This window comes from Mobula birostris, chromosome 2, assembly GCF_030028105.1.
Source record: "Mobula birostris isolate sMobBir1 chromosome 2, sMobBir1.hap1, whole genome shotgun sequence".
NCBI lineage: Eukaryota > Metazoa > Chordata > Chondrichthyes > Myliobatiformes > Myliobatidae > Mobula > Mobula birostris.
In genome coordinates this window covers 187,292,959-187,437,137 of record NC_092371.1, presented here as the reverse complement: position 1 = coordinate 187,437,137, position 144,179 = coordinate 187,292,959, and the positions used below count along the sequence as shown (strand labels likewise).

Below are 144,179 nucleotides of genomic sequence, written 5' to 3'. Positions count from 1 at the left end.
GGCTTCCATTCACAGAGGCAATCTCTGGCTTCTCCTGCTAAGTTAATGCTGAATCCAATTTACTACTTCATCCTGACTGAGCCTTCTGAAACAACTGAACCTTCCTGATTGGTCTTGTGGGACTTTGTCAAAGGCTTTGCTAAAGTCCATGTACTGCCTTTCCTTCATAAATTGTCCTGGTAACCTTCTCAAAATATTAGTTAGAAATGATCTACCACACACAAAGCCTTGTTGGCTATCCCTAGTCAGACCCTGCCTATCCAAATAACTATATTACACACCCAAAATGCTGGCAGACCTCAGCAGGTCAGACAGTATATATGGAAAAGAGAAAGCAGTTGATGTTTCAGCCCAAAAAGACGACTGTTTACTCTTCCATAGATGCTGCCTGACCTGCTGAGTTCCTCCAGCACTTTGTGTGCGTTGCTTTGGATTTCCAGCATCTGCAGATTTTTTCATGTTTGTAAATACCTATTTATCCTATCCCTTAGAATACCTTCCAATAATTTACTCACTACTAATATCAGGCTCACCAACCAATAATTTCCTGGTTTATTGTTAGAACTTTTCCTGAACTACAGAAAAATAGTAGCTATTCTTCAGCGCTCCAGCACCTCTTCTAATATTTGTATATCTGTTCACTTGTAATGTTACTGTGGCATTGTAATTTCCTTTGGGATCAATAAAGTACCTATCTATCCATCTAACTACCTCACCCATGGTTAAGGATGTTTTAAATATCTGTACTAGCATCTCACCGTGTCTGAGTGGACACCTTGTCAGTGCCTTGAGACTTATCCACCATAATTTGTCTCAAGATAGCAGGCATCTCCTCTTCTGTAATCTGGATACATTCCATGACCTTATTACTGTTTTGCTTCAGTCCCTTAGACTCTGTGTCAATCTCCTGAGTAAACACAGATTCAAGAATCTATTTAAGATATCCCCCAATTCTTTTGGCTCCATGCATGGATGATTACACTGATCTACAAGTTAACCTACCTTGTCCCTTATTATCATTTTGCTCTTAATATATCTGTAAAAGCTCTTGATATTCTCCTTCACCTTGTCAGCTAGATAAACCTCATGCCTTCTTTTAAATTTACTCTTAAATTTTGTCTGACATTTTTTGTACTCCACAGGTGCCTCATTTGTTCCTTGCTGCCCATACCTGCCATGATCCTAACCAAGGCCTCAATATCTCTCAAAAACCAACGTTCCCTAAACCTGTTTGCCTTTCCTTTTATTCTAACAGGAACATACAAACTTTGTATTCCTTTGCCAGAAAACAACCTGTCCCAATCCAGACCTGACAGATTTTTTCTGATGCCATCAAAATTGGCCCTCCTCCAATTTAGAGTCTCAACTCAAGGATCAGATCTATTCTTCTGCATAATTACCTTGAAAATTAATAGAATTATGATCACTAGATCCAAAGTGTTTCCCTACACACATTTTTGTCTCCCGCCCTGTCTTATTCCCTAATAGGAGATCCATCCAGTATTGTGCTCTTTCTAGTTGGGACCACTATATACTGATTAACAAAACCTGCCTGAACACATTTGATGAACTCTATCTCAACAAGTCCATTTACAGTATGGGAATCCCAATCAATATGTGGCAAGTTAAAATTAACCACTATCACAACCTTATTTTTATTGCAACAATCTGTGATCTTGCTACAAATGTTTTCCTCTAAATTCCACTGAATATTGGAAAATCTATAATATAATCAAATTAATGTGGTCATCCCTTTATTCCTCATTTCCACTCATATAGTTTCAGTGGACAAGTCCTCCAACCTTACCTGTCTAAGCACTGTTATGACATTTACCCTGACAAGTAATTAACCCTGGAACACTGACTGCTAATCTTGGTCTTGCTACAAAAAAGACTCACTAAGTGGCTACATTATCATAATTCCATGTGCTGGTCCGTGCTCTAAGCTCATCTGAGATCAAAACCCTGAGGGCCATATCTTTTGGCTTAGCACCTAAATCCTTGCACACACGTAGCAGGACTTCATTACCATCCTGCCTACATCACTGGTACCGACATGGACCATGATCTCTAGCTGTCCCTTTTAGAACTCTATGGAGTTGATCTGAAATAACCTTGGCCCTGGCACATGGATACAACATACCATCTGCTATGATGCTGACTGACGGTTGCTGATGCTGGAGAAATAGCAATGGGGTACAAAGAAATAGCAGATGAACTTAATAGGTATTTAGTGTCAGCCTTCACAGTGGAAGACTCTAGCAGTATGCCAGAAATTCAAGAGTATCGGGGGTAGAATAGAGTGTAGTTGTTGTTACTAAGGAGAATGTTCAAAGTTCAAAATTCAAAGTAAATTTATTATCAAAATACATGTATGCCACCATATACAACTCTGAGATTCATTCTCTTGCAAGCATGCTCAATTAATCCAATAACCTTAATGGAATCAATGAAAGCCTGCACCAGCAGGCAGCCACCAGTGTGCAAAAGACAACAAATTGTGCAAATACAAAAAGGAAAAAAAATTAAATAAGCAATAAATATCAAGAATATGAAATTAAGAGTCCTTGAAAGTGAGTCCTAAGGTTATAGTAATAGTTCAGTGATCAGTGAAGTGAAGTTGGGTGAAGTTTCCCCTTTGTTTCAAGAGCCTGATGGCTGAGGGGTGATAACTGTTCCTGAAACTGGAGGTGTGAATAATGAGGCTCCTGTACCTTCTTCCTGATGGCAGCAGCGAGAAGAGAGCATGTCCTGTGTGGTGGAGGTCCCTAATGAGAGATGCTGCTTTCCTGTGAAAGTGTTTCATGTAGATGTGCTCAATGGTGGGCAGGACTTTATCCATGAAGGACTGGGCCGAATCCATTTTTTTTTTGCAGGATTTTCCGTTCAAGGACACTGGTGTTTCTATACCAGGCTGAGATGCAACCAATTAATATACTGTCCTCCACACATCTATAAAATGGTGCTTGGGACGTTGAGAGGTCTGGAGATATATAAGTCCCCTGGAACAAATGGACTACACCCTGGAGTTCTGAAATAGATCGCTGAAGAGATTGTAGAGGCATTAGTAATGATCTATCAAGACTCTAGATTCTGGAATGTTTCCGGAGGACTGCAAAGTTTTAAATGCCACTCTACTCTTTAAGAAGGGAGAGAGGCTTTATAGGCTAATTAGCCTGACTTCAGTAGTTGGGAAAATGTTGGAGTCCATTCTTAAGGATGAGGTTTCAGGGAACTTGGAGGTGCATGATAAAGTAGGTGAAAGTCAGCATGGAACCCTGAGGGGAAATTTTGCCTGACAAATCTGTTGGAATTCCTTGAGGAATGACATACAGGATAGAAAATGAAGAGTCAGTGGATGTTGTTTACTTGAATTTTCAGAAGGCCTTTGACAAGGTGTAATAAGACTGCTCAACAAGAGTATTAAAGGAAGGATACTAGCATGAATAGAAGATTGGCTGATTGGAAGGAGGCAAAGAGAATAAAGGGGCCCTATTCTGGCTGGCTGCGGGTGACAAGTGGTGTTCTGCAGGGGTTGATATTGGGACTGCTTCCTTTCACGCTATATGTCAACGATTTGGATGACGGAATTGATGGCTTTGTGGCCAGATTTGTAGATGATAGGTGGAGGAGCAGATAGTGTTAAGGAAGCAGAGATTCTGTAGAAGGTCTTGGACAGATTGGGAGAATCGGCAAACAAGTGGCAGATGGAATACAGAGTAGTGAAGTGTATGGTCATGCACTTTGGTAGAAGGAATACAGGTGCAGAGGTGGAGTTACGAAGACTTAATGGCGATTCCTTCGAGTTCATCTGCGAAAACAGCTTAATTTCTGTTTTTGATGTCTCTCTTTTTCCTTTTCAGGGTAAATGGGATTATGTTGAAAACCCTGACCTGGAGTTACACTCAGACTCTGGGTCTTGGCTGCTCCCAGGGGCTCACAACCGGCCACTTTCTGAAATCCTGAGGACATGGCCTAGAAGACGAGCATGCCTTCGGAGTTCTGAGGCTTTGCATCTCTGTTGACGAACCAACTCTGTGCCAGTGTTGCAGACTAAAGCATCAAAGGAGGAAAATGGAACATCGGGAGCTGTCGCAGTCTCTGTACTTGAAAAAGTGAACTCTCTCGCTTTCGCTCTCGATGGTGCCAGTACTTTGTTGCCAATTCCTGGGTCGAAAAACTCAGAAAAAAAAGCAGCGCGACTGACTTTTAACACCATAAATCGGCAAGTTGTTTTCTTTTATCTCTCCCCTCTTGCTAAGAAAGGGGACACTCCTTTTTCCTTTTATTAGGGAGACAGCCTGTAGTATGTCAAATTGTCAGGTGAACAATTATTTTTTGTTGTACTGCAGATCAAGGTCTTTTTTGTGGGCTTTGCTATTGCTTGCTTGGTGGCTGGAGGGAGCTGATGCATTTTTTGTGCTGAGGTAAGTGGGGGAGAGGTGGGTCGTTGCTTTGCTGCTGTTTGTGCGCGAGAAGGGGGAGTAAGGAGGCTTCAGGGTTCTAACGTTTTTACTAGCACTCATTATTTGGGGCATTCTTCTGTTTTTGTGGATGTCTGCGAAGAACAAGAAGTTCAGGGTGTATATTGTATACATTTCTCTGATATTAAATGGAAATATTGAACTATTGACTATTTTCTAAAACGGAAGAAAATACAAAAAATCAAAGGTACGAAGGGACTTGGGAGTCCTTATGTAGGATTCATTAAAGGTTAAATTGCAGGTTGAGTTGGTGGTAAGGAAGGCAAATGCAATGTTAGCATTCATTTTGAGAGGACTGACCGCACTTGGAGTATCGTGAGCAGTTTTGGGCCCCTTATTTAAGAAAAGATATGCTGGCATTGAAGAAGGTCCAGAGGAAGTTCACAAGAATGATTCCAATAATGAAAGGGTAAATGTATGAGATGTGTTTGGTGGCTCTGGGCCTGTACTTGTTGGAGTTTAGAAGAATGGGTGGGGGTAATCTCGTTGAAATCTATTGAATATTTAAAGATCTAGACAGAGTGGGTGTGGAGAGGATGTAGTGGTTGAGCCTAGGACCTGATAGCATAACCTCAGAACAGAGGGACTTCCATTTAGAACAGAGATGGGAAGACATTTCTTCAGCCAGAGGGTAGTGAATCTGTGGAATTTGTTGCCATGGATGGCTGTGGAGGCCAAGTCATTGAGCATTTTTAAAGCAGAGGTCGATAGGTTCTTGGTCAGTCAGGGTGTCAAAGGTTATGGGGAGGAGGTAGAGAAAAGGTTATGAGCTTGAGAGGGGTAATAAATTAGCCATCATAGAATGGTGGAGCAGACCCAATGGGCTGAGTGGCCTATTTCTGTTCCTATGTCTTATGGTCTTAACTTATCTGGTCTTATCTCCTCCCTATTCCCTTCTGAGCAACACAGCCAGACTCAGTGCCAGAGACCTGGTCGCTGTGACTGTTCCTGGTCGAGTTTTCCACCAGCAAATTCCAAAGCAGGGAACAGCCACAGGGATAGTTTGCACTCTCTGCCTGTCCCCTTTCCCTTTCCTGACAGTCTCCTAATCGCCTGCCTCCTGCAACATAAGTGTAACTACCTCCCTGCAGCTCTTATCTTTCACCTGCTCCAAATGTTATCCAGCTCCAGCCCCAGGTTCTTAATTATGACTATAAGAAGCTACAGCTGTATGCTCTTCTTGCAGCTGTAGTCAGGGATACTGTATGCCTCTCTGTCTTCCCACATTCTGTAAGAGGAGCACTCAACTGTCCTGACTGTCATACCCACTGCTCTGACTCTGCAATAAGAAAGAAAGGAATCTCACCCTCGTCTCGGCTTCCTTTCATAGAAGTCTCCTGAGCTAAAGCCTCATCTCCCTTCTCTAACTGTGACCCACTCTAACAATGGCCACTCCACTTAAACTTCACTTCTTTATATTGTCCCTCGCCAAGTGCCTAATAATGCAAACAATCTCAACCACCACACAAAGTCCTGACAGGCCCTGCTCACTTTTTAAAACTGGCACTTGAAATCCACAAGAAAACATCTTCAACTGTCTCTGTGATCTCAAAGCACCACAGATTTCAAGTGCAGTCAGTATTATTCAAATTCTGAATGGTACTTATTCTTGTCCAAATATCATTATTCTATCTACAGGTGTAATAATTCCATATCAGAGTCAGATGGTTGTGGTAGGCAGGGGAGTGAATGGCGACAGTTCAAGTTCTCTGTGGTATTGTATTGATAAGAACTCTTCTAATTCCAAATTGTGTTATTCTATTCTAACGTAATTTAACTTCACTTCTAAGGAATTGAGTTGCTAAGTTTTCTCTTGTTGATGGATTATTTCAAATGGAGGCAATATTATATTGGTTTCTGTACTGTTACTCTAGTCCAGGGTGATATTTGATTGGGATTTCAGGTAGGTCAAGGAGTTCTGATTGAAAATCCCAGCTCTCCTAATCACTAGAATTTTAACTCCGTGTCATGTATATCTTAGGTTGATCATTGTTTATATACCACCCTGATGAACAGCTTTGATTTACCAGGTAACAGTGGTGGCGGAGAGGGGTGGGGGGGGGTGGTTGCTAGGAGAAGGTAACAGTTGTGCAGCAGGAACTACAGGAGGCCATAACCCAGGAGCAGATTGACTCCAGACAAGGGCATATTGACACAAGTTTTGTTAGAGTTTATCTGGTGATTGTGCAGAGTAACGTGAGATTGTTGTCTGAGGAAATCAGCAAAAGTGGAGATGAATGCCCCTCATAATTTCATATACTTTTGTCCAGTCTCTCCTCAGTCTCTGATGCTCTGGAGTAGCGGTTCCCACCTGGGTCCATGGACCCATCAGTTAATGGGAAGGGTTCATGGCATAGAAAAGGTTGGGAACCCCTGAACTAGAGAAAACGATACAGGTTTGTCCAATCTCTCACAGCTAAAAAGACGAAAGGTCAACCATTCTGAACAAAAATGTACCCAACAGCCGGTGGCTGGTGGCTAACTGCGATACACAGAAAGTGTACCTTCATTCAGGTGGAATGTGAAGCTAAGCCTGGGCTATCAGGTAGCTACAAAAGATCCCTCAACATCATTTGAAGAAAGGAAGGGGAATTTTGCTATTCTGACCAGTACTTGTTCCTGTGGGAAGTTCACATCCACTGATGCGCTGGGCTGTCCGCACTACTCTCTGCAAAGCCCTACGATTGAGGGAAGAACAGTTCCCATATCAGGCAGTAATACAGTCAGTCAGGATGTTCTCAATTGTGTCCATGTAGAAAGTCCTCAGGAGTTGGGGACTCAAACTTCTTCAACTGTCTGAGGTGAAAGAGGAACTGTTATGCTTTTCTCACCACACAGCCGGTACGTACAGACCAAGTGAGATCCTCGGTGATGTCTATACTGAGGAACTTGAAGCTGTTCACCTTCTCAACCCCAGATCCATTGATGTCAATAGGGGTGAGCCTGTCTCCATTCGTCCTGTAGTCCACAACCAGCTCCTTTGTTTTTGCTACATTGAGGGAGAGGCTATTTTCTTGACACCACTGTGTCAGGGTGGTAACTTCTTCTTTGTAGGCTGCATCATTATTATTTGAGATATGGCCAAACAATATAATATCATCTGAAAATTTAATTAGCAGATTGGTGCTGTGGGTGGCGACACAGACATGGGTATACAGAAAGTAAAGGAGGGGGCTTAGGACACAGCCCTGGGGGGCTCCTGTGTTGAGAGTCAGAGGAGCAGAGGTAAGGGAGCCCACTCTTACCACCTGCCTGTGATCTGACAGGAAGTCCAGGATCCAGCTACACAAGGCAGGGTGAAGGCCGACGTCTCTGAGCTTCTTGTCAAGCCTGGAGGGAATTATGGTGTTGAATGCTGAACTGTAGTCCAAGAACAGCATTCTCACATAAGCATCCCTCCTCTCCAGGTGTGTTAGTACAGTGTGTAGAGCTCTGGCTATTGCATCATCTGTCAATCGATTATGTCAGCAGGCGAATTGTAGGGGATCTAGTGTGGGTGGTAGTATGCTGCAGATGTAGTCCTTGACCAGCCTCTGAAAGCATTTGCTTATTATTAAGGTGAGCACGATAGGACGCCAGTCGTTCAGACATGTTACCTTGGTCTTTTTAGGTAAGGGACAATGGTGGATGTTTTGAAGCAGGAGTGCATTTTATAGTGGGACAGGGAGAGATCAAAAATGTCTGCAAACACAGCAGCCAGTTGTGCCGTGCGCACTCTGAGTACTTGCCCTGGGATGCCGTCCGGTCCCGCAACCTTGAGACTGTCCACCTGTTGGAAACACCTGTGTACCTCAGCCTCAGAGATGACCGAGTGTGGTAAACCATATATATGTTGTAACTGGGTTAACCATCCGGACACGCTCCTCTGCTGACTGCCCCTGTGGCTCCTCCCGCAGTTCCTGTATAAAGGTGTTTTGCCTTGCCCCTCCCCCTCAGTCCGGGGGCAGACACTCACCATGGAGGTCGGATTGTACAGCGAATAAAAGCCTTTCAGTATCTTACCCAAACTCAGTCTTTTGGAGTTATTGAAGGTGCTTCAATTTTATTCGCTGTACATTTGAAAGCATGGAACATGCACTGAGACCCGACAAGTTAGACCTCGATACGCAAACACCTGAAGCTGGAAACGCTTTCGGACTCTGGCTGGCCTGCTTCGAATCGTACCTAGAGGAGATTAAAGTGACCAACCCCGTAGCGAAGCGCAGAGTTCTACTCTCCAGGGTCAGTCCAGGGGTCTAATCACTGATCAGAGACCAGCCGAACTACAATGGCGTGATGAGAGCCCTCAAAGGACAATACCTGTGGCCGATAAACAGCGTCTATGCTCGGCACCGCTTAGTGACACGGCAACAACGCCCCGGGGAATCAAGTGCTGAGTTCGTCCAGGCTCTATGGACACTCGTGCGAGCCTGCAATTGCCAGGAGCTGACGGCAGCGCAGCGTGCAGAACTCCTAGTGAGAGACGCCTTCGTCACGGGGACCAGGTCAGTGTATGTGTGCCAGCGGCTGTTGGAAAAAGCCGATCTTACCTTAAGTTCGGCGATCGAGCTGGCCAACATGCTGGAGGCCACTCTGCATAACTCCGAGGCTGTCCAGGCATGCGATCCCCCGATGGCCTCGTGGGCGCCGCAGACCCCGCAACCCACTAGCGAATCGACCTCGGCTGCGGCCAGTCGCAAGTCCGCAAAGTGCTACTTCTGCGGACTGGAGAAGCACCCCCGGAAACGCTGCCGGGCCCGACAAGCTACCTGCTCCAGCTGCGGAAAGAAGGGCCACTTCGCAAAGGTCTGTAAGTCCAAACCGTGAGTGGGATCGAGCAGCGCTGCATGTGAAACATGGGGGTCGCCATCTTGCCTGCTGCCATCTTCCCTGCACGCCGCCACCACGTGCGAGACATGGGGGCCGCCATCTTCCCTACACGCCACCACCACATGCGAGACATGGGGCAGCCATCTTGGTCAGCACCACCTCCCACCACCTACGACCAACGGGTGCTCACGGGGCACCCCACCAAGCCAGACCAAGACAGCGACTCAACCCTGGCCTCCGTGATCCACGACCAAAGTGCTCCCCACCAGCTTGCAAGGTCAATGATGGACATCCTGGTGGAGGGGCGCAGAACAAGCTGCCTGTTTGACCCGGGCAGCACAGAGAGTTTTATCCACCCGGACACGGTGCAGCATTGTGGACTCATGATACGGCCGGTAAGACAGCGGGTCACCATGGCTTCCGGGTCGCATACAACAGACATCCGGGGGTGGTTGTGTAGTGACACTAGTGGTGTAGGGCACCAAATATCGAGACTTTACGTTACTGGTCTTGCCTCAACTGTGTGCCCCTGTGCTATTGGGGCTCGACTTCCAGAGCGTGACAATGAAGTATGATGGGCCCCTCCCACCAATTACTGTCGTAAATCCTCAGTTTTGTAGAGATACGTCACATACCCCGCTACTGACCACACACACACACACACACACACACACACACACACACACACCACACACACACCGACCCGCGCATCCCACCCAACACCATGCCAACTGCTGCACTACCGATGCTTCTCCACCCTCAGGATCCTGCCCCCACCGCTGTTCACCAACCTGACCCCTGACAACTAAAAGCAGGAGGTACAGCGTGGGGGAAAGAGCTTTCATTAAGTCGGAGGTGCAGCGGCTGCTCAGGGAGGGGGTCACTGAGGCAAGCACAAGTCCTTGGAGGGTGCAGGTGGTCGTTGTTCGGAACGGGGAGAAGAATAGGATGGTTGTGGACTATAGCCAGACCATCAATAGGTTCACACAGCTCGACGCGTACCCTCTACCCCGCATCACGGATATGGTCAATCAGATAGCACAGTACAAGGTGTACTCGACCATAGACTTAAAATCCACGTACCATCAGCTCCCCATCCGCCAGGAGGACCCCCTTACACTGCCTTCGAGGCGGACGGCAGGCTTTATCAATTCCTGCGTGTCCCCTTCAGTGTCACGAATGGTGTATCTGTCTTCCAGAGGGCAATGGAACGGATGGTGGACCAGTGCCAACTGAAGGCCATGTTCCCATATCTGGATAACATCATCATCTGCGGTCACAACTGGCAGGATCACGACAACAACCTCCAAAAATTTCTCCAAGCCACCAAGGCTTTCAATCTCACCTATAACAAGGACAAGTGTGTATTCGGGACCACCCCACTTGCTATCCTTGGGTGTGTCGTGGAGAATGGAGTCATTGGCCCTGACCCCGACTGTATGCGCTCCCTGTTGGAACTCCCTCTTCCCAACACCCTCAGAGCCCTCAAAAGGTGCCTGGGCTTCTTTTCATATTATGCCCAATGGGTATCTAACTACGCAGACAAGGCCCGCCCCCTGGTCAAGTCCACCACGTTCACCCTCTCAGCCGAGGACCGCGCGGCCTTCAGCCGCATAAAAGGGGACATTGCCAAAGCAGCAAGGCATGCGGTGGATGAGGCCATTCCCTTCCAAGTAGAGAGTGACGCCTCCGACTTTGCTACCCTCAACCAGGCAGGAAGACTAGTGGCGTTCTTCTCCCATACCCTTCAAGGCCCTGAAACTCAGCACTCCGCGGTGGAGAAAGAGGCCCAGGCCATAGTAGAAGCTATTAGGCACTGGAGGCACTATCTTGCTGGCAAAAGGTTCACCCTGCTAACTGACCAGTGCTCAGTAGCAGTCATGTTTAATAATCAGCAGCGGAGCAAAATCAAAGATGATAAAATTCTGAGGTGGAGAATCGAACTCTCCACCTACAACTATGACATCATGTACATGCCTGAGAAGCTCAACGAGCCCGCCGATGCCCTATCATGGGGAACATGCGCCAGCGCGCAGATCGACCGGCTATACGCCCTACATGTAGATCTTTGCCACCCGGGAAAGCCCGGAACCTGCCTTACTCCCTTGAGGAGATCAGGACGATGACCAGGGACCGCCAAGTCTGCGCAGAGTGCAAACTGCACTTCTACCGACCTGAAAAGGCACAACTCGTCAAGGCCACCCACTCTTTTGAGCGACTGAGTGTTGACTTTAAGGGCCCCCTTCCCTCCACCGAACGCAATGTGTACTTTCTTAACGTTATTGACGAGTACTCATGGTTCCCCTTTGCCATCCCCTGCCCTGACACCACTACCACTTCATTTATAAATATATAAATGCCCTGCGCAAGCTCTTCACTCTGTTCGGATATCCATGCTATATCCACAGTGAAAGAGGGTCCTCACTTATGAGTGACGAGCTGCGCCAATATCTACTGGCTAGGGGAATTGCAACTAGTAGGACCACGAGCTATAATCCCCGGGGGAATGGACAGGTGGAGGAGGAGAATGGCACGGTGTGGAAAGCCACAATCTTAGCCCTCAGGTCAAAGGGATTGCTGGTTTCCCAATGGCAGGAGGTCCTTCCCGAGGCACTCCACTCCATCCGCTCCCTGTTATGCACAGCCACCAATGCCACCCCTCATGAGCGGCTCTTTTCTTTTCCCAGAAAGTCGACCACTGGGACCACCCTACCATCTTGGCTGACGTCCCCGGGGCCAGTGCTGCTCCGGAAACATGCGAGGAGCAATAAGTACTCCCTGATAGTTGAGAGGGTTCACTTACTTCATGCGAAACCCCAGTATGCCTATGTGGTTTTACCTGATGGGCGGGAGGACACGGTCTCCATTCGCGACCTGGCGCCCGCAGGAGCACTGGACCCCTACCCTGAACACTCCATGGTGACTACTGACCCCATACCCACCAATGTATGTACCCACGAGACAGCGCGCACTCCAAACCCTACACAGACACCACACGACACCCCCATATCAGGCGCAACACACACGCACCAGGGATTAACAACGCCTAACGTGCTAACACCTCAAGTCAGGCCGGAGCCAGCACAACCGCTGTAACCAATGCAACCACCACTGGTGCTACGTAGATCACAGTGACGGACTCGACCGCCTGATAGACCTGACCTGTAAATATACTTGATGTAAGTATTGTCAGCCACTTCACCCCGCGGAACTCTTTTTTTAAAAAAAGGAGGGGTGAATATGGTAAACCATATATATGTTGTAACTGGGTTACCTGTCTGGACACGCCCCTCTGCTGACTGCTCCTGTGGCTCCTCCCACAGAGTCCTGTATAAAGGTGTTTCGCCTTGCCCCTCCCCCTCAGTCCGGGGGCAGGCACTCATGATGGAGGTCGTATTGTACAGCGAGTAAAAGCCTTTAAGTATTTTACTCAACCTCAGTCTTTTGGAGTTCTTGAAGGTGCTTCACCGAGGTTCAGGTCGCATCAGTGGCTCTCCTCGGGGGCTCAGTGGTGGCCATATCAAACCGAGAGTAAAAAAGGCTTAGACAGATTAGGACGTGTATGGTCATGCACTTTGGTAGAAGAAATAAAAGGGTTGTCTATTTTCTTAATAGAGAGAAAATACAAAAAACTGAGGTGCGAAGGGACTTGGGAGCCCTTGTGCTATATTCCCCAAAGGTGACTTTGCAGGTTGAGTCTTTGGTGAGGAAGGCAAGTGCAATGTTAGCATTCATTTCAAGAGGACTAGAATATAAAAGTAATGTTGAGACTTTATAAAGCCTCACTTGGAGCATTTTGAGCAGTTTTGGGCATCTTATCTTAGAAAGGATGTGCTGAAACTGGAGGGAGTTCATAGGAGGTTCACAAAAACGATTCCAGGATTGAAAGGCTTGTCAGATGAAGAGCGTTTGATGGCTCTGGACCTGTTTTTACTAGAATGCAGATGAATGAGGGGGGTGACCTCACTGAAACCTAGGAAAGGCCTTGATACAGTGGATGTGGAGATGATGTCTCCTATGGTGGGAGGGTCTAAGACGAGAGGACACAGCCTCAGAACAGAGAAGCGTCCGTTTAGAACGGAGATGAGGAGGGATTTCTTTAGCCAGAGAGTGGTGAATCTGGGGAATTCTTTGTCACAGGCAGCTGCGGAGGCCAAGTCTTTTTTTATATTTAAGGCAGAGGTTTATAGATTCTTGATTGGTCAAGAATGAAGGGTTACAGGGGTAAGGCAAGAGATTGGGGCTGAGAGGAAAATTCGATTAGTCATGGTGAAATAGAGGACATGATGGGCCAAATGGCCTAATTCTGCTCTTATATCTTGCGGTCATATGGTATTATGGAAGTATCAGAGAAGTTTAAAGTTCTGTTTCATATTGAAACTGAAAGTTACTGTGAAATTACACTGTAGATGTCAGGAGAATATGTGTGAAAGATGTGCAAAATTTTATTCTAAGCACAAAAATTCCTAGCTTGTGACCGTGCTGTTGATTCCAACTCTGTTAACAATTTATCAGATAGGGTTTCTAGAGTCATAGAACACTACAGCACAGAAACAATCCACTCAGCCCACGGAGGCTGTGCCAAACCAGTAACCTGCCTAGTCCATCAACATGCACCCGGACCATAGCCCTCCATACCTCTCCTATTGATGCAGCTATCCAAATTTCTCTTAAATGTTGAAATCGATCAACATCTAGCACTTGTGCTGGCAGCTTGCTCTGTACTCTCACCACCTTCTGAGCGAAGAAGTTCCCTCTCATCTTTCCCTTAAACATTTCACCTTTCACTCTTGACCCACGACCTCTAGTTGTAGTCTCACCCAACCTCAGTGGAAAGAGTCTACTTGCATTTACCCTAACTATCCATTTGGTTTTGGGTGAAGGGGCTAGGGATTTACAAAATTTAAACCACCTCAAGAAGCTGACATTAAAACAAGTTCCATTTCTCTTCCAACACATTCTGTGTCTTGTAACGTAGATAAATTTCCACTGAATTTCCATCAACGTCAAAGCAACTCAAAGCTCAAGCCAGGATCACCCACTTACACCGTGGCCTGACTTACAGTCCATCCCCTGACCAGTGTTACTCTGGATAATGGCAGCAACCTTAATAGCTCTTACAGGACATGCCTGGTAAGTTATTCACAACCAACTGACATTGGACGATCATAAATTGAATATGATTGTATAGGTTAAATCCACACCAAACAAAACGATACGTTATCAAACAAAACTGAGTGCATGCCCTTCGCTGCTGAATTGTGTAAGTGCTGACATGTCTCCATATGACTGATAGCAACTTCAAAATATTGCAAATTTTTGATTGGATGTGGGATATTTGGAGGGTACAGCCCCGGATCTGGGCCGTACCCTCCAAATATCCGGACCTGCCTCTCAGTTTTTTTTTACACTACCTTACTTCCCATTTTTCTATTTTCTATTCATGATTTATAATTTAAATTTTTAATATTTCTATCGATTTATAATCCAGGGAGCGGGAAGCGCAGAATCAAATATCACTGTGATGATTGTACATTTTAGTATCAATTGTTTGGTGACAATAAGGTATAAAAGTATAAAGTATAAGGAGAGTTTTAAATAATGATCTTGGTGTTCAATTCCTCATGGTGTCTAGTTGGAGTATCTATAGTAATTCTCTAACATCCTACTATTGACAGCAGATAAGAAAAATGAATGTTTGCATTTAATTATAATATTTAATTGTTCTGGTTATTCATTGTTTCAATCGTCTGTAACTATTCTTCAATGTAGCTTCTTCAAGAAATTTAAATATTTTAAATTTGGTGTCGGTGGAGCCAGATACAATAGGGACTTTTAAGAGATGTTCAGATAGGCACATGAATGTGATGGAAATGGGAGAATATGAACATAGTGTAGACAGAAGGAATTAGTTTAGTTGGTTCGGCATGACTGTGAGCTGAAAGACCTGTTGCTGTGTTGTACTGTGCTAAGGACCTATTGATCACTCTGAGTGTTTTCACATTTTGATTGTTTTTAATAGTTTTAGAATGCCAAGAGTATGTACTATAGCTGCCGTTTGACACCCGGCTAAATCAAAGTTTTTATTTTACTGATGTTTCATTAGTAGGACTTAAGTAGCAAGTACTGTTCTTTGGTTGTTCCTGATTTAATTATTGTTATTTTTATACACTCAAACAATAAAAGGCTTTCCAGCAACAAGCTTCATGAAGTAAAGACTAATCCTTCAATGCAATGAGCAGCTGATCTTATTGTTTTCAATAAGATAACAATTACATTGCTCATTCACCAGGCCCCAAAGTTCATTGTCATCACTATAGTTTTAGTTTAGTGAAACAATTGAAAAAAAACACAAGAAATTCTATGAATGAAATACCCTGAAATTAATATCTCACTGTTCACAAGGAAATAGAATGCAATATTCCACTCTTGAAGCAAATGATTTTCAGCGTTTAACTTCACAAAGTAACTTGAGGTATGTATATGATTTCATAAGGATCATCAGATCCAAAGGGGGAGAATTTCAAATAAAAACAGGAAGTGTTGGGAATACACAGCAGATCAGGTACCATCTGCAGAGAGAAAAAAAAGGTAATACTTCTGTCTATTACAGTAGTGCAGCTGGAAGAGCTGCTGTCTCCCTGCACCAGAGACTCTGGTTCAATCTCTGTGTTGAGCAATACACACGAAAAGCTGGAGAAACTCAGCTGCACCTATGGAAATGAATCAACAGTCAATGTTGTGGCAGAGCCCCTTCATCAGGAACTACTTCATTTCCATGGATGCTGCTTGACCTGCTGAGTTCCTTCAGCATTTTGTGTGAATTGCTCTGGATTTCAAGCATCTGCAGAATCTCTTGTGTTTATGACTCTCTGTGTTGAGTTTGCATTCCCCCCTCCCCACCCCCGTTGTGGTCCAGTTCCCCTTGCACATGCCAGGGACAGTCGGTCAGTAGGTTAATTGATCTGGTGTGAAGGTGAGTGGTAGAATCAGTGTGGGGATGGGTTTCGGAGGGGCTAGGAAATGTGGGGAAACTTCAAGGAATGAGAATACTGCAGGATTAGTGTGAATGGGTTGTTGATGGTCCACCTGGACTCAGTAGGTGGAAGGGCCTACTTATGTGCTGCATCTATGACTCAATCACGTAAATTTTAACCACGTGCTGATGAATAATATGTTGTCAGTGACTAACTGAACTTTAGTTATTAGTTCCAGCTCAACCATCAATGATTTTTCAGCCTGGAATTACTTACCCCATCTTCTGCTGAATTGAATTGACTTTATTTCTTACATCCTTCACATACATGAGTAAACATCTTTACATTACATCTCCATCTAAATGTGCAATGTACGATCATAATAATTTGTAATAAGTAGAAATAAATAGTCTACGTAATATAGAGTACACTCAAATCAGAATGAGTTCATCAGTCTGAAGGCCTGGTGGAAGAAGCTGTCCCGGAGCCTGTTGGCCCTGACTTTTATGCTGCGGTGTTTCCCAGATGGTAGCAGCTGGAATAGATTGTGGTTGGGGTGAGTCAGGTCCCCCAATGATCCTTCAGGCCCTTTTTTTCACACCTGTCTTTGTAAATGTCCTGAATAGTCATAGTCATAGTCATACTTTATTGATCCCAAGGGAAACTGGTTTTCATTACATTTGCACCATAATAATTAAATAGTAATAAAACCATAAATATTTAAATAGTAATATGTAAATTATGCCAGTAAATTATGAAGTAAATCCAGGACCAGCCTATTGGCTCAGGGTGTCTGACCCTCCAAGGGAGGAGTTGTAAAGTTTGATGGCCACAGGCAGGAATGACTTCATATGACGCTCAGTGTTGCATCTCGGTGGAATGAGTCTCTGGCTGAATGTACTCCTGTGCCCACCCAGTACATTATGTAGTGGATGGGAAACATTGACCAAGATGGCATGCAACTTGGACAGCATCCTCTTTTCAGACACCACCATCAGAGAGTCCAGTTCCATCCCCACAACATCACTGGCCTTACGAATGAGTTTATTGATTATGTTGGTGTCTGCTACCCTCAACCTGCTGCCCCAGCACACAACAGCAAACATGATCGCACTGGCCACCACAGACTCGTAGAACATCCTCAGCATCGTCCAGCAGATGTTAAAGGACCTCAGTCTCCTCAGGAAATAGAGACGGCTCTGATCCTTCTTGTAGACAGCCTCAGTGTTCTTTGACCAGTCCAGTTTATTATCAATTCATATCCCCAGGTATTTGTAATCCTCCACCATGTCCACACTGACCACCTGGATGGAAACAGGGATCACCGGTGCCTTAGCCCTCCTAAGTCTACCACCAGCTCCTTAACCTTTTTCACATTAAGCTGCAGATAATTCTGCTCACACCATGTGACAAAGTTTCCTACCGTAGCCCTGTACTCAGCCTCATCTCTCTTGCTGATGCATCCAACTATGGCAGAGTCATCAGAAAACTTCTGAAGATGACAAGACTCTGTGCAGTAGTTGAAGTCCGAGGTGTAAGTGGTGAAGAGAAAGGGAGACAAGACAGACCCCTGTGGAGCCCCAGTGCTGCTGATCACTCTGTCAGACACACAGTGTTGCAAGCACACGTACTGTGGTCTGCCAGTCAGGTAATCAATAATCCATGACACCAGGAAAGCATCCACCTGCATCGCTCATGGGAATCATGGGAAGTTCACAACTACAGATGGGCTGGGCTGTCCGCACCACTCTCTGCAGAATCCTGCGATTAAGGGAGGTTCAGCTCACATACCAGGCAGTGATGCAGCCAGTCATGATGCTCTCAGTTGTGCCCCTGAAAAAGTTCTCAGGATCTGGGGGCCCATACCAAACTTCTTCAACCCTCTGAGGTGAAAGAGGCGCTGTTGTGCTTTTTCACCACAGAGCCGGTGTGTACAGACCACGTGAGGTCCTCGGTGATGTGGATGCCGAGGAGCTTGAAGCTGTTCACCCTCTCAACCCCAGATCCATTGATGTCAATAGGGGTTAGCACATCTCCACTCCTCCTGTAATCCACAACCAGCTCTTTTGTTTTTGTGACATTGAGGGAGAGGTTGTTTTCTTGACACCACTGTGTCAGAGAGATGACTTCTTCCCTGTAGGCCACCTTGTTATTGTAAACTTCATCAGATGAAGATTCCTTCAACTCTAGTTAGCTTAATCTGAATATTACCAGAATTTTGTGTTTTATTTCAGATTTCTTACACCTGCAGCATTCATTTTCAAGATATTTAAGGTATCAAGGTATTTAAAGATCAGCTACGATCTTATTGAACAACAGAGTTGACATCAAAGGGCCAAATGTATTTTTCTGCTCTTCAGAAAGATATTTAAATAGGAACATACATCCGTCAAACTATTGCACCTTGCACCAAAACTTTGATCCTCCTGTAACGAAAGACAAAACACTAAATCCATGGAGGATGTTTTGGGTCAAGACCCTTCATCTGAAAAGGGTGCCTATAGATAGAGAGTCTTGACTTGAAATATTGACTGTCCATTTCCCTTCATAGATGCTGCCTGTTCTGCTAAGTTCCTCTCCAGTTTTGTATGTTGATCCAGATTCTAGAACCTGCAGTCACTTGTTTATATTTTGATTTGGCTCCAGCTGTTTACCATGGATTCTGCATTTTTAATTCACAATCTGTAGTTATCAATTAAGAAATCAGGAATGTAAAAAAGTGCAAATATCTGTATAGTATTTGCATCTAATGAATAAAGGTTAAAAACAGCAGGTGCATGACCACAAACACATTTTTAAAGTATTTAAAGGTAAAAACACACTGGTCCAAAGTGGGGGCCAGAATCTGATCATCAGCTCCAGTCAGAATTATCAGCGCCGAGCAGATTTACTTTTAATGAGACGAAGACACTAATATTGCCCACTCACTGCCTTCCAGCATTACAAAGTTGAACACCAGAGGTGGCAACGACGAATGGGGAAATTGCTCTAGAACAGATCAATCGACCCGGTCGGCCCCTGGTGCAGCAGTAGGTTACGAGTCCACAGGTACACCCTCCTCCCGCAAACGGCACAGACTGTATTTGCATTTGCTGCAGCTGATGGGGAAGAACGACCCTGTTGCACCGCACTGGTTCCCGGTGTCCCGAAGCCCCGCCCCCGGGAGCCGAGGCTGCTACAAGAAGCGCGCGACGGGGTTGGTCTCGGCCAGAGTTCGGGGTCATGTCGCGGTGCTCAGCTCGGTACTTCTCGGGCTAGCCTGAGGGGTGCGAAAGCGCAACAGCTGATTACCTTCCCCGCTCCACACTATCTCCAAGCGTGTCATGAAGGAAGCAGCGGGAAGACCGGCTTTTCAGTGATGGGTAACGTGCACAGTAACAGGCGCACGGCTGTTGTTGCCAGTCGGGATGTTCAATTCAGTGGGTTTTTTTTTCGAAATGCGTCTTGTCAACATGTCGCATCGCTTGCAAAACAAAAGAAGAATGGGGAACGAACTTGGCCGCTTCTGGATAGGATCAAACAAGTTTTTACCATTATTCACCCTTCTCCCTCCCCTCCCTCCCAGAATTGTTGAGTCATCTTTTCTGAGTAACAGTTTGTTGATGCAGCTGCCTTTAGTCACACTGGAAATTATTTTCGCGCAGATGGTCGACATATAGTGGGGAGATTGTGATGCGATTCTCGGTGTCTCAGAGCGCTTTATGTGAGAATGCGAAAAAAAAAAGCACTTTTGAGGAAGGTTGCCTGCAGCATTCTTCACGGTTCTTTCTGATGCCCGATTGTCTGTGCAGCTGAATGAAGTCAGGACAACAGTGAAAGGCTGGACCAGACTCGCTGACGCCAGCCCAAGAGAGCTCCCACCAGCTCTAGAACTGGCCAAAGATTGCTTTTAGGTCCCTTTTCTTGCCAGCTAATTTTCTTTATTTTTCCTTGTGACCGGAATAACATACAAGGAAAACTTTTGTATGTTTGAAAGACAATTTTAAAAAGATCGCTTTAACTTTTAATGTTAGTTAATTGCAGATAGTTATCTGAAGTTTCAAATCAATTGAAGGAGTCGAAATACTTTATTCGAAAAAAAATGAATATAATTTAACCGATTGAGTTTTTTCTAAATTAATTCGTGGAAAAACAAATCTGAATGCTAGTGCTGAGAACAGCAAAAGCTTTCAGTTCTTAAAGTTTGTTTGGACCGATTATTCTAGTGGCATATTTGTAGTTGTGCAGCTGAAAATCCCTGTGCATTTTGTTTGTGCATTGAGAACTGCCGAGATGACTTGCCTTTAAATTTAACTTTAGAAATGCAAATAGTGCAGGTGTGTGGACCCTAAAGGCCGATCTGTGCCGAAGTGGTGAATTCAATGACAATTTCTCAGCTCGTAATGGGCGGTGAGTAATAGTTTAGCAGTTGCTGTCCTTGTACTCCAATCTGATTGACAGCACCCATTGCCATGGTAGCCGCCTGAGTGGCGCCGCTCTGACTGGCTGGAGGGTCGCTATGAATGGGTGACGTCACAGCTGGCGCCAGCGAGTCGGCGCGGGTTGGAGGGAGCTGCTCACTGCCGCTTGTTCTTGCCAATTAATCAGCTGTCAGCGATCAGTCAGGAGGCGGTGGCGGGGCCAATGGACACAGCTGGGCCAAGAACACAAAAGGACACAATGTAAGAACCGCCTGCGCCAGATGTGGACAAGTCCTTGGGAATTTAGACCTCTTAAGCTTTCTTGCATTCGCATCGCTCTACTACACACAAAAAAATGGTACTGCAGACTATAAGAACACAAAGAAAAATAATCTGTAGCATTGCTTGTTAAATAAAGAATTGAAATGGATCTGACTTCTGTTTTTTTTTCTAAAAATCGCTTTGCGAGTCCTTCAGAATGTGGGAACCAGAATTTTTGTACAACACACACTCCTGTTGCAGGTAAAAGGTAATCGAACCAGTTTTTATAATGGTTATTGGATTGATGCCACGTGAATTGTATCCAAAAAATTAAGATTGCCTTTATGCCTATTACATTAATGTTACTGCATCGAGAGGGAAAATAAATTCTGTTATTTAAAAAGAAATTCAGTGGAAGTTGCAGGTGATAGTTCTATCATATTAAAAAGTGAGAAGGGCCAGTACTTAAAAAAAAAAGCAAATAGTTGTGTAATTATGACAGAACCATAAAAATCTGATTAGTTTATTCCATTACATAAAATAGACTTGCTGTAATACTAACAGTGTAAAATATGATTGTCATGTTAACAGTGATAACACTACTAACCTATTGGAATACAGATAATGCACTTTGATTACTCTTTTTATAAAAAAAATCCATTGTTGTGATGGCAGCTTAAAATGTACAGTGGATTCTGATTAATTGGGACCAGTACCTTTTAGCCCAATTTAGTGGCTGCTCCAATTAGCTGAAGGTTCACTAAAATAGTTAAAAAGGTGTAAGAGATGGGTACAGAATTAGCCCATTCAACCTGCTCCAGCATTCCATCATAGCTGATCACGGATCGCACTCAACCCCATACACCTGCCGCCTTGCCATATCCTTTGATGCCCTGACCGATCAGGAAACTATCAACTTCCACTTTAAATATAGCCACAGACTTGGCCTCTGCTGCAGTCAGTAGCATAGCATTCCACAGGTACACTACTTTCTGACTTTTTTTAAAAAACACTTGCCTCTGTTCTAAAGGGTTGTCCCTCAATTTTGAGGTTGTGCCCTCTAGTTCTGGATGCCTCCACCAGAGAAAAAAATCTCTCCTCATCTACCCTACCGAGTCCCTTCAACATTTGGTAGGTTTCAATGAGATCCCCATGCATTCTTCTAAATATTTTTAAAAAAAGACCAAACTAATTTTAACTGACTAACAAATTATGTATTCAAATGAAATAGAGAACAAATTAGAACATTGATAGTACTGTAAGTCTATCAGTTCCTAATAGTTGTGGATGGAGGAATTCATTCAGTGTACAGTGACATTCTTTTGATTGACTGTAAATGAACAAAATCTGTAGACACTTCATCCAAAGAGTTGGCTACTTCAAAGAGTGTTTTTGATGACTGCATCCTCCAAATCTTTTCATTGTAATATTCAAAATGATTTTCTGTACCTTCAAATCCTTAGTATTCCTAACTTGTTGAAGTAAATGAAATTGTTTCATTTTCACTCCCGGTTGTTATTGGCCTTTCGAAACCAATTCTTGAAACCGCAGTAAGTAAAACAGTTCTGAGTTGTTCTATTCGCCAACTATCAGTGACAAAAAGCACTGCTTTTTAAACACAAACACACACAAGGGACACTATGTTTAAAGGCCACACGATGTGCACGCGAACTATAGCCAGTTACAAAATGTTCAACAACCATCTCCTGCCCCAATTGATGTCCCAAACAAATGAAGGGAATTCCAGCTCTTTTCTCAATATGTTTTTTTTTAAGACTTGGCCTAAATAAGCAGCTGTCCTGATTAACCAATGGCCCAATTAACTGGGATCCATGGTATTGTAGCTCACAGGGTGCTGTATATCTGTATAAAACCAAAAGAACACATTCTTGAAATATTGAAGACAAACTTGACTCAAAAAACTCCCAGGCAGTGTTTACTGCATTTCTTAATTGAAAGGCAATTCCAATAGTAGTTCATCAAAAAAGCAATGTGACATAAACACATCTATGAATTTAATTACTTATGCAGTTTACTGAGGATCCCATAAAATAGTCATTTCACACATTTTGCCTTATAAGCAGTCATTTATGCTACTGAAAGAGGCCATTCATTTAGTTTGCTGTCTTTCAGATCCAGCCCATTTCTCCATGTATTTACTTGTAACCAATTCTCTTTCACAAGCTCACTAATTTCCCCTGATAGGGGCAATTTGCAGTTGTCAATTAATCCACAAATCAGCATGAATTTGAATATGCAGAGGAAAACTGGAGGACCAGGAATGACCCAGATGAACACAGGGAGAATGTGCAGACTCCAGGGGGACAGTACTGGAGCTCAGTCCTGATGATGCGTCTTCAACTTGAATGCTCAATTTCACTTCCAATAATTGTGACTTGTCCTACTGAGTACTACAGCATTTTCTGTTTTTTTTATTTTACAATTGGTCAGGATTAAATCTAGTTCACTATAGCTTTGAGCTATAGCTGATTCAAGACAACAGACGGAAAAGCTCTTGCTTCTGGAGCAGTTCATAAAATCACTTAACAGCAATAAAACAGTGTCAGGTTCATTTGTTTAATGTGATGCAATGTGCACCAATTTAAAGTTCAAATTATAATGTTCAAGGCATCTTAATCTATTGTTAAGTCTGGATGGTGTGAGGTAGGTAGCATTATTTATGATGTATAAAGTCTAGCAGTATTGGCACATCTTTGTATAATCACTAATGGCCTCTTAAGTTAATTGTGTAACCTTTGGAATCAATAACCTGCTTCCTAAAGTCAATTCCATACATCGCTAGCATTTTCAAGGTCAATACTGCAGTTTTAGAGAACACTAAAACAATGCTGCTCAGCATGAACCCTGATTTTTGAATAACCACACACTGGGAAATGGTTCCTTTTCTCTGTGGGGCAGAGCAACTTAAAATTATCTCCATGTTTTCAAACCATGCTTACTTGTTCCATTAACAAATAACACACATGCAGAATATCACTTACAATAAGATATAAACAAATAAAGTGTTTCACAACTTCCTTTTTTATGTGTATGTAAGAAGATAATATTTCTAGAGCAGTGGGCATCATTATATTCGCTGTTTTTGAGCAGTGTGCGAATTACACCATCTCCTGGAAAAGTAGAAATGTTAAATCACTAGCATAAAACTAAAGTGCACAATCCTTAACAATATTTGTAGAGATACAGATGTGTGTGTGTTACCAGACCCAAAAATAAAATCAGAAAATGTTGAAAATACTCAGCAGATCAGGCAGCCGATGTGCAGAGATATACGGAGTAAATATTTCTGATTGATGACCTCCTATCAGTTTTTTTGTCCCTTGTTTAAATTGCATCCTCTTATAACACTCTACAATATTCAGTGTTGCCACAAAGAACATCTGTTATTTTCATCCTTTGATAAATTGCTGACTGTAGAAAAAGCAACTGAGAAACTCATACAATAGCCCTAGAGAAAGCCAGAACATGTAAACATGCTGTATGGAATAATTGTTTATTCTGGATCTTAATGTCAAGCCCACTAGCCTGTTTGCCACTCTTAACCTGACACTTGGTTAAAGATACCTCAAAAATATTTAATGTGAAATGCACATTTCAATAATGCCCATTGCCCATACATTTCAGTGAAAATGGGGAATTTACATTAAATAAATGTTGTCTATTGTTCTGCAGCATTTACAAGTGGAGTTATTGGAGTATGTTTACCCGTACTTCAGAGGAAAAGTAACCCCCCCCCCAACCATCCCACCATCGGTTTTACTTCCATGAACAATTATTGTAAGGCTTGATTAAATGTATAGTAGGCATAGCACACATTAATAATACACCTTCTCAAAATCGGGCTGGAGAACACAATTAATTAATTCTATAAAATAATGATTTTAACACAAGCTTTGAAATGTATGGGAAATTAAATTATTGGATAATCGGTCTCTGTTGTCAGTCTCTTTAAATGTACCCGGTCGGATGAAAAAAAAACCTATCTTTCAGGTTCCTTGTTGCAGTACGAAGTCCGCCTCTGCTGTAATCCAGTTGGCTGAGGGGACAAGAAAGAGGCGGGTAAACCTGGGGAGCCGGGCCAATGGAAGCGCGAACTGAAGTTATTGACATTTCTCATCCAGCCAATGAAACGGACCAGGGAAGGAACACATTAAAGCCCGGAGTTTTGGTATAAATAAGCGAACTAGAAACGGACAGACACAGAAAACAACGGCCGGACACCACTGGTAGTGGAAAGGAGCATCTCTTCCTGCATTATTTGTAGAAAAAAACCTTTCCCTCCAAAAAAAAGGCCCTGGAATTTGAAGGATCCGCGATGAAAGCTGTCAGCCCGATCCGATCGGCCAGGAAACAAAGCAGCGGCGACATTGTGCGGGGCCTGTCAGAGCAGAGCCTTGCTATTTCCAGAAGCAAAACGCCGGTGGAAGAGCCGCTTGGCCTCCTCTACAACATGAACGACTGCTACTCCAAACTGAAAGAGCTCGTCCCCAGCATCCCGCAAAACAAGAAAGTCAGCAAAATGGAAATCCTTCAGCATGTCATCGATTACATTCTGGATCTGCAGATCGCTTTGGACACGCACCCTTCCATCGTTCTCCACCAAAGCCAGAACTCACCCTCCAGAATGCCCCTGTCAACACTCAACACAGACGTTGCCATCCTATCCTTACAGGTATTGTCTTTCATTCTGAATGCATGCTGTTGTTGGGTCAATTGGCATCTATATATTGCGACCAAACTGCATTTAAGTTTTGCAAAAAATAACTCGGTTGGATTAGTTTTAATGTATGTCAGCCCTGTGTTTGAATGTATGAGCATATTTTCACTCTGTTTTAATGGTGGGGCTTCACGTTTTTTTTCTTTTTCACTAGGCATCTGAATTCCCCAAACAGTTGTTGTCGGACGACAGTAAGGCTTTCTGTCGTTGACCAACTGGTAAGTGTAAAAGCCCATTTTATTTCTATGCGCGTATACGATAACAGGGAATTGAATCGCTGTATTTTTATATATAGAGAAAGATACACGTGAGACAAGTCTTAGAAATGAATTAGGCGCTAAGGTGCTTTGCTGACATTTCTGTCGGTAATGCTAAAAGAACAGAGTTAGTAATGTGATTTCCTTTTTTCGCAAATCCATTTAGCAAAAAATTCAAAGTTTTAAAAAAAAATATAAAACATTGAATTATTTTCTACATTGTGTTAGCTAAACTTAGCCTGAAGTTAAGCATAAAGGAATCTCAAAATTTAAAAAAAATGTAGTCGAGCAAACAGCGTAGCCCCGGGTGGATGCACGTGAGTTTGTTTTAAGAGGCGCTTTGTACGGTCCCGGCTTAAGGGCGGCTGGAGTCTTGCAAAATGATGTTTGTGTGACTTCCTCCGTGGCGCCAGTCTGTCCGAAGGCCCAAGCTGTGTGTGTTTTGTTACTAACACGCCCCTCTTTCTATTCAATGTTTTGCAGGTGTTCGCACATCACGAGGCCTGAGCTGAAGCAGCCCCTGGAGCGATCGTTGCCAAGTGGCCCAACAATCATTGACTGAATGACTTTCTAAATGATCCTCCAAACTCCCTTTTCACCCGGTCTGATCGGTTATTTATAAATGGACTGAATGCCCTTTCTTCATTTGGAAGGCTCGCAGTTGTTTTTTCCCTAGTTTCATTATTAATATATCCCAGATGAGGGAAGCACGCACACACACTCTCACACTTACACACAAGGAATATCGTCGATGGATGAAGACTTCATCTTATGATGGTGGAGCGTAGCCAGAAGAGATCTTCTAAGCAACAAGCAGATATTTTTTTGCCAGATTTTATTTTCTGGCAGACTACTGGCGCTGATTTTGTGAGATACACAACCTTGTGAACTCTAATCAAGAGTATCGTGTATAGTAGCAGAGATGTGCATTTCTGCAACGTTGTAATGCTGTACTTAATTATTCTGAAACTTTTTATAAAAGTTAATATTGTAAATCGTACTTTTTATACAAAATAAATCGTTGCTTACTGAATGTGAAATTACTTAATTGCTCATGGAGTGAATGAGAAACGTAACTGGCCTGTTAGAAAACGCTGCCCTGAGTCACTGCCAATGTGTTCACTGTTCTAGAAGCAGGGGAATGTGTACGAGTGGCTGGTCCGAGCCAGTATGCTAACTGTATCGATTATGAAGCGACGACCAATAATTTGCGAGCATCTCTGCTAAGCCTGTTTTGCGTTTAAAATAGTGAAAGGTCAGTGCAGGTGTATCTTAATTGTTGAAGATGATTTTTGTTAGGATGGACAGATGTTTTGGCTATAACAGCAAAATCTATTTTCAAATACCAGAAATTTGCCACTTACTTACCCAACGCCGATCAACTGAAAACTCATAGATTCTAAAAGGTGACTTTTTTTTCCACAAATGGAACCGAGAATGAAGTGGGTTCAAGACGGTTTCAAAATAAAAATATTAAATTACGATTTATCTGTTACAGAAAAAATAACGTTTTTATTAAACTTATTTAAATACTTCGCAACAAATTTAATTGTGTCACAAGTGTTATGCCTCTAATTTCAGTTTGTAAGGACTGCCCTGTACTGAACCCGCTCCCGCTAACTGGAACCGCGCTTCCTATTTCTGAGAACGTCGAGCTGCTGTTCCGTGTCGCGCAATAGTTCACTGGGTTATCCAGTCGCCAGCTTGCTCCTCGGTACTGCAACTCTTACTTTGAAAGGAAGCCGCTTGCGAAATCTCTCACCTGTCTGCAAAGAGACATTAACCTGAGTTAAACAGGTGTGTGGGAGGCGCCAGCGAGTCTCAAGCTGGCGCCCTTCCCTGCCCTTGACAAAGTGCCTCCCACAGACACGCACACCACACAAACACCGCGCATTCCAGAGCAGCATCTCCGGCTCATTGCAATGTACCGACGCAGGCATTGGCAACGGGTCCCAGCGTTCTTACGGCATCATGGCTTGGACTAGGAAAACTCCCGAGTTCGAAACGTAATCCTGCATGGGTTCCGGGAAGTTCCCTGCATATTCCCCGCCACTTCAGTAGACCCGCTTTGGGGATACGTTGCCACGCCGTTAAGTAAGTTTGCGTGTTCGCACACTTCGGTACGACAGCTGATGAGTGTATGCTGGACACGGCAAAGGAACTGAACTGTGGGACACAAGCTTGAGGCCACACGTGGGTTAAACGTGGGTTGTGTTTAATACCGAGCAGCATCGCCTAGCAACATTCGTACGGGCTAATTGGGTACCACCCTCTCTACATATACTTTGTCTTTACACTAATACACCGGGGAGGGGGTTTACTCAAATGCCTTCAATAATATAATACTTCACCACACGAGAAAGGTGGCGAGTTACGCCCGTCTGATTCTACTTATGCCGGGATATGAGCCTCTCGTCTTTGCACAAATAAACTGAGCCTGCACTTGTCATTTATGGCGATGCATTCTCACATTTTTCTCATGCAATAAACTTGGTGCGACCATTTCCCGGGACCCAAAAGGGCAAAGTGACACTGACTCCACAGCTCTCCGCACCCTCCACCACTGCACTGCACCAGGACCCCAGGGAAATCACCCTCGGTGCTGAAATCTACCATCATGACCATATTTCAATAAACTGTCCCCTTCTTTATGAAGCCGGTGTTTATGTTCGGGAAGTACTGACAAGCTCTTAAATGAGTGTACAAGCCCCTTGGGGCTCTGGCCTGCCGGTTAGTGGGAGCGCTGCGCCATCTGTCGGCGTTGGTAGCAAAGGCAACTTCAGAATCATCAGAAACGAGAGAAAATCTGCAGATGCTGGAAATCCAAGCAACACACACAAAATGCTCGAGGAACTCAGCAGGCCAGGCAGCATCTATGGCAAAGAGTATTGCCGACCCCGAAACCTCGACCACTTTTTTCCATAGACACTGCATGGTCTGTTGAGTTCCTCCAGCATTGTGTGTATTGGTTTAGTTATCACCGGCATAAGTCAGGTTTAGGTATCACCGGCAAATATCGTGAAATTTGTTGTCTTTGCTGCAGCAGTACAATGCAATAGAGAAAAAAACTGTGAATTACAGTAAGTATATTTATTAAGTAGTTAAATAAGTAAAGCAAAAATTTAAAATATAGTAGTGTTCATGGGTTTAATGTCCATTCACAAATAAGGTGGCAGAAGGGAAGAAGCTGTCTCTGAATCGTTGAGTGAGTGTCTTCAGGCTCCTGTAACTCCTTCCTGATGGCAGCAATGAGAACAGGGCATGTCCTGGGTGATGGCAGTCCTTCATGATGTATGCTGCCTTGAAGATGTCCTGGATATTATGGAGGTTAGTGGCCGTAATGGAGCCAACTCTGCAGTTTATTTTGATCTCCAGATTGGTGATGCAGCCAGTGAGAATGCTCTCCACAGTACATCTGTAAAAATTAATTTCTTGACAGGACCTTGACAAACACATGACATGGAGTGGATTTTGCAGGCAGGATGACCAGAAGCTCGTTGGAAGACATCTGTTTACCAAAGGGAGGAATTCAGAAAAGAAGTCCCAAAGAGTTGAGTCTGGATGTGAAGGTCATATTGGGTCTTCCACAGCTGGGTTTGGGAGTAAAGCTAGACTCCAATTTGTTTATTATTGTCATATAGACCAGGGTGCAATGGCACTCATTGCCGGCATGAAGCGCACAGAACAGACAGCACTGGGAGCAGAACTTTTGAAAAATCCGTGCAGGGAAATAGAATGTACTGAATGAGATGTGGCAATAGGCACTTGGGAAATTGAGTGATTGAAGGTTGGGAGATTTGTTGGTTTGTTTGCAGTTCAGCTCAGAAAATCATTGACTGGGAGTCAGAAACAACTGAAAATTGTACTTACAAAGCACTTACCTTGATCCCACAAGTCTCTAAAGGAATTTTTAAGTATATCTGAAGTGTAGCCATGGTTGTGTATAGGAGGAGCAGTAGTTGATATCCTTTATGTGAGTGAAAATTAAAAAAAAATCTGCTTCAATCAATGCTAACCTGAGTAAGTTCCCCACTCCTTCAACACAGTGCCATGTGAAAAGAGACAGGGCCTCATCTCATCTCTAACACTCACTCAGTTTTACACAGATCTGGGGTGGGATAAGACTGTTTTTTGACTTAAAGTCTAGTGTGCTTCCAGTTAATAAGAAGAATCAGTTGCCTCCAATAACACTCAAAACCCTGGAATCATCCTTTACCGTCAGACTGATTGTTTGGCAGCACAAGCTGGTTCATAGGACAGAGTGAGGAGATGGAGGGCTGGAACTTGTCAACATACACGTCAGGACTGATTCAGTGACTGTACAGAAAGTTGGTTTTGGCAGAGTCTTTGGATATATTCAAGGCAGAGCAATAATTTTACAATGAGATTTCAAGGTGACTAATGGTAAGTACTTCACTAGAAGAGATTTCACAGAAACATAAAGATGTGTGAGATGTTTGAAGAAGGAAAATAAGTCAAGGAGCGGGGAAGAGTTTGAACTAGATGTTGTATTGGAGACATTTTCCAGCAATTGCAGTTTGGATCAAACACAGAGTGAAAAGTACAGCCTGTCAGGGAAGCTTCACGGGGAAAGAATAATCATAAGCCATAAGCCCTGTCTCTGTCAAAACCAGGATGTCAATTGACTCATTTGCAGGGATGCAAACCAGTTTATGCTTTTTTTTTGGAAATTCCGATAAAATGACTGTGTACATAAGTCCATTTATTTAGGAACGATTTTGAACTGTACAGTGTCATTATGCAGATCGGTACATTTGGTTTTTCCTTGCCAATAGCACAATACATTTTCTTGTAGTTATCACCTTTGTAACATTAAAGCTTGTGATTTGCCACATTTATTTGAATTAGTAGGGCGGTGATGCCCTCTGCTGGCCAAAGGTTGAAAACCAAGCCCATCAGCTTGAAAGCTGTTTTTCACAATTGAGTAACATTTAAATACTCATGTAATGCAGACCCACGTGACTCTTCCGGTTCTTTGACACATCCAGTCAGCTTCGTCCCCTTGTTCTTTCCTCACTGCCCTGATTTTTTTACCAAGTATTTACCCAAACCCCTTTTGAAATTTATTTTATTCAGAGATACAATGAGGCCCTTAAAGCTGTGCCACCTGACATCCCCTGATTTAACACTAACTTATCACGGGATAAATTTACAATACCATGTCTTTGGATTGTGGGAGGAAACTGGAGCATCTGGAGAAACCCATGCATTCGACAGGAGGATGTACAGGTTCCTTACAGAGAACACAGAGATTGAGCTCTGACGACCCAGTGGTAATGGCATCACACTCACCACTACACTATCATGGTAGCCATAGTTACATTTGAATTTCCTTCTACTCCATTTTAGATCATGAACACTAGTGACATCACGCTAACCATTATACTATTGTGGTAGCCAAAGTTACATTTGAATTCACTTCTACTCCATTTTAGACATCAGAGACCATAAAACCGTAAGATGTGAGAGCAGAATTAGGCCTTTCAACCCATTGAGTTTGCTCCACCATTTGATCATGGCTGATTTAGATTAGATTAGATTCAACTTTATCGTCATTGTGCCGAGTACAGGTACAAAGCCAATGAAATGCCGTTAGCATCTGACCACAAATACAAAGAATAGTGTTATTTACAAAATAACTGCGAATAAAAAGTGAGTGCTACAGCACACAAATATAAAAGTACTGAGACAGTACAACATGGGTGCAATACTGCTTAGCACTGTGATGTGAGGTTCAGCAGGGTGACAGCCTCAGGGAAGAAGCTCTTCCTGTGCCTGCTGGTGCGGGAGCGGAGGCTCCTGTAGCACCTACCGGATGGGAGGAGAGTAAAAAGTCCATGGTTAGGGTGAGGTGCATCCTTGATAATGCTTTTCACCCTGCCCAGGCAGCGTTTATGGTAGATGTTCTCAATGGTGGGCAATTGGGTGCCGATAATCCGCTGGGCAGTTTTCACCACACGCTGGAGTGCTTTGTGGTCTGATATGGGACAATTGCCATACCACACTGAGATGCAGTTGGTGAGTATGCTCTCAATGGTACAGCGGTAAAAGTCCATCAGTATCCTGGGACAGAGGTGAGCTTTCTTGATGCCCTGCAGGAAATAAAGGCGCTGTTGCACCTTTTTAATCAGGGTGGAAGAGTTTAGGGACCAGGTGAGATCCTCGGAAATGTGGACACCAAGGAATTTGAAGCTTGATACATGCTCCACTACAGCTCCGTTGATGTAAATGGGGATGTGAGTGTGGCTCCTAGCATGCCTGAAGTCCACAATGATCTCCTTGGTCTTCTGGGTGTTAAGGGCCAGATTGTTGTCGGCACACCACGCGGCCAGGTGCTGGACCTCGTCCCTGTAGGCCATCTCGTCATCCCCTCTGATCAGGCCAACCACCGTGGTGTCGTCTGCGAACTTGATTATGGAGTTAGAACCATGTAGAGGAATGCAGTCATAGGTGAAAAGGGAGTACAGAAGAGGGCTCAGCACACAGCCTTGAGGCACGCCGGTGTTCAGGGTGAGAGTGGAGGAGGAGAGGTTGTCTAACTTAACTGATTGGGGTCTGTTAGTCAGAAAGTCCAAGGTCCAATTGCAGAGGGATGAGCTGATACCAAGCTGGCAAAGTTTGGCGATCAACTTGGAGGGGATCACAGTATTGAATGCCGAACTAAAGTCAATGAACAGCATTCTGATGTAAGAGTTGGGGCTGTCCACGTGGGTCAGGGCAGAGTGAAGTGCCGTGGAGATGGCGTCCTCTGTTGACCCTGTCAACCTCATTCTCTTGCTTTTGCCATGTAACCTTTGGTGCTCTGATTAATCATGAACCTATCAACTTCCTCCTTAAATATACCCAATGACTTGGCCTTCATAGCCACCTGTAGCAATGAGTTCTGCAGATTTACCATCCTCTAGCTAAAGAAATTCCTCCTTATCTCTAAGGGACATGCTCTAAGTCTCAACCCTCTGTTCTTAGATTCTTCCCCTCTTGGAAGTGTCCTCTCCACGTCCACTCTAGCTGGACCTTTCAATATTCAGTAGATTTCAATTAGATCTCACCTCGTCCTTCTAAACTACAGTGAGTACAGGACCAGATCCATCAAATGTTCCTCATATGTCAATCCTTTCATTCCCGGGATCATTGTCATAATCCTGCTCTGACCTTCTACAATGCTTGCATAGTCTTTCTTAGATAAACGGCCCAAAACTGCTCACAATACTCCAAAATGTGGTCTGACCAATGCCTTATAAAGTCTCAGCATTACATCCTTGCTTTCATATTCTAGTACGCTTGAAATGAATACTAACATTCAATTTGCTTCCCTACTGCAGGGAGCGCGAAGCGCAGAATCAAATATCGCTGTGATGATTGTATGCTCTAGTATCAATTGTTTGGTGACAATAAAATATAAAGTATAAAGTACTACCAACTCACCAACTCAACCTGCTGGTTAACCTTTAGGGAATCCTGCACTAGGACTTCCAAGTCCCTTTGCACCTCTGATTTCTGGAACATAGTCCGTGACTTTTGTCTTTCTACCAAGACCATTCACTTCCCAACATTATATTCCATCAGCCCCTTCTTTGCCCATTCTCCTAACCATCAGCTGGAAATGTATCGGAGAAGTTGATGGATACTTGGCAGTAAAATTAACTGAAATTAAACAAAGAAAAGTGGAAAGCGGAAAGGTCTTCTTCCAGACTGCACTCTGTAATTTCTTTGCTTCACTTTACACGGGATTTACACACATCAGTATAGTAATAGTTACACATTTCAACTTGGCCAAGAAAGCTTAATTTTCCATGGCCCTTTCAGACATTGATACCATTCACTGGCTCCACAACTCTCTAGGTTTAACCTCTCTCCAGTCTATTGATGCTAATCATCACGAAGAAAGAATACTGAGGCTGTCTACATAAGGGTCAGAGCCGTCTCTATTTCCTGAGGAGACTGAGGTCCTTTAACATCTGCTGGACGATCCTGAGGATGTTCTACGAGTCTGTGGTGGCCAGTGTGATCATGTTTGCTGTTGTGTGCTGGGGCAGCAGGCTGAGGGTAGCAGACACCAACAGAATCAACAAACTCATTCATAAGGCCAGTGATGTTGTGGGGGTGGAACTGGACTCTCTGACGGTGGTATCTGAAGAGAGGATGCTGTCCAAGTTGCATGCCATCTTGGTCAATGTCTCCCATCCACTACATAATGTACTGGTTGGGCACAGGAGTACATTCAGCCAGAGACTCATTCCACCAAGATGCAACACAGAGCGTCATAGGAAGTCATTCCTGCCTGTGGCCATCAAACTTTACAACTCCTCCCTTGGAGGGTCAGACACCCTGAGCCAATAGGCTGGTCCTGGACTTATTTCCTGGCATAATTTACATATTACTATATAACTATTTATGGTTTTATTACTATTTATTTATTTATGGTGCAACTGTAATGAAAACCAATTTCCCCCCGGGATCAATAAAGTATGACTATGATTGCATTTACAAAACTCCAAATATAGGAACAATCAAATTCGGAGCAGGAGGAGGTCACTTTTCCCTTGAGCGTGGTCCACCATTTAATAAATTCAGAACTGATCTGATTACAACCTCACCATCACACTCCCATCTACACATAGTGATTTTACATGCTTATCAACTACCTGTCTACCTCTGCATTAAATATATTCAGAAAACTCTGCTTCCACCACCTTTGGGGAGTTCCAAAGTTTCACATTCTCCGAGAGAAAAAGAATCACCTCATACCTGCCCCAAATAGACAGCTCCTTTGGCATGAACACTAGTTTTAGATTGCCTCATGAGAGGTAACCTTAACAATAAAAAAAACTAACTCACTTTTGTAAAAAATAACCTTTGTAAATAATAATGTTTAAAAAATAGCTATAATAACCCTGTAATGATGAATGTAAAATAGCCAAAAGCAGAGTGATTTTAATTGGTCAATAACAAGCATTCTGAGTTGTGCTAGTCTTTCTAACCTTTTTGACAATAGTGGTGTAGAGCTGTAGTCTCACAGTACAGAGAGCCATGCTCAACTATGACCTCCAGTGCTGTCAGTGTGGAGCCTGCAAGTTCCTCCTGTGACTACGATCGTTTCCTCCAGCTTCCCTCCACATCCAAAAGACGTGGTTTGGTAGGTTAATTGCCTGTTGTAAATTGCTCCCAGTGTATGGGTGGGTGGGTAGAATCTGGGATGGGGTGGCAATGATGAGGATGTATATAGAATTATAAAGAAGTTAAATTGATAAAGGATGAGTACAAATGGGTGCAGAAACTTTAAGTTCTTATTAATGAAACGCGTTGGATACTATGATACCGCAGAGAGCAACAATTACAATAACACAATTCTAAGTGATGCAGAAAGCACACTACCACACATGAAACAAATATGGAAATATTAAACTCCACCCCTTTAAGCTTGAAAGAAAAGTTACATGACCTGCAATGCACTTTCTATTGGTCTCCTTCAGTTTTTGGTATTTTTCTTTCTTGTTGCCATTTGGTGGGTGGATGATAAGTTACCTTTTATGCGAAGGGACAGTTGGGGATTTGGTGTCTGATATTTGATGTCCTGTTGGTGTTTTTCTGTGTAGGTGAATCTGTTAGTTTATGTATGTGAGAGAGGGGTTTGGGGGTTTGATACTTTCGCTGCTGTTCTTTTTTCGTGATGAGGGGGCTGGGGATTTGATGCTATTGTCGCTTTTCCTTGCGAGGGAGGGGGTGGGGGGGTTTGGGGGTTTACAACTTTTGTTTCTTTTTCTTTTATGTGTCGGGGTGGGGGGAGTGATGGCTTTTCTTTTCAACAACTCCCTGATGGAAATGACAGAGTTTGTCATCGAAGCATTGGATAAAATTGATACCTGTACTCAGCTGGAAACCCAAAAAGAGTTTATTCATATTGGGAAAGTTATAAGCATCAGCATGTGTTTTTGAGCGGAATATCATGGGAATATTACCATCACTTGAAGCCCTTGTCCTTGGTAGTAGAGGTCATGGCTCTGGGAGTTCTTGTCAGTGTAGTCTTGTCCGGTGTAATGTCTTTTCCAGATGGCTCACTCTCCAGCTACTGTGCTCAGATGAGTGAAGGGAATGAATGTTGAGGGTAATTGATGGTTTGCTTTGTCTCAAATGGTGTTGAGCTTCTTGACAATTGTTTCTGCTGCACTCATTTAGGCAAGTGGAAAGTATTCAGTCTTACACCTGTCTTGTGCCTTTAGTTGCCAGGCGACAGTAGCTGAGGAGTTGCTGCAGGATGCGGTCTGTGCCCTGGTCTTTTAGCTGTGGTATTTATGAGGCTTGGAGTCAGAGAATGCTAGGAAAACTCAGCAGGTCGGGGAACATCTGTGGAAAGAGAGTCAGCTGGAGACTGCAGCCAAAAAGTTCTATTCAAAAGGTTCAAAGGAACATCGAAACAAGCCTGATGCATTTTGGAAACAAGTCCTGTGGACTGATGAAGTTAAAATAGAACTTTTTGGCTGCAATGAGCAAAGATATGTTTGGAGAAAAAAGGGTGCAGAATTTCATGAAAAGAACCTCTCTCCAACTGTTAAGCATGGGGGTGGATCGATCATGCTTTGGGCTTGTGTTGCAGCCAGTGGCATGGGGAACATTTACTGGTAGAGGGAAGAATGAATTCAATTGAATACCATCAAATTCTGGAAGTAAACATCACACTGTCTGTAAAAAAGCCAAAAATGACAAGAGGATGGCTTCTACAACAGGATAATGATCCTAAACACACCTCAAAATCCACAATGCACTACCTCAAGAGGCACAAGCTGACGGTTTTGCCATGGCCCTCATAGTCCCCTGACCTAAACATCATCGAGAAACCGTGGATAGACCTCAAAAGAGCAGTGCATGCAAGACGGCCCAAGAATCTCACAGAACTAGAAGCGTTTTGCAAGGAAGAATGGGCAAAAATCCCCCAAACAAGAATTGAAAGACTCTTAGCTGGCTACAAAAAGCATTTATAAGCTGGGATACTTGCCAAAAGGGGTGTTACTAAGTACTGCAATGCAGGGTGCCCAAACTTTTGCTTTGGGCCCTTTTCCTTTTTTGTTATTTTGGAACTGTAAAAGATGGAAATAAAAAAGTTTTCTTGCTTAAAATATTAAAGAAATTTGTCATCTTTAACTTTATGCCTTTTGGAAATCAGTTCATCTTTTACTCGCTTAGCTATTCACAGTAACAGAAATTTTGACGGAGATGCCCAAACTTTTGCATGCTACTGTAGTGGAGAGGTTGTGAAGACTTCAGACAAAGTCAGGAATCAAAAGTTTGAGCATGGTGGGACTAATGTTCTGAGATGCTCAACACAATTTCAACGCAAGAAGTAAGGGCAGATGAGCTCAGGGCATGGATCAACACCAGGAATTATGATATTGTAGCCATTAGTGAGATATGGCTGCAGGAGGAGCAGTTAAATATTCTGGGGTTCTATTGTTTTAGATGCAACAGAGTGGGAGGGATTAAAGGAGGAGGGAAGGTCTATTCCAAGTGTTGCTGCCTACATATACTTTCAAGGTGGAAGGAAAGCCAACATAGATACATGTCTTGCGTTACAAGTCAGTGGTGCCACCGTACAGTCAGGTCAGGGCCGTGCCTTGCTGCTGGTACCACGTAGCCCAGTACTACCTGTCTCGGGCCGAGGTGTCGGCGACTCAATCGGCACACCCCCGGTGCACTTCGGTTAACCAGGGAGGAGGGTGTGTTGGCACCCAGCAGGACTGAAAACGAAACCTGTCAAAGGGCAGATGAACTCTTTGTGAGTCAACGGCCACCTACTGTCTGTGTGAGGAGTGGCGCGCCACACAGTCTTTCGTTTTGCGCCTTGTAAGGCATTATGATGACAGACAACCCAACAAACCCTATACTTCCAGAGCCGGGAGTGCTCAGGAACTCTGCGGAACGCCCAGACCCTGGCCGAGACAGGCAGTATGAAGCTGCAACCTCAAACCCCATGGGGAGGGTTGAGTCCGACAAGGGGGCCGAGCAAACGGCGCCTCTTTTGCGTTGTAAGGTAAAAACAATCATCGCAACTTTCAACGCAAACACCATCCGCCTCTTGCCTCGATGCACAGAGTTGGCATCACAGGCAAGCAGCCACGAGATCTCCATCTTGGGGATGCAAGAACACCGTCATGTACACCCTGACGAAGAGATAAGGTTCACAGAGGTAGAGGGGATGCACCTCATCACCTCGTCCACATGGAGAGAGCCGACGATGATGTCAGCACAAGGTGGAGTAGGGCTGATGTTGAACAGCAAGGCGAAGGAGGCACTGAGGGGCGTAGTCTCAGTCAGTGACAGAATCCCTACTGCGGAATTCGATGGAAACCCGGCGACCTCTGTCATCATCTGTTACTCCCCGCACAACTGGAGGCCTTCTACAGTAAACTTCACAAAGCTGTCACTTCAATACCGGCACATAACTTCCTGGCTGTGCTCGGCGATTTTAATGCCCAGGTTGGACTGGAAGATGTTCCATACTCATACCAAGACTTTACCAACAGAAATAGACAATATCTAGTTGATTTCATCCAGGAACACAGTCTCGTTGCCACCAATACACAATTCAAGAAGTGACCTGGTAAACTGTGGACATATGAAAACATATGAAAACCTCTTCGTTGGTTATGTGGAACAGTCTGTGCTCCAAACCTATTCTGGTACTGCTCCCCAACTTTTCCTTTGGTACATTGACGACTACATTGGTGCTGCTTCCTGCACCCATGCTGAGCTCGTCAATTTCATCGACTTTACTTCTAACTTCCACCCAGCCCTCAAATTCACCGTCTATCTCGGACACTTCTCTCCACTTTCTTGATCTCTCGGTCTCCATCTCCGGAGACAGACTGTCCACTGACATCTTCTACAAGCCCACTGACTCTCATAACTACCTCAACTATACCTCTTCCCACCCCGACACATGCAAAAATGCCATTCCCTATTCCCAGTTCCTCCGTCTCCGCCGCATCTGCTCCGAGGATGAGGTTTTCCGTTCCAGGACATCTCAAATGTCCTTTTTCTTTAAGGATCGTGGTTTCCCTTCTGCTGTCATCAATGATGCCCTCATCCGCATCTCCTCCATTTCCCACACTTCGGCTCTCACCCCATCCTCCCGCCACCACAACAGGGACAGAGTTCCCTTTGCCCTCACCTACCACCCCACCAGCCTCCAGATCCAGCACATTATCCTCCGCAACTTCCGCCACCTTCAACAGGACCCCACCACTAAGCACATCTTTCCCTCTCCACCCCTCTCCGCCTTCCGCAGGGATCGGTCCCTCTGCGACTCCCTGGTCCACATGTCCCTCCCCACGGATCTCCCACCTGGCACTCATCCCTGTAAGCGCAAGTGCTACACCTGTCCCAACACCTCCTCTCTTGCCACCATTCAGGGCCCCAAACAGTACTTCCAACTGAGGCAACACTTCACTTGTGAGTCTGTTGGAGTCATCTATTGCGTCTGGTGCTCCTGGTGCGGCCTCCTCTACATTGGTGAAACCCGACGCAGATTGGGGGACCGCTTCGTCGAGCACCTCCGCTCCGTCCGCCACAACAGACAGGATCTCCCAGTAGCCACCCACTTCAACTCTGCTTCCCACTCCCATTCAGATATGTCCATACATGGCCTCCTCTACTGCCATAATGAGGCTAAACTCAGGTTGGAGGAGCAATACCTCATATACCGTCTGGGTAGTCTCCAGCCCCTTGGTATGAACATAGAATTCTCCAACTTCCGGTAATTCCCTCCTCCTCCCTTCCCTTATCCCTATGTCACTCTGCCCCCTCCCCCAGCTGCCTACCACTTCCCTCTTGGTTCTTTCTCCTTCTACTACCCATTGTGTTTTCCCCTATTCCTTCTTCACCTTTCCTGCCTATCACCTTCCTGCCTCCCTTCCCCCACCCCTTTATCTTTCCCCTTACTGGTTTTTCACCTGGAACTTCCCAGCCTTCTCCTTCCCACCTTCCCCACACCTTCTTTATAGGGCCTCTGCCCCTTCCCCCTACAGTCCTGATGAAGGGTTCCGGCCCGAAACATCGACCGATCTTTTCCACGGATGCTGCCTGTCCTGCTGAGTTCCTCCAGCTTGTTGTGAGTGTTGCTGAAAACAGAGCCTCCATCTACAGGAAACAGCTCGATTACATCCTCGTAAGAACAAAATGGCGTAATTGTGTGATCAACACAGAAGCCTATAGCACCTTCAACTCGGTCAGTTCTGACCACAGAGTAGTGTCAATGCAAGTGAGACTGAGCCTGCGGCAACCCAAAGCCACAGGTCCCAAGGAGAAGATAGACTGGAAGGCATTCTCCTCACAACCTGTTCTTCAAGCCCAGTACACAGTGGAGGTGAGAAATCACTTCGGCCCACTGGAAAGGGGGGAGGAAAAGACTGCCACCGACCACTACCGACTGCTCATAGACGCACACACAGATGCAACAAAGAGTTTGCCGACTGTGAAGTGAATCAAGAAGAGTCGGATCGTGAAACATCTTGACGTTGTCGCAGCAAGAAGTGTGGTCAATGCTTGTCATGCCGGACTTAGAAGGAGTGAAACAGAAGAGCTAAGAGACAAGTTCAAGGCAGCAAAGAAGAATCTCTTTGCCGTCTACAACCAACTGAAGGAAGAGGAACTAGCTGAGAGGATTAGAGAGATAGAATCTGCTAATGAAGACATGCAGCATGGAGAAGCATGGTGCCTAGTCAATGAGATCAGTAGACGGAAGGAGTCCCCATTGGGTTAAATAAGTGGTAAAACAGCAGAGGACTGTGTCCTGACATGGTTTACCCACTTTAAGAACCTGCTGGGAAGTCCTCCAACGGTCACGGAAGAAAAAGAGGACATACCCACGATACTAATGCAAGTCGACATCGATGACGGCCCATTCACCATCGAGGAACCAAAGAAGGCCAAGTATGCACTCAAACAGGGCAGGAGCGCTGGACCAGATGGGATACCACCATATGTCCTGAAGAACTGCGACCCGGATGACATCTTGCTGGACATATGTAATACGGCACTGATGAAAGGCGACAAACCGGAACAGTGGTCATTCTCAAACATTATCCCAGTCCCCAAGTCTGGATCCCTCACAAAGACAGATAACTACCGCGGTATCAGCTTGACCTGCATCTTAGCAAAGCTATATAATCGGATGATCTTGAACAGGATTCGCACCGCCATTGACCCTAAGCTAAGATTCAATCAGAATGGTTTTCGGCAGAAGCACACAACAGTAATGCAAATACTTGCTCTCCGTAGGATCATCGAGAAAGTCAAGAAGAACAACCTACCAGCTGTAGTTGCTTACATCGATTTTCGCAAAGCTTTTGACTCCATTCACTGAGGTAAAATGCTGAAGATCCTGAAAACTTACGGAGTGCCAGACCATCTACTGATAGCAATAGAGTCCAGCTATACCAAAACCATGGCGAAAGTTGTATTACCAGACGGAGAAACAGCAGTGTTCGAGCTCCTAGCTGGTGTGCTGCAAGGAGACACTCTGGCACCCTACATCTTTATAATCGTCCTTGATTATGCTCTGCGTCAAGCTACCAAAGGTCATGACGCTTGGTTTTACCATAAAACCAGGGCGAACCAAAAGGGCCAGACCAGTTACACTCACAGATCTCGATTTTGCAGATGACATAGTCCTGCTCTCTGACCAGACGGAGGAAGCACAGCAGCTACTGACAAAAGTGGAAATTGACTGCAATAAAGTTGGACTTCACCTAAACACTAAAAAGACAGAGTACATGGTGTTTAACTGTGACGAAGGTACTCTCAAGACCGTAAAGAATGATACTATTAAAGTCTTTGACTACAAGTACCTCAGGTCAAGAATGATGAGTTTTGAGAAGGACATAAAGATATGGAAGGCGCTGGCGTGGAGGGCTATGAACGACATGAAGGAAATCTGGAAGTCGAACCTGACCAGATGGCTTAAAAAGAGGATTTTCATAGCAATCACAGAGTCCATTCTGAGTATGGATGCGAGACGTGGACACTCACCGAGATGATGCAAAAGTCTGTAGATGGTTGCTATACGCGAATGCTCCGGATGGCTCTTGACATGAGTTGGCAACAGCACATGATGAACGTTGAGCTCTATGACAACCTACCGATGCTCACCACTAAAATCGAGGCGAGAAGACTGCAACTAGCGGGGCTCTGTCTACGCCACCCCGAGCTACCTGCCAGCCTAGTCATCATATGGGAGCCCAAGCACAGGAGGATGAATCCTGGGCACCCTCCCAAGACTGTGGTCAACACGCTCCTAGAAGACAGCGGCGTGGCTAATGTAGATGAACTGAACACACTGATGAGGGAGAAGGAGAAGTGGAGAGTCTGTCATCGTGCCTAACGCCAGCCCCCTAGGCCTGAGTCGACGTCGTAGTAGTAGTAGTAGTAGTAGTAGGTGCCACCGTACCAGGGCCAGAAGAACTTTTGATCTTTCTTATGTCACCTTAAGTAATCATACATTCTAAGTTTTGCTTAATCTGGACATCTATTTTCTGCTTAAATGCAGAAGAATCTCAGGACACTACTACTTTTCTTCATCTTAGTTATGAATATGTGTTGCATACTAACAGGTCAGGTTGTTGGGTGTGTTCTAAAGAGGGCCTATATACAGTATTCAGAAGGTGGATTGCCAATGCATTTATACACCTCGATCATAGTGAATTTGGTTCCATGTTTTACTTTGATAATGAAGTTAGAACTGTAAAGGGAGCACAGGACTACACTGCCTATAGGAATGATTCTTGCCAATGTAACAGTTTTGAGGGATGGTATTTACAATTGCATAACCCCTCTGCTCTGAAACTGCTTCATGGGAAGAGGGCGAACTACTGAATGTTACTGTAACCATCAAGGGACAGGTCTAGATTTAAGTAACAGTACGAATGCGATTAAGAGTATTTATCGGATTTGTGGCAACCAAGGTCATACTTTACATAAGCAATCAGCAGTTCAAGATTGAAATGGGAAATTTCTTCACATGGAAGTCAAGGATTTTTGAAACTCTTCACCCAAGAGAGTTGAGAAGCAAATAATATGAAATTTAAGCAAGAACATGATTCAGGTAAAATGTCTCATTGAATAGTGCAGCCCATGTGAGTGTCAAATGGCCTACACCTGCTGCTATTTTTAACATTTCTCCTGCTCTTCTCCAATTTCAACATAGCTAATCAAAACAGTTTTATTGCCTTTCCTGATAATGTTCTTCCTAACTGCTTCATATTATCTGCATTAAAAGAGGCAATAAGGAAATATTTTTAATTAGTTTATCAGGAGGTGCTGTTTCAAATTAAAGGGCTGTATTACACATTTCTTTTCACCACTAAATACGTGCTCAGTTTTACAAGTCTGCCTACACAACTTACATCTACGAAGCTAAGGGCATTGACCACAATCCTCACATTTATAAGTGGCCTTATGATAGTCATAAGTACAATAAAATATAAATTTTAGTTCTTGTAAAACACATGTAAGATCACCAGTTTCAGCTGATTCAAGAACAGACTGCATTTACCTTGAGTCTTTGACATAGAACAGGGCATTTTGCAAAGATGTTTCAAACACATAACACTGGAGAAATCAAGGGTGAGAGGACACATGACAGCCCAAAGTCAGAGAAATATTGAGAGTTGTAGGATAGAAGAATGTTTTAGAGAATGGGAGGAGAAAGATGAGGCAATATTTAAGATTAAGAAAGGAAACTGAAAGAAGTTGTGAGAAGTATAAGGTGAAAGGCTCAGCAGTTGGTGGGCTGAAACAAATTTAAGACAATTGGTTTTATCCAAAAACACACACAAAATGCTAGAAGAACTCAACAGGCCAGGCAACATCTATATAGGGAAGTGAGCAGTGGATGTTTCTGTCTGAGACCCTTCATCAGGACTAATAAGCAAATATTCTTAGGAGCTGCTCATAAGTTAAATGGATTTTAAGATTTTACTAATAAATGTTGAAGACCTGGCATTTCCTGAGAAATGAGAAGAATGTGATGATATCTACTTTATCATTAAACTTCATTCCATGCTGTAATGTTCCCTTGAAGAGATAATTCCAATGTAAGGTTATGCTCCTCGAGGGACTAGTAATGACCAGGTTAATTACAAATCATATTTGCAAAGCTTGAGATGATACAGCAGATCTAATTGCTTCAAAAGATGCAGCCAGAAAATGACATAGAAAACTGCATACTATCTAGCTCTCTGTATGATCTGTGCTATGTGTCATCCCATTACTGTTAGCCCCAGTGACTGAATACATTAAAGTTACAAGGCAAAATTCACCAATTTATCAATTTAACATTGGCAGAATCACCAAACCCTAAAACCTATACCTACAAGGACAAGCTCAGTAATATAATGGGGATGTATTTCTTCCAAGTCACAAGTGATGTTAGACATTATTCATATGTCTTTGACTTAGCGATAATGAAGCTCCAAAGTCCTGAAATTCCCCCAAATCCTTAAGTTTTAAGTCAGAAGTCTCAAAAGGAAAAAAGGTTTTTTTTTGTCACAATGCCAAAGACTGTTTCACAGCACTGATTCTTGATAATGATTTACATTTGGAACTCATTTATAAATAATTTTCTGGTGCTTAGTGGTTAAGCATCAACTAAAACTAATCTGTACTCACAGAGAACATATCAAGGTTCAACTTTTAGAGGTCAAATTTCAGAGAATTAGATGGGCTGAAGTTGAATCGAAAATATAAGTGATAACCTACGGTGATGTGCATCAAACTTACCGGCTTAAATACTAAATGGGTTTAGTAAAGCTACTTGTGTTGGCACTTTTCTTGCATGGCTAATATTATAATTTAAAATAGGGATGATGGTTGTGTCTTTGACTTTTGCCTGAAAAACTGATGGATCATTTTGCAGAGCACCTGCACTCTCTCAATGACCATCTTGATCTAACATTTGCAAGTCATTTCCTCACTCTGACATGTCTGTCCTTGGCCTTCTCCATGGCCACATTGAGGCCAAATGCAAACAAGAACAGCATCTCATATTCTTCTTTGGCAGGCTACACCCCAATGGTATGAGCATTCAATTTCCTGTAAACCATTTCCCTTGTGTGCCTTGCATATTTTCCATCCCTCCTCCCTCCCTCATTACCTATATTCGTCACCCATCCCCATCTAGTTCACTCACACATCTCTTTACCTTGGTCTCTTCCCCTTTGGTTTATCTTTTCTCTCCCCTCCCACATTTGGTTCCATCTGCCCATCACCCGTCCTTTATCGGGTTTCACCTCTCTTACCAGTCTGTCTCTATCTACCCCCTTTCCCTCCTTCACATGGTCCACCCATCATTTTCCTTTTCAAATATTTCCACCTATCACTGACCATTCTGTCTCAACACTAACCCTTCCCCCTCTTTCTCCATCTGTTCCTACCCATCATCAGCCAACCTCCGTCTCACCTCTTTATACTGGCTACACTCTCACTCCCAGTGCAGGGTCTCAACTTGCAATGTCGGCACTCTTTGCCTCCACAATGCTAATCAAACTGCTGGGTTACCCTTTGTTCCAGATCCCAGTTCTGCAGTCTCTCATGTTTCCAAGCTGATGGAGTGATTCAGCTTCCTCCCATCACATGCGTCCAACCATCCCAGAAAAGCTGGAGTTCTGCTGAACAGTAAACAATGGCACAAAGCAAGGGCTTTTATACAAATCCCTTTAAGTCATTTCAAAAACTTCCTCCATAGATGAAAAGCTTCAAAAATCTAATTAGCAAACTTCTAGTTGAGCAGAAGCTTTAACTTTATGCCTATTTATTCTCATATTCTGCAAGTTATTTATGGAATACCAAGCAAGGAAATCCCACCTGCCCACCACACCAGTTAGCGGATTCTCTTGGGCAATCTACTATGCATCCTGTAACATGATCATCCTTGACTTCTCTTCTATGGTCATTATTCTGCAACATTATCATGAAGTTAACTTCATGATAATTTGCTTCTGTTTGCTCAGGTTACTCCTAGTAGTATTTCCAAAGCTGAATGGTGCATTTTAAATTTGGGAGTAAGAAAATTCCAATGCTTTAGGACTTGAGACATTAGGTAGTTAAAAAACGTCACTACTTGAGTGTACTCAAGATGCGGATTCTCACACTAAATATAGTAAAACTCTGATTAACTATTATCTTATGGTCTACCATCTCCCTGTGACTCCAATGTTTATTTAAGGTAGTGTTCTACAACAGTGTAACTCCAACGGGATCCCACTATTAAGCACATCTTTCCCTCCCCCCCCCCCACTTTCTGCAGGGATCGCTCCCTAGGCGACTCCCTTGTCCATTCACACCCCCCCATCCCTCCCCACTGATCTCCCTCCTGCACTTATCCTTGCAAGCGGAACAAGTGCTACACATACCCTTACACTTCCTCCCTTACCACCATTCAGGGTCCCAGACAGTCCTTCCAGGTGAGGCAACACTTCACCTGAGAGTCAGCTGGGGTGATATACTGCATCCGGTGCTCCCGATGTGGCCTTCTATATATTGGCAAGACTCAACGCAGACTGGGAGATCGTTTTGCTGAACACCTACACTCTGTCCGCTAGAGAAAGCAGGATCTCCCAGTGGCCACACATTTTAATTCCACATCCTATTCCCATTCTGATATGTCTATCCACGGCCTCCTCTACTGTAAAGATGAAGCCACACTCAGGTTGGAGGAACAACACCTCATATTCCGTCTGGGTAACCTCCAACCTGATGGCATGAACAATGACTTCTCCAACTTCCGCTAATGCCCCACCTCCCCCTCGTACGCCATCTGTTATTTATTTATATACGCACATTCTTTCTCTCTCTCTCCTTTTTCTCCCTGTCCCTCTGACTATACCCCTTGCCCATCCTCTGGGTTCCCCCCCCCACTTTTCCTTCTCCCTGGGCCTCCTGTCCCATGATCCTCTCATATCCCTTTTGCCAATCAACTGTCCAGCTCTTGGCTCCATCCCTCCCCCTCCTGTATTCTCCTATCATTTTGGATCCCCCCCCCCCACTTTCAAATCTCTTACTAGCTCTTCCTTCAGTTAGTCCTGACGAAGGGTCTCGGTCCAAAATGTCGACTGTACCTCTTCCTAGAGATGCTGCCTGGCCTGCTGCGTTCACCAGCAACTTTGATGAGTGTAACTACTGTGATGTTTCTACAAGATGACCTTTGCAGAAATATGTATTTGTCTGTGATATTTATTCCTGCTGCTTGCCTCAAGTGTTAAAACATCGTGTACAAACAGAAACATTTGTTGGCTTTATGTTCTTAATAACATTCAACCACCCCCCCATTGTACAAAGAACGCATGCAAGTTACCAGACTAACAATCTGATAGCCAGATTTCTACCCTAACAATCCAAAAAGTTCAAATCCCACCATGACGGCTGTTGAATATAGACCAGTTTCAGTAATGGCAATTAATAAACTACCACAGATATTGTGAAAGTCCATATTGTTAACTAATGATCTTTAGGGAAGTCTGTCAACTTTACCAGTCTGATTTATAAACTGACTCTAGAGCTGAATCAACTGTTACCTGAACTGGCCGGACAATTGCCTCAGTTGTATTATAGTCAAATGTGTCTCACCAGGGCAATGAAGTATAGTAACAAGAGAGAAGAGGCTGTAGTGTGGAGCACTGTGTGGATTTCTTCTGGGTACTTTGCTTTCTTCCCACATGCAAAGGTGTACAGTTTGCTAGGTTAATTGCTTGCTGTAAATTGCCACTAGGGTGCTGGTGAGTGGCAGAATCAGGGGATGGGAGGTGTATGTTAATGAGGATAAGAGAATAAAACCAAAATAGTGTAAATTGGTGGTTGATAGTCACTACCGGTTCTCTATGTTGATCTGTCTATCACTCACTCTGTTGACAGGTGTCAGAATGTATTGGTAAATTCATAGTTCATTTATTGGACAGCCAAAATAAACTAGACAAAATATTACCACCACAACTGTTTATTTCAACATGTACACAAAAGACAAACACTTTTATAAGATCACACAATAGCAATTCAATAGGGAACTTTGACACTAAACCATTAAATATTAATATTACCATCTTTATTGAAAATACAAAAGCCTCCACTGTCAAAAGACACAAACCAGATACTGCTCAACGGTGACATACGCACATCTAAAATCAAGAGGATTCATACAAGCAACACAAGCACAAGTTACAGCAGTAAATTTCCACTTATATTTGAAGAATACACATGGCAATAAATACTGATCGCATTGTACACTTTGAAATGACATTGAGACATACCAGCTTTACATTCACAAGAATAGTTTAACTCTGAATCACAACAATATTTATACACACACAAAACAATAAACAGTATTATTCAATATATTACCACTACACATAATACTTCCTTGTTAGAATTAATCTAGTACTTGAATTGAGGTATGCTCTAAAACAAACTAAGAAAAGTGCATTATGAAAAATAAAAGCCAAACATGGAATACTTGACAATGCAACAAATGATTTCCATTTATAGAACTTGGGGTTTTGACAGATCACCGTTTCTTTTACAGGATGCTCTCCCGTTCTTCTCCGTAGGAATCACTGGGACCAACTACATGTAGCTCAGTTGAGGTGCTACTCTTTGTGTGCTTAATAAAATTTGAAGGAACTTTGGAAGCAAGGCACCGCTTCATACCTAGCCCTCGCAGGTTGTCATTCTTGAATGAAGCTGAATACATATCATTCTGGACTGGTGCTTTATTCATTGCAGAGCCTGGTGTAGGATGGACAACTTGAGATGCATTTTTTCCCAAGTGCTCAGGGTCACTGGCTGTTTCCAAATATTCTTTTGTCTCATTTTCATCTGCATTCTGCAACCTAGAAGCATTACTGTTGTTATTCAGGGTCTCTGTGCTTGCTGTTCTGTTCAGGTTGGTTACATTATATGCTTTGTGAGATACAGGCCAGTTTTCCTCGGGACTGCTGGCTAACAGACTGCATTCAGAGGTTGAACCACTGGGGCTTTTCTTATCCTCAGAACAGATAGACATACGAGCAACACTTGGATCTTGTAGGCCACTTAGACTGTTTGGAATACCTCGCTTATCTTTGGATGGATCATCCTCCAATTCAATCAAATTTGTTTTCTCCAACTGGCTGTCTTCTGTTTCATCATGGAGTGAGTGGTTTGGTGAACTCTCACTGGATCTAACCCCAGAGTCTGATGAATCCTTTTTGTCAAGCATAGCATCAGACAGATATTCCTTTGACTTGATCAGGGATTTAATAGCAGCATTTGCATGATCAGTAGAATTAGTTTGTTTTTCATTCTTCACCTTTGTTGTTCCATCTTTAAGAAGCGGCGTGTAATCTGCTTCTTGGCCTGATTCACCCTCTTCACTGGGTAGTTTCCGATACTGCAAGCCCTTAATTGTTAAATTGGTTCCTTGGAAGATCATCACTTTGTCTGAAGATTCCTTTCTAGACAGCAGCTTAGCTGTTGAGGCATCTGGCCTTTCATCTTCTTCAGTAATGGGATCCAACAGAGATGGATCAGCTGTAGAAACAGTGGAAGACGGATAATCACAATGATCACCTGTAGAAGACTTACCTGCACGTAAAACTGTTTCTCTTTTTCCTGTAAAGGATTTTTTGTCATTGTTTTCTTTCTGTTCACCATCTTGTTCTGAACTAGACTGAAAGGTTGTTATGCTTTGCCCCATAAAAAACTGACCAGCACTATGCGAAGTAGAGAGATGAGATTCTTCAGTAATGGCAGCTGTGGAGCAGGATGGACCATCTAGCTGTGCCATCTGTGCAATATATTCTTTGTAGGCATCTCTGTACTCAGCCTGCTGCTTATCTGTGAGCCTGGAGAGGCCATTAGATTCCAGAGAGTTGATACTTGAAACACTTGGCGTCCTTTGAGGCTGTAGTTAGGAGAAAAAGACTCATTATCAATATTTGTTTATATATATAGTAATAATCATATCAATTTAAAATACATTTTTAACTTTTAATCATATACAGTGAATTCCCATTAATTGGGCCATCAGTTAATCAGGGCAGCTGCTTATTTAGGGAAACTCTTAAAGAACATAATTGAGAACATAGCCAGAATCAGTTTGCTTCTTTGGGACACTCTGCCCCTTAATCGGAGCAGGAGATTGTTGTTGAACAGTTTATATCTAGAGTCAGACGCGTATACTTGCGTGTCCATTATAGATAGATAGATAGATATACTTTATTGATCCCCAGGCATTAGACACTACACTATACTTAAGAGCTTTTAAATAGTTTCAACTGCATGATATTAAAAATCAATGATTTTGTCACCAATAGCTGACGAGAAATAAACAGCAAAATAATTTGGAACCGTTTTGCTCACTGCAGTTTCAAGAAGTCAGGCTTAGAGATGCCAGAAACGGCCAGAGTGAAAATGAAACAATTGTACTACTTCAACAAACTGGGAACCACAAAGAATTAAATTACAATGAAAAAGAAGATTTGGAGGATGCCATTGTGAAAGTATTGTATGAAGGCAGTCCATTATCTACACTATGTGTCCGCGCTGATTTTGTTTGTTTACAGTCAATCAAAAGAACACGTACACTGGATGAATTTCTCTGCCAATAACTATTAGGAACTAACACACAGCTTTATAACACTATAGCAGTATTGATAGTATTCCAATTTGTTCTGTATTTCATCTAAGTACATAATTTCTTACTCAGTTAAAATTAGTTCGTCTTTTTTTTAAAAATATACCTTTTTAACTATTTCCATGAATCTTCAGCTAATTGGGGCAAATGCTTAACTGGGCCAAAATTGGTCCTGAAGTGTCCCAACTAACCTGAATTCACTGTACCAGAAAATGATAAGTAGAAATTTATCCTGTCAACTGCAAACAGATAATTTCAGATGCAGAGAACACCACACAAAATGCAACTAAAGTGTGCATTTAGAGGCATCCATAGTTGACTTTTTAATGTGTGCATTCACCCCAGTTCCAATTCCCTGCACTATTACTGTATGTTTAAAATCCCTTAATGTTTAGGAATATATTCATCATTACTACGAGTTTTCCCAACAATTTGCCCTCCACAATTTTCTTGGGTTGAGAATTCTGAATATTTACTATTTTTTGAGTGAAGAAACTACTCCTCATCTCAGACCTGAATAGCTTATCTTCTAATTTAAGACAGTAATACTCATTTCCAGACATAAGAAAGTGAGGTTTATCCAACGTGTTGCGCTCCTGAACAGCCTACCAATTTCTACTCAGCTATAAACAATCTCCTTCAATCAGGAATTAGACCCAACAATTGTAGGTTTGTCTCATACACATATCTCACAGTTTGTGCATGTCTGCATTCAGCCATGAGAGTCTGGACAGTTGGCAACTAGGCATGGGGCTTCAAAGTTCCTTAGTTGTTAGGGATGCTTCAGGAAGCTCGGCTACCAGAGAATAGAGTGTTTTGGGTCAGCAAGATAGGTCTCCACATTCAAAGCCAGCAAGTAAGGGAATGTGGTGACCACTAAATGCAGCTGTAGTCTGCAGACCCACAGCTTCAACACCTGGCCCATTATTTATTTGCTATCCAAATTTCCACCCAATTAGCATAATAGCATTAAGCTACTCCTTTCAATGTAGCTTCTTTCAAACTTTACAGAAATAAACATCTTAAAATGGGCATTTATCACCATGCTTAACTATTAAAACATATTACAGAATGTAGAGTACGGTATGTTTTTGTATTAGGGTAAATAAAGTTCACTTGCTTGCTTGTTTATATTTGTGTTCCAGCTTTTAGAAAGATCTGTACCTGGACACTCAAATCTATTCACTCCTCCCAGGTTTTGCCAAGGAGGAAACAGTTTGAGTGATCTTATTAAACCAATGTAAGTTCCATCAGACTTCGATACATAAAACTCCACCCACTATAGTTTTGTTTTGCAACTTAGTTTGTGTCTTCGGTGTATATCCAAGTATGCATGGCTCGATGCCAGTAATGGATTGTGAAGAGGATGTAGAGAGGCTTCAGGAGGATATGGATAGGATCAGTGAATGGGAAAGGGTATAATGTGGAAAATATGAGGTCATGTACTTTGGTAGAAAATAGAAGGCAGAGTACTTCTGAAATAACAAGAGATTGAACACTGTTGACATTAAGAGTGACAAGGGTCCTAGTATGTGAATCACTGCAAAGTGAGAAGGAGGTGCAGCATACAATTGGAAGAGAAGCTATATGTAGGCATCAATTGCAAACTTAATTTCGGTGAAAGCACAGTTGGTATTTTGTCTATTGTTTCTGTACCCAAGGAAGGACATGTTTGTGATAAGGGAGTGCCACAAGGGTTCGTCAGATTAATTTTTGGAATGGAATGATTGCCTTATGAAAATGCATAAAGCAGACTGGCCCTGTACTCTCTTGAATTCACAAGAATGAGAGGTTCAGGCAAAAGGGACTGATTATAGTTAATTATTTGGTCAAAAGACAAACAACCAACTATAACTTAACTAATAGTGGTCAGAGAATTATACAGCACGGAATCAGACCTTGCAACCCAACTGGTCCACACCGACTAAGCTGCCCATATAAGCGAGTCCGATTTGCCAGTCTTAAGCCCATAACCTTCCAAACCTTTATAATCCATGTACCTGTCCAAATGTCTTTTTTGTTCCTCTGGCAACTTCTATTCTCCAAGGAATAAAGTCCTAGCCTCCCCTTTAACTCTGCACAGTAAAGATTTACGACAATGTTGCCAGGAAATAAGAACATGACTCTTTACAATTTAACATCTTTCGTATAGCAGAGTGACCAGAACTGAACATACTATTCCAAGTGCAGCCTCACCAGTCTCCTGTACAAAGATACTATGACCTCCCAACTTTCATACACAAGGCTCAGATTTTGAAAGCCAGTATGCTAAAAGCCTTCTTCACCATCCTGTCTACCTGCAACCCCACGTTCAGTGAAACCATGTACTCCAAGGTGCCTGCTCTACAACATTCCCCAAGGCCCTGCCATTTACTGTGAAAGTTCTAACCAGATTTCACTTTCCAAAATGCAGCACCACACACTTGTCCAAATTAAACGTTATTCGCCATTCCTTGGCCCACTTACTCAGCCAATTATGATCTCCCAATGGCCTTAAAATCAGTTTCATTGTCCACTATACCACTTATTTTAGTGTGCCTTGTACATTCTTATCCAAATTGTTGATGTAGATGAAAAACAATGGGCCCAGCACTGAACTCTGAGGCACACCACTAGTCACTGGCTTCCAGTCTGAGAAACAACCTGTCACCGTCACCTTTTGCTCTATACAAACAAGCTATTTGTGTATTCAATTAGTCTATTAGCCAGCTTTCCCTGGATTCTATGTGAACTAACCTTCCAAACAGCCTAACACATGGAACTTTATCAAAGACCTTACTGAAGTCCATATAAACTGTCAACAGCCCTGCCTGCAGTTTTTTTTAAATATGTGACCAGAAAATCAATCATATTTGTAAGACACGATCTTCCATGAACAAAGACATGCTTACTACCCCAATAAACTAGTTTTTCCAGGTGTACATATATCTTATCCCTCTACTTACCACAGATGTTAGACCTACTGGCATCTAGTTCCCCGGTTTTTCTTTGCCACCATTCTCAAATAAAGGCACAATATTTGCTCTCGCCCATGGCTAATTTGCTCTTGCCCACATATTTGTGATGTAGGCATAAAGCGCCAAGTAGCCTTGGCCTGCTTCCATTCTTACTTCCTATCAGAAAAGGAGAGTTCAGGGACAGTTGATCTGTTACTAACCTGCCAACCAGAATTGGAGTGTCTTACTGGTTCCTCAATATCAACAGCTCTCAATTCCTCAAAGCTGAAACTTAAGCTGAAGGTTTCCTGTGGGGAATGGCCAGGAACTTCAGTGTTTCCTGCAAAATCATTGTTGGTTGCATGAAGATTGGAGCGATCAGGTTGCGCTGGAGCATTTTCACCAGCAGCTCTCATTTCCTCCTGAAGTACCTGTGTATCCAAATGTCGCATCTCAAACACCTTGGAAAAGATTAAACAAATGGAGGCCAATTAATTATTTATTTACTGGAATACAATATATTCTATTACTGGGCCTCAGTACCTCCTTGTGCAACTGAAACCATGATTTCCAGTCAGTTCAGATTGGCAACATCTCCTCCACAATCACCAACAGCACACGTGTACCACGTGTGTATACTTAGGTTGTATACTTAGCCCGCTTTTCTACTTACTTTATACTTAGGACTATGAGGCCAATTACAGTTCCAATGCCATATTTAAGTTTGATGACACCAGTTGTTGACTGAATCAAAAGGTGGTGAGAGGGAGATTGAAAATATGGCTGAATGTTGCCACAACATCTTACTCAACATCAGCAACACGAAAGAGCTGATTTTTTGACTACAGGAGGAGGAAACTAAAGGTCCATGAGTGAGTCAGGGCATCAGAGGTGGAGAAACTCAGTAACTTTAAACTCCTCAACATTATCATTTCAGACGATCTGTCCTGGGTCCAGCACGCAAGTGCCATTACAAAGAAGGCATGACAGTGCTCTACGTTCTTAGAAGCTTATGAAGATTGAGCATATCAGCTAAAGCTCTGACAAACTTTGAAAAGCCTACAAAAGGTAGTGGGTACAGCCCAGTCCATCACGGGTTAAGCCCTCCTCACCTTTGAGCACATCTATAAAGGAGTGCTGCCACAAGCATGAAGGAGCTCCACCATCTAGGCCGTGCTCTCTTCTCGCTGCTGTGATCAGGGAGGTGGTACTGGAGCCTTAGGGCCCAGGTTCAGCAAGAGGTATTACCTCTCAACCATCAGGCTCCTGAATCAGAGCGGATATCTTCACTCAACCCAGCACTGAACTCATTTCACAACCGATGGACTCACTTTCAAGGACTATACAACTCACTTTCAATATTTATTATTATTGTTTTTCTTTATTTGCACACTTTGTTGTCTTTTGCATATTGGTTGTTTGTCTCTGTCGCTGTTTGTGTGCTGTTTTTCCATTGACTCAATATTGTTTTCTTAGTACTTACTGTGAATATCCACAAGAAAATGAATCTCAGGGCAGCATATGGTGACATACACAGTACCTATATACATGTACTTCGATAATAAATTTATTTTTACTTTTCACTTTATATTCTATCTCAGTTTACGAAAGCAAGTATCAGTGTGCTTTCTTGACCATCTTATCTATGTGTGCTGCTGCCTTCAAGCTCTCTCTGTTCTCAGTAAGTTTTAAGATTCATTGTGTATATCCTAACCTTATAGGTCCTTGCAATGTACAACACTTTTATATCTTTTTAGGATTAAATCCCATTGAGAAAAGATTACCCTCTTCACCATCAACACCACTTGAGCAATACTTCAAAATCAGTTGATACCAGATGTGAACACAATTTTTTAAAAACACACTCAACAGAAGGCCAGTGCAGTGCTGTGAATTTATAGAGCACTTTTAAATGTTAAGTCATCCTAGGCAATTCACAGTAATGTCAAAAAAAAATTGCTATCACATTACTTAGGAGATAATACTACAGAACGTGGACAAATACAAGGATTTTCAGGTGAAAAGTAAATGGAGAGAGAGAGAGCGAGAGCGAGAGATATTGATTGATTAAGTGACAGCATTTCAGAGCTCTGGCCTTTCACAGTTGAAGCCCCTGCTGCCAATAGTGGTATAATTAAAATTGGAGACTAGCAAAAGTCCAGAACTGCAGGAATGCTGCATCTTAGAAAGTTACAGGAATCAATATAGAGGTGATAACCGAAAATAAGAGCTGTAAGATAGTGGCTTTGCTGATAGTGCGATAGATTAGCATGCACAAAATGCCAGAGGAACCCTGCAGGTTAAGCAGCATCTGACCTGATGTGCTGAGTTCCTCTAGCATTTTGTGTGTGTTACTCTGGGTTTCCAACATCTGCAGAATCTATTGTGTATCTGATAGATTAATACAAGTGAGGAAATGAGCAACAGAGCTCTGATTGACTGAAACCTAGATAGGGTGAAATGAGGGAGAATTGATTAGGAATTAAGAACAGGCTTTTTCCATTATCAAGCTTTTAAACCTATTAAATCAAATGAAAACTTTCTATGTGAGATTTCAAAGTAATGGTGTAAGGAGTTTTGAAGAGTTGACATCATTGGATTAAAGTTATCATACCATATTTCTAAAAAGCTGCCAATCACCAAAATTCATGCTTAATTCTTTCTTCAATTCATCCAGATTGCACTGAACTAATACTCTTCCATTAATGTTTGCCTGAACAAAGAAAGAACAATGGAATTAAAAATAAGGTTTACATCAGCAAAAACTGATTTTTCATTTAAAATGAGTCATGGACAATGTGCCCTTGCAAAAAAGTAAATGTTATACATTGGATCAACTGACCAGACTATGAGAGCATCAAAATATAGAAATATCGTTTGGGATAGGTCCTGTCTTTTGTACTCTTCTATCCTGAGATTACATGGCTGACTGATGAGCCTCGCATTCAAAATGTGCAGGTTAAGCAGCACAATAATATTTCCACACCCCCATCCTTCTGCATAACTTATAAAATGATTCTACACAATTGCAAATATAAAATGATTAAAAGGACGTAAACGCAACTTTAATTAATTAATAATTTTAACTAATTCTCATGGCACAATTCACAATAAAACAGACAATTTTATGTTGATATACCATCAAATATATGCAAAGTATTGATAGAAGAATATACCATTAGAGAACAGAATATTAAGTAAAAGATTACATTAGATCTTAAGTTGTGAGGAGATTTCTAGAAAGGAATGCATTAGTTCAAGCATTCAGCATTCTAGCACTATTAAAATGCTAAATATGTAAAATAAGCAGTATTAAAAAGCACTCACAAAATGAAATCAAGCACAAAATATTATTTCGGTCACTAGCTGAAAAGTTTTCTGCTTTCTTATATGAAACAAAGATCAAGTTACTTTTGTTAGCATTCTTCATTTGAATCTATGGAAAATCTTTAGAGTTCTTTAGATCTGAAAGACCTATACCTTACCAGGTCTCTAACTTTTCAATGAAATCAGTTAAGCAATGAATGATGAGTGTCATGGAAAAATCCAAATGCTCATACAAGTGAATGCAATACTGTGAGAAAGTTTGTATAATAGACTCCTCAATTACAAGCACAAATACCACTAAATGGGACAATCTGCAATGAGGTTTAAACACTTATCTCTGATAAAGACATGAGAAGGAGACTCGGCCCTATGAGAAGCTGAAGCTAACTTCAAGGTAATTGAACATTATACAATTCCTACCTTTTTGATAGTGCAAATGTACTGAAGGAGCATGGCTTGGTCAATTCCTTCCAGTTGTCGAAGTTTTTCACAAATAGCATCCACATTCATTGAACTGAGTGGAGCGGTAGAACAAGCTGCTACAATAGAATTTGCCACCTATTAGACAAGAAAACATCAAAATGTGCAATTTAATTATATAGCAATTTTAAACAATCTCTTCTTACCTGAAAAAAATACAGCATTGCTTTAGTCATCAACTGTGCATTTCCAGGTTGAAGTTTCAAGTTTCCCCCCAATGCTAAGTACAGATTTGCATACGGGAGGAAATGAAAACCAAATCAGGAGGCGAGTCCTTAGAATGGCTCAGATAGTGAAACATGTTTAAAGGGTGAACTCTGTAAACTGTCAAATTTCTAAACAGCTCAATAAGTATGTATAATGAAAAGAATTTTAATCACTTGAAATTTCTTAACGAAAAGGTTTTAGAAACCTTTAGATAAGAATACGCATTTCACCTAAAATTATAATGAATAAAATGCATTAAAACAACATAGTTTTCATTAGATCAAATTAATGCGTGAATGCCTGAAGGACAATAAATTAAGTGTATTAAAATAGGTGTTTTACCACTACTCTCTAATCCTCTAATTGGTACTAAAAATCCATCAGCAGAGCACACTGAAAATTTCCTTTCGAACACTTCTAGTGTTCTTTCAGTTTTAACAGTGCTGAGAAAGCTCTCATCACCAAGTAGTTAACATCAGCAAACTGTTCATATTTTAGATTTGCAAGGAACAAAATTAGTCAGGTATTGAGAAAGTTTGTACTGTTACTCTTTTGTGAAATATACAGAGAATTATAATGTCCTCAGTATTTTTAATGTTATACTTCATTTTCTGATTTCTAACATCTGTGATATTTTGCTTTTGGATTAATGTCCAAATTATCTCAGATTCTCAAAGCTGGCATTAATTGCTTAAAAATCAAAAAGTATCAGTTTCTCAGTGCTGCTTTCCACTTGTCTTGATAAGCGAAAATATACTAACTACATCTTGATAAATGTGAAAGCTATTTTCCATAATTTCATGCTTTAACTGTGTTCAAAGAATGGCAACATTGTTATAGATAATACTTTTCACTGAAGTGGCAAAAGGGTACAAACTAATTGAACACAACAGAAATACACAATACTAGCATAATTTCATCACTTAATTTTGTGCTCTATGTCTTTTTTTAAAAACTGCTACACTTACCTGTTTCATCGATTCAGATGTCCAGCAATACTTGAAAGAACACTACACAGCTCTAACAATCATCATAGCTAGACATTTAGAAAATGCCTGTTTTGCAAATGCACACGCACACACAAAAAAATGCTGGTCTTTGTGGTCATCAAACTCCAAGCAAAAAAAAACTGGCCAATCTCATGCCCAAGCATATGCATAATATATAACAGTAAGCTATTTTTTCTTGACAAATACACACACCAACATCCCTTGCCAAATCCATTTTCTCCAGCCATGCATGTATAAAGCCGAGAAATGAGTGGCTTACTCTCCAAAATCTATATTGCTTGTGCTACCACAACATGAAATAAAAGCATCCAGTCAAGTCTTTCTAATCCCCCAAATTCTTCCAAATAAAAAATCAATCAACTGCCATCTTTGAACAGCTCCAATTAGCAATTTGGTTTGAATTGGGAGAGACAACCCATATCCACTAGACTGAATATATTTTAATTATCAGAAATAGCATTATAAGCAATATCAAAGGTCAATAATGACCAATAATGTGGACAACTTGCACATAATAGAGCACTTATGGCTTGAAATTTTTGTGTCCCTTGTTGAAATGTATACTACAGTATGAAATAGATCACTTCTATATTGTGAAGATTTGTGGTTTATAGTTAATATTTTCAATTCATTTGTTTTAAATTACAATTGTGAATTACTAACAGGTTGAAGCACTAACTAAAAGAAAAAAAAATCACATAACATGCAAAAGGCTTGTTAATCTGATCTGCAAGCAGTCTTATAGTTAGTAAGGCAGCATAACACAAATTGTTAATAATTCAGCAACAAAGGTAGCTGCTTCATGAATCATTCACTCCAGGAGTACACAGGGATGTTTTTGTACCTGTTCTAATTTAAGCTGCATAGGAGAAAAGAAGAAATAGAGGTAAAATCTGTCAAAAACTACAAAAAGAGAAGAAGAAATTGACTACAAGATAATCCAAATGGTTTTCATTCAGCATTGGCTTGCTAATTCATTCAACGTGGAAGTTTGCAATTTATTATCATTTCATTCTGTAACACCTAGTGACATACTGCCTGCCATTCTACAATAAAAGGTGCTTTGAGTATATGAAAAGCACTTCAAAATTATTTCTTTAAATCACTAAACAAAAAGGAGCTAAGAAATGTCCATTTCTGAAAGATATCAAAATACTATGGCATTGTTAAGAGTCAGCCCTCTTAGCACTTAGCTTTACTAATGTACAGTAAAAGAATAATGCCAAATGTAGATTAAAAGCAAAAATGCCTGAGAAATTACAGATTTACTAAAGTGGTTGTACATTAAGTTCATGTTTGAAAGATGGAGTAGTTCAATGAACAAAGTACATTCACAAGCACTTCCACATTTACACATGTGGAAATTAATCCAAGCAGAACCTGTGCAACAATAACAGTATACAACTGCTGACACACAAAATATTTAATTACTATATTTACAGACATTAAGATCTCTATCATCCTTACTTAAGATGATATACTACATTTGAAATAACATTCCTACAAAATTTACAGAAGGCCATTTTTAAAATCACAAAATCCTGATTTGACAGAGTACAAAAGAATTCATGTCTTTGGAAACCTATTTGAACACAGACAGAAAATAATAATTAAGAAGCTCTATACTTACAAATAAATATGTACAGAATGAAGAGATATGGACCATATACAAGCAGAAGGGTTTTGTCTAATCACACATTATTAGTTTAATTATTTTAGCACAACATACTTCTTCCTGTGCTGTTCTATGTTTTAGATAAACATGGCTTGGGGATATGCATGCAAGTTGTATACACACACAGACCATTGATAATATAAGTCAAAGTAATAAGGGAGCCTTCACAAACTTCCCAATTCTGTTGCTGACAAACAGAATTACATTGGAGGAACAGAAGAAAAATATCTATGTTTTTATTATAAGGTTGTATTCCAGTCAGCAAGTGGAATATTCCATCATGTAGACAAAATAACGTGCTAAATCATTTGTTAAGAGGAGGAAGATGAAATCAGCAAAAGGAAGGAAGATGCAAAAATTTCTGCCAATGTCAAAGGATTTTTGGGAAAATTAAAGCTTTAACTATGACTTGCAAGCTATATAAATAATGGCAATATATTTAAACAGACAATTTTAATATCCATTATGGAATTTTCACACTCAAACTTTCTTAAAGTCAGGAACTTGTACTAGAGCACTACACGAGTAATGTTGACCTCTTGGTACTTTTGTCACCTGCTTGGTCTTACAGTGTGAAACTGTATTGTGATTGCTGATTAACCATAATGTTATCCTGTTATTACCCCAATATTCACATATTTTCTTGCATTGCTGGGCATACATTAGCTACAGATGTAATGATTTGTTTTTGAATAACATCAAATTATCCATTACAGTGCTTTATTTTCCTTATTCAAGCATTGGTAATACATGCAAATCACAATCCGATGTTACAATAATACATTACTTCCCAGCTCTTGTAACTACTGTAGTTCAATATTTTTCCTTTCAATGTCCATAAAATGTATCTTAATAAATATTTTGAACACACCATTACCACACTCCAAATTCATAATATATGAATATTCAAAAATATTGATTAAGCGAATGTGCACAAATTATTAAAAACCCCATAAAAGCAAGCAACTGTGACACCGAGTTTATTTTGAAAAGAAAATCAGTGGATAAAAAATTACCAAACACTGCATTACAAGTTTAATAGTCAAAACTGAATATAGCAGATTACAGGATCCATAATAAAGAAAGATAATCTGCAATAACTTTACAAATGTGATGAGTGATAACCAGACAGTAGGAACCTTATGGGTAAAATTAAGAAACCAAAAAAGATTTAAGGCTGCATGGGTCTCCTCAGTCAGCAGCTATAAGTGATAAAATCATTTAATGCAAGAGATCAGACATACACGGAGCAAAAGGCTGAGTGGTTTTAGTGGGGACAAGGTAACATTTCAATGATCTGAAATAAAAACAGAAAATGCTGGTAATAGATCAAACTACATCTGTGGGAAGAGAAAGAAAGTTAATGCTTCAAGTTGAAGTCTCTTTGTCAAAACTGGGAAGGAACTTATACCTACAGTACAAGTGGCCACAGACCTATAGGTCAGAGTGAGAATTTGAAGAATTAGTGGCAAGCAATAGGAAGCTCAGAGTAGTTCCTGTGGAATGAATGCAAAGTGGTCACCCAATGTAAACACAGAACACCTAACACCAGAGTGGAAGTATGTGAACTGCTGTTTCACCTGGAAGGACTGCTTGAGTTCCTGGATGGTGGGAAGGAAAAAGATAAATGATAAATATTGCATTGCTTAAAGTTGTAAGGGAAAAGAGCCACATGAATGGGAATGGTTGATGGGAACAGAAAAGTAAACCAGAGAGTAACAAAGAGAACAGAGGTGTACAAGAATTGAACATCCATAGTAAAGATGGGTCTGCTGGGAACAGTGGATTTGAAACAGTCGAAGTGGTTGCGGACATCCCAAGTGTCATGCATGTAGGGTAGGAAGAGACTGGACCAGAGGAGAAAAGATAAAATCAATGCAAGATAACAGCAGGTTGAATCAATGACTGTCAGTGCAGTCCAGTTTGTGGCTGCATTGTATTCAAATGCTACTGGGGTTAATTTGTTCCGTACTTTACAATATTTAATATTAATGCATTCCTTATTTATGTGTGATTCATCTGTAGATTTTATCCTCATCTTCATAAGTTATTGTGTATAATGTGTGTTAAGTGTACTACTTTGCTTGACACCCTGGTCTGAAGAAATGTCTCATTTCTATATACATCATAAAATAAGTACTTTATTGATCCCGAGTGAGAAATTATTTCCTTACAGCAGCAACATTTAAAAACACACTTAGCAATAATAATAGTAGTAAATATAATTTTAATAAAGTACAGAATAATATGCACGATATTATCAGAGTTTACCATGGATATTATGTCCTAACTGCCTAGATATGCAAACCTGGGCAGTACGATATTGAGAACAAGCTGCTGCCCTTCTAGCAAGCTCCCCCTCTCCACACATCCAATGAACCCAAAGGAACAGCAGAGACCAATATAGTTTTGTACCAGCAGTGCCGCAGGAGTTGCCAGTCAATATTGTACTTAGGGACTCCAGCTCCAGACTTTTCCCTCAGGGTTACTTCTGAAGTCCCCCGCCCCCATCCGAGTGGGTGTAGCCACAAGGTAGTAGAGGTTTGAGATCAAAGATTTCCTTCTCCTAGGTGAGCTGCCAACCACGGCTGACGGGCCTCATCTACCCAAAGCAACTGGTTTTTGAGGTGCCAGTAACCTGCCTTTGCCCCTTCTCGTGTCAGTAAAAATGGCTCTGCCGGCTTAGTAGCTAAACCACACATGAAGGCCAGGAGCCGGATTTGGTTGTCATAGGCTATAAGAGGTGCATGCTATCGGGAGCATTTAATAAGTAATGGGAGCTTGTTCCCATTACCACCCTTGGTTATAACAACCTTACGTGTACTTTGATAATAAATTTACTTTGAAAATGAATTTGAAGATCTGAGGGGTAATTTATCTATCTACACAGAGACCTGTTGATAGCTGGAATACAGTTTCAGAGGTGGTGATCGAATCAGATATGAAAATCACATTTAAAGGCATTTAAACAGACACTTAACTAGGCAAGGCATAGAAGGATACAATCCAAATGTGAGCAAATGGGATTAGTATAGATGGGCAGAAAGGTCAGTAAAATGCGGACAGCTGAAGGACAATTCCTGTGGCACACAACTCTATTACAATGAAGCTAAATAAGTCACTAGGAAGCAACATTGTCCTTCCTTGGTGGAGCAGAGAGCAGAGAGCTATTGAGAGAAACAGTGGTGTAACAGCAATAGTTTCAAGTCAGGTTAAACTTACAAGGATGTTGTTGGACCTGAGTTATAGGGGAAAGTTGAATAAGTTTGGGGCTTAATTCCCTAGAGTGTTGGCAAGATCTTGTAGAGTTATACTAAATTATGAGTGTAGGTATTGTAAATAAATACAGGTTCTTTACCTTAAGGTTGCGTGAGGTTAGAAGAGGAAGAAGAGGCCATAGGTTTAGAGTGAAAGATGAAATATTTAAGGGGACCTGAGGGTGAACTTCTTCACTGAGGGTGAACAAGTGAGGAACACTGAGTGAGGAACAAGTTGCTAGCAGGGGTGTTGGATACAGGTTCATTTGCAATATTTTAAAGTTTAGATAGCTAGATGGATAAGGGGGGTATAGAAAGCTATGGTCCGGGCAGAAAAACAGGTTGCTGCGAACTAGACGGTCCGAAGGGCCAGGTTCTTTGCTTTAGTAGTGCACCAAATCTTCAATCCAGCTAGATTGCCTATTGGCACATTTGTAATACACTAAATATCTCTGAATCCAAAAGAAAAGTTGTTTGTCTTCAGTGGCTTCTGTTTCTGTATTTCTTGATAAGGTCATTCACTACTCCCAGCCCTCCATCCGAGCACAGATCTTCTCATGTTCTCTCTGCTACTCACCTACTTCCTCTGCAACATAACCCTTGTTTTATTTCAAACTTTCCCCAGTTCTGAGTTTATCATTCCTCTAAAATGTTAACAGTGTTTCTTTCGCCACAGGTGTCGCTAATGTGCTATTTTGCAATTTTCTGTATTATAATCCACAAAGTTAATACTTATGCAATTGATACTTGCAAATGAACAAAAACAAATTAAATTCTAACCAAGTAATAATTAATCAATAACTATTAGAACACAATTGTATTTTTTATTAAAAAGCTATTTTAATGATGTTAACTTGAAGCAACTTAAAACTGATCAACTACTTAACTACATATGGCCAACACTGCAACCACACATATCGTACCGACACAGTCAAAAGACAGTGAAAAATATTGCTCAAAATGACTTTTTCTAATTAGTTTGGTATATCATAGTGGAAAAAGCAGTAATATGCTACAACTCCACACCATATAACTACTCATTACCAGTGAGGTGTCTGTGGGGGAAGGAAGCCCCTCATCAGCAGCCTCCTCGATCACTTCCTGACAACAAGAAAATCATAATTTTCGGTAAACACACAAATCAAAAACAAATTATGTACACCTTGTACATTACACCCTGACCAGTAAACTGAATATTTTTGTTCCACACACCCTTGCAATTGTTTTTTGTGCAACACATTGGGGAAAAAAGGGTACAAATTAACCTGAAATAATTAATTCACAAATGGAGGAAAACGCAAAATGCCAACACAGATTTTGAAGTGATCAAGATGACACTGTAGTGGCCATGCATTGTGACTTTTGGAATCTTAATGACCCACAATGCATTGCTGGTCCGATCACTGAAGTTAATCTTTGGTGGCTACACCTTGCCACTTGACTCTTATTATTCAATTCATATATTCTATTCAAATTTGGTACTCCTCATTTCACAAAGAGTAACTGGGGTCCTATTTCATGACCTGGATGTGTCTGAAATGTTAGGCAAAGGGATACAGCAAATCACAAACCAAAAGTTAAGCACTATCATTGACAATCCATTTCAGATTTTTAAACAGATGTAATTTAGATTGTCTGAACAAGAAACTTTTAAGTTTTTTAAAAAAAGAAACACTGTACTGTTTGATAAAGGTAAATAGTTTTAGCTGAAGTGTAAAGGAGAGAATAACTTCAGCACAAAACACAAGACTCTGCAGATGCTGGAAATCCAGAGCAACACACACAAAATGCTGGAGGAACTCAGCAGGTCAGGCAGCATCTATGGAAATGAATAAATAGTTGATGTTGTTTCAAACAGAGACTCTTCTTCAGGGCTGGAAAGGAAGGAGGAAGACGCCAGAATAAAAAGGTAGAGGGAGGGGGAAGGAGGACTAGTTTGAAGGTGATAGGTGAAGTCAGGTGGGTGGGAAAGGTGAAGGGCTGGAAAAGAAGGAATCAGATAGGAGAGGGGAGTGGACCATGGGAGAAAGGAAAGGAGGAGGGACACAAGGAGGAAGTGACAGACAGGCAAGGAGGGGAGGCAAGAGGCCAGAGTGGGGAATAGAAGAGGGAGGGAAAATAAATTACCGGAAGTTGGAGAAATTAGTTGTTCATGCTATCAGGTTGGTGGCTACCTGAACAGAATATGAGAGGTGGTTCTTCCACCCCGAGAGTGGCCCTATCGTGGCAAAAGAGGATGTTGTGGAGCAACATGTCAGGACAGGAATGAGGATAGGAATTATAATGGTTGGTCACTGGAAAATCCCATCTTTTGCAGATGGATTAAAGGTGCTTGAGAAAGCAGTCCCCCAACTTATGTCAGGACTCACCAAGGTAGAGCAGGCTGTATCAGGAGCACTGGACAACACAGATGACCTCAAAAGATTTGCAGTTGAAGTGTTACCTCAACTGGAAGGACTGTTTGGGGACCCGAATAGAGGTCTGAGAGGAGGGGAATGGGGAGGTGCAATATTTCTGTCCTCTGCAAGGATTTGTGCCGGGGGGGAGATTAGTGGGGAGGAACAAATAAACAAGGGAATCATGGAGGGAACAATCCCTGCGGAAAGCAGAGAGTGGGGTGGAGGGGAGGAAAGAGGTAAAGATGCATTTGATGGTAGGACCCTGTTGAAGATGGTGAAGAATGATGTGTTGGATGTGGAGGCTCATGAAATGGTAGGTGAGGACAAGAGGAACGATCCCTTTTAAGGCGGTGGAGAGGTGGAATGAGCGCGGATGTCTGGGAATTATGGAGATGTGGGGGGTGGGGGAGGGCAAAAATCAATGGCAGAGGATGGGCAACCCTATTCTTTGAAGAAAGAGGACATCTCTGAAATCCTGGAAAAGAAAACCTAATTCTGGGAATAGATGCGGCAGAGACGAAGGAACTGAGAAGAGGGAATAGCATTTTTGCGGAAGACAGGGTGGCAAGAGGAATAGTCAAATAGCCATAGAAATCAGTAAGTTTATGAAAGATATCAGAAGACAGTTTGTCTCCAGAGATGGAGACAGAGGTCAAGAAAGGGGAGTGAGGTGTCAGAAATGAACCTTGAATTTAAAGGCAGGGTAGAATTTGGAGGCAAAATTAACAAGCTCAGCACAAGTGCGTGAAGCAGCACCAATGCAGTCGTCAAGGTAGTGTAGGAAGAGATGGGGAGCATTACCAGGGAAGGCTTAGAACATGAACTCTTCCACATAGCCAATGAAAAGGCAGGCACAGCTTGGGCCCACATGTTGCCCTTGGCTACCCCTTGAGTTTGGAGAAAATGGAAGCAGCTGAAGAGAAATTGCTGAGGGTGAGGACCAGTTCTGCCAGATGGAAGGTGATAGTGGTGGCGAAACAGAACTAGTTGGGTCTTTTGTTGAGAAAGAGTTTTAAAGCCTTCTTGAAAGGGGATAAAAGTGTATAGGGACTGGACATCTATGGAGAAAATGAGGCAGTCAGGCCTAAGAAATTGGAAGTTGTTGAGGAGACAGAGAGCATGTTAAGTATCACAGATGTAGATGTGAACAGACTGAACCAAGAGGGAAAGAATGGAGTCGAGGAATGCGGACAAAAGTTCAGTGGGGCAGGAACAGGCAGAGACAATGGGCCTATCTGGACAGTCAGATTTGTATATCTTGGGTAGGAGGTAGAAACAAATAGTACAAGGTAGGGGAACTGAGTCTAAATGGCAGTGGATGGGAGTTCTCCAGAGTTGACAAGGTTAGTGATAGTGTCGGAGACAATTTTCTGATAGCCCAGAGTGGGGTCATGTTCAAGGGGTAAGAGGAAGTGTCGAGTGTTCCTGCCTGGCCTCAGCAGGATACAGCTCAGTCTGCCACACTACAACAGTACCCCCCGTGTCTGCAGGTTTGATGGCAAGGTTAGGATTGGTGCAGAGAGAGTGGAGGGCCTTGTGTTCAGAGGGGATAAGGTTCGAGGAGGAGAGGGAAGTGCTGAAGTAAAGCCAGTTGACATCTCACTGGCAATTAGAAATGAAAAGATCCAGAGCAGGTAGAATCAGAGCAGGGTGTCCAAGAGAAGACACAAAAATACAAAATTCTATCTGGATTTAGAAAAAAAATATCAGAATAAGTTTACATGCAAACTTAAAATTCAGGAGGTAGTGAGAAATTTCCAAGAAGCAAAGCAAGCTGGTATTGCAGAGATACTACTTTGACAGGAATTAATAAAGAATCTAAGCAATAACTTTATTATTTCTAAATATTAAGGAAGTAGCAATTTTACAGTTCTATCACATACTGGGGTAATAAAGTTTGATAATAAATTTAAATGATTTACAAAATATGTTCCATATAACAATACAATATTCATTCTTCCCCTTTTGCAATACTTACTAGATTACTGTTCTGTTCCCTTGAGAAACTGGATTTGGTTGATGAACGTGAGATGGGATACTGCAAACTGCCAAAACATTGCCTTGGCAGATAACAAATATGAGGGGCAAAATATGGCTATGGAAAAGGAACAGGCAAAAAAAAATTATGAAAATCAAATGAAGTCATAAAGGAAAAAAAAAACACAAAACATATGACATGACAGCAAATTGTCAACAATATGACTGCTTCCCAAACCTTGCTTCACAATGAACTAAACTTAAAACAAGACATAATAATATGGTTACAAATTAAAAATGACGGAATGGCAATATGGAATGTTGGTGTCATGAAAGATAATTTTAAAAAGTCTGTGTTCACTCTAGATCTAGTCCTGTTAAATAATGGAGTAGTTTACTTACCCGGTTATAAAATGGATGCTGTTGGCCAACCATGCCGCTATAGAAGTTGCTAGGATGCTGTGGTGACATTACATTACCATTGAATGAGGTGGAAGAGCAGACTGATGGCGCCTGACTAAACACAGTCCGAGGTGGAGCTTCTTGCAAAGGTAGTGAAGGAAAAGGAATATTCACTGTGGACATCTGGTCCCTGGCTGCTCGGATATCTGCAGGCACAAAGAAAAAGCATGCTCAATAAAGACAGTAATGTTCCCAAATACATTTTCAGAGAAAAATACTTTCCCAATTTTTATCCTGGGCAAATTGCATCTTTTTTTTTTATTTGCAGCATTCATGGTATGTACTTTGGTGAGTAAGGGAATGTCTTCATTTTGAAACATTTGTTTACAACCAACTTCTATTCATTTTGCAATTTTATTTTTTTTTTGTAATTTATTTTTTATTGAACTTCATCATCAATTAAGTGGTAAACAACACACATCAAAGTTGCTGGTGAACGCAGCTGGCCAGGCAGCATCTCTAGGAAGAGGTACAGTTGACGTTTCAGGACTCCTGACAAAGGGTCTCGGCCTGAAACGTCAACTGTACCTCTTCCTAGAGATGCTGCCTGGCCTGCTGCGTTCACCAGCAACTTTGATGTGTGTTGCTTGAATTTCCAGCATCTGCAGAATTCCTGTTGTTTGTGTTGTTAAGTGGTAAACAAGTAGCTTTCAGTCTCCCAAGCTGTTAACTGAAAATGGGTAATACAAAAAAGTCGATCTGTGGGACTAGCTGAAAGCACACCGTCTTCAGAGTGCAGCATCAATGAAGTATGAACTTTAGTGTGTAAAGAACATCACTGATGTCAGGATTACAAAAATAGAATTAAACAAAACAGTTGCATGGCAGAGCAACTGATATGCCGTATCTGCAGCATGTAGGAGCTGATGGAAACAACTGGGATTCATGGTAACCACATCTGAAGCATTTACAACAAGAAACTTCAGCTCAGAACTGATCATCGAGAGTCCAAGATTCGAATACTGCCACACGTTATGAGGGAAGATTACCCAAATAGTTGTTCCAGAGGGTATTCACAATCTTTAGGTCAATTTAGATTGATCAAAAATGAGTGAAATGGTTACAAAGATCTTGGAGGCAAGGTCAAAAGAAGCCTCGGCCATTGTAGGTGTTCAACAGTTTTGAGGTTTTCCAGTACGCATGAATGAGACCAGAAACTGCAGAGTGGATGAGCAAGCTGAACACAGTGCTATGATAAAGGAAGGCACTTTTGTGTGCACATAAAGAAAGGAAAAAGGGAAAGTAGAATGAGAATCAGTTATAACATAGAAAAATTGAAAAAGTTTCTTTGGATAATTTTCCACACAAATCGTATAGAATTTTTTGAGGAAGTTACCAGGAAAGTTGATGAAGGCAAGGCTGTGGATGTTGTCTACATCGACTTTTAAGTCACTTGACAAGGTCCTGTATGGGAGGTTGGTCAAGAAGATAGAGCCGCTCAGCATTCAAGATGAGATAATAAATTGGATTAGACTTTAACTTTGTGGGAGAAGCCAGTGAGTGGTAGTAGATGGTTGCCTCTCTGACTGGAGTCCTGTGACTAATGAAGTGCTGCTGGGATTGGTGCTGGGTCCATTGTTGTTTGTCATCTATAATCAATAATCTGGAAGATAATGTGGTTAACTGGATCAGCAGATTTGCAGATGACATCAAGATTGGGACTGTAGTGGACAGTGAGGAAGGCTATCATGGCTTGTAGTGGGATCTGGACCAGCTGGAAAAATGGACTGAAAAATGGCAGATGAAATTTAATGTACACAAGTGCGAGGTGTTACACTTTGGTAGGACCAACCAGGGTAGGTCTTACACAGTGAATGGTAGCACACTGAGGAGTGTGGAAGAACAAAGGGACCTGGGAATACAAGTCCATAATTCATTGAAAGTGGCATCACAGGTAGATACAGTCATAAAGAAAGCTTTGGTCATATTGGCCTTCATAAATCTAAGTACTGAGTACAGAAGATTAGATTAGATTACGAGGACATGCAGTCCCCTTTTATTGCCATTTAGTAATGCATGCATTAAGAAATGATACAATATTTTTCCAGAATGATATCACGAAAACACATGACAAACCAACTTAAAAATTAACAAAAACCACATAATTATAACATATAGTTACAACAGTGCAAAGCAATACCATAATTTGATAAGAACAGACCACGGCACGGTAAAGACGCGATATTACTCTGAAGTTGTACAAGACATTGGTGATGCCTAATTTGGAGTATTATGTGTAGTTTTGGTCATTTACCTACAGGAAAGATATAAATAAGGTTGAAAGAGTACAGAGAAAACGCAAGGGTGTTGCTGGGTCTGGAGGACCCAAGTTATAAGGAAAGATTGAATAGATTAGAACTTTATTCCTTAGAATGTAGAAGACTGAGAGGAGACTTGATGGAGGTATACAAAATTATGAGGGGTATAGATAGGGTAAATGCAAGCAGGCTTTTTCCACTGAGGTTAGCTGGGACTACAACCAGAGGTCATGGATTAAGGTTGAAACATGAAAGTTTAAGAGGAACACAAGGGGAAACTTTGTCACGCAGAAGGTTGTGGGAGTGTGGAACGAGATGCCAGTAGAAGTGGTGCATGCGAACCTGATTTCAACATGTAAGAGAAGTTTGGATAGGTACATGGATGATAAGAGTATGAAGGGCTATAGACCCAGTGCAGGTCGATGGCAGTAGGCAGTTTAAACAGTTTAGCATGGACTAGATGGGCTGAAGAGCCTGTTTGTGTGCTGTACTTTTCTATGACTCTATATGTGGAAATGCAAAGCTCAAAAGGTTAAGTGGGTTCCATTATAAATAGAAAGAAGGTAATATAGTAGGGAACAAGGAAATGACAAACATATGTGGCTGTCAAACATTTTGTTTGATTGGCATACTAGCAATACAGACCTGCAATAATTTCACGCAGCTTAGGATCCAAATTCACTGTGCATGGTAGAAATGTCTTCACATCTCGTGCTGAAAGAATAGGCATTCTCGAAGAGAGGAATATTTCAAAGCTACGAATATCACTATCAATTTCTAGAAGTGGTTCCACATCTTTGGTAGTTGGTATGTTTTTGGAAATCCTTAATATGAATCATAGGAAATAATATTGCATAAATAAAAATATTACTTGCATCTGGTGCTAGCAAAAACAAGAACAGAATATTTTACTATTTTATGTTCAAAATAGTTTCCAAGAATGCTATTTAAACCAATTTCAGAGACACTTTCAAAGGATCAAAAAAAGACTAAGTTTAAAGCAAAAGAAAACTGATTTTCCAACACTTGCACTAAATGCCAAGAGGTAGATCAGTAGAGAGGGATGAGTAGACAAGGGAATCACACAGACTGATCCCTACAGATAGTAGGGGTGGGGCGGGGGAAGGAAAGAATGTGCTTAGTGGTAGGCTCCTGTTGGTGATGGCAGAAGTTATGAAGAATAATGTGATGGATATTATGCAAAGGACTTGAAGGCATCATGGTAGTACTTTGCAGTGTCATTGTGTCACCAATGTTTTGGTATACAATTATACGCTGTGCTATCAACTACAATGTAGATCTAATCTTAGATATTACTCTACAGTCAGAACAGAGTCCTCAAAAATAGCAATGGATCCCATGATGAATCTTCAATTCAATCTGTCAAGCAGTCTGTTAAAAGTTTTTATTTAGACTTTCAGAAAAATGGAGGTTTTTGTAGCAGGGAAGGATTTGATTGATCTTAGTGCAGGTTGAAGGGTCAGCACAACGTCATGTGCCTAACAGACTGTACTGTGCTGTAATGTTCTATAAAAACTGTGTAGAGAACTAAGGATTACAAAAAAAAAACATTTTATAACGGTATCAGATAGAGAAGGTAACTTTATGTCAAGGACGTCAGAAATGCAGGAATGAATTTTGATTATATTTCTGTATACCTTTCATAAATGTTTTTCAAGGTGAGATGATCTGGAACATTGTCAGTCTCTTCCAGGTATAGAATAAGCCAAGATGTCCTGTACGGCCATTGTTCAGTGAGGTTTATCCAAGAGGCAAGCCGATCCCAGTTGAAACTAATTTGGTTTGCCCTCAGTAGACGTCCTTTAATGAAATGTAATTATATTTTAAAATTTATTACAAGTCTTGGCACAGGGTACCGACCTGAAATGTCAATAATTTCTTCCTCGCCCACCCCGCCCCCACACACCAGCATCTCCTCCCAGAAGGTGCTTTTAAGCTCACTGACTTCCCCCAGCAAATGTCTGTTGCTATAATTTATATAAATTAATTTCAATTTTTAAAATTCTACAAGCATTTTTTCTTTCATTTCTCTGTCTTCAAATTACTTTCAAACATTATACGGAAGCAAGCATATTTTCTCAAGGGAGTGATATTATAAAAACATGCCAATAACTGTAAAAGTGCTTTTATACAAAGCTCACCCGAGTTTTACAAGCATTTCTGAATGAAAAAAGGGCTACTATTGTATATGAAAGTCACAATTAATCCACATTATCTTAAAATTCTTACTGTATGTTGATAATGCACTTAACTGCCTTTTTATTATCATCTGTGTTTGTCACACATTGGTGCTAATAATATTTTTATTGGATGCCAGTAGTATTTTTCTCCAGTTCAGAGTTACATGGATTTATTTTTATAAAGATATTAATATGGAAAACTTATTCCAACATGGACAACAGATAGATTCGCCTTAAAATAATGATACGGTTTCAAATTTGAAATTTAATTTTTAGTATTTGAATTTCAATGTTAAATATGGTATCTGTTCTTCCTTTTTTTCACTATAAAAAATGTTGTTCCCCAACCCTGTCACCCAGCTGGGGAAAAAAAACAGCTGTTTCAACAGCTTCTGTTGGAAATAGTCCTGTTCTTGCCCATCGTGGCTTTTCATGTTGGCTGTGGGCCAGCCCTCTGTTACTGTTATGGTCCCCAGTACTCACTTCTAGCCAGTATTTCCAGAAAAAGTCCCTAACAATATCCTCAGCTTGTCTGACATCTGTGTCTAGTCATATACCTTGCCAGTGAGAGAATAGCTGAAGGTCAGACACTTGCATATCTGAGTTGGCTTTCCACAGCTGAACTCACCAGAGTCCAGGGCACAACACAAAATTCTAGCACTTCAGCTTCATGCAGAGGATGACTAAAGCAAAGCTGATCACTTAAATATGGCTGTCTGCCTTGATTAAAATGAAGATCAATTCAAACGTGGCTTATTTTATGGAAATGTTTTTAATTATCTTCTAGTAAAAAGTAATTTTATTTAAAAAGTATCTATACTACTTAAATTAATCTGAACTTTTTAAAGAGTTGTGATGGAGCCCCAGGATCCGTGAGTAGAGGGCCTAGTCGCCACCTCACTTCCAGTTTCACTTTGTGAAAGGACAGTGACAGGCAAGTCCTGAGCTCAGTAAGAACTGCACATCAGCATGGGCAAGTTTGACCACAGAAAAAGCTCTGCACCGAATATATGATTTAAAAAAAAAATGAAGGATCTGGTTTGTTGGCATCCCTTGAGTTCAAGTAGCCATCTTGAACCCCGCTTTAACTGACAACTGCAGCTGTTCTCAACTGCTCTTCAGGAGGAAATTGCCTGTCTCTATTCCACAGCACAATCATTTTTATATAGCAGGAAGCAACTTATTTTACTATTAAACTGCTGATGAAATTGTCAATTCATTTAAATGCATTTCACTTTCACCACCAGCAAAACAAAAGACTTGGTCACTGACTTCTAGAAGGTGGGGGAGGGGGTACTATAATGGTGCACGTTTCTGTTTACATCAACAATGCTGAAATCAAGAGGGTTGAGAGATTCAGCTTCCTAGGAGTGAACATCACTAATGGCTTGTCCTAATCCAACCACATTGATACCACAGGCAAGAAAGCACACCTGCAATTATTTCCTCAGGAGGCTAACACTTAAATAGTTGACGTGTGATGATACCACCACAAGATAATCAAAGGAAAAAGAAACCAATGACCAGGAAGTGCAGAAATAACAGCAAACCAATAATCTATGTAAGTGTGACTAATTCTATCAGTACTCCATCTCATTAAGCACCTGGCAGCTGAATAACACTACCATCTATATTGCAAAACTAAATATTAATACATGATGAATGCAAAAACCATTGAACAATAAGGTACAATATCATACCTATACAATATACAACCTATCAAGCATCTGTTTTAAAGTGAATATACATGTGTTAACAAAGTACCTTTTATGAAGCAGATGTGAACTCAGAAACATAATTGAAAGTACATTTACACAGAAACTACATAACTGAATTATAATTTTTACTCACCTGTTACTGAAACAATGTTGAGCAATCGCCTCATAGTCTGAGGACTAATGTCACTGAACCAGTCTTCTGTAACCAAAAGCTTTGTAAGATCAAAAGACATTTGCCTTGTAACTTGACGCTGCATCTGTCGACGACGATATGTATCCTGTTGACACAGAGAACAATCAAATTTTCCTTTATAGAAATATTGCTGCAGGTTCTTTCATTATCACCAGAGCAAATAGATGAGGCTAGTTTAATATCACCTAGGAAAAACAGCATCATGGACACCTTGTGCCAAAAGATAACTGCAGATTATTGTCAGGCTAGAATTTCTTACAGAAGTTGTTGGTACCTTTAAAATGACAACAATGGCAGCATACACATAGTCTACCAATCACTAACACTTGAATCTTCTTCACACTTGGGATACCTAAATAATTTCTCATTCAGGCAAATTCAATATTAAATTCATCACCAAAAAAATTTTTCTTCTTTCTAATGGTGCCACTGTGACATACAGAATGTACAGCCAATAAAGATATTCTTCCCTTTAGCCTCTGCCATTAACTTGGTCAAAAGTATGGATAAAAGAATGATTGGTTTAACTCATCCCGACCAGCAAGCACCTAATGTCTCCATAACTTGGCCTTTTCTCCTTGGAGCAACGAAGGATGAGAGGCGGGGGGAAAAGATGGTGACGCGACACAGCGCGCGCAGCTCTCCAGTGAAATGATATCGTATTTGTAAGTAGGATGCCGTGCACAATTCTGATTTGATGGAGACAGACGTGAGAAGTACGGAGGAACATCTGGAGAAACTTCTGAAATGCCCGGTTCTCCGCCACTGCTACTGTGCGATCAAGAATCTCCAGAGGTAAGGCCCCAAAATCTTTGGCTTTGCCTGCTGCTGGCGGCCAGGGATGGGGTTAAAGCGCTCGGCAGAGATGGTGCTCGGTTTTCAGTGTTGGAGGCCCGAAGGTTTTGGACGACTCAGAGTCGGACTGTGGTCGGGCATGGGAGGGAGAGTTTTCTTCCTTCTCCCGTCTGCATAAGATGTGGGACTTCCGAGAAACTTTGAATTTTTTTTTAAACCATGCCCATGGCCTGTTCTTCATCAAGTTATGGTATTGCTTGCATTGTTGTAACTATATGTTATAATCATAAGGTTTTTGTCAGTTTTTCAGTCTTGGTCTGTCCTGTGTTTCTGTGATATCACACTGGAGGAATATTGTATCATTTCTTAATGCATGCATTACTAAATGACAATAAAAGAGAACTGAGTGTCCTCATAATCTAATAATCTAACCTGATAGAGGTATACAAGATAATGAGGGGCATTGATCACGTGGATCATCAGAGGCTTTTTCCCAGGGCTGAAATGGCTAGCATGAGAGGGCGTATTTTTAAGGTGCTTGGAAGCACGTACAGAGGAGATGTCAGGGGTAAGTTGTTGTTGTTGATGATTTTTTTTTTAAAACACAGAGTATTAAGTGCGTGGAATGGGCTGTTGGCGGCGGTGGTGGAGGCAGAAATGATAGGGTCTTTTAAGAGACTCCTGGATAGGTACATGGAGCTTAGAAAAATAGAGGGCTATGGGTAAGCCTAGATAGCTCTATGGTAAGGACGTGTTCAGCACAGCTTTGTGGGCCAAAGGGCCTGTATTGTACCGTAGGTTTTCTATGTTCTATTTCTATAATTAAATACTGAACTCAGTCAATATATCAAGTCTAATATGCAGCAACACAGTGAGTGCCACAGTTGATCCAAGTTGCATTCTGATAAAAGACAACTATTTTTAATTAACCTGATTGGTATATAAAACATTATTATTGAAAGTTGGTAATTTATAGAAGGCATTATTAACATTGCTGTTTTTCTATTCACTCTATGGAACAACAAAGTACCCTTTTAAAATATACACACATTTCATTAAGATTGGAAGAAGGAAATTGTGTACCATTATTATCAATTGTACTTAAATATAAACAAAGTCCTTGGTTTTATTCTTTAAAAGTTACTACCTTCCCAAGATTTCCAGTCCTCATCCTTTAGAAATAGTAACTTAATATTCAATAGACTCCATGGCCACAAAATAATATTCCTGACTAGATCATTTCTCTCCGGCAATTGAAAGTTGATAACTTCAGCCAATACACTTTCCAGATGACCACTAAAATTACAGTATAGAATATTTTTTTAAAAACTCAACATGAAGGCAACTGATGAAAGGAAAGCTGATTTAAAACAGTTTCTTACTCTTCGATTCAGTGCTGTTTTACTGCCAAGTTTGGTCAATTCTCCCAAGCTGTGTTGTGAAAGTTTTCGATCATTATCTTCATGCCAGCCTTCAATAAAAAAAAACCAAGTCTGTTAAATCTTTTAAACTCCCAAGGTGACAGCCAATAACGCAATGCAAATTTTAGTCAATGATAACAATCTTACTAGTATAATCTGAGTTTCCAACATCTCCATTAGATGGCGCTGCAGCATAAACTTTCTTTGCACTAAGCCCACGGCTGTTAAGATACACAGGCAGATGGACTATATTCCGCATATAGTCATGTCCATTTATATTAGAGTCTCTTAAAACACTGTTCAGATTTTGATTGATAGCTTTTATGATGATATGAGGATCACTAGCAAAAATAGCGATGAAGGGACCTTTTGAAAATAGAACTCTCACCTAGAAGAAAAATTGACAGTTATCTCAAGTATTTCATAGATACTGAAACATACTCATCCCCTGATAATTTAAAGCAAAAGCAGATTAGTTTTCCTATTATATATTTAATTCCCATAGAAACCAACCTCTTTCAATTAACACAATTCCTAATGCTTCAACCAACTTCGTATTTTGGAGCATAAACTCCTCAGAGTACTCCATCTGCAATCCCATTAATGTTTAACAAAGAGTTATCTTTTGAGAGCTGCAAATATAGGATGTAATATGGGAACGACTGTGCATTAGAATACATGCTTTTTCAATTTTGCGTATGTTAATGAAGTTAGCATTTCAGGTTGGTGTGACCCACTAATCATTTCCAGCAGCACCTTTTACTTCAGATTCCAGCAAAAGTTGTTTTTATAGTTGTACTTCTTCCACCCAAACCAGGAAGTGAAAATCAAAGCAAAATCAAATTCTAAATGTAAAATAAAGAACAGAAAGAAGACAACTAAAAAAGTAGCTATATGTATATTTATTTGAAAACTCTCATGATTAAAATTCAAAACAAAATTAGACCTTACTCTTGGATACATATATCTGGAGATCATAGATCAATTGGCAGTAATTAACATATGGTTAAAATTTGCTTACACTTCAAATGGACAACCCTAACCTCTTCTGCAATGTTTTGTGTTTAACCAGTGAGCAATTACACAAACTTCACATAGCTACAGACATGTACATATCTACGAATACAGAATTCATATTGAGGTAGTTGCGTAACGAAACTTACGAAGCACCAGGTAAACAACGGACAACAACTTCCCAAATTTTATATTCAAGAATGCGTTTAAGAATGGCAGAAAGATACAGTTCAATTTTCTCCAAATAACAAATCAGCACTGGTAGCCATGATATTACCTGTGCTGCAACGTTTAAGGATTTCGCACAAATTCATTTGTAATCTAACTGCAAGCATTATTTGGAACAATTGTAGCAGAAAATTTAAAAAAAATAAATCACTATTTTTTAAAAAAAGCTATTTGAATAAAAGAAATAATTGCATTTGTTGCAGGCTGGTGAGCACAGCATCAGTAATGGGAAAGTTATTCTGATGGCTTCATGCATGGTAGATCATGTCTAACCAATCATATAGAGTTCTGTGAGGAAGTTACCAGAAGGTTGATGGAGACAAGGCAGTGCATGTTGTCTACACGGACTTCAGCAAGGCATCTGACAAGAGCTCACAGGGGATGTTGGTCAAGAAAGTTCAGTCGCTCAGCATTCAAGATGAGGTAGTAGATTGGATTAGACATTGGCTTTGTCAGAGTAGTAGTAGATGGTTGTCTCTGACTGGGAGTCTGTGACTAGGGGAATGCTGCAGGGGTCAGAGCTCGGTCCGTTATTGTTTGTCATCTATATCAATAATCTGGACGATAATGTGGTTAACTGGATCAGCAAATTTCCGGATAACAGTAGGATTGGGGGTGTAGTGGACAGTGAGGAAGACTATTATGGCTTGTAGTAAAGATTGAATAGGTTAGGTATTTATTCCTTGGAACAAGGAAGATTGAAGAGAAATTTGATAGAGGTATATAAAATTAATAATAAAATTATTATATAAAAGGTAAATGCAAGAAGGCTTTGTCCACTGAGGTTTGGTGGGACTACAACCAGAGGTTATGGGTTAAGGGTGAAAAGTGAAAAGTTTAAGGGGAACAGGTGAGGAAACTTCCACACTGAGAAGGTTGTGAGTGTGTAAAATGAGCTGCCGGCACATGTGGTACATGCAAATTCGATTTCAATGCTTAAAGAGATGTTTGTATAGGTACATAGATGGTAGGGGTATGTAGGACTATGGGCCCAGTGCGGGTCAATGGAAGTAGGCAGTTTAAATTGTTTTGGCATGGACTAGATGAGCCAAAGGATCTGTTTCTGCACTGTACTTTCTATGACTAACGAATATCATACAATTTCATTTTTAATTTCATGCAAAGGCTTGCCTGTATTTATTGTACTCTTCCAATAATGATAGTCTGCAGAACACTGTACTCATCACCCTGTCTTGCAACTGTTGATTAATTACAAATGAATCAATGTACAAGCTGTGGAGATAATTCTTACCGTATCTAACATCTGCAGGACTTTATCTTGCTCACATGCATCCAAGCCATCAATAACAACCACAAGTCGCGTTTGATTCTGAGTAAAGCCATCAATTGATTTGGCCATCCGGGCCATGAGTTCCACTTCATTTTTCAGAACCTTCCAAAGAAATACACTTCTTTTGTCACCAAAGAAATGCTATTAAGAAATACTTTCTGAACAGAAAAAAAATTAAAACCATAGATCTACTCAAAATCGATGTATACACTGACTACATGGGAATAGTGTACTTATTTTTTCCCATTCTCTTAGATACAATTCACAATGTTATGTTTAGTCTATGAAATTTTACCTTTCCCCTGACAGGCTTCAATTACTTTTAAGTAATTTTTACCAAAGTTTAGACAGCAAGTAGTACCAAACTGTTTATGTTGGAAGACAACAGCTTTTAAGGTTTTCATCTAACATTAATGGACACATTCTGCCAATGGTCGTTGAACAATAACTAGAATTGGAGTTCGCTAAAATGTCTGAACTTGGTTCTGGAGCACTGATTTGACTGTGAATCTCTCAAGATGATGGAATAACTGGCGGACACGGCCACTCCAGAGATCTTTGGCTGATATGAAGCTGTTCTGTTGACTCTGCTCAGGTTCATTCAATTTCACACAAAGATTCTGAAGGTCAATTTCAAACAATTTCTGGAAAACAAGCTAAAAAAGACGAAAGAGCTCATTGGAAGGGAAAAAAAGAATTTTGGGAGAAAACTTATGTGTCATATAAAAAACAAATAGTAAAAGTTTCTATGGGTACATAAATTGGAGGAGTAAGCACAAAATAATCTGCAGATGCTGGGGTCAAAGCAACACTCACAACACGCCTGAGGAACTCAGCAGGTCGGGCAGCATCCATGGAAAAGGTCGGTCGACGTTTTGGGCCGGAACCCTTCATCTTTTCCACGCATGCTGCCCGACCTGCTGAGTTCCTCCAGCGTGTTGTGAGTGATAAATTGGAGGAGGGAAGCTAAGCCAAATGTGGGGCCTACAGAGAATGAGGCTGGTGAATTAATAACAGAAAATTAAAAAATGGCAGACACAATCAATATTTTGCCCCGAAATGTCTCACCAGGTAAGATATATGCAAGATATCAGAAAGGTTAATGTTAAAAAAAAATGAAAGAACTTACGAAGTCCCAATTACAAAGGGATAAAATACTGGAGAAACTCCAGAGTCTAATGGAGATGGTCATCAGGGGTTTAAAGAAAGTGGCTGCAGAGATAGTAGACTTATTGGTTGACATTTTTCATAACTTGCTGAACTTCGGGAGGGCACCAGGAAATTGGAAAACAGCCAAAGTGACTCCTTTGTTTAAAGAAGGAAAATGACAGAAAGCAGGGGACTAGAGGCCACTAAGTTTAGCAGCTCTTGCTGCCAAGATGCCACACCAACCATCAAAGAGGAATAGCAGAATATTCAGGAAAGCTGAGTAGACTTAAACCCATCCAACAAGATATTATGAAAACTGAAACTATACTTGACAAATCTGCTCAAATTCTTTTTGAGGATATAACTGGGAGAGTTGACAGAGGGGAACCTTTAGATGTAGCGTATGTACACTTCCAAAAAACATTTAACAAGGTGCTACATAAGATGCATAAATTAAAAGCTGATGGTATAACACTAAGTATATTAGAATGGGTTGAAAACTGTCCACCAACAAGAGTAGCATTGGAATAAATGGCTCTTTCTCAGTCAGAGAGCAGGGAACTAGTGGAATATTGCAGACACTGCTCTTCACCTGAACAAAGGAACAGCATTTCCCAATATTTTCCAATGATATAAAAAGAGATGGAAGGGCATAAATGATAAAGGTACTGTGATCCTGCAACCAGATATAGAAAGAGTGAGTTAATGAGTAAAAAACTAGCAAATAAGTGTCTAATATAGAAAATATGAGGTTGTGAACTTTGGTAAAAGAAATCAAAAAGGTGGATTAATTAATTGTAGAAAGTCTGCAAGTGAATGGTCAGGTAGATCTAGGTGTTCTAGTACATGAATCATATTCATTACAATGCTCGTCCTATCCATTACAAAGAATACGAAGGACAATTCAATGGCTCTTCACACAGCCCTAGACCACCTGGACAACATAAACACCTATTTCAGGATGCTGTTCATCGACTACAGCTCAGCATTTAACACCATCATTCCCACGATCCTGATTGAGAAGTTACAGAACCTGGGCCTCTGTTCCTCCCTCTGCAGTTGGATCCTCGACTTCCTAACCAGAAGACCACTGTTCAACACTGGTGCACCTCAGGAGTGTGTGCTTAGCCCACTGCTCTACTCTCTTTATACCCATGACTGTGTAGCTAGGTGTAGCTCAAATACCATCTCTAAATTTGCTGATGATAAACCATTGTTGGTAGAATCTCAGATGGAGATGAGAGAGAGTATAGGAGCGAGATTGTTGGTAGAATCTCAGATGGAGATGAGAGGGCATACAGGAGCGAGATTGTTGGTAGAATCTCAGATAGAGATGAGAGGGCATACAGGAGCGAGATTGTTGGTAGAATCTCAGACAGAGACAATAGGGTGTACAGGAGTGAGATATGCCAACTAGTGGAGTGGTGTCTCAGCAACAACCTTGCACTCAACATCAGTAAGACGAAAGAGCTGATTGTGGACTTCAGGAAGGGCAAGATGAAGAAACACAAACCAATCCTCAGAGGGATCAGAGGTGGAGAGAGTGAGCAGTTTCAATTTCCTGGGTGTCATGATCTCCGAGGACCAACCTGGTCCCAACATATTGATGCAGTTATAAAGAAGGCAAGACAGCGACTATACTTCATTAGGAGTTTGAGGAGATTTGGTATATCAACAAATACACTCAAAAACTTCTACTGATGTACTATAGAGAGCATTCTGACAGGCTGTATTACTGTCTGGTATGGTGGGGGGGGGGGGCACTACTGCACAGGACCGAAAGAAGCTGCAGAGGGTTGTAAATTTAGTCAGCTCCATCTTGGGTATTGGCCTACAAAGTACCCAGGACATTTTCAAGGAGAGGTGTCTCAGAAAGGCAGTGTTCATTATTAAGGACCTCCAGCACCCAGGGCATGCCCTTTTCTCACTGTTACCATCAGGTAGGAGGTACAGAAGCCTGAAGGCACGCACTCAGTGATTCAGGAACAGCTTCTTCCCCTCTGCCATCTGATTTCTAAATCGACATTGAACCCATGAACACTAACTCACTTTAAAAAAAAAAGTTGTTTTTTGTACGATTTTTAATCTGTTCAATATACATATACTGTCATTGATTTACTTATTATTTTTTCACCTTCTATATTATGTATTGCATTGAACTGCTGCTGCTAAGTTAACAAATTTCACAACACATGCCGGTGATAATAAACCTGATTCTGATTTGACACTTCTGAATATAATGCAGGGAATTGTTTTCAAATCAATGCTTTGATACATAAACAGCTCCATTTCTTATTCAACTCATGAACTTTCTAAAAGTTTATTTATACATTTATTTATTTTGCATTCATACACCCCAACACACCCAATGTCAAAGAAAAAGTTTTTTTTCTTTTGTTTCATAAATGCAAAACACTTACTTTCATAAAACCTTCAGGCTTTAGCTTGTGAAGTTTTGAAGCTGCATGTAAAACTCGCTTTCTTTGAGAGTGAAGGACAGAATCTAGCACTTGCCACCATGTATGGCAGTTCAAAACTACTGCTAAACCAATGATGCAAGCAATAGATATCAGAATAGCATTGACTGTCAGCTGTTCCTCATCTGCTTTGAAGACTGCCAGAAGCAAGACGCCAGCAACAAAGCAACCCAAAATAAAAATAAAGATGGCAAATGATGGGATACAGCAGGTCTTTTTCCATTTCTTCACTCCCTTCTTTCCTGTAGATATGCAAATCAACAATATTAATGTTACTGCTCCTTTTAGAGGGTAGCACATTACAGAAAATGTATACAACAAAAAATTTGTAGTATTTAGTTCATTTCAAAACTTATCAGTGCCTTATACATTTTACAACTGTTGTAATTTAAGTACCGTGAACTGATTTGATTCCCTTACTTAAAAGATACTGTGCCATCATTAGAGGCAATTCAGAGAAGGTTCACTCGGTTGATCCTGGGGATGAAGGGATTGTTTTATGAGGAAAGATTGAACAATTAATCCTATGTTCTTGGAGTTCAGAAGGTGAAGGCAATTTTATTTCCATGTGACACAAAGGTAGTCCATTCAGCGAAAAGGGGTCAGGAACCAATGTAGTGTTGGGTAGAATTATTGGGTGAATGGAATTTCAAGTAGGTTAGAATAGCAGCAGCAAAGACTTACAAGATCTTGTTTCAGTGGAATTTGGCCTGAAATAACCAGTGCACTGGAATAGTCAAACTTAGAAATAACAAAGTTTGGGGGTTTCAGGAACAGATGAGTTGGGGCAGGCAAGAACTAGATAATGTTATAGAGGTGGTAATATTCTGTGCAGACCAAAGCTCACTGAGATCAAATATAATACGGAAGTAAGCAACGATCTTGCTTGCTTTGGCAATGTTTTCACTGCTAATCCATACCTTGTGTATCTTCAGTCTTGAAGACTCTGAAAAGTCTTGTTGCCAGAAAACCAAATTCTTTTTCACAAGCATCAGAAAGAGTTGCAATCATCTCAGCCATAGACGTTTCCCCACCAACACTAGACAATCTGTTGTAATCTGTAAACATAAATCTTTTAAACAGAAAAGGAGAAGTTTTAAATGAATTAAGCTTATTAATTAATTGAAGAGAATATGTAGTGCATTTGAACGTTTAACATGCATTTTTAATTGGAAAATTAGAAAAACAAAATCCAAAAAGTGCATTAAAGTGATTCAAAGGACAATAATTATAAAGACAATTCTAGAAAATGAATTTAGTGAGACACATTTGGCTCTTCAATTGATTTCAGGCATATTACATACATTGTCAAAAGAACTTTTGTGATCATATTCAAAGCAAAATTATGTCCATAAAATATCAGTAAAAATAGCCTGACTTAAGACTTTATTCATACTACATGGTAGACAAGTCAAAATGAAATATGAACCGATCTAAATAATTCATAAACTAAAACTGGAAGTTGGGAGAGAAACTGGACAGTTTCCTTAGTCCAATTTTTATTTCTATGCATTTACAGTCCTGTGGTAAAGCCTCAGGCACATATAAATATATACATATACATACACAGTGTACCTAAGACTTTTGCACAGTACTATCGTGATTTTATGTATTGCATTGTCCTGCTGCCGCAAAAAAAAAATCTCAGACATACGTGAATGACAAGAAACTCAATTCTGTTCTGGGTCTCTATTGTGGATTAAGAGTGGGAAGAGTACAGGGAGAGTGGAATCACTGTTGGAAAAAGGGGAAGGGAGAAGGGAGGGAGCGGGAAGCTCTGTAATAATCAGTAAACCAATTGTTTGGATTCAAATTACCTTACCTGGTGTCTCAGGGGTGGGTGTGTTCACACCCACACATTCCCCCTGCCCCTGGCACTTCTTTGCCACCTGTCCCACACCCCTCCTATGGCACTCCACCCTCACTATTTCCAACATCCTTTACTCCTGCCAGATTTACAAACACGCTCTCTGCTCCAAGTCGACAAGTACAGTACTGTGCAAAAATCTTAGACACCCTAATTATATATATGTGCCCAAGACTTTTGAATGGTATTGTAATTTGTAAGCATTTCATTCTATTCAAAGAAAGAAAATCTAAAAACAGCACAAGTTGAAAACTTGAAATTAAAACAGAATATGCAGGAAACATTTAAAAGGTCAGAAGGGTCCTGGACTAGAATACATATGGACCTGAAAGATTCAAGATAGCGCCAAGCTGCAGATGACCATGGGTTCGTGGCTCAGACGTAAGAATTTTTAGGTTCATAGGGATTGCTTTTGGAGACAGCATGGGAATTTAGGTGTTGGATTAAGGTTTATGGACAGGAATGCGGAGTCAGGGGCAGTAAATAAAGAGCTAGGAGAAGGAACCAGTGCTCAATGTGCAAGACAGAGCACTCCCTAGGCCAGAGGACAGGGTCTGAGGTCTGCAGGCCCAGAGAATGAAGGCCAGCAAACCCTGAGGTTGGCAGGACCCAGGGTTGGAGGTCCATGGTCATTGAGTCCCAAGATTAGAGGCCAGAAGTCAGTCAGAAGAACTTGAGATCAGAAACCCACAATTGGCATGTCCTGGGATCAAACCCGAGGCCGGCGAGTATGGAGATCTGCTAAAATACTATCTACAGATAACAAGATGTTTACCAGCTTGTCTCTGAACTTAAAAACTCCTTGACGTAGGTGACCTGCTCTCAAATAGAAGATGAAAGGTTGACAGCAAACAAAGAAGTTTGAAAATATTATAGGACATCAAGACTCAGGTGATAGAAATCACTATCAGGTGATTTAAAAACTGATCTTTACCTGACAGGCAACGCTCTGGAGGTTTGCTCTGGTAGTTCTGGTGGGTTCACAAACATCAGTTTAAGCAGCAGTTCCAAATAGCTAATTTGTCGTGCAAGCTTAGTACTCAATACCCAGGCCCAATTCCAATTTTCTCCTTCTTGCCGACCACCAAAGTAAATAATTGCTTTGAACATTAAAATATTTAAAAATATATATTAACTTGTTGTCCTTCAACATGATGAACCAAAAGAGAAGCTAGAACTTGAATTGTAAGGTGCAGTGATTCAGCATTTAGTGGGAAATATTAAATATATCAACATTCATACCAAATATTTCTTCCCATTCTCACGAAACATATGAGCCCAAACACTAGAAGATATTTAGAAGGTAGTACTTCCTTCAGAATTTCTTAACTAAATTAATTGCTTGGACTCTTAAACATGATTGTCATTTGGGGAACACTTTACAGAACCGTAAATGTTGGAATGATCCTACAAATACGGAGTAATAGAATGTATTTGAATTGACAGTGTTTTAATTAAATAGTTTAGGAATGACTAGAGGCCACAATGTTAAGTTTTATAAGGTCAGATGAGGTCTATGATGCTACTTTTCTAAACTCCAGGACATACTGCAGATTCATGCAACCACAAAATTCCTTTAGGAGAGAAAGGGATAGATTTCTTGAACAGATATCATCTTATAGAATCACCAGGGAAGAAAAAGTTTCCTGTGGCATACAAAATTATGAGGAATATTGATAGGGTGAATGAAAGCAGGCTTTTTTCCCCTTCAGACTGGATAAGGCTAGAACTGGAGGTCACGGACTTAAGAGTGAAAAGTGAAATACAAAGTATTTTGGGGAATCTGAAGGGAAACTTCTTCTTTCAGAGGGTAGTACAAGTGTGGAATTAAGCTGCCAGCAGCAGCGGTAGATGTGGATTCAATTGTATCTTAAGAAAAGTTTGGAATAGGTACATGGATGAGAGGAATTTGGAGGGATATGGTCCAGGTGCAAGTAGATGTGACTAAGCAGCAGATCAGATCAACATGAACTAAATGGACTGAAGGGTCTGATGCTATGAGTAGTTCCATGGAAGACTCACATAGGAACTTTGCTAATTTCAGGATAAAAACTATATCTGGTAAGAGTTTTCACTACTCCCAAGTTTGAGGGGGAAATAATACAACGGCTTTCAAAATTGTTTGGCTAAACTGGCTAAACCAGATCTGTTTTGGTTTGCTACTGTTTGAACATTTGTGTCAGTTTCCTAATGTGGTGGCATCCTCACTTCTAAACTCAGAAGACAGTGGATCTAAGCCTCACCATAAATTTGAAGCAGCAAATTATTCTAGTGCTTCAAATGCTAGACTATTCGAACAACTGTGATTCAGCAGAGCTGCTGAACCAAGACCTGATCTGTCTGTTAAGGGGACATAAGCACCATGTTCAAACAGATTATTTGGCAATTTATTAAATTTCTAGTTTATACAATCTTGTTGCATTGCCAAATTTGCCCAGAAGTAGGTATGTTTATCCTTTGACACATAAATACGTGTCAGCCCACAAAATAACTCAGGAAATTGGCAAAGTAAGCCCAGTTTAAAAAGACATCTTTAGAATATTTTCCACGCAAAGTTATATGTTAACACTTTACCTGAATTGCTTCCAATGGTGGCTTCCAACAAAGATCATAACTGTGGTATCATTGCCATTATGAATAGAGCGGAAGCAAGTTGGAGCCTTATTACAGCTTTCGCTAGTAGCCATAAAGAAGCTGCAGAAAAGGCAGCTATAGAGGTAAGGGAGGGGTAGCGCCTCTGGCGAAGGGGCATGTCATGTCCATTCCGGGCATCTCATTCACCTTTGGACTCTACCAGACACTCAGCTCTCCCTGTGGCTCAAAGTAACTGTATGTGACAGTGGCCACATCCTGGTACACCACTTTTGAGGGGGAGGGGGTGGGAGTCTAAACCAGGTGAGGGTAGCCAGTAGACTCATACCCTAGTGAGATAGGGACATGCCTGCCATAGCATGCATAGTCAGCTCCGGTGGATTGGCCGGATGAGATCTGCAGTGAGATCCAATGGCTAAGAAGGCAGTACTGCAACGCTCCATGAAAAGCGAAGGGCATGACAAGGCATAGAAGACATCAGGTTATCCACTGCAACCAAGGAAGATCCTAGTTTGTGACACTTGTTCATACCACTCTGCCAGGACTTCTGAGGTCAAGAGAGTGAAACTGTCGCAGTTAATGGCTTTTCCACTTTTAAAACTCTCCCTCACAGGTTTCCTGTTGTCGCAGGACACGATATGAACAACCACCAGAGGCAAGGACAAATGTTGAGTGTGGCTGTAGAGGAAGACTTGAATATTAAGACTTGCTTTCATAATTCCCTCCCCCCCCCCCATTAAATGTGCTGCAAGGCAACACAATTGTATTTCATTATAGGTAGCAATAATAGCCAACAGACGTGCTTTTATGCAGAGTTAAACATACCAAAGAAGATGTAAATAAGTGCCAGCAGACTCAATCCAACTGCTACACCAAGCTTCAGATCAATTACAAAGCCAAGTAATACACCTGTTCCCACAGAGATCAGGAGAGTAATGAATACCACCAGCCAAGAGAACTGGAAAAGTGGTTCCACTTGCTGCCCAGCAAAAGTCTTCATTTCATCTAAGGGCAACAATGAGAATAAGAGTGTAAAAGTGTACTGCTTGCAAAAGACCTAATACAGATGAAATGATTTACCCAATTAAACTTCATTGATTACTGGAATTCTCTGGGACATAAAAACATGAAAGTAGAATATTTAGTTCAAGTGTTTCCACCATTTCAACTGAACTATGATTTAACTCTGCATATATGCCTTTTCTCTATATCCCACAACACTTCTGGCTTTTCAAAAATTCACTAATATCAGCTTTAAAAATATTTACACAAGAGATTCTGCAGATACTGGAAGTCCAGAGTAATACATACAAAATGTTGGAGGAACTCAGCAGGTCAGGCACCTTTAATGGAAAGGAATAAACAATCGATTTTTCAAGTCAAGACCCTTCATCACTTCTTTCCTGTTTAAAATTCTAGCACAGTAACAAGCCCTTCTGCCCAATGAGCCTGCACCACCCAGTCACCATCTGATCAATTAACCTACTAACCCAAATGTCTGATTAACTAACCTACTAACCCGTACACCTGATCAATTAACTCACTAACCCACTAACCCGTACGTCTGATCAACTAACCCACTAACCCGTACGTCTGATCAACTAACCTACTAACCCAAACGTCTTTGGAATGTCGGAAGAAACCGAAGCAGCCAGCGGAAACCCATGCAGTAACAGGGACAACACACAAGATCTTTACAGACAGCAGCGGAACTGAACCTGGGTCACTGGCACTGTGGACAAATTAAATTTCTCCCACTTTATGCATATCAAAATATTTTTAAACTTCATTCCTGAAAAGCTTGGATTTAATTTTGTTTACACTAACATCACATGGTCTCGAATACCTCAACCTTTGGATACATGCTTTATCTACCTGATCAGATGCTCAGAACTATTATACATATTAAATAATTTCACACCTTAACTTTCAAATTCCAGCAAATACAAATAACATTTACCTAATTTTGCTCTTGTCATTTAATTTTTCCCTTGAAGTGAAATCATAATGGTAAATGTATAGTGTACTCAGAGATGCACATAATATTGAAGTGGCCATGCATTCTTGTAACACAACCTTTGTTTATGCCCCGCATAGTATAACTTGGGTTAAATGTTTCTAGACTTCTTCGACCTTACACAATATTTGAATAATCAGGCTGAAGGGAAAATATTAACAAAGGTGCATACAGAGAAATAGAAAAACATGCTATTCAGCTCCAGACAACACAAGAAAAATCGAACCAACTTGTTGAAACTGGAACAAAGAAATTTAAAACATACTGTTTCAATGGTGGACAGAAATTACATTTGTGAAAGTCAAAAATGCAGATCTAATAAATCACCAACCTTCTATAGAAGTATCATCATCATTTACCTTCAAGCTTTTTCAGAAGAAATGATTTTCCACTTCCCCATTGTGCGTAAAGTCCAACACAAATAGGTGGCTGCATAGTTGGTTCACTTAGGATGTCAGCCAGTGCACTGCTATATAGGTCATAACCAAGCATATCCCCATCCGTCTCAGAAGGTGAGAGATGTCCTGCGATCATTTTTAAAAGGGGGTTATAAACCAGAACATTTACCATCAATTAAATTAGTTTTATCATATAAATACCAAAAGGAAAAGGCAGGGATCAGTGAACAATGTCAGTTAAGGCTAATTTATACTTCTGCGTCAAATCTATGCTGTAGGTACGGCATAGCCACGTACCCTACGCCGTAGCTTGACGTGGACCTCCCCAAAAATGTAACTACGCGTCGCGGCGACACAGACCGCAACAACTGTGATGGGTCCACTTGGTAGCATCGCATTTCTTCCTACGCTGCAATAGCTTCCCATTGGGGGACTGAAGGGCAAGGAAGGAACTCTGGCTGCAATGCTTTCTATAAAGCTTTACAGACCTCCGAAATTATGGAGGACCCTGTGCTTGACGCCAGTTTGTAGCTAGCTGCTACAGCCTGCTGACTTCCAGCTGAAGCTAAAACTCGAATGGTGATTGCCAGTCTCTGAGTATACTATGTGTACACTGATGCAAAATAAATGGTTGGAGATGATGAACCAAATCGTCAAAGCTACCTGCCGACATCCAAAAATATTTGAAATGCATTTCCTCGTCCATGTCTCTCAGTGGCCGGACAAGCACAGAAAATTCACCCTCCTACAGTTTCAGTCGCCATTGTTTGAAGTTTGAGTTTCTTCATGTTGAGTTTCAACACAAAGAAACTCAATGGCATAGAAACCCCACCGCCAATTAGCGTTTTGGCAGTGAATTGCAGAGCGACGTAGACACACCAACGCACAAGTATAAATGCTCACAACGGCATAGGCCACTTGTGTAGGCTACGGCGTAGGCTACTATGCAGAAGTATAAATCACCCTTTAGTCTTCTGAAATTTACAAGTAAAAGATCGATTTGAGTGGAAGGAAACAGTTACAATAGCAAGAGATGGAAGGAAAAGGGATGGGTTAAAAGGGAGGAGTAAATAAGTAGTTAAGAGATCTTAAGATCACAAAAGAAAATTACATAGATCATCCAAAAATAGCTCTCTGTAGCAGAATTAACACCCAGTTTGAGTGTATAAAAACTAATGTACAAGAATTAACCAAGCTAATCCAGTAAGCACAAATATCCAATTAGCACAAAGGGATTTACCAGGCATGTCATATAGACAAATCAGTCTTGTCAGTCTAACCCCAGTTACCAAAATGAGGGGAAGTATTGCAAGCATCCATTACTCACTAGGAGGCCAGTACAATCACACTCGTATTAGATCAAGATGACTTGGGGGCAGAGTTCACTGCAGCCTGGTCCAAAGGAACTGAACTCTAGTCAGGGGGAAGACAGCGATTGCTCTTGGATATTGAGCCATACTTGGATCTTGTTTTGTATTAAGAAGTCAGCAGGACATCTTTTAAAATTCTGCTAGATAAACTGCAGCCAGTCAAATAAGGGCTAATCATGTGCACCCCTAGACCTTGCAGCAGGAGTTCCTCGGGGTAATAACCAACCATCTTTAGCTTGAAGCAGGCTGGCTTGAAAAGAGGAATGCAACAAGGGTGCATGAGAAAATGTAGGCAGGAAAAATCCAAAGTAGTATAAAAATGCATGGTATCAAAAGGAATGAGTAGCATCTATGAAGCACAATATGGGAGCTTGTGGTTGGTAGCTTTGCATATGCTTTCAAAGGAGGAAGAATTAAGTGTGGAGTGGATGAGGGCAAGAGTACTGACACACAAATAAAGGGAAAAATGTGAAGTATCAGAAATAATAAGCAAGAAGGGAGAATGGTTCAGCATCTTAAAGTGGTTAAGTTGCCAGGACATAAAAATTCATTCCACAGGAGAAAAACTTGCAAGGTCTGACCATAATTTTTTTTAAAACCTCTGGCTAAAAGTATGGAGGAACATGATAAATATAACACAGCTGGTTAGAAGATTAACAGGTCAGTTATCTATAGCCCAGAGAGGCTGTAAGAGATAAAAATTCCAAAAGACAATAGAGATGTAGGAATGTAGAACATAGAAAACCTACAGCACAATACAGGCCCCTCGGCCCACAATGCTGTGCCAAATATGTACAAATTAATTAAAATTAGTCAGCATGAGTTTATTAAGGCAAGGTCATATCAAACTGAAATGAATGAATCTTGCAGAGATAACGAGGAGGAAGAATGAGATAGCACAATAATATAGCCTATATAGCTTTCTGCAAAGTATTTGACAATTTCTCAGATTAAAATAAAAAGCCTGTGAAATCCAAAAGAGGCAAGAAAAATTAAAAACTGGCTCCATGAGGAAAGAACAAAGAGAAGACTGGAAGGGCATGTCCCATGGGTTCCTCGCGGCTCAATGTTAGGTCTTTTTTTGTTATACTGACATTGACTTAATACACTGCAGTTCACCAAAGTTATCCAAGTGGTTGATAGTGAGGAAGAATGGCTGCAGGAAAATATCAATGGAATAGATAGGTAAACACAAAGAGCCAATTAGAATGCAATACAGAATGTAAGGCAATATATTAGGGAGAAGGCAAATAAGGCAAGGAATTACATGATAAATGGTAGGAAAGTAAGAACTGAAGAGATGAGGAATCTTGGTATGCATGCCAAAGGTAAACATAAACAAATAAACAGAATATAAGAACAGGGAGATCAAGCTTAACCCTCAAATTATGCCATAGACATCTTTTATCAGGGTGTGCAAAATTACGAGAGGCAGTAACAGAGAGAACAGGCTGTTATTTCTCTTGACTAAAATTATTAAATATGGGGCAGAGATTAAAGTTGATTGGTAGCTGGATTGGAAGAGACCAGAGGGCAAAATTTTAAAAAAATCACTTAAGTGTGGTGGGAACCTGGAACTCTTATGACCTTCAAGTAGTAGATGGATCTTTGCTTGAGGATTATGGACTATCACACTAAGCAACCCAATTAGCTCCATTTTGACATTACTTGAAGGCAACTTCATGTGCTTAATTTTATAAAGCCCACCATAAACAGCACATTAAATGCTAGTTCAATGCAAGCAATACCAAGCATTCTATGCAAAGATAAACATAAAACTAAAAGATCTGTTTAAATATAAAGATTACTCACTTATGATAGTCATTTTCACTCTCTGTGAGTTCTATAGAATTACCTTCCATAAAGGGAATTGGAGGTAGTGCTTGAACATTTTTCAAGCAAAAATATATTTTTGATAAGAAAGGAGCTGAAACTTTCCAAGAATGCAAAGTTGAGCAAAATATCACATCAAGTGAAATTATGTAGAATCAATCATCTTATGCCTATTCCTAATCCATATATGTTTATCTGTCAGCAAGGGCAAGACAATGCAAATTTTACAATCTCATAGTTCCTTAGTTTCATAATCAGCACGAATACAGCAGTTGGCCATATTTAATCAAAGCAACAAATCTTAAATAATTTTTAAATTATTTGTGCAAGATTCTGACATACCCTTGGAGGGATACTCACACACTCAAGCATTACAGCCAAGAAATCCAGACACAATGTTTTGTATGCTGCATTTCATACTGCTCTTTGCTTTCCTTTCACTGCTTTTTCAAAAGACGGTTATTTTTCTGTTCAAACTTTTGCTTCTCAAGGAAATAAACAGCATGATGGTTACATGCTACTTTTGAACTTGGGTCAGGAAACTCAGAACCACATGTTCCATTCTATTTAAACATTCTATATCTTATTTTCCATATAGAATGGAAGTAACAAAATTATAGCTGTATTCTAAACCCAAGTGCAAAGAATTAGTTTTCCAGCACAATACAAACCTGTTCTGCTTGATGAAAGGTAAAACAGGTAACTGTCTAAACAAATGTAATCCAACAAAATGTTTCAGTTGCATACTCTTCAGCCTTGGTGGGTTAGTGATGAAAGAACTGTACATTTACGAAGATGGATGAGGTACTTTAGTATCCAAGTTATCTCGGATGATGTTGATCTTTACAGGCATCAATGGAACTACCTATCCAGGCAATTGAGCACACACCTAACACGCAGATTGCAGGTGGTGCAAAAGCAGAGGAGAATCAAGAGATACAGCACTCTGACCTGCTCACAGTATTTCTCTGGCTGGTCAAGCTAAATTTCTGGTTATTGGCGAACCCAATGATATTATAGAACATAGAATAGTACAGCACAGTACAGGCCCTTCGGCCCACAATGTTGTGCCAACCCTCAAACCCTGCCTCCCATATAACCCCCCACCTTAAATTCCTCCATAAACCTGTTGAGTAGTCTCTTAAACTTCACTAGTGTATCTGCCTCCACCACTGACTCAGGCAGTGCATTCCACGCACCAACCACTCTGAATAAAAAACCTTCCTCTAATATCCCCCTTGAACTTCCCACCCCTTACCTTAAAGCTATATCCTCTTGTATTGAGCAGTGGTGCCCTGGGGAAGAGGCGCTGGCTATCCACTCTATCTATTCCTCTTAATAACTTGTACACCTCTATCATATCTCCTCTCATCCTCCTTCTCTCCAAAGAGTAAAGCCCTAGCTCCCTTAATCTCTGATCATAAGCCATACTCTCTAAACCAGGCAGCATCCTGGTAAATCTCCTCTGTACCCTTTCCAATGCTTCCACATCCTTCCTATAGTGAGGCGACCAGAACTGGACACAGTACTCCAAGCGTGGCCAACCAGAGTTTTACAGAGCTGCATCATTACATCGCCACTCTTAAACTCTATCCCTTGACTTATGAAAGCTAGCACCCCATAAGCATTCTTAACTACCCTATCTACCTGTGAGGCAACTTACAGGGATCTATGGACATGTACTCCCAGATCCCTCTGCTCCTCCACACTACCAAGTATCCTGCCATTTACTTTGTACTCTGCCTTGGAGTTTGTCCTTCCAAAGTGTACCGCCTCATACTTCTCCGGGTTGAACTCCATCTGCCACTTCTCAGCCCACTTCTGCATCCTATCAATGTCTCTCTGCAATCGTCAACAATCCTCTACACTATCTACAACACCCTCAACCTTTGCATTGTCTGCAAACTTGCCAACCCACCCTTCTACCCCCACATCCAGGTTGTTAATAAAAATCACAAAAAGTAAAGGTGCCAGAACAGATCCTTGTGGGACACCACTAGTCACAACCCTCCAATCTGAATGTACTCCTTCCATCATGACCCTCTGCCTTCTGCAGGCAAGCCAATTCTGAATCCACTTGGCCAAACTTCTCTGGATCCCATGCCTTCTGACTTTCTGAATAAGCCTACCGTGTGGAACCTTGTCAAATGCCTTACTAAAATCCATGTAGCTCACATCCACTGCACTACCCTCATCTATATGCCTGGTCATCTCCATATTGATGGCAGATTTGTTGATAATGCTACTTAATATGAGAAGGTGGAGGTTATACTGTTGTTAACAATTGGCATTGCTTGGCACTGTACAGTGTGAACATTACTTGCCGTCTGATTTGCCCAAGAGTGGCTAGACCTTGTTGCATGCAACACGACTGCTTTAACTGGCTGAGAAACTACAAATGGAACCAAACTCCATGCAATGAATGACTGACTATGTCCACTTTTCTTCTGATAAAGTGAGAGGCAATTGAAATGGAAACATTGAAAACACTGCCCTGGGGAACACAGGCAGCAATACCCTGGCACAAACAAGAGAAAATCTGCAGATGCTAGAAATTCAATACCCTGGGATGAAAATGGAGTTATCCAGTGTAGAGTTTTTTAATGTTTTTTTTATTGATTTTAATTTTACTGAAGTCCTTTAATTCAACAACAGGTCAAATGCTGTCTTAATGTCAAAGGCAGTTCACAGTCACATCTCTGGAATTCACACCTACACAATGGCTCTGATGTGTCCTGGAGCCAGTTGCCCTTATATTCAAAGTAAGCACAGGTCATCAATGAAAATTTTGTTCCAACCAAATCAAGACAAAGCCCCAGCGTTGTTGGCAAATTTTTGTAATGTAGAATTGTACAAATACATACAAAATGTTTTTTGGGTTGGAAGAGTAGTTGGTGCCTACTGCAGTTTTTACCTACTGCGAGTAAGATCATTGGTTTCTCACTCCCCTTTCTATTACGGCTACTGCTTCACTCTCTTTTCTCCTTTCTCTGACTGGTTTAAGTGAGTGTTTGACAGACCACCCCTGTTTTCTTAGATATCTTGCATAACTAATAACAAATCAGTCAACTGGGAGATTTAATTAATTCTCTTTATTATACATTCAGAACTACATGCTTCATTGCCTGTACTTTTTTTGGGGGGGGGGGACATGAAAACATTTCATGGCTCTGTTGTTTATTTATTCTGTTTAATCTTCCTGTTCTGACCTGGTTAGTGATCTTGCAGTACTCTGTTTATTTGCTGAAAATTATAAAACCAAAAGAATTTTTAAAATACAAAGCAAACAAAAAAAATGATACACTAAGGATACAAATATACTTCCCTCAAATGCATTTCTATTATGCACAAATAAAAGGGAATTACAATTTCAGGGGGATGGGAATACAGAATTTGCAATAAGCTAATTTTAAGAATTTTTCTTCCATGTTTCTGCCATTTTTGGTTAATACTGCATATAATAATAAAGTATTAAACCCAGGTTTATTCATTTAAATGGAAATGAAACTACAATAAGCTGATAAATATACAAGATGCCTAAATGCTTCTGGTTATTTTGAAATGTCAATAAGAAACCATTTAATTTAAATATGTAATTCTATGGACACAATGGAGAGACTGGGCTTATACAAACAGACAACTATTGTATTCTCAATGCTTTATGCACTGTTAGTAAGTAACAGAGCTGATTTTGAGATGAAGGGGCACCAGGCCATTGTCTCCCACACCATCACTGACCTCATTAGCTCTGGGGATCCCCCATCCACTGCCACCAACTCTCACAGTTACCACACCCCGCACTTCCCTTTTTTACCTCCTACACAAGATCCACAAACCTGCTTGACCAGGTAGACCTACTGTTTCAGCTCGTTCCTGCCCCAATGAACTCATAACTGCAAACCTCGACTCTGTCTTACCCCCCGCCCAAGTTCAGTCCCTACCTACCTACATCCGTGACACTCCACACGCTCTAAACTTTTTAAATGATTTCAAGTTCCCTGGCCCCTATCATCTTATTTTCACCATGGATGTCTAGTCCCTACACACCTTCATACCCCACCAGGAAGGCTTCAAAGCTCTCCGCTTCTTTTTGGACACCAGACCCAACCATTTCCCTTCCACCACCACTCTTCTCTGTCTAGTGGAACTTGTCTGCACTCCTAATAATTTCAGTACGCTGGATGAACTCAGCAGGTCGGGCAGCATCGGTCAGAAACGATGAGTCGACGTTTCGGGCCAGAACCCTTAATCAGGACTGAAGAATGAAAGATGGGGAAGGATTTGAAGTATACTTGTAGCTTCAGTTGAAAGACCAGTAATTTGAAAGACAAAGGGGTGGGGGAGGGGAAGCATTGACATCATAGCCCTGAAATTAATGGGTAGTAGAAGAAGGAGGTGGAAACATGAGGGAGCTGGGGGAGAGGGTAGAGTGAAATAGGGATAGAGGAAGGGAGGGGGAGGGAATTACCGGAAGTTGGAGAATTCTAGGTTCATACCAAGGGGCTGGAGACTACCTAGACGGTATATGAGGTGCTGCTCCTCCAACCTGAGTTTAGCCTCATCATGGCAGTAGAGGAGGCCATGTATGGACATATCTGAATGGGAATGGGAAGCAGAGTTGAAGTGGGTGGCTACCGGGAGATCCTGTCTGTTGTGGCGGATGGAGTGGAGGTGCTCGACGAAGCAGTCCCCCAATCTGTGTCGGGTTTCACTGATGTAGAGGAGGCCGCACCGGGAGCACCGGATGCAATAGATGACCCCAATAGACTCACAAGTGAAGTGTTGTCTCACCTGGAAGGACTAATTGGGGCCCTGAATGGTTGCAAGAGAGGAGGTGTAGGGACAGGTGTAGCACTTACACTTCCAGGGATAAGTGCCGGATGGGAGATCAGTGGGGATGGACGTGTGGATAAGGGAGTCATGGAGGGACCGATCCCTGCAGAAAGCAGAGCTGGGTGGAGAGGGAAAGATGTGTTTAGTGGTGGAGTCCCGTTGAAGGTGGCGGAAGTTGCGGAGGAACTTAATAATTTAATAACTTAATAATTCAATAATTTCTCCTCTGGCTCCTCCTACTTTTCAAACAAAAGGTGTAGCCATGGGCACTCGCATGAGTCCCAGCTATGCCTGCCTTTTTACCAGCAATGTGGAACAGTCTATGTTTCAAGCCTACACTGGTGTCCACCCCCCCCTTTTCCTACGCTACATTGATGACTGCATTGGTGCTGCTTCTTGCACTCATGCCGGGTTCGTTGACTTCATCAATTTTGCCTCCAACTTCCACCCAGCCCTCAAATTTACCTGATCCATTTCCAATACCTCCCTCCCTTTTTTCGATCTCACTGTCTATCTCTGGAGACAGCTTATCTACTGATGTTTATTATTAACCCACAGACTCTCAGTTACCTGGAGTATACCTCTTTCCACCCTGTTACTTGTAAAAACACCATTCCCTTCTCCGAGTTCCTCCTTCTCTGCCACATGTGCTCTCATGATGAGCCTTTTCAGTCTAGGACGAAGGAGATGTCCTCCTTTTTCAAAGAAAGGGACTTTCCTTCCTCCACCATCAACACACCACCCTACCAGGGATAGTGTTCCTGTTGTCCTCACCTACCACACCACCAGCCTCCGCACCCAGCACATAACTTTCTGGAACTTCCACCATCTCCAACTGGATCCCACCACCAAGCACACCTTTCCCTCCAACCCCCCCCCCCAGCTATTTTCTGCAGGGATCACTCCCTACACAACTCCCTTGTCCATTAGCTCCTCCCCACTGATCTGCCTCCTGGCACTTATCTTTGCAAGCGGAACAAGTGCTACACCTGCCCCTACACCTCCTCGCTCACTACTATTCAGGGACATAAATAGTCCTTCCAGGTGAGGCGACACTTCATCTGTGAGCCTGTTAGGGTCATATACAGGAGGCCGCACCGGACACAGTATATCAGTGAGACTCAACGTAGATTGGGAGTCTGTTTCGCCGAGCACTTACGCGCCGTCCGCCAGAAGAAGCGGAATCTCTCAGTGGCCACCCATTTTAATTCCACTTCTCATTCCCATATGTCCATCCATGACCTCTTCTACTGTCATGATGAGGCCACACTGAGGTTGGAGGAACAACACCTCATATTCCGTCTGGGTAGCCTCCAACCTGATGGCATGAACATCAATTTCTTGAACTTCCAGTAATGAGCCATTCCCCCTTTCTTTCACCATTTCCCTCTCTCACCTCATCTCCTTGCCTGCCCATCACCACCCTCTGCTGCTCCTCCCCCCTTTTCTTTGTTCCATGGCCCTCTGTTCTCTCCTATTGGACTCCCCCTTCTCCAGCCCTGTATCTCTTTCACCAATCAGCTTCAGAGCTCTTCACTTCATCCCTCCCCCTCCCAGTTTCACCCATCATCTTGTGTTTCTCTCTCCCATCCCCTACCATTTAAATCTATTCCTCATCTTTTTTTTTCAGTCCTGCTGAAGGGCTTTGGCCTGAAACATTGACTGTACTATTTTTCCCCCCATAGGTGCTGCCTGGCCAGTTGAGTTCCTCCAGCAATGTGCGTGCGTTGCTTGGATTTGCAGCATCTGCAGATTTTCTCGTTTGTGATTTTGAGAGAAGTTTGTTTTATATTTTGCTCTGATTCCAGTCTTACCACTCAAAATGCTTAACATTTTAGGGTTTTGAGGTTTTCGAAAAGGTAGAGAGGGAAGCAAATCATAAACACAAGATATTCTGCAGATGCTGGAAATCCAGAGCAACAACACACACAAAATGCTGGAAGAAGTCAATAGGTCAGGCAGCATCAATGAAAGTGAATAAACAGTCGACAGGCCAAGACCCTTCATCAGGTCTGGAAAGGAACGGCAAAGAAGCCGGGATAAGAAGGTGTGGAAGAGTACAAATAGAAAATGATAGGTAAAGCCAGGTGCAGGGGGATGAAGCAGGGAGTTAATAGGTGGAAGAGGCAAATGCTTGAGAGGAGGGAATCTCATAGGAGAGGAGAGTGGACCATGGGAGAAATAGGAGGGGGGCACCAGGGGAGATGATAAGCAGGTGAGAATAGGTAAGAGGGGAGCCAGAGTGGGAATAAAAGAAGGGGGAAGGGGAGGGGGGGGAATATCACAACTTCATTCAGAGAGGACACAATGATTGTTCATCAACATATGGATCTATATACAAGTACAACTTAAAAAAGAAAGGCGGTCGCTCTGTTGGGATAATACCATGGACACCCCATCCGCAACAGCCACCAGGTCATTTGAGGTACAGAAATGCAGAATTATTAGAGAAAGGTGTAAAAGCAACAGGGTTGTTATTGCAGATAATTCAACATTCCTAATGCAGACTGGGTCTTCCTTACTGCAAGAGATTTAAATGGAGCAGAATTTGTTTTGTGCATCCAAGAATTAGTATGTAGATAGTCCAATGAGAGTAGTAGCCATACTTGACCCTGTGTTGGGAAGAACCTAGCCAATTGACTAACCTTCAGAGGCAGAACCTTTAAACACTCCTTAAATTTTAAGCTGAGTATAGTTAAGCATAGACATTGTGGAAGAGTGTTAAATAGGAGCAGGGTACATTGCAAAAATATTAGACCGGAACTAGGGAGACTTAATAGGGAACAGCTGCTTTAGTCCAAACCCACATCTGAAATGTGGAGGGTATTTAAAGACCAACTGTGCAGAGTATAGAACAGGTACTATGTTTCAGTAAGAAGGACAAGGTAAGGGAACCTTGGATGATGATAGAGATGGTGAACTTAGTCAAGAAAGAAAAGAATGCACAAGGTTTAGGAAGTTAAAATCACATGGAGTCCTTGAGGATTATAAAGAAGCTAGAAAAGAACTCAAGAGGGAATTAGGAAAGCCAGGAGGGCCATGGAAAGTCCTCAACAAATAGGATGAATGAAAATCCCACGGCACTGTATACACACATCAAGCGCAAGATGATAACTAGGGAGAGGGTAGAGCACTCAAGGATAAATGAGGGAACATGTGCTTGAAAATGAGGATGTGGGCAAGGTCCTAAAAGTACTTTGCATTGATATTTCAAAGTTTCAAGTCTCAAGGTGCATTTATTATCAAAGATTGTACAAATTATACAATCTTGAGATTTGTTTGCTTATAGGCAGTTGCAAAGGAACCCAAAAGAACCCCATTTAAAAAAAAAGATCAATTCCCCAGTGCCCACAAAGAAAGAGAAAAAAAACCCACAATATATAAACAATAAGAAGCAAGCAATAACAGCATTCCCACCAAATTAAGTCACTAGATCCAAATCCCTGGCACAGCCCGGAGTAGGCCCAAAGCCTCAGTACTCAGTTCATCATATTAGTAAGGCAAATTGCTGCATAGCTCGCCCACACGAAGCACAGCAGCCAGGGGCAGTCTCACAGTCCTAGTGTCATGAAGAGACAAGGCTCCAAACTATATCTGCTAAGGAGAATGGTGTGAAGGATAGCAAGGTCAGTGTGGAGCATGCTAATATGGTATGACATTTTGAGATAAACGAAGTAGTGTTACATCTCTTAAAGAACATTAAATGGATGGGAATATCCGAGGTATTCAGAAAAGCAAGAGATGAGATTGCTGAGGCCTTGACCAAAACCTTCCTCCCCTCTCTAGCCATAAGCAAGGTCCAAAAACTGCCAAGTAGCTAGTCCATAATTCAAAAAACAAAATAGAGAAGGTCCTGGAAACCACTGACAGGTGAGTCCATGTCAGTGACAAAGCAGCTACTGGAGAAGATTCTCACACAGATAATACTTAACAGCTTTCGGAAAACCATGGCAAAAATTAGGGATAGCCAGCATTGTTTTGTGTGAGGCAAGCCATACCTTATTAACTTGATTGAGTTCGGAAAAGTTAACTGATGAAGAGTGGTGAACAGTGGTTCCATTTCTAAACCACTGCACAGTCCAAGACAACTTTAACCTTGGATGTTATTTTAAAAGATTCAAACTGTCAATGATCATAGGAAATATGATACTAAAGTGAGCTTAGCATAATCAATCCAAAACATTCAATGTGTTGATACTTTAAGTCACTTATTAAATTTAATTTAGGTATTACCAACTGAGATTTATCCACTTCTTGTCACCAATGAGGCCCTCCATTCGTCAGGGTCAACCAACCATGGATATTGCATCTTAGCTGTCTACGTGATATGAAAGCCAAGGTATTACGATATGGAAAGCAAGCTGTTGCCCATGTAAGCAGGCAGCTGCTGAATCTAAAGGAACTGCAGAGACTGATTCGGTTTGACACCGGCACCATCGCAGGAACTGCCCATCAGTATTTAACTCAATGTAAGACTACCATAGGGACTCCAACTCTGGATTTGTCCCCCCCTGGGGTTTACTCCCAAAGCCTTCCCCATGAGTGGCTATAGCTTCAAAGCAGAGAATTTTTAAGATCAGAGTCTTCCTTCTCCTAAATGAGCTGCCATCCATGGCTGATGAGCCCCATCTGCCAGAAGAGACTTTCGATATTAAGATCAGAATCATGATGATCTTGAAATGAGGAACCTACAATATATTCAATTTTACAGATGCATTCTTTTATTTTTGCAATTCCCACTGTAACCAATATTGATACTAGTTTGATTGCAGGTATACTGATTAGCTAAATAAAATACTGGCATTTTTACTTCAGGCTTAATCTGTCAATCCATAAACAAATTGTTATGGATTAATGGAACAACAGAAAATTGATCTTTTCACCACATTGATCTGATGTGAGACAAACAAAACAGACAAAGGCATTCCGCAAAGCCTAGCAAACTCTGAGCTTACTTGTAGTTGTGTTTAGGTCACCTACAGTTACCCAAATTTCTCTCTTTGGTGGTCTAATTTACAGGGAGCTAAATCCAGGGAGAACCAACCAGAATATGTCAAATTTAAAGGTCAGGCTTACCAATATATTCTGGCTGCCTCATCTCCGTGCACACTTATTACACTTACAACATGAACAACCAAGTTAACCCTTCAAGCTTCCATACCTCATTAGATTGGATAGATTCTCAGAATGCACCTAGGAAAGAAATATCCTCAAAAGATATAGCCCCTGTCTGTTTTTCCTTCTCCCTTATGCCACAGACTGCTGCAGGAATAATGGTACCTCCCAATGTAATCATAAAATGTAACCTTTTAGAATTATTGATTAGCCATGATCAGAGAGAATATATTTAATAATAAAGGAATAAATTGCCTTTAATAGCAATCAGGAGGAGAAACTGCTTCTTTTCCTTCTACATGACCTTCTACAAAATAATTTTGTAGAATTGTGTTTCAGATGCCTTACACAGCAAAGAACTTTAACAGGCCAATACCATTAGAGAAGCCATATGATTTTAACTACCCAACTCTGACATTTTTCCTGCGTATACATATATTACCACAAGATACCATGGCCAAGAAAGTTCAGTGTTTTTGCTTCCTGATGAGACTAAAGAAATTTGGCACATCTCCTTTAACCCTCATCAATTTTTATCAACGCACCATAGGAAACATTCTATCTGGATCAGCTTGGTATGGCAACCGTAAGTAACTACAGAAAGTTGTGGTTATAGCTCGGCACATCACAGAAATGAGCTTTCCTTCTATGTACAGCCAACATGTTTAAAGACTGCAACCTGCCCAAGCATTCTCCCTTTTCCTGTCTCGTTGGGCAGAAAGTACAAAAGCTTGAAAGCACATACCACTAGGCTCAAGGACAGTTTCTATCCTTCTGTTACAACACTCCTGATCAGTTCCCTAGCATGTTAAAATGGACTCTTGATCGCAATCTACCTCATTATGGCCTTTCACTCTATTGTCTGCCTGCACTGCACTTTCTCTGTAACTACAACACTTCACTCTACATACTGTTATTCTCTTACCTGTGCTGTCTCAATGCATTATTGTAATGAAATGATCTGTATGGATGGTACGAAGGCAAGTGTTTTACATTGGTACTGTACATGTGACATAATATATTAATTTAATAACTATATATACACACACAAGAAATGTTCTTACTTGCTCCAAATATCTGGGTCAAAATGCTCTTCTGATGGCTGCAATCTATGTTGTATGGTGTTTCGCCTGCCTTGTTAGGTCGATATAGAAGACGTCCATCTTTAGGATTTCTCAAGAGCAATTCAGCCAATTTCCTGCTTCGTCCACGGATTGCTATATGAAGTGGAGTGTCCCCTTTCTGAAAGCATTGATGATAAATCCTTCTCTAATCATATGTTTTTACTTAAAGGAGACTTTACTTAAAGACATTCAAAATACAACTCAAATAATGCAGTATCCAACTGGTTGAAAATCCTGATGGTTTGGCATCTGGCACCCTTGTTGTTCCAGAACAAAAGCCAGAAGTGTGGACTGTAAGTGGAGTACAAACTAAAACTTAAAATTGGAAACTGACCATGATCTTTTACCACTCCCTTTTAAACTCACCTGGTCCGAGTTTCCAACTGTCTTGAAAAATGTGAAGCAATACCAAAGACCCATTCTTGGTTATTTCTCCGTATCTTTTGAAAATTATTGTCACACACACATCCATTCACTCTTTTTTGATGCTTTTTTGCAATAAGGGGTACTTTACAGTGGCCAATTAATCTACAAGCATGTCGCTGGGATGTGTGAGGAAACCAGAGAAAATTAATCTAGTCACTGCAAGAATGTACACATAGACAGTACCCAAGGTCAGGGTTTAGCACAGGCTCCTAAAGCTGTGAGGCTATTCAATTCTCACTAAATAGAAGTTCAATGCCAGTCATGCAAAAGTTACATGCAGATTATTTCAAAATACTTCTCTAATTGATATGGATTTACTTTTAAAATGTTGCAAGCAGCTTAGGAGAGCAGGGATCTCCACTTCATGGCAACCCATGAGTTTTGTCCAAAGTCTGAGGACTTGATCTTTAAATAACATTTTCCTCAAATCACCCCAAAGGGAATGACTAATAGGCTACATTAAGACTGAATGAGAGGCCTGACAAATTTCTTTGCTGCTGCAGAGAAACTGCCACTTCCATGAGAACTTGCGTTATGCTGATCTCAATAGAGATTGAATTACTAGTATATACTGTGTCTCAATCACAATTAACACTCTCAATCAAAGCATCAAAGCAGCAGTAATCTGCCCCCATTCATTTAGGAAATCTCCATATACTGCAAATTGAACTTTCCTATTCTTTCCCAAATAATACTCAAGCATGCTCAAAATCTTGACAGGTTCAGGGCCCATATTTTTCTACCCAATCTCTGTTCTGTACCCATTTATCGCAAATTTGCAATCACACTCTGTTTGAGCGTCTGCAAGGTTTGATCCAAAATCCTTTTTAAGTGTTTTATATGATAGTTGTCTCATTCACAATAAAATTCAAAACCAACATTCTACTATGAATTAATTCACCTACCTGATTTCTAAAAATGAAACTGAAAGTAAAAAAATTATATTTTTGGGATTTAATTTTAGAAAAGAAAATTAAGAACAGTAAATGGATGTGTATGCAGTTAAGAGGTTACATAAATAATAAAACACAATTAAATACAAGGCAGCATTAATGCAGATTAGTAATGCAAATGATAAAAGTTAGTTCAAGTTTTAAAAGAATGCTTAAAATTTACTGAGCCTTACCAAAACAGCTGCTGTGTAATATTTATCCAACAGTAATTTATGAAAATTATGTTTGACCTAAATTATTGCCATCACATGAAAGTATATGAAATGAAATCCCGAAACAAAGAAAAATCATACCAATCTTCTGCAATACTTCAAAAATAGTACTTTCTATATTAACATTACATCTGCAAAAAGGCTTTTATTTCTTGCAAGGCCCTAAATACTACTCTATATGTATGCATTACATTAGACAACTTAAAATTTCAATTAACTTCTACCTTTTTTCAAGAGCCCAGTGAACAAATGATGAAGTTATGGAAAGCAATAAAAGAGAAGCATAAATAATTGTTTAGTAGTACAACTGCTTACACTAATTTCTATTTTCAGTTCAAAATATCTCAGTAAAAGTGATAGAGTTGTAGAGCATAGAAAGAAGCGTTTTAACCATCCCTATTAAAAAGTACACACTGATACTAACTCCATTTTCCCTGTCGCCTAAAATACTCAGAATTTAGAGATATGCATAATAGCCATCTTAGACCCCAAATTAGCAATTCACTCTTGCCAGCAAAATCAGAATTACACTATTTCAAAGCTCTCCAAGATTATCTGCTAAATTGTCTTCTATTGCAGATCTAAAATTTCATACAATATTTCCAGAGCAAGTTTAAAAAGCTCTCTTCTCTCAACCAGTAAAAATAACATAACATTACAATATAGTATTAATTTTACTTATCAATTGCATAGAAGAGCAATTATTACCTTATCTACTGCAGACACTTTAGCACCCTTGTCCAATAAAAGTTCAACTATCTCAATATTTCGCATTTTAGTTGCTTTAATGAGCGGCGTCTCACCATCCTGAAAGTGAAGCAAATAGCCTTCTGTTCATTTTAAGTTCAGTACCAGAAGAATTATATAACTTAACAAATAATGCCACTCTATTTGTTGACAATATTGCCATAAAGCAAGTTTTCATGGCAATTGTCAAGGATCTTATTCTAAATAACTTCCCAGCAACCACCAATTACGAGCTTAAAAACTGAAATAATAGACTAATTGAACTCCAATTTAAAGATTTCATTTACAAAGATTGTAATACAAAATATCACATACTAGAGATGACAAGAAAATTCAAATAAACGAAATGGCGATGACAAATACCATTAGAGGTATTAAGAAAACAAAAGGTTCCAGTTAATATACCCAGAGCTAATCAGGCTAGGGATTATACAAACTAAGCACAAAAAAGCTTTCTGTACACTTCTCACAATTAATGGAACATTCCTATAAGGCAGCAAGGCATTTGTTCAATTTCCTTCTATGTTATCCAGTGGTTTGAGTGTAATGTAACATCAAAATGACAGGGAAACAGAATTAGTATTACTAACAACTAAATAAGTCTTTACACACTTTTTAAAAAATTCAGGACAATTGAAGACGGCACAGAAAGAGTATTTTACCAGAAGAAAGAGATAGGTCAAACCCAAATGAAATAACACAGCAGATCTTGTGATATATCAAGTCAATTATGTTTTTCATGCATGCTTAGATTTCTGAAAGTGTTACTAGAATTGAAAATTGTAAGAGTACATTGAAGAATCCTGAGCTCTGAGGAAGTAAAATACATAGAACATCTCCTTATCCAGTTTTATGGACTGAGAAATAAGCAGCAGGTGTACAAAGTAGAAAGGAGAAGCAGGCAAGAATGAGTTCAGTGGCATATGAAACGTACCAGGAGAAATTAAGAAATGGAAAAAAATATTGCATTATTACAGAAAAATGGACAAATTCAGCATAGCAAGCCCAAACCTTTTGTTTGGACAAGAGATTGTTTGGAAGCTACAGATCATATTTCATTGAGAGAAAAGGAGCACATTGCCTTTTAAGAACGAGTCATTTAATTTCTGTCAGTTATTCAATGAAGAATAAATAAGCAAATGTAATAACTTCACTAAGATAAGGAAGGGCAATATTAAGTGTCATTTTTATGAAACTGTTTATAGAGCAGCTTAGGTTGGCCAGAACATGTGCTGGTTCATAATTCACAAAATAATTTCTCACTGCAATGATTTTTATACGAAGTAGTAAATACACATTAAGTAAAATCTGTTCTACAAAGCCTAAAAATAGATTGACTAATACCAGAAATTATACAGCCTCACAAATATAACAATAAAATTTCACAAGTGGGAAGCAAAAACAAGCATCTTAAATTTGCTAATACTATTCAAGTCATCATTCAAGTTAGAACTGCAAATTGGGAAAAAGATCCACTGCATAATAAAAGTTACTGCATCAGTAGTGTCAAGATGTATGCAAATTGGACTATTCCTTCTTAGAATAGGTTGAAAAGAAAAAAAATGCAAAAACATCAAAGTTATTTAATACTGTAATGATTCTGGTAAATATCTAGTCATACCTTAATGCAGATTTCTGTGTCAGGATTGCACTGAAGAATATCTCTTACTATGGTTGCATTTCCTTTCTCTACAGCCCAGTACAGAGCTGTTTTATTATCCTAAACACATTGTGAGAAGAAATGATAACAAAAGTTTAATTAAAATTCAGTATCACTCAATATTTACTTTGTTGAAAGTGGGGTCATAAGAAGAGCTTCCATTTTTTTTGGACCATGCAAATCAAAATTCAATTTTATGTCAAAATTAACTCAGAGGCTGACTTTACAACAAAGAATATTTATCCATCATTCTACAACACTCAAAAGTGAATTGTCTTATTCTATCTGTTGTCAGAATTTTCCAGTCATTACTGGAAAATGTTATTTGGTCATCATTGTAACATTGTGAGGACTTGTGTTCCATTTGAGCACATTTTTTCCCACAACATTAATTACTTTTCAGATAAAGCCTATTGCTATGAAGTGGCAATAAGGACCTTGTTTACTTTCTTTATCACCATTAAACAAAGCTAAAATGTTGTAGCTGTGATTCAAATATCAAGTCCAGTCAAGTCGCTTTTATTGTCATTTCAACCATAACTACTGGTACAGTACACAGTAAAAACGAAACAACGTTCTTCCAGGACCATGGTGCTACATGAAACAACACAAAACTACACTAGACTACCCGAAACAAGACAAAACTACACTAGACTTCAGACCTACATGGGACTACATAAAGTGCACAAAACAGTGCAAGGCAGTACAATAATTAATAAACAAGACAATAGGCACAGTAAAGGACAAATTACAATATACAGGTATCCCCCGCTTTTCAAACATTCCCTTTACGAAACCTCACTGTTAAGAAAGACCTACATTAGTTACCTGTTTTCGCTAACAGAAGGTGTTTTCACTGTTACGAACAAAGGTAGCGTGTGGGAAAAGCAGCGCGCGCCCCGAGCAGCCGCTCTCCCCCGGATTTGGAATGGCATTCTAGCCGGCATTGCTTAAACACGTGCCTTTGAGCATCTGTGCTTTATGTCGATTTATTTTTAGCATCCGTTTGCAAGACGAGTTCTAAGATATCGGAAAAGCCTAAAAGAGCTCATAAAGGTGTTACACTTAGCGTAAAACTGGACATAATTAAGCGTTTCGATCGTGGTGAACGAAGTAAGGACAAAGAGAGTTTGGCTTGTGGAAGCTGACGAAGATGATGTTAAAGAGGTTTTGGCATCCCGTGACCAAGAACTGATAGATGAACAGCTGATGCAATTGGAAGAAGAAACAAGGTCCAACGCATTCGTCCCTCTCGTTGCTGATGGAATTTGGGGAGCACTGACTTGAGATTCGCATGGTTGAAATCTCCGGCAACAATAAACAGTCCATCAGGGTGTGCATTCTGCAGTTCGCTAATAGCCTCATACAGTTCACAGGGCGCCTCCTTAGCACTAGAGCTGGGGGAAATGTAGACACCGACTATACGGACGGTGGTGAATTCCCATGGTAAATAAAATGGTCTGCATCTAACAGTCACAAACTCCACTAGCAATGAGCAGTAACTAGAGACTAGCACAGAGTTCTTGTACCATTCCATGTTGATATATACACACAAGTCACCACCACGAGGCTTACCGCACAGAGCTGCATCTCTGTCGGCCTGAAACATAGCGAGCCTGTCTAGCTGAATGGCGGCGTCTGGAACTCTGTCACTGAACCACGTTTCTGTAAAAACAAAAATGCAGCAGACTCTAAACTCACGCCGAGTAGTCCGCTGGAGTCGGATGTACTCCAATTTATTGTCCAAGGAGTGGACATTGGAGAGCAGAATGGACAGAACAGCTGGCCGGCTAGTGTTTGTTTTCAGCCTAGCACGAAGCCCTGCCCGCTTGCTGTGCTTCCGCTTCCTCACACACTGCTTACAACGTCCCCACCCCCGGCCACCTGCATCAGGCGACACCGAGTACTGGAGGCCTGGTCCCCGCAGCAAGCAGAGGTCGCGTAGCTTCTCCAGCAGATCATCATGAAGGTTTGTTCTTGAGCGATTTCTGTACAGTAGCAGTGTCTGGCGATGGTAGATACGAATACCGGTTGCTCTGTTGTCCATGTGCCCTACTTATATATAAATTGTACCCTAAATCATTGTGTTTGAGGCAGGAACTAAGGAAATAATAAAAATTGCACTTTTTCCTCCAGCATTCTAACAAACTTATTCATTTCCCTGAATCAACGGCACGAAGTTGAATACAGATAATTATTTAAAAATGTTGTTTATGCAGTAGTGTAGCTAGTTCTGCTGCTATCTCACAGCTTCCATGATCCAGAACCAATCCTGACCTTTGATGCTGTCATTAGGTTTCCTCCAGATATTCCAGTTTACTTTCACATCCCAAAGACAGGCACGTTGGTACATTAATTTGCCATAGTGTACTGAGTGGTAAAATTTTGGTGAAGTTGACAAAATGTGAGGATAAAAATAAGATTGACATAGGATTAACGTAAATGGATGCTTGATGGCCAATACATGCTCAGTGGGCCAAAGGCCCAGATTCTTTGTTGTATGATGACTCCAGTTTGAAATCCCATCCACGAACCTGAAATGGTATACCGTAGTACTGGCTCCATCTCACAACTCTAGTTTACACTTCACCTTAAAACACTCATTTAAAATTGAACTAGGAAATTACTTCAATATCTTCTAGTACCTATTCTTTTGGTACAAGCCAAGACAAAGTCTACTAGGAAACTAAATATACACTCAGTGGCCACTTTATTAGTACACCCTAACGCCTGCTTGGTAATACAAATATCTAATCAGCCAATTATGTGGCAGCAACTCAATGACATGGCCAAAAGATTCAGTTGTTGTTCAGACCAAACATCAAAATGGGGAAGAAATATAATCTAAGTGACTTTGACCATGGAATGATTGTTGGTGCCATATGGGGTGGTTTAAGACCACAAGATAAGACATAGCACCAGAATTAGGCCTTTTGGCCCATCGAGTCTGCTCCGCCATTCGATCATGATTGAATACCTTTTTTACCTCCTATAAGATGTAGGACCAGAGATAGGCCATTTGGCAGATTTTAAGTATCTTAGAAAGTACTGATCTCCTGGGATTTTCACTCACAAATGTCTGTAAAGTCTAGAGAATGGTGCTAGAAACAAAAAACATCGGGTGATCGGCAGTCCAGTCGGCAGAAATGCCTTGTCAATGAGAGAGGTCAGAGGAGAATGGCCAGACTGGTTCAAGGTGACAATGACTCACATAAAAAAGCATGCGAAGAGCATCTCTGACTACACAACACGTTGAGACAGCCAGAAGACCACGAAACTACACTCACTGGCCATTTTATTAGCTACAGGAGGTATATTAGAGGAATATGGGCCAATCATGCGAAAATGTTTAGATGGGAATCTTAGTAGGCATGGACTAGCTGGGCCAAAGGGCCTATTTCTGTGCTGTATCACTGCACATTTCTTCAAGATAATTCACTGTAGAAATAATTTCTAGTCAGTAAATAGCAGATGGAAATCTAGAATATTTTCTTTGCTCACATTCCATAACCCTGACCCATTGCCTTGTACAGAATATCCTTCTCCATGAGTAGAGAAACAATGCTGTTGCAGAAAGCATGTGATCAGTCATGATCTCCAATTTTGTGTAAAACCTGTCTGCTCTAACATTAATGAAATTAATTATCTCAACCTATAGGTATGTTTTGACTTACCGTCCCTTTTATATCTATGTCAGCATATTTCTGCAGTAGAGCCCTCACGATCTCTACATGGCCCCCTTTAACAGCACCAATTAGTACGGTATCACCACTCTGAAAAACAAATGTTTATGGAGAATTCTCCCATATACAATTTCACATCAATGAGAATTAAGAATATAAAAGCAAAACGACATAGTAATTGAATTCTATTGTAAGAGGTCAAACTGAAGTCAGTTTAAGCCTTTGGCAGGCAAAAAAAAAAAAGATAGTTAAACCCCAAAACATGATGTACATAGTGATGACTGACATAGTGGAATTGCTCCCAGAGCTGCCTCCTCCCAGCTCCATTGACCCAGATTCAATCCTGACCTCAGTGTATCTGTGTGGAGTTTGCACATTCTCTCCGTGACCACATGGGTTTCTTTCATGTGCTCCAATTTTCTCCAACATGCCAAGAATATGCAGGTTGGCAGATTAATTGGCCACAGTAAATTACTCCAAATTTGTAGATACACAGTACAGTATATTCTGGGAAGAGTTGATGTGAATGTAGGATAGAACAAAATGGAAATAATATAGAATTATTGTAAGTGGGTGCTTTGTGGCTGATGGGCCAAAGTACCTGTATTTCTCTTTGAATCTTAATGGTTACACTTGTGCACATGCATGTATGGGGTTGGGGGGGGGGGTGTTGGTGATGGGAAGGGGCAACTACAAAAGATACAAATGCCCAGGCAGTTAGTTTGGGAAGGGACAGTGTGAACAGAAATTTAAAAAATGAGAAGGAAATAAAGACAGTCTAAGGTGAACTTAAGATTGCAATATCTCTTAGTAGAAAGCTCCAATAATTAAAAAACCTGTTATCAAACTATAATTAAAATCATAAACAAATGTTATATTTCAACTAGTATACAAATAATACATTACTAGTTACAAGCAGCTGGAAGCTTAAAGTTGCAAAATGCACATTTTTTCCAAGATTATAATATCAAAAAGAATATTTATACTGATGTGGTTAGTTTCAATTAAAATTTTCTGAAAACATACCACTGTAAAAGAAAGAAAAATGTACAAACCCTGTCAGGGATGTTGACATAAGTACCAGCATCTAACAGATCCTGAACAGTCTCAATGTGACCTTCCTTTGCAGCAATCATCAAAGCTGTATTTCCATCTTTATCAGTCAAATTGACATTTGGATTGCGCTTTAGCAATTCTTTCACTTCTTCAGTGTAGCCGCCTTTAACAGCCACTATTAAAGCTGTCATGGAGTTCTACAAAAAGGCACGAGCAAAGAAAGTTCAATTTTAAAAAAGCTTGAAATAATACTTTCCTAATGTTAATAACTTTAGTTTGTCTACAATCTCATATCCTCCTAATGAGGAGATAGCTAATATATGTTAATTTAGGTTTTAAACTCAGTATGTGTAGAGAATGAAGAGCATTAGTCAGGGGTGAAGCGAGAAAAAAAATGGAACAGATACTTGTACATTACAATGAACTTCTGGGGAGTTTGGGGTACAAGAAGAATGTACCTCGTACAGGTGGACATAATACATTCCCAAAAATCTGCAAGTATTGTCAAACAAAATCCTACGAAGGTGACGCAACACCTTTTGACAGAGTGAATCAGGAAGTTACATACTCCTCGCGCAGCAAGTGACCAAATTGAGTCTTATTTATTTGCAAAAGACAATTTAAGATATTTTTTAAAAAGATTAAAAGGTTAACAAATAAATTGAGAAACAACTTGCTATTAGCTTTGAAAGTTCCACAAATTAAAAAAAAAGGCAAAAACAGGTAGGGAATTTGTTTTTCCTTTGAACTTTAGAGAAGGCAGAAACTTGAAAGGTGTAATACAATCCCTAAACAAAAACTATTAATTTAACATGGAAAAGTAGTTTATTCAATTGTGAAAAGCTTAGTGCAACATTAGCACAAAATAAGAAATTATTTCTTGGATTGTGTGGGGCAGCAACACAAGCTTCTGCTATTGCAAAAGTAAAAAACCCACCAAGAAAATTTCTTCAGGTTTTAAAGAGTTCTATTATATAGCACATATATAGGACAAATGTGTGATAACATAGAAGAGTACAACAAAGGAACAGGCCATTTGGCCCACAATATTGTGCCAAACCAACTGAAAAGCAAATCAAAAACACCCAAACACTAATCCCGCTTACTGACACAATGTCCATATCTCTCCATCTTCCTTACATCTGTGTGCCTATCCAAACGTCTCTCAAAAGCCTCTAATGTATTTACCTCTACCACCATACCAAGCAGCGCATTCCAGATATCCACAACTCTGAATAAGAAGAACTTAATCCTCACATCTCCCTTAAACCTACCGACTCTCACCTTCAATGTATTCCCTCTGGTATTAGACATTTCAACCCTGGGAAACATACTTACTGTCTACTCTATCTATGCCTCTCATAATCTTATAAACCTCTATTAGATCTCCCCTCAGCTTCTGGCACTCCAGAGAAAACAGCCCAAGTTTATCCAGCCTCTCTTGATAGCACATGCCCTCTAAACAAGGCAGCATCCTGGTAAACCTCTTCTGCACCCTCTCTAAAGCCTCAACATCCTTGCTATAGTGGAGCGACTAGAACGATATGCAATACTCCAGTGCAGAGGTTTATAAAGTCCCAACATAACCTCTTGACTTTTGAACTCAGTACCTAGACTAATAAAAACAAGCATTCCATAAGCCTTCTTAACTACCTGATAGACCTGTGTAGCCACTTTCAAGGAGCTATGAACGTGGATGCCAAGGTCTTTCTGCTCTGCAACACTTTACAATCTTGCCTTTAACAATGTACCGTCTCCTTGCATTTGCCCTACCAAGGTGCAACCCTCAATCTGGGTTAAACTCCATCTGCAATTTCACTGTCCATATCTGCAACTGGTGTATACCTCGCTGTATTCTTTGCTAGTCTTCTACACTGTCCGCAACTCCACCAATCTTGGCATCTTCCACAAACTTACTAACCCACCCATCTACATTTTCATACATCATAAACAGCAGAGGTCCCTGTGGATCTGTACTTCACCAGTGTCATCTTAAAATGGAAAATCAAGAGCATTTCACTATGCATTATAAATATTAACATACGTTATTTAGACTTCAAATTTCAAAACCCATTTAAAACCACATTTGACATTAAACAAAAACCACTGCAGATACATACTGCGCCTTCTTGATCAACATCCGCACCCATTTCCAATAAGTGTTTCACACACTCGAGATGACCCTTTCGTGCAGCCCAGATTAATGGAGTTGTTCCATACTAAAAAAAACATTCGAGAAAACACACTAAAATAATCTCAAATGTATTATTTCAATGGATTCTATAGTTCAGATTGAGAAACAAGCTGTTCATGATCTACGAATATTTATCCAAATGATTTTCAGAACCAACAGCAATTCCTTCCCAAAGACACGATTATAATTCTTATTCACGTAAGGCAAATAACAATTAAACATGCATTTGAATTATTTTTTTTTTTAAAAAGTCACTTTGGTAATCATTGCTTTTGTTGTTGTTTATACACTGGTTACAGCAAGTTATGTTTTCTTAGTCTACTAAATTCTTCACTCAATTTTGGCAGAAGTTATTAGAAAACCAGTGCTTTGTAAATAGAAAGTTATGCGACATCTTTATAAACAAACATAAAACTTGTTAACTGCTATTTTTCTACTTAAATTTCAAATAAAATTCTAGATCAAAATCCTCCTAAAATAATTTACCCTCCAGTTAATAATCAAACAAATTACTTTGGAAAAAAAAATCTAACATTTCACCACAATTCTTCCATTCCAAGTATATTTTATCACTAAAAACTGTTTAATATCTTAGTACAAAGTTTGCAATAAAGATGCATCATTTATTTAGGAAGATGCTCTTCATTCTTCCAGTTAAAGTAACCTCAGCTATTGCAAAATTATTCCAGATTGCTAAACAAAAGACGTCTCATAAAAAGTGAAAATATCCCAGTGACGATCAACTTTCTTTCACATGGATCATAAAAAGGTTACAAAAAAAAAAGTAGTGAAATTTAGGACAATAATTGAGTAAATAATTGAAAAATAAAGAGGAAACAGGAAAGTATAAATAAATGCCAGCGCTCTCACAGAACTAGTACCAACATGATGGACTGAACTGCTACCTTCTAGTCTACGAATTAAACACAATCCGTATCATGAGACACAAAACCTAACATTACTACTCAGCAGCAGTCAACGTTCAGACTACGGATCTTCAAGATTAACAGCCAAGCTTATATTATTCTGGGACAGTGCAAAACAGAGCTTGAATTGTTTCTTCTGATAGCTTGTAAATAGTTTCTATTTGAGAATATACCAGTGCATATTGAAGTAGAACATCAATAGGTTTAAAGCTTGAAACTCATTGTATTTTTGTCTCATGCCTTTGAGTAGTTTAATTATTGCATTATACTCTTTTTTAACTAAAAGTTAGAAATCACAGCATTCCAGTATTGAATGGCAGACAGAAATAGGCTGGGTTTTACGATCAAATTTAAGATAAAAAGCAAAAAAAAATCTAAACTGATCCAACTCCAGTGTTTTATATTCCATATAATGGAAAATCAAACAATGATGGATTCTGCCAGAGAAAAGAAGCTTACATAGGTTTAAAAAAAATGCTAGTGCGAGAGCAACCCCCATTTGGATGCTCATGCAAATATTCATAACCATGCACTATCCTTACAGTGAAAACTAACAAAAGTTAATGCAATATCACAAACTATAATTTCCTGAAATCATCCTTTTTCTCACCCCCCCCCCCCCCCCAGGGTGCACTTCTAAAATCGATCTCTCCTTCAAATCGATCTATTACTGATCTAACCTTCTGGCCAACAGGTCACTTTAATAGCCTCTGCTAGGAAGCCGGATGATAAAAGAAAATTTGTTTCAAATACACAAAACATAAATAAATACAAAAACCACACAACTCAGATTGTTAGCACATCATTTAGAGAGAGGAAATAATTTGAACATCAAGTCTTCCTCCTTGCTGGTAAGGGTAACTGTAATTCCTCTGATTGTAATTTTCAAGTTTATTTCTGTTAAATCTCAAATATCACTCTTGAATCATGCAGACAAAAATCTTACAGGATTTCCTGTTGATCAAATAAAGAAAACTATATTTTTGATACACTCCAATGCATAAGCTTATATGAAGGATTCTAAATCACATATTTACCTTGTCAGAACAGTTGACTTTGGCACCATGCTGCAGTAGAAGTTTAACAATTTCATGATGTCCTCGTCCAGCTGCCCATATGATAGGGTAAACACTATACTGTGGATTAAAGTAACACTTAGATTAAATGACTGCTTTTGAAACATGCTGAGATGTGAGAACACAAAAAATTATCAAGTATATAAAATGTAGGAAATAAAATAGCCAAAGTCTACAAAATACCATTTCAAACTGTATGCAACTGACAAAACCAAAATTACCAAATTACTATTTAAAAAAAATACCACTGAAAACCACAAGGCTATGAACAACAGTAAGTAAAGTACTATGAAAAGAAATAGAGATCTCAAAGTTTTGAAACCAATCATACATAGCAGTATTTAGATCAATAACCTGTAAACTCTGATTTTCCAATGCCCATTATGGGTACACAGTTTGCAAGGTGTAATATAGCAGGTAGAAGCCCATATCAAATATACCAAAGAGAATTGATATCAAGGTATGTATGTGGTTACCTCCAGCACTGCCCAGAGGAAAATCACTCACCTGTCCAGTAATATTTGGGTTTGCACCTTTCTCAAGTAATAGTCGTGAAATTTCCGTATGACCTTTGTACGCTGCCCACATAAGGGAAGTCCAACCACCCTACAACATATAGTGTAAAATCAGAGCAATTTATAAATATTAATAGGTCTATTCCTACTCCCCTTTTATCAAAAAAAACACATCCAGCAAGAAGCAAATTTGTATATATACATTTAATTATTAAGATTTGGAGAAGCATATGAAACAAATTCAATCCAAACATTGTTACTCTGCTCACCTTTTATATTAATGGCCTTAATCATCTGTTCGGTTCAAATTTTAAAGCTACATATATTTTTCCTGAATAATATGCTGTAGGTTCACCTAAAATTACAAATTTCATTCTGTTTTTGAGTATTAAACAGCTATGCATCTCCTGCAATAAGCGCTGCTGATTAAACTTGCCAAAACAAAAAACACAATTATATTTAAGATTTGGGTTGACAGAAAAATATGAGGGTAGAAATTTATGCAAAGTCTAAGGTGCTAAAATAAACATGCAACACAGAAGCAATAATTCTTCTTTCCACCTTTGAAGTTCAAACTCTTACTTAAACAGAACCAAACATTGAAAGCAAAGCAATATTATACATTGTGCATTTAGCACTAGTTACCCCAAGATCAATTTTCAATTTTATGACTGCAATATAAACATCATTTTCTTTTTATATTCCTTTTGCCAACATAATTTATAATGTTGAAGCAAACAGGCAATTAACTTTTTCAGAGTCAGTTATCAGGACAGATCACCACCTCACCTTACACAGGCTAACCAAGATAAAAACACTAGATTCACTGAATAAATTTGTATCCCACTCACTCAATGATGCTGTTAATTTGCAATCCAACTTGGGGTGCCAAAGCATAGTTTACATTCCACAACAAAATTAAAAGGTACATGAGAAGGATATTGCTTCCCATGTATTCTCAATTTAATCATGCATTATATACAAAGGAAAGATTTTTCATTACTGAAATATCTAGCCAGTTTGAATTAAATATGAAGTTGCAAATTTATTTCAACATTCAATTTTGTTTAATGATAAGCTTTATTAACCTCAATCAGTACAAGTTATTCTGGTCTTTATTCAAACTGCTATGTTCATATACTATACTGTGCAAAAGTCTTAGGCACATATATAGCCAGGATGCGCACGATTTTTGCACAGTACTATATTCATTTTATGTATTGCTCTGTACTGCTGCTGCAAAAATAAAACAAATTTCATGATTTATGTGAGTGATGACAAACTGATATGGGTCTCTAGTGTGGACTGAGAGTGGGAAGGCGGCAGGGAGAGGGGAGGGAGAGGGAAAGTGCCAGAGAGACATTCTGTAATGATCAATAAACCAATTGTTTGGAAACAAATGACCTTATCTGGTGCCTCAGGGCTTAGTGTGAATGCACCCAGGCCATTCCCTCTCCTCAACACTCCTTCTCTGCCACCTGTCCCAAACCTTCCCACAGCATTCCACTCACTATTAGCAACATCCTTTTCTCCCACCAGGTTGAGAAACATGCTCTCCACTCCACATTGACAAATACACTGCAAAAGTCTTGGGTACCCTAGCTATATATATGTGCTTCAGACTTTTGAACAGTACTGTATTTTTCAATATAATTCATGGTCAAACGCAACTTGAAAAACAGGAAAAGAGTTTCATTTTACACTCACCATATCTCTGTGCTCCAGGTTAGCACTGAAATTAATAAGTTCGCTTACAATTTCTAGATGACCTCCTTTTGCAGCTGAAATAAGAGCTGTCCAGTTATCCTGTAAAAAATGAAACAATCTCAAGTGAAAGTGATTTTGAAAATACCACTTAAGCAAAAAAAAATCTTCGTTATCAAAATTAGATACAAAAATTACTTACAACATCTTCCAGGTTACAGTTGGCTCCTTTCTTGAGCAATTCCTGTACTATCTCCAAATTTCCTTGCTCTGCTGCCAGCATTAATGGAGTTTGCCCAATCTGCAGATAGAATTGTTCATCATTATCAAATAGTTTCATCATTCAATTTATTGCCAAAAATGAACACAACTCTGACAGATTCAAGCTACTTTAAGTATTTTTTATTATAAGGTAACAGCAATACCTTGTATTCTGCAGGCATCTTACACTTTTTAAGAGCATGTAACAAAGTAATCAAACAACCAATTACCTCTTCAGCAAGTTAGGATATTAAGATTTGCTTTCTCAGCTTGAATACATTTCTGAGCATGACTGAGCATGTACTTGATTAAGAGTGATTAATGGTGTTCTTGAAAATGCAAAGCACCATGTCAATTTAAAGCTCACCTAAAAAAAAGCATTTCTCAATACCACCCTAACCTTGGAGGTTGGATTTAAGGAAGGAAAACAATTGATGACATAATCCCCAAATTCTTCTTAACTGACTAAACTGTATAAATTGCCACTTTCCTTGAAAGCAGTCAGTCAACCAAATGGGAGGCATAGCTCTCAGGCTCCAGTCCGAAAGCAGACTATAACTGTGGATACAGCCATATGACTAAATAATTATTTCACTCAGAAATCCAAAGGTTTCAACTCAAAGTTTAGCGTTAACCAAAATTAGAAAAAAAATGTAGATTTCAATTTAGGTCTCAAGAGTCACCAAGCAGCCAAGGTGCTTACAGAATATATGCAAGAGCAGAGGGAAAAAAAATAAAATCAGAGGAAAACATGTCCCTTGAAAGTCTCAGACATCTTCAATCCACCAGTTACAGAACAAAACTGGGACAAATCTTCACTTGACTGTTGGCTAAGGGAGTCAAAGTAACAGCAATTTCTAGTATTAGCATTTCTAAAATAATAACAAAAAAAATAGCATTTTCTTCTCCAATTTATTTGTAGATCAATTGTGAATATCAAGTTCTTTACCTCTACCTGAAAATATGAAATAAAATGCACAAGCAGCAACTTCAATTAAGTATAATCAACTTCCTACCTCATTTCTTTCATCCACATCCTTGTACTTCTCCAGCAATGCCTTGAAAGCACTGACGTTCTCTTCTTCAATATAGGTTAATAAGCTCTGAGCTGTGACAGTGGCCATTTGTGATACAACCTCTCACAAATGCAGCCTTTTGACCGCACCTAACAATATTAACACAAGTTTACCTCACTTTCAAATCAACAAAAGGAGATACTAACAGATGTTAAGTATGAGTAAAGGAGTACAATTTTAATTTCATGTACCCAGAGGGCAACAAGTATTCCTACACCAAATAGTTATATTCATAAGAAATTTTCCTAATTTTTCAACAGTACATTTCACCTGCCAAAAATATTTACTTTGCTACAAATTTAGCACCCCTTATCTGAATATCCAAAAATCCTTTGAAATCCAAATTTTTGAGCACTGACACGATGCCACAAATGGACAATTTCACAAGGCACTGGCAAAGTTCCCAGGTGATACACAGGTCTCTACGCAACACAGACAGTTCTGAGAAGTGACCTCACATATCCTGAGTGGGGACCTCTTGGCGCCTGTTTTCATCAGTCATCACAGCCAGATCTTCATGCATTCCTCAGTGATTATCGTGTGTTTTGCACTTATTCTCTGCTCTGAGTTGTGAAGATATGTTGAAAATATGAAAAGGCCTGCAGTTACTCCTATGAGTAATAATGAAATGAAAAAAGAGGAAGCATTTAGGTCTATCTACAGTTGCAAGAAAAGGTTTGTGAACCATTTGCAATTAACTGGTTTTCTGCATTAATTCCTCATAAAATGTGATCTGATTTTCATCTGTCACAATAATCAACAAAGACAATCTGCCTAAACTAATACCACACAAACAATTGTACTTCTTCAAGTCAGTACTGAGTACATTTAAACAATCACAGTCTAGGTTACAAAAAAAATGTGGGTAATGCCTTCTACAAAAGCTATTTGGAGGCAGCCTTCCGATCAATGAATGCTGGAGGAGGTGAAAAAGAACCCAACGCTAACAACAAAAGACCTGCAGAAATCTCCAGAACTCGCTAAAGTGTCTGCTCAGGTGTCCGCTATAAGAAAAACACTGAACAAGAATGGTGTTCATGAAAGGACACCACAGAGGAAGCACAGCTCTCCAAAAAATTCATTGCTGCTCATCTCAAGTTTGCAAAAGACCATCTGGGTGTTCCACAATGTTTCTGGGACGAAGTTCTGTGGACAGATGAGACTAAAGTTGAACACCTTGGCATAAATGCACACCTCTATGTCTGGAGGAAAAAGGGCACTGCACACCAACACCGAAACCTCAAACCAACTATGAAGCATGGTGGAAGGAAATCATGGTTTGGGGATGCTTGGCTGTTTTGCTGCCTCAGGGTCTGGACAGCTTGTAATCGTTGAGGGAACAATGAATTCAAAATTGTGTCAGGACATTTTATAGGAGAATGCCAGGGTCGTGGTCTATCACCTGAAGCTTAATAGAAGTCAGATGATGCAACCAGACAATGATCTAAAACACAAGAGTAAATCAACAACAGAATGGTTTAAAAAGAAGATATTTTGTGTTTTGGAATGGCCAAGTTAAAGTCCAGACAATAACCCAATTGAGATGCTGTAGCATGACCTGAAGAGGGCTGTTCATGCAAGATTTCCCAGAAATACTGATGAACTGAAACAGCTTTGTATGGAGCAATGGTTTAAAATTCTTCCTCTCCATTGTGCATATCTGATCAGCAGCTAGAGGAAACATTTAGTGGAGGTTATTGCTGCTAAAGGAGGTTCTACCAGTCATTAAATATAAGGGTTAACATACCTTTTCCAGCCTAGACTGTGAATGACTAAACAATGAATTCAATATAGACATGAAAAGTACAAACGTTTGTGTTATTAGTTTAGACAGATAGTGTTTGTCTATTATTGTGACTCAGCTGAAGATCAGACCACATTTTATGAATAATTATTGGAAAAAACAGATAATTATAAGGGTTCACAAACTTTTTCATGCAACTGTATAACACAGCATCTGACAGAGGAACACACGAAACACTGCAGGAACTCAGCAGGTATGACAGCATCTGTGGAAATGAATAAACAGTCAACATTTCAGGACAGACCCATCTTTGGGACTGGAAAGAAAGGGGGAAGACACCTGAATAAAAAATGTGGGGAGAGGAGGAGGATGATAGCTCAAAGGTTTTAGGTGAAACCAGGTGGTTAGGAAAGACAAACGTCTGAGGAGGATGGAATCCGATAGGAGAGGAGAGTGGACCATGGGAGAAAGGAAAGGAGGAGACCATGGAGGTGGTAATAGGCAAGTGAGAAGACACAAAAAGACAAGAGTGGAAGACAGACGGACTGAAGAGAATGGTGCTGGAATGACCACCATCCATGACCTGAAGAAACAGAAAGACAAACTGTTGAAGTTCCACGCCGAAAGTAAGGAGCAAAAGTTAATGAAAAATAGAAAAACATTGCATAAAGCAAAAATCAAAGATCTCAATTTTATACTGTAACAGTGGATTTGTCAGTGGTGTGAACATATGCCACTTAACGGAATACAATCATGAAACAAGCAAAGATCTATCATGATGAACTGAAAATTGAAGTGTGAATATTCATCGGGCTAGTTGCAGAAATTTAAGAGCATGGCATGGCATGGCATTACATTTTTAAAGATTTGTAGTGATAAAGCATCTACTGATCACAAAACAGCATAAAATTTGAAGGGCTAGGGTAACATGTATTCACAACAGAACAGAAATCAGTTTATAAAATCAAAGAAAGATCGCTACGACAAAAACCCTGTTAATGAGACAGATGATACTGAAAGAAACATTTAAAAAGTCATTCAGCACAGTGCCTCCACATCCCAAGAGCATCCGCTTCCAGGTCCCTCAACTGCTTCTGATGTTCCTCCGCAGAATGATGTCAACAATGATGTACCCTCTCCCTCAGGTTTCTCAGAGCTGATGTAGTTGGTAGCGTTTGGTGCTACATTTATCTTCTTTTATAAGCAAAGATCACAATTTTTTTGTAACTACAAAACATTTTTGCATGAAATCTGAATTTCATCCCCACCTAAAATCCCATGTTTGAATGTAACATGACCAGCATCATTATTGCATTAAAAATAAAACATTGACATTTTTTCCCCGTTTTCATTGAAATCTTTTGTTTTTACACCTTGCATAAAACCTAGAAAAAAGTAAAATACAAATACAGTGTACAGTAACCTTTTAATCAAAACACGACATCGTAGGTGGAGACTAAAATCCTGCCATTGTTTGTTCTTCAACAGCTGATTCAGGTATTCTTGTGATGCTGCTGTGCTGTTTTTGTTACCCTGCACACATTATACTTTCAATACAAGACCATAAGACATAGGAGCAGAATTATGCCATTTGGCCCATCCAGTCTGCTCCACCATTCAATTTTTTTGATTCTTTTTTCCCTCTCCTCAGCCCCACTCGGCATTCTTCCCATAACCTTTCATGCCATGTCCAATCAAGAACCTTTCAAGCTCTGCCTTATATACACTCAACAATCTGGCCTCTACAGATGCCTGCAGTAACAAATTCCACAAATTCACCACCCTCTGGCTAAAGAAATTTCTCCACATCTCGGTTTTGAAAGGGCGCCCCTCTATCCTGAGGCTGTGCCCTCTTGTTCTACACTCCCCCACCATGGGAAACATCCTTTCCACATATACTCTGTCTAGGCCTTACAACATTTGAAAAGTTTCAATGAGATTCCCCCTTAACCTAAATTTCAGTGAGTACAGACCCAAAGCCAACAAACATTCCTCATATAATGACCCTTTCATACCCAGAATCACCCTTGTAAACTTCCTCTGAACCTTCTCTAATGCCAGCACATCTTTTCTTAGATGAGGAGCCCAAAACTGTTCACAATAGTCAAGGTGAGGCCTCACCAGTGTCTTATAAAGCCTCAACATCACATTCTCGACCTCTTGAAATGAATGCTATATACTATATTAAAGGAATGTAATATTTTTTCCTGTTAAGTGCACGTGTGATGACCAAGTGCAAGACAAAGACCTGCTTACTGGTAGCACAAATTCAGAGTCAGAAATGATGGCGATGCCAAACAGCCACAGACTGTCCACCGGGGAGGCTGAAGTAGTGATATCTCACTTGATGGTTCAATGTACACATTGTTTCATCCATAAAATTATCAAAATACTGTATGAAACTACATTCAGGGTATATATGCTGTATATGTACTGCAAATGGATTTTGTGTTTAGATTTTGGTCCCATCCCTAAGCTATCTTATTATATAGATGCAAATATTCCAAAATCCAAAATACTTCTGGCTCCAAGCATTTTGGATAAGGGGTACTCAACCTATATTCATTTAGAGAAATTTCTCAATTAGTACTATGTTCAGATTGATTTGACCTTAAATAGGTGCAAAGCAAAGAACTTTTAAAATGCTCATACCTCACCACAAATTATTCCATGAAGCCATCTAATATAGCACTCCCTTTTCACGACATTGAGCATCGGCATTCAGCAGCCAACAACACCTGCCGTCAAGAGTTGTCATTTCAATTTGGACAACGTTATGCAGAGACATACAATTAATTGTTACAGCTTATACTGCACACTCCACTCCACATCACTATGAATGGGCTCAAAGATCAATACAGAATGTCGGCAATCATTCTTCATTATTTATATCCTCCTTCATAAAGACAGTCTCTTAAAAGTAAGATGCAATATGGAGAATGCTGGGAAGGAAGTAACAAAAAGCACAAAGAAGGCAAGAACAGAATGTAATTATTGAATGGTAGATGTGTTACCAGGAAGAGGATGGGAATAGAACAAGTGATAAAACAGCACTGAAATATTGTACGAGAAAGTATCAGATATGGCGAGCCTATTGTGTATTGTGAGGGGATCCCGGACGAGCCCCCAATTATGTCATGTACCCTGTGACGGGATTAAAGAAACCAGCAGAAATAGAAACCACTTTGGAGTCTAGTATTGCTAATAACTAATAATATTTATTAATAACTATGCAATGCAGTAAACTAAGTGAAGATAAATCAAACAGGTTAGCAAGAATTATACATATAAGTAAGTAAATCAGTAAGTGTGGAAAAATATGTATGAAAAACCAAGCTTCTTTAAGTCTAGGGGGTAAAAAGATACATTCTTACGATGTTGAGCAAAGTTCAGTTCAGTTTGTGGTATGAGGTTGAATAGCGATGTGGAGGGAGAGGGCTGGAGGGGGGAAGGGGGAGGGGGAATCAAGTCTTCAGGTGAGCTGTTGCTGTCGATCTTCTTGTCGTCCTCCAAAATCCTTCACAAGTCACCGACTGTGATTTTACCAACAAAGGGGACTGTACTTCGGTGTGGTTGAGCTGTCTACCCAGGCCAGGGTCGGACACATGGACAACTCCCCACCGGTCTTGCCCTTTGAACTTTCACTGGCCAAGCAATTCGATAAATCCGCCTGATCAATCCTCCAAAACCCACTTTCTCTACGGGCACAACAATGCTCATTCAGAGTCCAGATCATGTGTCTGAGGTCTGTATCATCTGTCCTCCTATTTATTTCACCAGGCTGACCATCACTTGTCATTCAAAGAGTTCCTCCTTCCTTTGTCTGTAAAGAAATGCAAGCAAGCAACAAGTCCTTGAAAGTAACATCAATAATTTGCTGTCGGTCGCCGATAGCAACTTTCGAGCTGCTCGGTGCGGTCTCCAAACACAACTCAGTAGAAATCCAAAGTTACTTCCAGTGCCTTAAAGGGACAGTCCAACCGTCAATCTTCGTCTCTCTCTCTCTCTCTCTCTCCCTCTCTCTTTTTAAAACAAACCATTGATGATAAATAACTCTCTCTGTCTCTCTTCAAACAGTTAATAGGGGCACTCCTGGATCCCCTCACACTCCCCTTCCTCAGGGAAAATTGTCGAAGACGATTTTTTTTTGTCTAAGTGTACATCACAGAGTTTTACACAATACAGAGGAAAAAAAAACATCAAATGACAGAGCAAAAATGGTTACAGTTTCCAACTTAACATCGGGATAAGCAATCGGCTATGATATTGTCAGTACCTTTTACATGTTTGATTACCAAATCAAATTCCTGCAATATTAGACTCTAATTTAACAATCTCCTATTTTTATCCTTCATTTTATTTAGAAACACCAGTGGATTGTGATTTATGTAAATCACAAGAGGTCTTTGGGCAGGACAAATATAAACCTCAAAATGTTGTAAGGCCAGAATAAGTGCCAATAATTCTTTTCCAACAGTTGAATAATTCTTTTGGTTCACATTAAATTTCTTTGAGAAATAAGCTACTTAAAGAATTTTCTATAATACCCAACCATCCCTAAAAACCTTCTCAAAGCTTTCTTGCTAGTTGGAACAGGAACTTCAGCAATCACTTGAACCTTGGCCTGTACAGGTGCCAGTTAGCCTTGGCCCACCACATACCCTAGATATGTGACTGTGGCATGGCCAAATTCACTTTTAGCAAGGTTCACTGTAAGATTGGCCTTAGAAAGTCTATCAAACGGTTTCTCTACCACTGCAATATGTTCTTCCCATGTGTCACTCCAGACCACTAGGTCATCAATATAGGCCTCTGTGTTTTCTAACCCTCTAATCACCGAATTGATCATTCTTTGAAATGTCCCTGGTGCATTTTTCATCCCAAAGGGCAAAACATTGTACTCATACAGTCTCAACAGTATCACAAATGCTGATATCTCCTTAGCCCTCTCTGTTAAAGGAACACCCCAGTATACTTTTATTCAACTGTTGAAAAAGAGTTATTGGTACTTATTCTGGCCTTACAACACTTTGAGGTTTATATTTGTCCTGTCCAAAGACCTCTTATGATTTACACAGATCACAATCCGCTGGTGTTTCTAAATAAAATGAAGGATAAAAATAGGAGGTTGTTAAATTGGAGTCTAGTATTGCAGGAATTTGATTTGGTAATCAAACATATAAAAGGTACTGACAATATCATAGCCGATTGCTTATCCCGATGTTAAGTTGGAAACTGTAACCATTTTTGCTCTGTCATTTGATGTTTTTTCCCCCTGTATTGTTTAAAACTCTGATGTACACTTAGACAAAAAAAACCGCGACAATTTTCTTTTCCCCTGAGGAAGGGGAGTGTGAGGGGATCCAGGAGTGCCCCTATTAACTGTTTGAAGAGAGACAGAGAGAGTTACTTATCATCAATGGTTTGTTTTAAAAAGAGAGAGAGGAGACAGAGAGACAGAGAGACAGAGAGACAGAGAGACAGAGAGACAGAGAGACAGAGAGACAGAGAGACAGAGAGACAGAGAGACAGAGAGACAGAGAGACAGAGAGACAGAGAGACAGAGAGACAGGTTGGACTGTCCATTTAAGGCACTGGAAGTAACTTTGGATTTCTACTGAGTTATGTTTGGAGACAGCACCAAGCAGCTCGAAAGTTGCTATCGGCGACCGACAGCACATTATTGATGTTACTTTCAAGGACTTGTTGCTTGCTTGCATTTCTTTACAGACAAAGGAAGGAGGAACTCTTTGAATGACAAGTGATGCTCAGCCTGGTGAGATAAATAGGTGGTCAGATGGTACAGACCTCAGACACATGATCTGGACTCTGAATGAGCATTGTTGTGCCCACAGAGAAAGTGGGTTTTGGAGGATCGAACAGGCGGATTAATCCAATTGCTCAGCCAGTGAAAGTTCAAAGGGCAAGACCAATGGGGAGTTATCCATGTGTCCGACCCTGGCCTGGGTAGACAGCTCAACCACACTAAAGTATGGTCCCCTTTGTTGTTAAAGTCACAGTCAGTGACTTGTGAAAGATTTCGGAGGACGACGAGAAGATCAACAGCAACAGCTCACCTGAAGACTCAACTCACTCTCTCTCTCCCCACCCCCCAATCACTATTCAACCTCATACCACGAACTGAACTGAACTTTACTCAACATCGTAAGAATGTATCTTTTTACCCCTAGACTTAAAGAAGCTTGGTTTTTCATACATATTTTTCCACACTTACTGATTTACTTACTTATATAATTCTTGCTAACCTGTTTGATTTATCTTCACTTAGTTTACTGTATTGCGTAGTTATTAATATTATTAGTTATTAGCAATACTAGACTCCAAAGTGGTTTCTATTTCTGCTGGTTTCTTTATTCCTGTCACGGGGTACGTGACAGTATGAAAAGCTTTAAAAATGAGGAGAAAGCCCATGAAATTAACATCAAAAAAGTTTGACAAAGACTGGCTAAATGGTTGTCAGGATTGTGCAATTATGATCTCAAGATCAAGAAAGACTAATTAATTCAGAGGCAAATGGACACCAGTGTAAGTGAACGCATGATGAAGTTCCTGGAGGTGAAAAACTGTAAATCACGAAAGTTGACTGGCTAAATAATACAATTAAATAAGCACAACCATGTTTAGATCGAATCTGTCTCTCTGAAGATAATTTCCTCCAAATTCCATTTTTTTTCTCTAGCACCTTTCTACCATCCCTTATATTAAAATTTATGTAAACATTACAGTAAATTTATACTTGCTTGATTGCCTATTTTTTCCAGGTTAACAGATCTTTAACCCGATGCTCTTTTATGTAGCTCCAAGCTGCTCAGTGGCCCAAACACTGCATAAATAAGAAAAATATTTGTAAGGTTTGTGATATATTTTTTAAAGAACTTGCTTCAAGTCAACAGGATTGTTTAATTTGGCAACATTACATCCACAATCGCAAATTTTCCATCACAGTTATAGAACTTAAGTATTAACCAACATCAGAATTAGGCCATTGAAGCCTCTAATCAACAAAAGATGAGCAGTTCAATAATTTCCTTCAGGTTAAATAAAGTTTTATCTTATCTTAAAGGACTAAAGAATAATCAAATGGGCGAGGATGAAGGAGAGGCGAATTATATAACAAAATAATTAATACAGAAAATTAAATATAGGTAAAAACCATGGCAATGAACTTTGCAAACTGCTCCTTTTTGAATCATGATGTGCTCTTTTTTAAAGCACATTAATTGTCTATTAAGATCAGTGCAGAAATTTAGGCATTAACAACCATGCTCAAATTTCTGGTGAGTTTAATGGACAATTAATGTGCAAATTCAGCAGGGCAAGATACTTTTGAATCATGAAGATTTTATAAATTCACAATACCTCTCTTCATCGGAATGAATTGTGCATTAATAACAGCCAGTCAGTGATATGCTATTATTTTTCGGCAAGCTCTGGCTCTCAGTAGGGATTCTCACAGGATTGGCAAGTACCTATATTGATTACTCAATACTCTAGACAAGTCATGTTGGGGAACTTAAAACACTATTCCAAAGAGAAGGACTGTTCTCTGGCACTGGTGAAACTTACTAAAATAAATTATATATAGCATAAGCCCCAGAGTACTACTGCACGGAAGAACTTTTAAAAATTAGTATTTGCATCTCAAAAAGCATTTTTAGCAGATGAATGCAACTCTCTTTATATCATGACATAATCTCCACTACAATTTGACACTGTCATTGTGTTTTGTTGCAATCTGCAAATTTGATTGGAATGAAGGCAATTGTGAAATTGAAACATTTTCATGTCAGACTAATAAAATCATGATTATGAAAAAGTTGTATATTAATTAAAAGAAATGAACAGCTCCAACAACAATTATTAAAACAGCACATTCCCCATTTCATATACCAATGAAGCTATTATTTTTGTGCAACCATGCTTACTGGATGTCAGGACAAGTTATAACAACCTCCTCATTATGAAAAGCCTTTCAATAAATTTGGATAACTGCATGATTACATATAGACCAAGGTTTCCCAGAATCCAAAATAAAATTAGGACACGTATATTATATAAAATTCATTTTGATTTTCAAACCATATGAAAATGGCAACTCCTTAAATTGCATTAATTCAAGCCACTCCTTGAAAATCATTGCCTCTGAAGACAACACAATGTCCAAAGACAAAACAAATAAAGCACATCATCAATATTGTACCAATGCTGCAATGCAATATTCAGCCTAGGAATTAATAATATATGAACAAGGGTGATTACAATACACTACCAATTACTTCAATTCTTCCCTGCAGCTCACGTGGTTTCCTCTCTAATAGAAGAAAGATAAAAGCAGAAATGCAGCTTTTACTTTATCCACTTCACTGGCAAATTATTCCTAAGAAAAATTGATCAAGTAAGGAATTCAGTCTTATTTGTGCCCAACTATATAGTGCCTTGAAAAGGTGTTCAGCCCCTACAACTATTTTCACATTTTACTGTCTTGTTTTCTAAATTTAGAGTTACAAAATACACGTGGACTAAGATGTTAACTGCCCTGTGCTATCACCAGTGGGATCATCAGTTGATCTGCCACCTGTCTTCGGGAGTTTCAGCCCGCTTATGATCAAGACTCCCTCGAGGTGGTGGGCCAGCAGTGCTAAAGCACCACCTCCCACTGGTGAGCTTAAAAACTTGGCCTCTGCTTCTATCAGAGTTGTTGGTCACTTCCATCCAACAGATAGTTGGCTCTTCAGGTGTCTATGCAACTACTGAAAGGTTTGCAAGATATATATACACTGTGTGACTATCTGCCCCTCTGGACATACTGAAATAAAATATATAAATATATTGAAGATTTTTGAGCTAATCTACAAAACACTGTGCATCATGTTAAATCAAATGAAAAATTCCAAAACCTGTAAACAATTGACTAAAAATTAAAAACCAAAATTATGAAACTGAAAAAATATTCATCCCCTTTGAAATTACTTTCCTCAAGTGTAATAGGGAGGATGAGAGGATGAATACAGGGTCCTGGTGGAGGACTTTCTCAAATGGTGCAAGCTGAATCATTTGCAGCTCAACATCAGTAAGACAAAAGCGACAGTTATGGACTTTAGGAAGACTAAGCCTGCATTGCTCCCTGTTACTATTGATGGTGAGCACGTGGATGTGGTGAGGACCTGAAAGTACCTGGAGGTGCACCTGGATAACAGACTGAGTGGGAGCACCAATACAAAAAGGCTGTTTACAAGACAGGCCAGAGTCACCTCTACTTCCTAAAGAGACTGAGGTTCTTTGGAATATGCAGCCTTTTCCTTCACATGTTCTACCAGTCTGTTGAGCCAGTACAATCTTCTATACAGTGGCGTGATGCTGACAAGCTCAATAGACTGATTAGAAAAGCTGGCTCTGTTATAGGAGTCAAACTGGACACACTGGAGGCCGTGGTAGAACAGAGGATTCTACAGAAAATCCTGGCAATTCTGAACAATGTTTCTCACCTTCTGCATGCCACCTTGACAGAACAGAGCAGCACTTTTTGTAATAGACTAAGACAACTGTGCTGCTCCAAAGAGTGCTATATGAGGTCATTCTTACCCTCGACCATTAGGCTCTATAATGAATCAACACCTTATCAGGGAAGTGATGACCCCCCGCTCCTATTAGACTGTTTGAGGCAACTTTTTTAAAATTCATTTTTACTTCTCTTTTAATATTTCTATTTCTGTACATCTGCGCTCCTGTGACACCGTAATTTCATTTGGGATGAATAAAGCATCTATCTACTGTATATGACCTTACCAACTGACCCAATTTGATGCAGAAAATTGGAAGATCACCTGCTTTCAACTAATTCACATATCTTCCTCATCCAACAGTATGGTAGATTTTCAACAGACCAAACGAAAATGAAGACAAAAGAGCATTCCAGACGAGTCGACATAATGATAAAAGAGAAACACAAATCTGGGAAGGGTACAAGACCATCTCAAAGGCAATGAACAGGACTCAGAGTTCAGTGCAGTCCATCATGAAAAAGCGGAAAAAATATGAAACCATAGCCACACTGCCTAAGTCAGACTGCCCTTTTAAACTTAGTTGCCAGAGAAAAACAGCAATTATAAGAGAGGGTACTACTGTGAAGCCAACAGTCACTCTTAGTGAGCTGCAGAAAAATCAGTGACTGGAACTGGAGATGAAGTTCATAGCTCCAGAATCTCCAAGGCATTGCACAAAAAGGGTATTTATGGAAGAGTGGCAAGGAAGAAGCCCGGGCTTTAAAAAGAAAAGCATATCCTTGCCCGAAAGGACTTTGCAAAGCATCTCTTATAAGATACTGTAAAGATGCAGGAGGTGGTCTTGTGAGCAGATGAGACTAAAGTGGAACTTTTAGTCCTCAACACTAGGCAGTATGTGTGGCATAAATCTAATATAGCACATCAGCCAGGTAACACCATCCCTACTGTAAAGTATAATGCATGTAGTATCATTCTATGGGAATGCTTTTCAGCAGAAGGGACTGGAAATCAGGTCAGGATTGATGAAAGCTGCATGCTGCAAAATACAAAGAGATCCTGGATAAAAACCTGCTCGCCTCTGCCAGAAAGCTTAAACTGGGGAGGATGTTTGTCTTTCAGCAGCACGACGGCACAAAGCACACTGACTGAGCCACTATGAAGTGGTCTCAAATGAAAAAAAATTGATGTCCTTGAGAGGCCCAATCAGAGTCCTGACCTTAACCAGATCGAACATCTCCGGCAAGACCTTAAGATTGTTGTCCACTGCTACTCCCCGATTAACCTAGCACAGATTCAGCAATTTTGCATGGAGGAATGGACAAATCTTGCTCCATCACATTGTGCAAAGCTAATAATAGCTGTGAGACTGGTTTAACCAAGGACTGAGCAAAGTGGATGAACACTTTTCAACTGCTGGCATTTCAATTTTTGAATTTTTAGTTTCTTATGCTTTTCAATTTTCCCTGTTTTTGGGTTCTATTGTGAAAAAAGGAGCATGTGATTCATAAATAAAAATTCTCAGTTAAATTGATCAAAATCCCCAATTGTAACACTCATTTACGTGAACAAACAGTTGAGGTTGATATGTATTATGGTGCCTTGTAAAAGTTATGTTAAAATTTAAATGTCTATAATTTTGTTGCTTCTGAGATCTTGACAGTTGCACTCTGCAAATTGACCATAAAAAACAAAACTAGATCAATAAAGATGCAAAAGATTTGAAGACTATTTTCATTACTATGCAAAACTGCAGTGACATTCCAAACACACATACAACTCAAAATGGATTTAACCTTAATATATTTCATTTTCAAAGTTAATGACTAAAGTTGAAAATGAAACATTTTTAATAGAATAGAAAGCAAAATTTCTAAATACTGGATTATTTTTGCATCGACATTTATGATTAATCAGTAAGGATTAAAAGTCATTATAGATCATCCTCAGCTTATAAACAGCACATTTGTATACCAAATAACCCTAAAAGCACAAAAATAATCGATAAAATAAAAATCAGCCTCTAAGGTTGTACATACTAATGAACACTTGGCAGACCAGTAGGATAGATTTGCCACCTCATGTGGTGCTGGGGACATTTTCTACCGGGTGGGAATGCAGTTCGTGGCCGTATTTCCACCTTGCAAACTCTTTGGATTATCAACAGTTCTCCAGAAAGGAACCCTGCTACAAACAGGGGAGGGGTCTGTATATTCCAATACAGAATGTACAATATTTGGATGATTCTACTCAGAAATAAAATTCAAAATCTGAACAAAAAGAGGATTCAAGAATGAATAAAAATTGACCCACATTTACTCCTGTGCAAACAAAGCCCAATTTTGAAATTCACTTTTTTTTTTGCAAATCCTCTCTTAAATTTATGTTTAAATCTCTTCCATAATGGGAATCATCCAGATCAGTCTTTTTGATCTTCTCTGAATTGAGCTGTCCTTTCACTGGTGACTCCTGCTGTCTTCACCTAAAGGCACAAAATCTTAGCCTTCCTCCTCAGGGATCTCCATATTGCTTTCCTCCAAAGTTTTACCTACTTGGCCTAGTTTAGCAGGTGTACAGTGTATAATTTCATTTGATAATACTGTGAACAGCTCAGAATATTTTTGTACATCAAGAGGTGATGTACAAATACAAAACATTCTGCAGATGCTGGAAATCTTGAGCAACACACACACAAAATACTGGAGGAACTCAGTAGGTCAGGCAGCATCCACTGAGGGAAATAAACAGATGCCAATTCTTGCCCTCCATCAGGACAGTACAAATAGAAGTTCCTTTTCTTCTTTCTTTATCAAATTCCTTTAACCAAGGCTAACAAACTAACTGCACCAGGCAATCCTGCTGCCTCTCAACAACCTGGGTTCAGTCCTTCCTCCAGTGCTGGAGTGTGGATATTCTCCTCCTGCACTGATCTTCTCTGGCTGCTCCAGTGTCCACCTTTATCCCCAAGATGTGCTGTTTGTCAGAGTAGCCACTTGACACGCTGAATTTCCCCAGCAGGTTGTTTTATGCTTTATAGAATGGCAATTCATGCCCATTCACAATGATAAACTCCTATGACCAACAAAAAAAGGTTTCACGAGGAAATCTGCAGATGCTGGAAATTCAAGCAACACACATAAAAGTTACTGGTGAATGCAGCAGGCCAGGCAGCATCTCTAGGAAGAGGTACAGTCAACGTTTCAGGCCAAGACCCTTCGTCAGGACTAACTGAAGGAAGAGCCAGTAAGAGATTTGAAAGTGGGAGAGGGAGGGGGAGATCCGAAATGATAGGAGAAGACAGGAGAGGGAGGGATGGAGCCAAGAGCTGGACAGTTGATTGGCAAAAGGGATATGAGAGGATCATGGGACAGGAGGCCTAGGGAGAAAGAAAAGTGGGAGGGGGGTTCAATTCTTGCATTCGCTCTACTGTTAAATAATGCTATTATCCCATAATTTAACAACTGAACAAATTAACTGTGACAAAACAATACACATTAAGTATTTAGTCTTAATTATTCCATCAACTGGTAATAGACACTGATTTTAGGTAGACAAATGCAGGGATCCCTTGATTCATAAAGGGATTGTATTCGTGAAAGACAGTTTGTGAAACAAAAATTTGCAATTCTAAGGAGGTCCAGGAAAATCAGTATTATTGTACGTATTCTTCTGCACAGAGTGGCAAACTATTGTTGTCATGAAAACCAGCCCTAACGAGACATTGCGGGATCGAATATTTGTAAAGCAAGAAGATCCTGTACAACAGTGGTCCCTAACCACCGGGCCGCAGAGCATGCGCTACCGGGCCGCGAGGAGGCGATATGATTTGGCGATATGAGTCAGCTGCACCTTTTCTCATTCCCTGTCACGGCCACCGATCAGCCATTACGCATGCGAGGTCGTGACCCGTCATCCGTGTCAGGGTGGGAAGGAGATCAACTCCTCGAGTTTGCAAATGACGACGGGCTGGAAAGTATGTTTGACATAACATCTCTGTCGGCATTTTGGATCAAAGTCAAGGCTAAATATCCTGAGATAGCCACGGAAGCACTGAAAACGTTACTTTCATTTCCAACATATTTCTGCAAAGCGGAGTTTTCTGCAATGAATGCAACGAAAACTAAACTGCGGAATAGACTGGACATAAGGAACCCCCTTCGGGTATTGCTGTCTCCCATCACCCCTCGATGGGGCTGTGTTGTTGCAGGGAAACAAGCCCAGGGCTCCCACTGATTCAGCGATATTGGTGTATTGCAATGATTTTATATGTTCATACGGGGGAAATATGTGCTATGTGTTTAATATCCAAATGTTACTTAAAATGTTATGAAGCTATTGACTTATAAGTGACCCTATAACAATTACAGCACGGAAACAGGCGTTCTCTGCCCTTCTAGTCCGTGCCGAACGCTACTCTCACCTAGTCTCGCCGACCTGCACACAGCCCATAACCTTCTATTCCTTTCCTGTAACCTATACTTATCCAATTTTTCTTTAAATGATAATATCGAACCTGCCTCTACCACTTCTACTGGAAGTTCATTCAACACTTCAAGCTCCCCTGTCCTCCCCTGATAATTGACTTATCACTGTATTCATGCGAGGAAAATATGCGCTGTGTTTAATATTAAATTCGTTAGATAAACCCTTTTAGAAACAAAATTGAGTGTATTACCCACTTATCGCCTATATTCCAGTAGTGATTAACACCCAACCCCATGAACAGAATCGCCAAAAAGGATTTGCTGGGCGGGCGGGGCAGAAATCGGCAGGTTCACGACGCGCATGCACACTGGTGCCCGCGCAAGGCTTCATGGCCATTGTAGTCTTTCTGGGTAAACAACGCATTTGACTGCTACTCTTGTCTGTTGGCAACCCTACCCCCCCACCCCCTGGTTGGCCGGTCCGCAAGAATATTGTCAATATTAAACCGGTCCGCAATGCAAAAAAGGTTGGGGACCCCTGCTGTACAAGTCTTCCATGCATCATCGTATGACTTTAAACGACAATGACAGATCCAGCATGTTATCTTAGCCAATGCTAGCTAAACTTAGATAATGTTTTAACCATAATAGCAGAGAGTGGATGATGGAAAGGGTGCCCTATACCACATTTATCCTAGTGCAAGGATTTGATTGTAGTCCGTTCCATTCCTGAATGTAATGCCAACTAAAACAATGCACCTGGATCAAAATAAGTAATAATTTTAATTCCAAACAAGAGAAAAGGAGGAGGAGAAGATGGCGGCGCAACGCAGTGCGTGCGCCGCTCCGAAATGATATCATATGAGTTAACTAGGGGCCATGCACAATCCTGATTTGATGGAGACGGACGCGAGAAGCATGGAGGAACACCTAGAGAAACTTCTGAAATGCCCGCTTTGCTGCCGCTGCTACTGTGCGATCCAGAATCTCCAGAGGGGAAGGCCCCAAATCCTCGGCTTTGCCTATCGCCTGTTGCCAGGGCCGGGGTCGAAGCGCTCGGCAGAGGTGGTGCTCGGTGTCGGAGGCTCGAAGTTTTTGGGTGGACTCAAGAGTCGGCTGTGGTCGGGTGTTTCCAGGATGCTGCATCAGCAAGTTTGTGGCGCTGGAAACTCATGGCAGGAAGAGTTTTTTTCTTCCTTCTACCGTCTGTACGAGATGATGGGACTTTCGAGAGACTTAGAGACTTTTGTTTTTACCGTGCCCATGGTCTGTTCTTCATCAAATTACGGTATTGCTTTGCACTGTTGTAACTCTATGTTATAATTATGTGGTTTTTGTCAGTTTTTCAGTCGGTTTGTCTTGTGTTTTTGTGATATCATTCTGGAGAAATATTGTATCATTTCTTAATGCATGCATTACTAAATGACAATAAAAGAGGACTGCATGTCCTCATAATCTAAAATCTGCAGAGGCTGGAAATCTAAGTAACACATGGAAAATACTGAAGGAACTCAGCAGGCCAGGTAGCAACTATGGAAAAAAGTACAGTTGACATTTCAGGGGGAGACCCTTCGGCAGGACATTAAAATGTAACTTTAATTCACTGTTCTACCCCTTCATCTTGCTACACAAAACACATTTTGCACACGTTAGTTCAGGAAAATGAAACATATTAATCTCAATTTCAACAATAAGTCACGCAGTTTGAGGAGAATTATTATGTCACCAAAGACGCTCAGAAATTTCTACAGATGTACCATGGAGAGTATTCTGACTGGTTGCATCACCAACTGGTATGGAGAGGCCACTGCACAGGATTGGAAAAAGGTGCAGAAAGTTGTAACCTCAGCCAGCTTCATCATGGGTGCTAGCTTCCCCCAGTATCCAGGACACCTCCAAACGGCAATGTCTCAAAAAGGCAGCATCCATCAATAAGGAGCCACATCACCTAGGGCCTGACCTCTTCTCATTGCTACCATCAAGGAGGAGGTACAGGAACCTGAAGACACACACACAACATTTCAGGAACAGCTTCTTCCCCTCCATCATCAGATTTCTGAATGGACAATGAACCCATGAACATTTTCTCAGTATTTATCCCCCCTCTCTTTTGCCCAACTTATTTATTTTTTTAATATATACTTAGTAGTAAACACTATAAATTACAATATGTATTGCAATGTACTGCTATTGCAAAACAACTAACTTCATGACATATGCTAGTAATATTAAACCTGATTCTTACAGCAATCAATAATTAGCAGAAAAAAAACTGGCAACATTCCAACTGATAATTATCATTAAAAACGTACTTGGCTCTCTCTAACACATTTAAATGCCTAGGATCTTTTTATTTAAACATCTAAATAAAGGAGCACATTCTTCTAAAAATAAGAATGCTATAAACATTTAATGACAGGATGTTGAACAATTACTTTTCAGATATTACATTGGAATCCTGAAAGGACTGTCTTTAAATAAAACCCCTTTCTCTCATATTTTAGCAACACACATCAAAATTGCTGGTGAACGCAGCAGGCCAGGCAGCATCTATAGGAAGAAATACAGTCGACGTTTCAGGCCGAGACCCTTCGTTAGGACTAACTGAAGGAATAGCGTTTCTCTCATATTTTGTTGGCTTTCATTTTCTTTTGCTATCAGTCCCACATTCTTAATATTATTTTATTGTATTATATATGCAATTTATTTTCCATTTCCTCTAAAATTCTTCTCATTTTATCAGTAGCAATAACTACTTTTTATAAACTGCTAATCAAATGACAATAACATCAGGGCTTTTTAAATACAGACATTCACCCCCACCCCTATGTTTAATTCTACTTCATCATATATGCTTCTGGGGAAGCTTGCCAAATATCAAGCCAGATAAAGGACAAAATTTATTTGTCCAATCAAAGGGTGCTGAACCAACCTTGCATGCAATCACCTAACAGAGACCAGTGAACAAATCTAAATTATTTTCTACCTTGAATAAACAGCCTACTTTTTTTTGAAATAACACAGAAAATGCCTGAAACACTCAGCCAAGTCAGGCAGCATTTGTGAGAAGAGAAACATTTCGGGCCAAAGACACTTAGTAATAATTCAGTTTATCTTTCCATTTTTGCTGCTGATCCAACATGTTCAACTCTTAGTTTAGGTACTCAGAATTTTCAAAATTTTTAATATTCTTTTCTTATTAACTCACTGATTGGTCACAAGGCAGGAGCAATTTGGAATAAGATGCTATAAAAACCAACAAAATATTGCAGTCAAAACAATTATTTCTCAATTAAAGGTGAACAACACAGTACTTTCACCAAGGAAAAGTGGTAAAATAATAAGTCTCAAACATAAAGCAGGCATCTTTTAAAAGATAAATTCGCATGAAGCAGCAAACATTACACTTAGAGTCAGAATAAATCTGCAATTTTTTCAACCCAGTCTACAATTTTTTTTAAACCCCCTTCATCTGAGGGTCACAAACAAGCTATCAAATACGAGACTTGAGTAAGCTTGAAGCCGTTCAAACTCTCTTGAAAGCAAACAAAGCATCTGGCATTAATGAGTCAATTACTAATTACAAGTTTCACATCAGCAACCATAACATTGCGATAACATTATTAATAAACAGTAAACATACAAAACTGAAATTTCTCAAAGAAAGCAAGATCTAATTTACTTCAGTCTACCCAAAGACAAGTGTGCGCAAGATTATGTTTTCTACAATGGATTGGCATTACATCATAAATTACCATCTTCTTCAATATGATTTAGCTTGGGCAAAAAAAAATTAATTTTATTTCACAGGGTTGTTGACAAGCTCAATGAACCTGCTGGATTACTTTGTCTTTTGCTGACAATTTTCTTAGGAATAAAGCATTGCAAAATTACTTCATAAGAAATGTATGCTACTCATTTTTAAATGATTCAACACCATACCACCATTTATTCCAAGGAGGCAATTATACCAAAAGTGGAATAAAGGATATTCTAAACATGTAACAATTAGAGGAATCGTCAGGTACATAATTACACCAAAGCACCTGCTACTACACTACATTGTAATATACTGTACACACATTCCCAGATCTCCTATGCAATCCACACAGCAGAGAGACTTTTTACTGTATGCTCTTCCACTACCAATCGAACCCCAACTTGCAAGAAGAGCCGAACCCAGCTTGCCCAAGTCCCAATGCCTCAGCCAGCCGGACTCCGGTTTGCCTCATGTCAGAATGGCCCAGCCGGACCCTGGTTTGCCAGTCACACTGACCCAGCTGGACCCCGGTTTACCCCACGTCAGACTGACCCAGCCGGACCCCGGTATGCTCCATGTCAGACTGACCCAGCCGCACCCTGGTTTGCCCCACGTCAGACTGACCCAGCCGCACCCCGGTTTGCCCCACGTCAGACTGACCCAGCCGCACCCCCGTTTGCCCCACGTCAGACTGACCCAGCCGCACCCCCGTTTGCCCCACGTCAGACTGACCCAGCCGCACCCCGGTTTGCCTCACGTCAGAATGGCCCAGCCGGACCCTGGTTTGCCAGTCACACTGACCCAGCCGGACCCCGGTTTACCCCACGTCAGACTGACCCAGCCGCACCCCGGTTTGCCCCACGTCAGACTGACCCAGCCGCACCCCGGTTTGCCCCACGTCAGACTGACCCAGCCGCACCCCCGTTTGCCCCACGTCAGACTGACCCAGCCGCACCCCCGTTTGCCCCACGTCAGACTGACCCAGCCGCACCCCGGTTTGCCCCACGTCAGACTGACCCAGCCGCACCCCCGTTTGCCCCACGTCAGACTGACCCAGCCGCACCCCGGTTTGCCCCACGTCAGACTGACCCAGCCGCACCCCCGTTTGCCCCACGTCAGACTGACCCAGCCGCACCCCGGTTTGCCCCACGTCAGACTGACCCAGCCGCACCCCCGTTTGCCCCACGTCAGACTGACCCAGCCGCACCCCGGTTTGCCCCACGTCAGACTGACCCAGCCGCACCCCCGTTTGCCCCACGTCAGACTGACCCAGCCGCACCCCGGTTTGCCCCACGTCAGACTGACCCAGCCGCACCCCGGTTTGCCCCACGTCAGACTGACCCAGCCGCACCCCGGTTTGCCCCACGTCAGACTGACCCAGCCGGACCCCGGTTTGCCCCACGTCAGACTGACCCAGCCGCACCCCGGTTTGCCCCACGTCAGACTGACCCAGCCGGACCCCGGTTTGCCCCACGTCAGACTGACCCAGCCGCACCCCGGTTTGCCCCACGTCAGACTGACCCAGCCGGACCCCGGTTTGCCCCACGTCAGACTGACCCAGCCGCACCCCGGTTTGCCCCACGTCAGACTGACCCAGCCGGACCCCGGTTTGCCCCACGTCAGACTGACCCAGCCGCACCCCCGTTTGCCCCACGTCAGACTGACCCAGCCGGACCCCGGTTTGCCCCACGTCAGACTGACCCAGCCGCACCCCGGTTTGCCCCACGTCAGACTGACCCAGCCGCACCCCGGTTTGCCCCACGTCAGACTGACCCAGCCGGACCCCGGTTTGCCCCACGTCAGACTGACCCAGCCGGACCCCGGTTTGCCCCACGTCAGACTGACCCAGCCGGACCCCGGTTTGCCCCACGTCAGACTGACCCAGCCGGACCCCGGTTTGCCCCACGTCAGACTGACCCAGCCGCACCCCGGTTTGCCCCACGTCAGACTGACCCAGCCGGACCCCGGTTTGCCCCACGTCAGACTGACCCAGCCGGACCCCGGTTTGCCCCACGTCAGACTGACCCAGCCGCACCCCGGTTTGCCCCACGTCAGACTGACCCAGCCGGACCCCGGTTTGCCCCACGTCAGACTGACCCAGCCGCACCCCGGTTTGCCCCACGTCAGACTGACCCAGCCGCACCCCGGTTTGCCCCACGTCAGACTGACCCAGCCGCACCCCGGTTTGCCCCACGTCAGACTGACCCAGCCGCACCCCGGTTTGCCCCACGTCAGACTGACCCAGCCGCACCCCGGTTTGCCCCACGTCAGACTGACCCAGCCGCACCCCGGTTTGCCCCACGTCAGACTGACCCAGCCGCACCCCGGTTTGCCCCACGTCAGACTGACCCAGCCGGACCCCGGTTTGCCCCACGTCAGACTGACCCAGCCGGACCCCGGTTTGCCCCACGTCAGACTGACCCAGCCGCACCCCGGTTTGCCCCACGTCAGACTGACCCAGCCGGACCCCGGTTTGCCCCACGTCACAATGGCCGTATCCTCTTTCAAACAAGTGGCCAACAACCGCCAGATGGCTCTGAAAAACAGGGGCGCGACCGCCACCACAGCCGAGAGCGCCGCTCCGGTCCCCGAGCTCCCGGCTATCATCACTGAACCTGCTCACAAACGGAACAACACAGCTACCCTACACTAAATTCAAAAGGATATCCGCTTACCATCGATAAACGACCGCTCTTCACAGTGCGTTGTTAGGTTTTCTTTTATTGTCCGGGTGACAGCTCCTCCACGACGCAGCCATTTCACCGTCACGCAAACATCGGTCACGTGGTCGAACCGCAGTACGTCACGGGACGGGGGGGTGGAATTTGTTGCGGACGCTGGCAGGGGGCGACTCAGAGACCCGGGCAGGAGGTGGAGAGCGGACTCGGGACGGGAGAGATGAAGATCCGAATGGGACAGGGAGGGGTTTGGAGACCCAATGGGGTGAAGGTGAATGGTGAATAAAGATCTGATGATGGTGGTGGGGTAGAGATCGGAGCCCTGATTGGGGTCTCCTTCCTAATCCTTTCTTCTCCACATCTCCCTGGCCTCTTCCAACCTTCGGCCACCTCTTCTTGCCTCTCTCTCTCTCTCTCTTCCTCTTCACTCGCCCTATCAGCCCCATCTTCACCCCACAAGCTCCTTGAATATATTCAAAGCCGTGTACTGGTGAGGTAAAAATAATGGAGATTGTGAACTGAAGAGCAGGTTCAGGAATTCACACAACCCACTCCTGTTCCTATTTTGTCTTCATGGAGTGTCTTGACTGCATGTTTGCCAAGTACGAGAACGTCCTAAAGGATTCAAAGTCACAAATATATTCAGAGTAAAAGAGTGATGTCACATTTCAGAATTTCAGATTGTGTATCATAGAGAACGTAAATGAAGTTCCTTCCAGGCAGTTAAAGCCTCTCAAATTCAGTTTATAATGCATTTACAGCACAAACATTGGTCATTCAGCCCAACAGATTCATGGCTGTGTTTATTCTCTACACATACCAGTGCTCCACTCTATATTGTCTTATCAGCATAGCATTGTGCTCTTCTTTTTAATCACGATTGTCCTTTGGAGTAGGTTTTCTCCACTTCCACTTGCTTGTGCCTCTGAATTGCCTAAAATTCTCTGTTACCACAGGGTTTCTCCAGTCATCTGCTCCTGAAGAACCGGAAGATTGTGGATTCGCTTATTCAGCATGCATCCAATGTGTACAGGAAGGCACAGACAACTCGTGTTGGAGACTAAAGCTAGCTCATGATTTCTTTTAAAGCTACATTTCCTAGCTGTTTGTGATCCTTTGCTCCAATCAACGTAATGATGTTGATTTAAAAACGTAAACACGAGGAATTCTGCAGATGCTGGAAATTCAAGCAACACACATCAAAGTTGCTGGTGAACGCAGCAGGCCAGGCAGCATCTCTAGGAAGAGGTACAGTTGATGTTTCGGGCCGAGACCCTTTGTCAGGACTAACTGAAGGAAGAGTGAGTAAGAGATTTCCCACTTTCAGATCTCTTACT

General features: G+C 40.9%; 2 protein-coding genes and 1 pseudogene across 5 annotated transcripts; 2 read left to right on the top strand and 1 right to left on the bottom strand.

Moving 5' to 3' along the window:
• The first annotated feature begins 25,119 nt into the window (after positions 1 to 25,119).
• Positions 25,120 to 27,408, top strand: id2a (inhibitor of DNA binding 2a). 2 transcript variants are annotated; one of them, XM_072251194.1, is made up of 3 exons: positions 25,125 to 25,624; positions 25,824 to 25,887; positions 26,410 to 27,408. In XM_072251194.1, the coding sequence occupies exons 1-2, from the start codon at positions 25,268 to 25,270 to the stop codon at positions 25,878 to 25,880; spliced, it is 414 nt and encodes a 137-aa protein (XP_072107295.1). In that variant the 5' UTR covers positions 25,125 to 25,267; the 3' UTR covers positions 25,881 to 25,887; positions 26,410 to 27,408. The 2 variants fall into 2 exon arrangements, with proteins under 2 accessions (XP_072107296.1, XP_072107295.1); XM_072251195.1 differs by lacking the exon at positions 25,824 to 25,887 and having other exon boundaries at positions 25,120 to 25,624.
• Positions 27,409 to 37,798: 10,390 nt separating this feature from the next.
• Positions 37,799 to 40,423, top strand: LOC140211071 (craniofacial development protein 2-like; annotated as a pseudogene).
• A 7,490-nt stretch (positions 40,424 to 47,913) lies between these two features.
• kidins220b (kinase D-interacting substrate 220b) lies at positions 47,914 to 142,946 on the bottom strand. 3 transcript variants are annotated; one of them, XM_072251192.1, is made up of 31 exons: positions 142,840 to 142,946; positions 129,221 to 129,303; positions 120,656 to 120,804; positions 119,581 to 119,679; positions 119,382 to 119,480; positions 117,667 to 117,765; positions 117,121 to 117,219; positions 115,084 to 115,182; positions 112,963 to 113,160; positions 111,899 to 111,997; positions 108,186 to 108,284; positions 106,526 to 106,624; positions 104,167 to 104,344; positions 89,913 to 90,077; positions 88,362 to 88,541; positions 85,879 to 86,044; positions 83,998 to 84,149; positions 83,021 to 83,319; positions 79,413 to 79,553; positions 77,066 to 77,306; positions 76,880 to 76,968; positions 74,643 to 74,787; positions 72,249 to 72,411; positions 71,236 to 71,414; positions 68,273 to 68,478; positions 67,872 to 67,988; positions 57,286 to 57,423; positions 56,153 to 56,251; positions 53,760 to 53,999; positions 49,675 to 49,870; positions 47,914 to 49,497 (listed from the first exon to the last, which is right to left on the bottom strand). In XM_072251192.1, the coding sequence occupies exons 3-31, from the start codon at positions 120,761 to 120,763 to the stop codon at positions 48,506 to 48,508; spliced, it is 5,184 nt and encodes a 1,727-aa protein (XP_072107293.1). In that variant the 5' UTR covers positions 120,764 to 120,804; positions 129,221 to 129,303; positions 142,840 to 142,946; the 3' UTR covers positions 47,914 to 48,505. The 3 variants fall into 3 exon arrangements, with proteins under 3 accessions (XP_072107293.1, XP_072107292.1, XP_072107294.1); XM_072251191.1 differs by having other exon boundaries at positions 47,914 to 49,870; XM_072251193.1 differs by lacking the exons at positions 119,382 to 119,480; positions 119,581 to 119,679; positions 120,656 to 120,804; positions 129,221 to 129,303; positions 142,840 to 142,946 and adding an exon at positions 117,944 to 118,017 and having other exon boundaries at positions 47,914 to 49,870.
• Positions 142,947 to 144,179: the final 1,233 nt, after the last annotated feature.

Coding starts and splice junctions, on each gene's coding strand:
- id2a (XM_072251194.1), top strand. CDS start 25,268: ATGAAAGCTGTCAGCCCGATCCGATCGGCCAGGAAACAAAGCAGCGGC. Junction 25,625..25,823: donor TTGCCATCCTATCCTTACAG/GTATTGTCTTTC, acceptor CTTTTTCACTAG/GCATCTGAATTCCCCAAACA.
- kidins220b (XM_072251191.1), bottom strand. CDS start 120,763: ATGGCCACTGTCACAGCTCAGAGCTTATTAACCTATATTGAAGAAGAG. Junction 115,183..117,120: donor AAGTCAACTGTTCTGACAAG/GTAAATATGTGA, acceptor TGTTTTTTTTAG/TATGGAACAACTCCATTAAT. Junction 67,989..68,272: donor AGCATCCATTTTATAACCGG/GTAAGTAAACTA, acceptor CCTTTTCCATAG/CCATATTTTGCCCCTCATAT.